At 45.6% G+C, this 143,715-nt stretch overlaps 7 protein-coding genes, 1 long non-coding RNA gene and 1 other non-coding gene across 9 annotated transcripts; 4 read left to right on the forward strand and 5 right to left on the reverse strand.

Moving 5' to 3' along the window:
• The first annotated feature begins 28,746 nt into the window (after positions 1–28,746).
• On the forward strand, positions 28,747–31,614 carry LOC124703962 (zinc finger CCCH domain-containing protein 24-like). The gene has a single exon (XM_047236197.1). It carries the CDS (start codon positions 28,752–28,754, stop codon positions 31,050–31,052), a length of 2,301 nt encoding a protein of 766 aa, XP_047092153.1. The 5' UTR covers positions 28,747–28,751; the 3' UTR covers positions 31,053–31,614.
• Positions 31,615–33,821: 2,207 nt separating this feature from the next.
• On the reverse strand, positions 33,822–37,263 carry LOC124703963 (alkaline ceramidase). Its single transcript, XM_047236198.1, has 3 exons — positions 37,180–37,263; positions 36,058–36,400; positions 33,822–34,738 (listed from the first exon to the last, which is right to left on the reverse strand). Exons 2-3 carry the CDS (start codon positions 36,324–36,326, stop codon positions 34,222–34,224), a joined length of 786 nt encoding a protein of 261 aa, XP_047092154.1. The 5' UTR covers positions 36,327–36,400; positions 37,180–37,263; the 3' UTR covers positions 33,822–34,221.
• Positions 37,264–40,488: 3,225 nt separating this feature from the next.
• LOC124700165 lies at positions 40,489–44,435 on the forward strand. The gene is made up of 4 exons (XR_007001665.1): positions 40,489–40,668; positions 42,607–42,649; positions 42,742–42,855; positions 44,424–44,435. It is a non-coding gene; the product is annotated as an uncharacterized LOC124700165 (long non-coding RNA).
• Positions 44,436–48,757: 4,322 nt separating this feature from the next.
• LOC124700166 (beta-glucosidase 7-like) lies at positions 48,758–89,509 on the reverse strand. The gene is made up of 12 exons (XM_047232332.1): positions 89,284–89,509; positions 88,819–88,877; positions 88,331–88,406; positions 88,155–88,226; positions 87,934–88,021; positions 87,331–87,574; positions 86,945–87,060; positions 86,643–86,860; positions 86,523–86,554; positions 58,285–58,387; positions 57,955–58,200; positions 48,758–48,792 (listed from the first exon to the last, which is right to left on the reverse strand). The coding sequence occupies exons 1-12, from the start codon at positions 89,507–89,509 to the stop codon at positions 48,758–48,760; spliced, it is 1,515 nt and encodes a 504-aa protein (XP_047088288.1).
• Positions 89,510–105,487: 15,978 nt separating this feature from the next.
• Positions 105,488–106,117, reverse strand: LOC124697151 (oleosin 18 kDa-like). Its single transcript, XM_047229784.1, has one exon. The coding sequence runs from the start codon at positions 106,115–106,117 to the stop codon at positions 105,488–105,490; it is 630 nt and encodes a 209-aa protein (XP_047085740.1).
• Positions 106,118–114,253: 8,136 nt separating this feature from the next.
• On the reverse strand, positions 114,254–117,322 carry LOC124700167 (denticleless protein homolog). Its single transcript, XM_047232333.1, has 15 exons — positions 117,110–117,322; positions 116,885–116,993; positions 116,698–116,762; positions 116,551–116,589; positions 116,347–116,443; positions 116,148–116,244; positions 115,972–116,038; positions 115,818–115,894; positions 115,544–115,622; positions 115,390–115,469; positions 115,205–115,289; positions 115,035–115,103; positions 114,887–114,954; positions 114,750–114,798; positions 114,254–114,637 (listed from the first exon to the last, which is right to left on the reverse strand). The coding sequence occupies exons 1-15, from the start codon at positions 117,320–117,322 to the stop codon at positions 114,254–114,256; spliced, it is 1,578 nt and encodes a 525-aa protein (XP_047088289.1).
• A 5,871-nt stretch (positions 117,323–123,193) lies between these two features.
• LOC124703964 (pescadillo homolog) lies at positions 123,194–128,380 on the forward strand. The gene is made up of 14 exons (XM_047236199.1): positions 123,194–123,304; positions 123,398–123,483; positions 123,745–123,873; positions 124,449–124,568; positions 124,665–124,790; positions 125,104–125,188; positions 125,290–125,400; positions 126,051–126,144; positions 126,284–126,564; positions 126,665–126,772; positions 126,954–127,075; positions 127,357–127,558; positions 127,681–127,908; positions 128,058–128,380. Exons 1-14 carry the CDS (start codon positions 123,281–123,283, stop codon positions 128,151–128,153), a joined length of 1,812 nt encoding a protein of 603 aa, XP_047092155.1. The 5' UTR covers positions 123,194–123,280; the 3' UTR covers positions 128,154–128,380.
• A 9,181-nt stretch (positions 128,381–137,561) lies between these two features.
• On the forward strand, positions 137,562–140,816 carry LOC124697152 (adenylosuccinate synthetase 2, chloroplastic-like). Its single transcript, XM_047229785.1, has 4 exons — positions 137,562–137,858; positions 139,225–139,917; positions 139,995–140,306; positions 140,420–140,816. The coding sequence occupies exons 1-4, from the start codon at positions 137,562–137,564 to the stop codon at positions 140,588–140,590; spliced, it is 1,473 nt and encodes a 490-aa protein (XP_047085741.1). The 3' UTR covers positions 140,591–140,816.
• A 798-nt stretch (positions 140,817–141,614) lies between these two features.
• On the reverse strand, positions 141,615–141,811 carry LOC124705104. The gene has a single exon (XR_007003946.1). It is a non-coding gene; the product is annotated as a U2 spliceosomal RNA (small nuclear RNA).
• Between the last annotated feature and the right edge of the window lie 1,904 nt (positions 141,812–143,715).

Here is a 143,715-nt window from a genome sequence, read left to right on the forward strand (position 1 = left end):
TATCCGCATGTCCGTCTCGCGACCCAAACGACCCAAAACGGACGTCCGTTTGGGTCGCAGGGTTGGAGATGCCCTTACAACTCATGTGTAACCTGTACGTGTAGATCATTTATAGCGACATATAACAAGAGTAGGGATCCTCCTGCGTATGGGGACACGAACTTGGGTAATCATGTGCAATCTCGCTCCCGAATCACCTATCGTGTACGCCCTCTATTTCCTCTTCGTTTGCCACATGTGATGGCTACCACCGTGACAATACCACACCATTCATGGAGGAGTGTTCGCTGCCGGTGGGGAACATCATGGCATCAAGAAGAGCTCTGCCTCCCGAAGCAACGCCGACTGCCATCCACATCAACAATTAGATCTAGGGTTGTTTAAATCAAGTTTGTTAAATGTAGTTTTAAACTTGTTGGACTATCTAGAGTGTGTAAGGTTGAACCTATGTTTCCACCAAATGGGACAAAATGTGGACAATTTTTTGGGACTTGCCTGATATGCTGTACTAAGAATTTTAGGCATGCATAACTTGCAAACGGTTAAGATTAGATTAGGAGTGTGGCGAACGCATGACCTGTAAAGTGTAAACAAAAGGGACTTGGGAACTCTCGTGGCCGGACTGTGGCAGGCTCGCCACCGCACACGTGTATTTGTCATACTGTCGTCGACTTGTCATCATGGACGATAAGCAAGATTATGTGGCTATCTAAACTAGGATCACGGGATGGGCGGGACTGCTAGTGGTGGAACCGGAGTAGAATACACGCCGGCGTAGCTGGCCTAGAGGTAGTAGTACAAGCGAAGGGAGACAGCCTTGTTTATCTTTCTCGAGAGTACGACAAGAGTGTGTTTATGAACAGATCTGATTGCAGCCATTGCAAGATTGACTCGAAGCAGCGTATCAACCGGCCTGCCACACACGCGGGAGCCTTTGCTCCACTGAAGAAGACTGGACAGAGTGGTATTAGGGCATCTCCAGCGGGCCATTTCGGACGTCCGAAATGTCCGTTTGCGTCGGTCCGCGGACGCATTGTGGCCCAGGGCGACCGTTTGCGTCGGGTAGCTCCAGCGGTGCGGACGCATATTTTATCCCGGGACAGCGTCAAGGTCGCTAATGGCGTTTTACGTCCCGTCGAGGACTGCCGCCGGCGATTAACTGTTCCCGCGCGACGACGATCGTTCCGCGCGCGCCCAATACATTGGCAAGTTTCGCCGGCATTTCGCGCGCGCGGAAACGCCCGCGCGCCAACGCCGTTTCCCGCCCGCCGTGGCTACATATGGTGGACACCGCCGGGTGCGACGGGCACACCTCAAGCTAACCCTACCATCCATCCATGGCGGACCACATGAGTTGGGAGCACGTTGTTCACATGTGCCGCCGGCTCCACCCGGAGGAGGAGGAGGACGAGGTAGCCGCCGCCGGCGTTGAGGCCCAGCAGCTGGACCTGGAGGTCGCGGAGGCGGAGGCGGCAGAGCGCGCGGAAGGGCGCCTCGCGGCGACCAGGGCGGAGATCGCCAACGCCATGGCCGAGCTCGCCAACGCCATGGCCGAGCTCGTCGACGCCAGGGCCGAGCTCGCGGAGGCGCGGGCGGCCATCGCGGCCCCTACGGCCGACGCCGTCATCCACGACATCGCGGACGACGACCCCCCCATGCCCAGTCGCTTCGAGTTCGCCGGTGACCAGCGGGTTCTGCTCGCGTCCTTCGAGTCCCTGGCAGGGGACGCCCAGCGCCGCCAGGCTTGGGTGGCCGAGGAGGAAGCCGCCAGCTATGCGACGGCCATGGCTAGGGGGTTAATGTGCTCCGACCTGGACTCGCTCCAGCGTAGGGGCCCTTCTCCCGCGCGGGTCGAGCAGGAGAACCGGGAGCTGGAGGTCGCCATCGCCGCCAGGGACGAAACTGTGGTGGCGGCTAGGGACAGGGCCCGCTTCGTCGCCGACGTGGCGGCGATCCAGGCGGCGGTGCAGGCGGAGGAGGACGCGGCGGCGGCGTCCAGGCGGCGGCGGAGGAGGAGGCCCGGGCGGCGGCGGTCCAGGCGGCGGCAGAGGAGGAGGATGTAACGGCCCCGGGCAGCACCCCTATTAGATTTGTTTGTTATTTTTCTTTTGTGCATCATCATGGCATATGCATCATCACATCCATGTTTTTACAAAAAATAAAATTATTTTTAAACCCTAGCTATTTTCTTCTCCCTCTCATATGGTTTCTATATAACCCCTTTTGTATTTTTTTTTAACAAAACTATTTTATTTTGGTATCAAAGTTTTTGGCAATGCTTGTAATTGCTTCTCTGTCTCTCCACCTTATATTCAAAATTCAAATGTTATTTGAGCTGTTTCAAATCTTTTTGACAAACAGATTTTAAAAGAAAAAGGAAAACCCCTTTTCCCATCCCCCCGGGCCTCTCCCTCTCTTTGGCCCAACCCCTAACCAGCTAACCTCCCTGGACCTATCTACCCCGGCGGCCCACCCTCATTCCCTTCTGGCCCAGGCCCAACTCCTTGCCTCCAAAACCTGGCCCGTAACATTTCCTCAAGGAGACCGAGTCTCCTTTTCCTTCTCGTCGTCTACACGCACGCGAGGAGCGTGCTCCCTTTTCTTCCCGTGGTCGATGTCACCGCGCACCACCGCGCCAACCACCACCACATGCTTCCCTCCTCCTCCTTATCCTCTCAACGAACCTGCCGTCCCCATCCAGCTCTCCTCCCTCTTCCTTTCCCCTCCTTTTTCCTTCTTCCTCTCCACGCCAAGGCACAGACGGAGACGAGCTCCTCCTTCACAGAAGAACACCGGCGACCCATCGATCTGCCAGCCCCGGCCACCCCCAATGATCTGGGAGCACCTCAAGCACCTCATCGACGTCCTCGTTCTCCTAGTGCCCTCAGCCGAGCCGGGGGCTTCCCCAATCATCGTCGAGGACCTCGTTTTCATCTCCGGCCACCGCAGACATTCGACGTTTCCGGCGCCGGCGGTGCTCGCCTGGTTCATCGGCGGGCATCTTCGCGTTCCCGGTATCATGACGCACCTCCTAGACCTTTTTCCCTTCACGTTCCGCTCGTTTTGATTCCTTCCTCTTAGTGTCTTGAGTTCGCGTCCGCCGCAGATGGTCGACGACGGCCAAGCTCCGGTGACCGACCGCTCACGGCGCCGCTCCTCCTCGACTCACCGCAACAACGCGCACCCCCGGCGCCCCCTCGCTTGCCCCGGCTCGCTCCGCAACCTCGAGAGCGTGCTCGACCTGCAGCATCTCCGACGCGGGCGCCGCGCGCACGCCACGGCACGTCGCGCTCGAGTTCTTCCCGGCGACCGTCTTCCTCCCGAGCCGCCATGTTTAGGTCCGGCGCGTCTAACCACGTCCACGTCCGCCCGGTGAGCCGCCGTCCTCTTCCGTTTTCCTTTTCCATCCCGTAGCGCCGCCAGTTACCCTGCTCGCCGTCGATGCACTGAACAAGTTCAGTTTCGTCAGGTGCAGCACAGGCAACAACGGCAGCCGCAGATGGTTTGCCACGTAGGCGTCCAACGTGGCGCCGGGCCCCGCACGTCAGCCTCTGAGGCTAGCTGCCCCATGGGTGAGAATCTTTTCTCAGATCCAGATCTGGAGTCTCTTGCAAAACGCCCCCTACAAGTTTTTCATGCTCAACCCGCCGTCCATGGCCTGGTTGTTTTCAGCATAACCACCCTGTAACATTTCAAAACTAACCCGGGGTCCTTCCCTCCTTTCGAAAATTGTTTCTGGGTCCTTCCCATTTAAAATAAATCTGTTTATCTATTTTAAAATAACAAAACCCTAATTTGTTAATAACTTTTAATCTGTAAATCAAAATGAAAAGTGTTATATATGGTTTTTGATCAGAAAAACATAAGGAGCATGAATATGCCATCCATATACCTGTTTGCATCTTGCTGCATGTCATGACGTGATAGTTCGTGTATGTTCACCTAACATATATGCGGAGTATTTCGGAACACCGACTAGGTTTTCCCCGCTCCGTTTAATATTGAAGTAGCGAACCCCTGCCATGTTATGCCATGCTAATCAACACTTAAATTTGTCGGTAGAAATGAAACTCCAACCTAATTTGTTTGTCCGGGGTTTCCGACTCCGATTAATATGGATAAGTTGCATCGCACCATATTTGCCATTCCATGCATATCATCTTGAGCATACCGAATTCTTCTCCGTAGTTGTAAGATTTGCATCCGTTGTTTGTTATAGTGCTTTGTTTCTTCTCGGATAGGATCACGAAGTGTTGATGTGAGATACGACGAGTTCTCCGACAAGTTCTTCTACAGCTTTTCACAGGCGAGCCCTCTCTCTTCACCTATTTACACTCTCCCTCGCATTGCTATCCTTATGTTGCGCTTCTTTATCGAGTCACGTGTCCTATTCCACTTGTTTACCATAATAATCCTATATGTATCATTCCTTAACCATAGCCGTTGCTTGATGTTTGAGCCTTGCGAGTCGTAGGCGTGTTTAGGCTCCGTTGCTTATCTCGATCTGTTATCGGGATATGTTGGGTTGTTGGGAGGTTATTGTAATATCCCAGGTAATGGGGTTAAAAAAATAGAGGACACAGATGTGTGCATTGCATTCATGCATTGAAAATCAGGGAAAATTTCGCGCTTTTATTTAAAACACAAAGAGATCAAGGTTTCACTTGTGTTGATGGGAATTGACTAAGGTCATCGACACAAGTGCGATAAATTTCGACATGACCTTTGTTGACTTATTATGTTTTCGAGGGAAATTGTTTGAATTCAAATTCAAATATGAGTAACATGAATTCAAATAAACTTGAATGGGAAATTGAACTAAAGTTTGAATTCCAAACAAATATATATTTATAACACTATATGAGTGATCAAACACAATTGAGAATCCATACGAGAGAAGTCATTTGGACTTTATTACAGTATAATAAACAACCAATCATTTATAATTCTCATAAAGAGAAATAAACTTACAAATGAAATTGAAGTAGAACAAGTCAAGCAATTCACATTATAAAACATTGTTACAATAGAGCTCAATAATAAACCTTGAGCTTTATTAATAAAAACACACATTTACATTGTCCTTACAATATTCAATATGTATTACAATAATAACTAAGTAAATAAATGCAAAATACAATTACAAGAATAAGAAAAGTAAAACAGATCTTAAACTAAATTCTTGAAGGTTGTGATCTTCAACATGTCTTGTTTAAGTGCTCACCTGCAAAACAAACAAAGAAGAATAGATAGAATGGTAAAGCCAAGTGGCAAGGTTAGAATAAGATGAAAAGTATATATATTTTGGTGGCCGAGCTGATCCTCAAGGGGAGATGCACCCGGCCACATACACCAGCCAAGCAAGCTAGCAGCACACACATAGGCTTGCATGGATGTGCTGTCGGCTGGGCAAACCAGCAGGCAGTCATATAAAAAAGCCTCTGCCTACGGCCCAAACACTGTCTAAACACCACATTCCTCCCCACACACATCAACCAACCCAGGAACCACCAAGAACACTCTCTGTTCTTCATCCATCCAGAATACTAGATAATCCACAAGAAAATCAACTTTAGTTCAACAGCCAAAACCACAAATCCTTCCCAGGCAACCATTTAGGAGATCAGTATCAAGATCACAGCCAAAATTGCAAGGAGAACCATGGTGACAATAAGAACCCAGGAGGAGCAGGCACAACCCATGGAGGAGGTGGAAGCCAAGATCAACAAGAAAGCCAGATCAACATCAAGCAAGATAAAGCTACTCTCCAACAGCAGGTTGTTAGGAAACAAATTAAGCATAGCATCTGTTCTTAGTTTTGCATGAGCACATCAATAAGGGGGGAAAAAAAGAAATAATACACAGACAACCAATCCAACTACCCTTCCACCAGATTCTATCTAGGAGGATTAGAGGGATTACTGTTTTCTCTCAGTCTTGAATAGAAGTGCTATTCAAATTCATCACAGAGAACTTAAGGCACAAGCAGTATCTGTTCTTATCAAATAAATTGTGCCTCAGCCTTTGCATCATCGGCAGGAGCAAGCATAGATCTGTCCATTAAAATCAAATCAAGCATCACTAAGAGCTTGGAATGGATATTTGCATCATTTGATCATAGCTATAATCCAAGCTTGATAAATCACTATACACAAATATCAATAACACCAAATCATACTAGGCTTATTATTATTACTCTATGCACACTCTTGTGAGGCACCACAGAGGAATTCCAAGCTAGCAGATGGCACATGGGAATTTGTGCAAGCAAATAAAGTAGGCAGCCAAGATCATAAGCTATAACATCATCAGTGGAATAAGGATTTCTCTCAGAATGACATAGAAATAATATGCCAAATTCATCACAGTGAATTAAAAGCCATACAACAGCATATGTTCTTATTGATTTAATTATCTAGCACCAGATATCTCCAAGGACGAGGCAGTGTTCATCTTGCACACACAAAAACACATATGTCCAGCACCAGCCAGTTATTGAGAGCAACATCAACATATGGATATTACTTATTAGACAACATCATCATTTATGCCTGGATGAATACCTCATCCGAACAGGGGCATCACAAATATATCACAGCAACTAGAGCAACTAGTTATTCATCCACAAGCTGTAGGGAATTACTTGGGGTCCAGAAAATGAATTCCAGACCAACCAAGTGGTGTATAGTCACAACCAAGCCATATTACACAAATAAATAAGCTTGGTCAGCTCAAACCACACCTCACAGGAAGCCATAACACTTGCATTAACTACCAGAACATGGTTCATTCAGAGCTAGAGTATTAAGCAATACCGTGACAGGCTTACAGCACATGCTCACATCAATATAGGCCATAGACAGAGAGGAGAAAGGGTTAACTCACATTGCAGTAGTAGCAGTATAAAGGGCGTGGTCGCAGTCGTTGACGCGCCGGGGTTGCGTCGACGACACCGTCCAACCGGTGGCGAGGTTACCACACCTGTAGCACCATCACCAGTACACGGACGCCAGGGTTGAGGTCATAGACGCCATCCGACCGGCGTCGCGGAGGCAGTAATCACCACCAACACCACCCCGCTCCACCAGTACATCAGCACCACCACACACCACCAGAACAGCATCATTGAGCCAGAGATAGATATTGCAGTCGAGGAAGTCGAAGTAGAGCAAGAGATCAAGGAGGTAGTCGAGGTCGAAGGGATGAGCAGCCGGAGGCATGGCAGCTGGGGCCGTGCCGGCGTGCAGAACCAGGACAGAGCTAGGGTTCCTCGGGGGCGAGCTCGTATGAGAAGAAGGGTACCCTAACAAAAGGGATCCGAAGGAGGAGATCATGAGAGAGCTCTATAGGTGAGTGGCGGCGCCAGACTTGGCCGGCGACTGGCCGGGCGACGGAGGCGTCTGACTAGGGTTTCGGGGTCGGGGCGACCACGAGAGACAATAATAATCAAATCAACCTGGGGGAGATTGTTGAGCACGTCGAGGCGAGCAGGAACCCCCGGCTCGCCGGCGCCGGAGTTGGCCGGGGGCTACCGAGGAGGGCGGCGACGTTGCCAAGCCAGGGAAGTCACGAGAGGGAGGAGGAGTCGAGTGCGTGCAAGTGAGAGGGGTGAGCGAGAGAGAAGGGGTCGGGCCGGTGTTTTGCCTAGCTCGACCAGGTCGAGTCGGTCGGACCAGGTTGGACCGGGCCAGGTTTGGGCCAAACCAATTGGGCCAGCCCAACAGACCACTTGGTCTGTTTTCATTTTTATTCTTATTTTATTTTTAGGAAAATCTTTTAAACATTTAAGAAGATCAAAAGAAAAACTATAAATAGAATTGAGTATCATAAGATGACCTCTATAAATAAAATAGAAAACAAATACTTAAAGTTTAAAGGAACAACAATACAAATTTCTTCTAAAAAATTTAGAAGACCAAATTTTAAATCTTAAACTATTAAAACCTAAAAACTAAGGAGATAATTTCTTGTTTCAATTCTTCACATAAATAAAATATTAAATATTACTTCACATTAATATGCCATATAAAACAACAATTGTTTCTTAATGGTTATGTTTAATCACATGAGAATCCAAATTGACCATTACTTCAATTAAAACCCTAAACCCTAATAGTCTTTATCATATTTAAGTCTTTTGAAAATAATACAATGTTAAATCCATTATTATTGCTATATCAAAGTTATTAATAATTTCAACTTTATTTCCAATTATTAATTTATGAATTATATCACAACTTAGAAACTTAGTTCTAATTTGGGTAAAGATCTTAACCCTATTCCTTTATGTGAAAACTTAAAACCCTAATTCATTTAGAAACCCTAGGTCCACTAATTAATGTGAACCCTAATTTGCTTCTAACCTAAACCTTAGGTTAGAACTTGTGGTCATAATATTTTCTTCTCAAGCATAGATCCATAATTAGCAATTAAATACATGTCTATGTCCACATAAAATATGGGAACCCTATCACTACTAAATTAGCATTCCATGTATGCATATCATCAGACCTCGATGATCTACTAGGGTTAACCAAATGCAAATCTTAGTTCCAATCCCTAGAGACATCAACCTTACCTATCCATGCTTAGCATCACACCATTGTGATGAAACTTCCTAGCAACCATACCAATTTTGAGCATCATATACCATCCACACTAGATCTTACTAGTGTTAGATATTTATGAACCATAATATCCAGGAGCCAACTATGCCCTATTTAAGTGGATCCTATAATAAAAACTAGACCACCTCAACCCTAATAGATATACTTCTTATTACTTAAGAAGTATGTTCTTCAAAAGTTATTCTTTTGAAGTAAATGATGAATCATCATCAACCCTGCTTATAAGGACCTATAAACCCTAGCTAGCTATTCCCAACAAGATGAACCAATCTTGATAGCAACCTTGTATGAATAATTTCTTAGAATGCCCGGCTTAACTCACCTTTACAAACACTTGGTGTTGATGAATCCAACTAGGTTGTGATCCAACTAATACTTACCCTAGAAACTAGTTGAAACCCATAGTAAACCATAGAACTCCACAACCCTGATTATTAAACTTGTTCTTTATTAAAGAACATGTTCTTCAAAAGTTATTCTTTTAAAGTATATAATAATCAATCATTAACCATGACATATAGTACTAAAACCAACCACTATCCATTACATGTTAGGATTACACCAAACTTTATTGTTGTGTGCTATTATTGTTGTTATTATGATTTATTACAGCACCTGCTTACGATAACAAGCAACCAATTATTAATAAGAACTTTGTGTGTGAATCACTCTAAAAGTGCAACACACCCTGAACCAATCATTACAACTCACTGATCCTAAATCATCGGGGTTAGGTCACATTTAGAGCGATTGCATCTCATACTTATGCATTATTGCATCCTTGCCAATCTTTTAAACATCGTCCTTACCGGACGATGATGCTATTTCAGAATTTGGAGTTATTGCGTATCGAAGACCTTGCCTGCATAATCTTGCAGTCAAGAAAGGCAAGTTCATCGCTTGCTCATGTCATTTGAGTATCTTTATCAAATTACTTGCGAAGTACTATGATTATCACTATTGCATAAAAACCAAAACCACTATTTTCATAACTATGAATATGACTATGTGGTGGGCAATGGAACCATGGATTGTGTTGATATGGTGGAGGTTCCATTGCAAGGGTTTATATCCATCTAGGATTAAACAACAAATGTCGCTAGTGATTCTTGTGCCGTAATACCCGTGTTAACCATAAGATCCGGAGTGAGACGGAGTAGTCAAAAGTGTTTCCACCTCTCGTTCATCAACGGATGCACTTACCGTAGCAGTTGTGTCTTGCGGAGCAACTTGAGGGTGGGGAGCCCCTTTTAATTCCCCACGGTATAGCTGTTATCACCAGATTTTGGTCAAATCAGGAGGTGGGCCGCAAGAGAGAGGGGCTTGGAAGATTACACATGGAAGATCTATGAAGCGGCCTTGCACGGAGAATTTGGGCTAAGTTGCCCGTGTATCTTTAATTATGGTAGATGGTATCTAGATTAAAAGTTAGAGTTTATCTCGTGCACGGTTTAGTGCACGCCCACATTAGAAAGTCCGCTGGACTATAAATATGTACCTAGGGTTTATGGAATAAACAACAACTCACGTTCAACCCCAAACAAACCAATCTCGGCGCATCGCCAACTCCTTCGTCTCGAGGGTTTCTATCGGGTAAGCGACATGTCTGCCTAGATCGCATCTTGCGATCTAGGCAAGACAAGCCCCACGTTGTTCATGCGTTGCTCGTATCGAAGCGCTTTTGATGGCGAGCAACGTAGTTATCATAGATGTGTTAGGGTTAGCATTGTTCCTCGTTTAAGCATGCTTACGTAGTGCAACCCTTGCATATCTAGCCGCCCTCACACCTATCTCAGGTGTGGGGCGGCACCCCGCTTGATCATTATTTAGTAGATCTGATCCGTTACGATTGCTCCTTGGTCTACAAGGATTAGCTTAATATCCGCAATAGTTAGGCCTTACAAAGGGGGAGGATCCAAGTGGCACGCAGGGTGGCGTTCGCAAGTCCTAAACAGGATGTTCCGAGGATCAACTTCATGTTGGTTTTTAGGCCTTGTTTAGGATCGGCTTACGAGCACCGTGCGTGGCCGCGAGGCCCAACCCGGAGTAGGATGATCCGATTATGCGGTGAAAACCCTAAATCGTCGTAGATCTCATTAGCTTTATCTTGATCAAGCAGGACCACCAAGTATTCGTGCACCCCGTACGAATCATGGGTGGATCGGCTCTTTGAGCCGATTCACAGGATAACCCGAGAGCCGATCGAGGCTCGTATTTAATGTTTACATGTATGCCCCGCAGAAACTAAGCGAGGCATCCCCATCACCTTCCCGACCAGGTATAGGTCAGGTGGCACGCCCTGCACTTCGCATCGCCGCGTGTGACCGTAAGAGCATTGCGGGCCGTCGCTCGGAGGGGTCTCGGCCAGCCGCAGCTCTAGGCTCTTCCCGGCTCTACGGTGTTGACAAGGCCGCTGCCCGCCGGTGGGTTTTGGCAGTCAACACATTCTCGGCACGCCCGGTGGGACCATCGTCTACATCAACCACATCGCCATCTACATCCGAGATGGCGGACGGCACGCCGCGTCACCTACGAGGAGCTGCCCGACGAGCTCAAGAAACAATACAACGAGATCAAGGCCACCCTCGAAGCCGACCTCATCGGCTCTTTCGCAGAACCCGTTCCCATGGCATCGGATGGAAGGGATTCTCACCGCAAGGTGCACTTGATGGGATAGACCTCTCGCCCCGTCGGAGGAACGCACCGTGGGACCGCGGCAGGAGATCAACTACTTGGTGGCTCACTCGCTACATCGCCACTCGAAAACTTGGTCAACGTGTTGGAGCGTGTCGCTCCGCGCGTAATCCAGGAGATCATGAGCCACCGCACTCGCCGTCGGACCAGCTCTCGGGACTCATCAAGGAGAGTTGCCATTCCAGTCCCGTCCACCGCTGCCATATGCGTTGGCAGCACTCGCCGAAGTGCCGTCTACACCGGCATTCGTCGTCTACAAGATTGGTGGTGACCCTAGTGACTACCAGTTCTTGATCGAGGCGCCTAAGGAGATCCCTCAAGGATACGCGTGCACGTATGTGCCGGATTGTGGTAACCGGGCACTCACAAACCAGGCCACAACATCGGGGACTCCGGCGAAGACAGGAGGAACGTCGGCAACGTAGCTTGAGAAGCGTACGTGGCTAACTAAGTACGCCACACCGACGAAACTCCCGAGCCCAGCTCCCGCAGCTTGGCTCGTAGCTGGAAAAGCAAACATGGCTGGCTAAGTACGCCACCCCGGCGAATCTTCGCAGTGCAACTCCTACAGCCAAGACAGCGGATCGGATCGGCACCATACCGAGAGACCAGCTCGGCATGGTGCCGAAAAGAAGGGCGATCGGCTATTCCAAGCCGTACCCCGACGATTACGAGATGATCCCGCTGCCACCTAAATATCGGCTCCTCGACTTCTCCAAATTTAGTGGATCGATGGCTCCAGCCTCCATCGAGCACGTCGGCCGATATTTGGCTCAACTAGGACCGGCTTCGGTGTCGGATCAGCTACGCGTGAGGCTCTTTTCACAGTCCCTCACGGGATCGGCTTTTGGATGGTACACCTCTTTGCCAAGCAAACTCCATCCGAGCCTTGGAAGCAATTGGAAGAACAGTTCCATATGCAATACCATTCGAAGCTTCCGAGTCTAGCATTGCCGATCTAGCACAACTACGTCGAAGCGCGGGGAAACGGTGACAGAGTACATCCAGCCGCTTCAGAATCTTAGGAACCGATGTTATTCGGTTCGTATAACCGAAAAGGAAGCGATCGAGTTGGCGTAGCAGTGCCTTGCAACACAGCTCAAGGACATGGCCTCCCAAGCAGATTATCCTCGCCGGCGCACATGGTTCGAAACTATCAGCATATGAACAGCGCCACCCGGACCTGTACCAAGACAAGTTCAAGCGTGCAGTAGTCATGGTCGATACAGAGGAAGATGAAGTGCCCGCGGAGACCAAGAAGTAGCAATGGCCGAGTGGACTCGGGAGGAACCCCGTGTCCCGCAAATGGGTAAAGCCACCAGGGCCGCCTGTGGGATTTGATTTTGACGTGACCAAGACCGAACAAATCTTCGACCTCCCGCTCAAGGAGAAACAGCTTGACGATTCCCGAAGGTCTCAAGTTCCCCACGGCGAAAGAGCTAAACGGAAAGCCGTACCGCAAATTCCACAACTCGCTCTCCCATGCCACCAACGACCGCAGGGTGTGGCGTCGCACATCCAAGCGGCGATAGAGAAGGGGCGTCTAATTTTCAACCAAGCACGCCATGAAGGTCGACACCCAACCCTTCCCCGCCGTTAACATGGTGGAAGTCACCTACCCTGAGGGTTGCCAGCCAGGTCCCTCGTTCAGCATCAACATGGTAAGACCTGGGAACCACTCTGGCAAGGATGGAGACGAGGGCAGCTGCTCTCATAGCAAGGATACAGAGGAGGCCGCTCCACGCGATCGGCTCCGTCATGATGGCAAGCGCTACGTCACAGAGGGAGAGGTGAAGAACATAAGATATCAACGGCCTCTCTCTGATCACCTCCTCAACAAATATGTGAGTCAGTATGACCAACGCCGACGGTCCAATTATGATGATAGAGGAGATCGTCTGGCTAGAGAAGCCAGAAGACATCGTCGGCAGGATCGCGATGAGGAGGAGCACGAGCGTTGTGCCACGGAAACATCAAGGGAGCAAGATGACAACGCCAGACACTGGGACTGTCCCTTCTTCAGACACTGCTGGGATTCAGGGATGAGCCGATTGCCCACAATCGGCAACTGCCCAGAATGCAACAAGAAGAAGAAGGAGGCAGCCAACGTGTCTGTGTTCGAGCGCCTAGGGCCTCTCCCGCCACAAAGCAAACGCGCTGAGTCACCTCGTTGGGCAGATCTTGAGGATTCGAAGACGAGGGAGAAGTAGAAGAAGACAGGTACCACCGGCCAAGGTGGTGCCCCGACGGACTCAGCCGTTCCCAAAAGCGCAGGGTTCAGCGATTGCGCGGCCCGGAGGAAGCCGAAAGGTTATACCTGCATACGCTAAGGAAGGCACGACCTGATCTCGGCTGCAAAGGTTCAGCGAACCCTGGATGAAGAGGGTCGTCCACGGAAAATGGAGTGGCGCCCCAAACAAAGGAAAGCCGATGATGAAACATCGGCCGGCACAAACATGGTACTCGTCTTGCCGACGTAGCTTAGTGCTCCACGACTCTACGGTGCACTCAAGGTGGACGACAGCAAGCGCATCAAGTCAGAGGTTGGGTTGGTTTTATCCAGCCTAATCGAATAGCAAGATCAAACCAATGAGCAAATCGGGCAAGGCTGATCCTTATGATCGGCCCCAAAAATTATGAAGGAACGCTACGGAACCTTCAGACAGCGCTCAAATGGATATGGAGGCCGATTCCGGCAATCGGCCAAAATTACCTTCACCACATGTTCTGCTTGTGTTCAGCACCGATCTACTGAGCAGTGGCCACGTCGGCAGACGAGAGTCAGCATGGATTTTTGCGAAGCCGACGTGCAAGTGCAGTGCCCTGGCTAACCATACAAGCCGATATCTGCAGTCATCCAGCAGGTATCGGCTCGGGGGGCATATAATCAGATGAACATGTGCAGATAAACATGTGTGAACATGCGTGCAGAGAAACATTGGGGGCCGATTAAGAAAAATCGGCCAAATAAAAAAAAACATTTTTGTTTGGAAGCTCAGATCCTCTCTTCAAGAACAATGTCAGGAGCAGCCTGAACGTGCAGATCAGGTCAAGGATGAATTGTATCAGATTCATCAAAGGAAAGGAGCATTGAAGAAGCTCGGGGGGCAGCTCACCTTGAAGGATCTCTGCTTTGAGAAGCCGATTTATGTTCAGATCGGCTGGCTCTGTATAAGAGGCTCCCTCAGACATGATCAAGCCCAGGTCCATACAGCTAAGTGGCGTATCCTCGTCTCTATCGTGCCTTGGCTGAGACTCGGGGGGCAACAGAACTGTAGATGCCCTGTTTTTAAGAGCCGATTAGAGGCACCTCGGCTGCGGCTGCATCATGATCGTCTCAGGGAGGAACTGGGAAGGAAAAGCCGTCGTCTGGTACAGGGCTTGGACCGTGGCCGGTGCCGCAAGGAAAGGAAAGGGACCGGATTCTCAAAATAGCCGATGAGTTGTTGTCGGCTAAGGGATTGCGAAGAATTTTGGTCAAATAATCAAATCGCAGCCTAAAAATTGAGAGGTTCCTGGCCTACGAGCTAATTAGAATCCGGCTTCATCGGCGTCCAAAAGAAAAGAAATCCGACGCGTTGCTATCGCTCTTAGCATGACAGGCGGAAGGAATGAAGTTGGAGGAATTGAAGGATGAATGGAAAGAACAATTTCATTAATTCCAAGGAACGGCTTTACAAGAAAGAGCCGATGGCTCTCAAAAGAGGGATCTGGTGCCTAGTGCACTGCTACTACTAGTCCTATTCTACTAGTCGTCGCTCGTCCTCGTCATCGCCGCCGTCGACGTCGTCGGCGCTACTCCCGTGGAGCTCCTCGTCGCTGCTGCCCCAGCCCTTGACCGGAGCCTCTTCCTCCTCGTCATCATCATCATCCTCGCTGTCCGCCCAGGAGCGGAAGCGCTTGGTCGGCGGATACCCGATGGAGGAGGAGGAGTCATCCTCCTCCTCTTCCTCTTCATCATCATCTTCGTCCTCGCTGCCCGCCCACATGCGGGAGCGCTTCTTCGGCGGGAGCTTGGCGGAGGGGGAGGCCTTGGCCTTCGCTGCTTCTTCTTCTTTCTCCTCCTTGTTGGAGGAGAAGGGGTTCACTGCGGGGTGAAGGCTGTCCTCGTTCTTCTTCTTCGGCGAAGATTGGGGGAAGAGGTTTGAGAAGGAAGAGGAAGAGGAAGACATTGCTACAGGAGGAGAGGGTTTTTGGTGCCGATGGCCGGGATGGAATAGAGGATAAAGAGAGCTAACCAGTCGGCACGGTTAAATAATGAGAAGTCCGGTGAAGGTTTAATTCCATTACAGCCTTCCAAGGAATCGACGCCAAAGCCGTCGAATTTGTAGAGAAGCCGAGAAGACAGGGCATAATGATGACGGATGCCGTAACGGCTTGCTCTGCCACGACATGACCCTTCGAAGGAAAAACAGAGTGGTTTTGGAATTATCATTGCCAAAACCAGGGGGGCATGTGTTATCACCAGATTTTGGTCAAATCAGGAGGTGGGCCGCAAGAGAGAGGGGCTTGGAAGATTACACATGGAAGATCTATGAAGCGGCCTTGCACGGAGAATTTGGGCTAAGTTGCCCGTGCATCTTTAATTATGGTAGATGGTATCTAGATTAAAAGTTAGAGTTTATCTCGTGCACGGTTTAGTGCACGCCCACATTAGAAAGTCCGCTGGACTATAAATATGTACCTAGGGTTTATGGAATAAACAACAACTCACGTTCAACCCCAAACAAACCAATCTCGGCGCATCGCCAACTCCTTCGTCTCGAGGGTTTCTATCAGTAGCGACATGCTGCCTAGATCGCATCTTGCGATCTAGGCAAAGACAAGCCCCACGTTGTTCATGCGTTGCTCGTACTGAAGCGCTTTTGATGGCGAGCAACGTAGTTATCATAGATGTGTTAGGGTTAGCATTGTTCCTCGTTTAAGCATGCTTACGTAGTGCAACCCTTGCATATCTAGCCGCCCTCACACCTATCTCAGGTGTGGGGGCGGCACCCCGCTTGATCATTATTCAGTAGATCTGATCCGTTACGATTGCTCCTTGTTCTACAAGGATTAGTTTAATATCTGCAATAGTTAGGCCTTACAAAGGGGGGGAGGATCCAGTGGCACGCAGGGTGGCGTTCGCAAGTCCTAAACAGGATGTTCCGAGGATCAACTTCATGTTGGTTTTTAGGCCTTGTTTAGGATCGGCTTACGAGCACCGTGCGTGGCCGCGAGGCCCAACCTGGAGTAGGATGATCCGATTATGCGGTGAAAACCCTAAATCGTCGTAGATCTCATTAGCTTTATCTTGATCAAGCAGGACCACCAAGTATTCGTGCACCCCGTACGAATCATGGGTGGATCGGCTCTTTGAGCCGATTCACGAGATAACCCGAGAGCCGATCGAGGCTCGTATTTAATGTTTACATGTATGCCCCGCAGAAACTAAGCGAGGCATCCCCATCACCTTCCCGACAGGTATAGGTCAGGTGGCACGCCCTTGCACTTCGCATCGCCGCGTGTGACCAGAAGAGCATTGCGGGCCGTCGCTCGGAGGGGTCTCAGCCAGCCGCAGCTCTAGGCTCTTCCCGGCTCTACGGTGTTCACAAGGCCGCTGCCCGCCGGTGGGTTTTGGCAGTCAACAATAGCAGTGCTTACCGTAGCGGTTGCGGCTTGCGGAACAACTTGAGGGTGGGGATCCCCTTCTAATTCCCCACGGTAATGTGGTCTATGATGGGTTGCAGCTACCGGCGAAGGAGTTTGGTTAACGAGTCCCAAACTGTTGTCGTGGTCGGGGTCCACCCTGAAATTACGGGAATAATGGGACCGACGAGGACCCAGGGTTGGGGTATGCAACAACGGGTGGGTGTTCGAGGTAGCGGAGGAACATGATTGGCTAGACCTTATACCGGGCCTCACACCATAGGAAGTGTGGACAAGCCTGCAGCTTGGTTGGCACCAAGGTTAAGATCTCTTATGGGTAAAGCAACACACCTCTCGCAGAGTGTAATGAATCGTGACTCGTCACTCCCCGTTCCGGGATATGGAACCGCGAACGCGGCCGGAAAGGAGCTCCATGAAGTTCTAGTAAACCGGTGAAGGCTGACGGACATAGTTCTTCGGAATAAAAGCAACCTTTTGAAGAAATGATTATGAAAACCTGCATTGGTATTAGACTTTCTGATCTAATGCCGTAGCTAGTGCATTAAACACCTCTTTCCTATAATGAACTTGTTGAGTACGCTCGTACTCATCCCACTCTTAAATCCTCTGCTTAGATATGGAGGCATCGAAGGAGGATCTACAGTGCAACTCGAAGACCGAGGAGTCAACAACTACTTCAAGGGAGAGGACCCTATCAGATGAGTCAGATACCACATCCAACAAGGATAAAACCTAGCTTAGCAATAGAAGGGAACTAGTTTCCTAAACTTAGCTCCTATTTAGCTAGAATCTATTCAGAGCCTCTATAGCTAGTTAAATACTCTACAAATAGAGTTCGTGATAAGACTAGACTACGAGTCGTTCTTCTGGAGTTTATTTGCAGTTTTACCTCATTGTAAAGTAGGAGGTCATGATGATCTTATGTAACAGAGTCAATGTTGTAATTCTATAGACATGCCTTGGACCCGCATATGTTTCTGTTGTACCACTCTGAGCGATATAATACTAGTGGAACGGTGCTTCATTGGTGTTATATCAGACTTGCATACTACACCATGCAGTGGTATGCCGGGTCACCACAGTTATCACATGCTATATCAGTTGTTGGAGATACACATGCTTTACTTAATTGTTAACAACTAAAATTGTAAGCAGAGGCATCTGTGAGCCCCTTTGCGAAAGCATCGGAACTTTGACTTGCTAATGTCCCCTAGGACCCGAGTTCTTGTTATCTCGTTCCGAGATTGAGCGCTCTACCCATGCGTGGGGATTCACTGGGACCCCCTCACCCATTACCTTTTCTCAAGTTAGTTGAAAAGGGGGCCACAACCTTGGTTTTATTTGGTGCATGCATATTTATTACCGTTGCCTTCGGGTGTTTACTTCCCGTTGCCTTCGGGTGGTTTATTTCTCGTATCGCACCGCATAATTGCTAGATGACTTATCTAGTGCTTGGCCGTTAGTGCCCGCCTAGACGCCTACGCAACCTCCGGGTCCGTCTCGGAGTACGGCCGAACTTCGTCACGGGTAGCTTAGTTGGGTGGCCCCCTAGACTTTCTTGTTGAACTCGGGAACGGTCTTGTTGTGAGACATCGCCTGTAAGAAGCGGGTCGAGCATGCGTATGGTTACATTTGGGAAACCCCTGCAGGGTGTACATCTTATCGATAAGCCGTGTCCGCGGTTATGGACGACTTGGAATTGTATAGCTTGATCATAGAACAACTTACACCGTTATCTTGTTGCTAATAATCTGATAATAAGTTGCGTAGTAATATAGCCTTACTACAACCGTTACCCAATAAAACTTGTCCACCGTTGAGTGCCTTTTACATTGCCTCTTCGCAATTGTTGGAGGGGATATGTGTATTTGGCTGGGTTATGTTTGTGTAGTATTTATCTTTTACCTTGTGCGCTCTCTTATCTTCTCTGAGTAGACGGATGTTGTAGCGTGTCTCTATTGGTTATAGTTTTGCTGCCGCTAAACCTACCATATAGCCCCGTGCGATATATATTTATACTCGCTTCGGCGAGCATAGCCATTTCTAGTCTCGCTAAGTACGTGCCGGAGTTCGTTCCTTGGTACTTACTCTCGCCTTTTCCCTTTCTCTTTGCTTCCTCCCTTTTGTCTGCAACCGATGGCCCGACTTTGACAGGTACGAGATGACGACGTTAGCAAGGTTACCCTTCCGGCTTGGCCTGGGCAGGGTTATGGACGCCATCGTTTATCTTCAGGACTCTTAGTCCAATTTGTATCTTGTCCGTACTCGGATGTATTCGCTCTTCTGTATGATTTGGATCTTTGTATGTATATTTGTATCTTGACTCGTTGGAGCCGTTGTTGTAATATATGTATCTTGTGGGCTCTATTGTAATCCCGTTGTAATGTTACCGCTCGTGTTAATTCCTCCGGCATCACGTGTGTGATTCGTCGCGCACGTCGTGTCGGAGGGCGTCTCAGAATCGATATCGTGCGGATTTTGGCGGGATCGCTGGAATCCTCATGGTACCGGTTCCGGGGCGTCACAAGTTGGTATCAGAGCCTCAGGTTTGCGGTACCCCACTAGTCCAGCCTGTAGGATAACCTTGCCAACGGACGTTGTTGTGTCTAGTGTCAAACCTATTTTCTAAAATTCGTTGGATAGATCTGATTAGCTCTGATTTTTCTTCTTATCTATATTCTTTCTTCTCTTATCTTTGCGAGTTTTGAGTCTTCTCTCTTATCTGTGTTTTTCCGAGTCTTAGGTTTCGACGTGGGTTGGACGATCTATGCCTTCACCTATTAGGACCGATCTTTGAAGATTTCTGACAGAAGAACATCACCGGTGGCTAACCTTTGTCTTCTCTGTTGACGCCATCTCGGCTTATGTGATCATTCCGCTATCCCTTGTGTTTTTGACCTCATGAACCTTCGTTGTCGACGTTTATCAAGATCACCAATCTGTATTCCTGGAGTTGGTTGCACGAATCTCTTATTCATGTACAGAGTAATACTTTGAGTGCGGGATGGAGTCGCGACCATACCGACTACTCTTATTATTCGCTCATGCTACTTGAATGGGTGGATCAATGTGATTCATACTCCTTCCATCTTCGTGTACGGCGTCTGATCGTCTGCAACTGAGACTCTCGACAGAAGCATATCATCAACAGCGGAACAACGACTTCTTGTTGCTGGTGTCGACCATCCAAGCTGGAGCAAGACTTCTTGTTAGTGGTGTCGAGGAGATCGACACGTCGCCTGAAGACCCGATAGTTCACCTCTCTCCCCCGTACCTTGAGGTGAAACCTCGGGGCGAGGTTCCTTGTTAGTGGTGTCGATTGTAACGGCCCCGGGCAGCACCCCTATTAGATTTGTTTGTTATTTTTCTTTTGTGCATCATCATGGCATATGCATCATCACATCCATGTTTTTACAAAAAATAAAATTATTTTTAAACCCTAGCTATTTTCTTCTCCCTCTCATATGGTTTCTATATAACCCCTTTTGTATTTTTTTTAACAAAACTATTTTATTTTGGTATCAAAGTTTTTGGCAATGCTTGTAATTGCTTCTCTGTCTCTCCACCTTATATTCAAAATTCAAATGTTATTTGAGCTGTTTCAAATCTTTTTGACAAACAGATTTTAAAAGAAAAAGGAAAACCCCTTTTCCCATCCCCCCGGGCCTCTCCCTCTCTTTGGCCCAACCCCTAACCAGCTAACCTCCCTGGACCTATCTACCCCGGCGGCCCACCCTCATTCCCTTCTGGCCCGGGCCCAACTCCTTCCTCCAAAACCTGGCCCGTAACTTCTCCAGGAGACCGAGTCTCCTCTCCCTTCTCGTCGTCTACAGGCACGCGAGAAGCGTGCTCGTTTTTCTTTCCGTGGTCGACGTCACCGCGCACCACCGCGCCAACCACCACCACATGCTTCCCTCCTCCTCCTTATCCTCTCAACGAACCCGCCGTCCCCATCCAGCCTCTCCTCCCTCTTCCTTTCCCCTCCTTTTTCCTTCTTCCTCTCCACGCCAAGGCACAGACGGAGACGAGCTCCTCCTTCACAGAAGAACACCGGCGACCCATCGATCTGCCAGCCCCGGCCACCCCCAATGATCTGGGAGCACCTCAAGCACCTCATCGACGTCCTCGTTCTCCTAGTGCCCTCAGCCGAGCCGGGGGCTTCCCCAATCATCGTCGAGGACCTCGTTTTCATCTCCGGCCACCGCAGACATTCGACGTTTCCGGCGCCGGCAGGCCTCGCCTAGTTCATCGGCGGGCATCTTCGCGTTCCCGGTATCATGACGCACCTCCTAGACCTTTTTCCCTTCTCGTTCCGCTCGTTTTGATTCCTTCCTCTTAGTGTCTTGAGTTCGCGTCCGCCGCAGATGGTCGACGACGGCCAAGCTCCGGTGACCGCCCGCTCACGACGCCGCTCCTCCTCGACTCACCGCAACAACGCGCACCCCCGGCGCCCCCTCGCTTGCCCCGGCTCGCTCCGCAACCTCGAGACCGTGCTCGACCTGCAGCATCTCCGACGCGGGCGCCGCGCGCACGCCACGGCACGTCGCACTCGAGTTCTTCCCGGCGACCGTCTTCCTCCCGAGCCGCCATGTTCAGGTCCGGCGCGTCTAACCACGTCCACGTCGGCCCGGTGAGCCGCCGTCCTCTTCCGTTTTCCTTTTCCATCCCGTAGCGCCGCCAGTTACCCTGCTCGCCGTCGATGCACTGAACAAGTTCAGTTTCGTCAGGTGCAGCACAGGCAACAACGGCAGCCGCAGATGGTTTGCCATGTAGGCGTCCAACGTGGCGCCGGGCCCCGCACGTCAGCCTCTGAGGCTAGCTGCCCCATGGGTGAGAATCTTTTCTCAGATCCAGATCTGGAGTCTCTTGCAAAACGCCCCCTACAAGTTTTTCATGCTCAACCCGCCGTCCCTGGCCTGGTTGTTTTCAGCATAACCACCCTGTAACATTTGAAAACTAACCCGGGGTCCTTCCCTCCTTTCGAAAATTGTTTCTGGGTCCTTCCCATTTAAAATAAATCTGTTTATCTATTTTAAAATAACAAAACCCTAATTTGTTAATAACTTTTAATCTGTAAATCAAAATGAAAAGTGTTATATATGGTTTTTGATCGAAAAACATAAGGAGCATGAATATGCCATCCATATACCTGTTTGCATCTTGCTGCATGTCATGACGTGATAGTTCGTGTATGTTCACCTAACATATATGCGGAGTATTTCGGAACACCGACTAGGTTTTCCCCGCTCCGTTTAATATTGAAGTAGCGAACCCCTGCCATGTTATGCCATGCTAATCAACACTTAAATTTGTCGGTAGAAATGAAACTCCAACCTAATTTGTTTGTCCGGGGTTCCGACTCCGATTAATATGGATAAGTTGCATCGCACCATATTTGCCATGCCATGCATATCATCTTGAGCATACCGAATTCTTCTCCGTAGTTGTAAGATTTGCATCCGTTGTTTGTTATAGTGCTTTGTTTCTTCTCGGATTGGATCACGAAGTGTTGATGTGAGATACGACGAGTTCTCCGACAAGTTCTTCTACAGCTTTTCACAGGCGAGCCCTCTCTCTTCACCTATTTACACTCTCCCTCGCATTTCTATCCTTATGTTGCGCTTCTTTATCGAGTCACGTGTCCTATTCCACTTGTTTACCATAATAATCCTATATGTATCATTCCTTAACCATAGCCGTTGCTTGATGTTTGAGCCTTGCGAGTCGTAGGCGTGTTTAGGCTCCGTTGCTTATCTCGATCTGTTATCGGGATATGTTGGGTTGTTGGGAGGTTATCACATGCTATATCAGCTTGTTGGAGATACACATGCTTTACTTAATTGTTAACAACTAAAATTGTAAGCGAGAGGCATCTCGTGAGCCCCTTTGCGAAAGCATCGGAACTTTGACTTGCTAATGTCCCCTAGGACCCGAGTTCTTGTTATCTCGTTCCGAGATTGAGCGCTCTACCCATGCGTGGGGATTCACTGGGACCCCCTCACCCATTACCTTTTCTCAAGTTAGTTGAAAAGGGGGCCACAACCTTGGTTTTATTTGGTGCATGCATATTTATTACTCGTTGCCTTCGGGTGTTTACTTCCGTTGCCTTCGGGTGGTTTATTTCCGTACCGCACCGCATAATTGCTAGACGACTTATCTAGTGCTTGGCCGTTAGTGCCCGCCTAGACGCCTACGCAACCTCCGGGTCCGTCTCGGAGTACGGCCAAACTTCGTCACGGGTAGCTTAGTTGGGTGGCCCCCTAGACTTTCTTGTTGAACTGGGAACGGTCTTGTTGTGAGACATCGCCTGTAAGAAGCGGGTCGAGCATGCGTATGGTTACATTTGGGCAACCCCTGCAGGGTGTACATCTTATCGATAGCCGTGTCCGCGGTTATGGACGACTTGGAATTGTATAGCTTGATCATAGAACAACTTACACCGTTATCTTGTTGCTAATAATCTGATAATAAGTTGCGTAGTAATATAGCCTTACTACAACCGTTACCCAATAAAACTTGTCCACCGTTGAGTGCCTTTTACATTGCCTCTTCGCAATTGTTGGAGGGGATATGTGTATTTGGTCGGGTTATGTTTGTGTAGTATTTATCTTTTACCTTGTGCGCTCTCTTATCTTCTCTGAGTAGACGGATGTTGTAGCGTGTCTCTATTGGTTATAGTTTTGCTGCCGCTAAACCTACCATATAGCCCCAGGCGATATATATTTATACTCGCTCGGCGAGCATAGCCATTTCTAGTCTCGCTAAGTACGTGCCGGAGTTCGTTCCTTGGTACTTACTCTCGCCTTTTCCCTTTCTCTTTTGCTTCCTCCCTTTTGTCGGCAACCGATGGCCCGACTTTGACAGGTACGAGATGACGACGTTAGCAAGGTTACCCTTCCGGCTTGGCCCGGGCGGGGTTATGGACGCCATCGTTTATCTTCAGGACTCTTAGTCCAATTTGTATCTTGTCCGTACTCGGATGTATTCGCTCTTCTGTATGATTTGGATCTTTGTATGTATATTTGTATCTTGACTCGTTGGAGCCGTTGTTGTAATATATGTATCTTGTGGGCTCTATTGTAATCCTGTTGTAATGTTACCGCTCGTGTTAATTCCTCTGGCATCACGTGTGTGATTCGTCGCGCACGTCGTGTCGGAGGGCGTCTCAGAATCGATATCGTGCGGATTTTGGCGGGATCGCTGGAATCCTCATGGTACAGGTTCCGGGGCGTCACAGAGGAGGCTCGGGCGGCCCTGTGGGACAGGTCCCTGGCCGAGGCCCTCGAACGCCGCAGGCGGCAGGACGAGATGTCCGTTTGCCGGCGTGAGTGCAAGAAGCGCTCCCGCTTCGACGATGGCGGCGGCCCATCCGGCGGACAGTAGTAGGGCGCGCGACTGCGAGTAACCGAGGCCGGTGTAGGCCGCGCGACGGCGAGTAGGTACGGCCGTTGTAGTTTTAGGTTAACTCGACTAACCATCTCTGTAAAGATGGTCCTTTTGGCCAATCAATAGTAATGGGAAAATCTTTTGCTTACCTAGTCACTGCCGACCGGGCCCGGATGGACCCAACGCGGACATTTTCCGCGACCGCCGAGCGTCCGCGGAGACGCAAACCTGGCGCATATTTGGGCCAGGTTTGCGTCTCCGCGGACGGCCCGATCATTTTGCGTCGCCCCGCTGGAACAGCCCCAGACGCATTTCCGGTCACGGCGGACGAAAACGGTCGCACAGTGTCCGTTTGCGTCGCGGCGCTGGAGATGCCCTTAGGCCTAAAGAGCGGCTCAAGAATGAATAATTATTTTTTAGCTTGGCTTGAGATCGAATTTCAAAATAAATGAGCCGAGACGCTGAGTATAATTATCATATGTGGTTCAATTGAAAAAAAGGAGTTGATCTTAAAGCCAACACTAACTCGCTCGGTTTAGGTTGAAAAAATGTAACCATAGGTAATATGTTTAAAATAATCTGATAAATTATTACCTCATATGTTGTGGATACGTTTAGTAATATCTTCTACTACTCCCTCTGTCTTAAAATAAGTGACTCAATGTTTTTAGATATGAAGGTATATATATATAACTAAAACACATCTAAATACATTCATATCTAGATAAAATTGTGTCACTTATTTACAGACGAAGTAAGTTGCTTCAAATGGAACTTAACTATATGGGTCTCTCTAGGGATTAGTAGACTGAAAACTAACTTATAGCAGAGTAGGACCGATGCCTTCTTCTTCTCCGGCGTCGGTGCGTCCCCATCGCCATCGCTGGCTGAACCGCCGACTATCCTCCATCCTCCCGCTTGGTGTGCAAGGTACAAGACGACTGCACGAATCTTGACGCGACTCAACAACCGTAAATTCTACTAAGCTCTAAGATAAATTTCAATTTACTGAAAATTAGCAAAACCGTAGTTAAATATGAAAACAAAAATAGTCTGTTGATGGATTCTACCTGCAAGTGGGAGCCAATTAAGTAGAGTACTCGTAACAGTACTGTAATGATACTACTACTAAATAATTCTGAAGAATTTTAGCAGGTGCGGCTTGTACGTGTGGCACGGCCGCTGCCCCTCACCAACCGTGCGCAGGTGTCGGCAACGGAACTGCCAGGGGATCCATCAGACGGACCAGGGCCGGTCACGTGCCGCGGCGCCGCGAGATCTCACCGTCCGTCGCTGTCGACCCTCCTCCAAGGAGTAGTCACGGGAAACCAGATCCCGCCGCCGCCGCCCCACCTACCTGCGCTGCCGTGCGCGCGGGGCGCCAGCTCCAGGTGGCGGGGAGCTGTGGTCGTGACGAGGGCTCCGCGTCGGCACCGGTCGTCATCTATCTCATCTATCTATCCTCACGTCCGCCGTGCGCCACTCTCCACGCCAGCGCCAGCTACAGCCAAGATCCAACCACCGCTCGCCGTGGCGGCGCGAGGAAAGAGAGGGCGTGACGCGGCCGCCGGGGGCGTGCGGACAAGCCGGAAATGGACGGGAGCGACGGAGATTTCGAGAAGGAGCGAGAGCGACGTCGCGCGTACACAAGGCGCTTGCCTGACGTATGTGTGGGTGAGGCTTACGTGTGGGTAGGCGATGGTGGTGGGTGGAAAATCAAAAGCGGCGAGCGGCGAGCGGCGAGCAGGTGCGGTTGTCGCCGGTGGACGTGCCCGCGCTACGGCACGGCAACGGCAAGGCCGCCGGTTATGGAAACTTGGGGGTTGCCTCGCTCGCTCGTGCGGTCGTGCGTGCGCGGCTGACGCTGGCCATAAACTCCGTTTGGGAGGCTCCGTTTAGTTTAGTTTTAACCACACGATTGATTCCAAAAGTAAAGTATTTCAACGCCTAGGCATGAGATGCTGCAGTTATAGAGGACAATTTCAGCTTCAGTTTGAAAAAAAAAATCGGACCTGAAATTCTCAATATGGAAAGAATGCAGTTTTGGAGAATACTTCAGTTATTAATACTGCAATTTTCATTGGATGCAAACACCAGAGTATTTAATACTAGTAAGTATTTTTTAGAAACTGGATCTTTACTTCAAAAATACTTTGATGCAAGACGAGGAATTAACGCTTGCATCGCCGAATCCTGGTGAACACCCAACGACAGGCACCGATACGAGGGTGACATACAAATAATGGATACAAAACATGCTTCCAATTGATGCTCTCCTGGTTACCAATTAGTTGAACTTACACACATTGTTTATAAAAAGATGTCTTAGATTATTGTGGGCCCTTCACAATCGCGGTGGCGGTCTTTTTTATTTTAGCAATTTACCCTTTTTTTACAGTTTTGGAAGTTATACAACTTTGCCATGAGTCAAAATTCTTATCACTTTGATGGAGCACCAAATATGTGTATAGTATGGATCAATACCCTATGAGGAATCTAATAAAAACCCGCATGTGTTGAAGATGTTTATAAACTTGGTCAAAATTCAATAAATTTTACTTTGGGCAAACATAAAAACTTTGATCAATTTGAAGCCGAGGGAGTAAATATTTGGAATTCACTAGCTTGTGATCATGTATTAATAGAGACGACCGGTGCCAAGCTCTCAGTCTCAAGAAGGCCGCCTTGGTTCTTTACCAATGTATTATACTCATTCATCCTTACCCCCATCCGAAGTCTTTAATACTTGTCCAAAACAACTTCATTGTCAGCCTCGTTGTATAAAATGAGCAATGAGCCTAACACTTTTAGCCTCTAGAGCCTAATCAAGACATGAAGAACAAAGAAATACCGGAACACCATGCCTACCATCATCACCACTTAAAAAATCGCACATGGAGCATTCATATTTTCTATTTTTGTAGCATATACCCTTCTTCGTTGGTAGCTACTCCCTTCGGTCGGATTTAATCGATGCGGAGGGAGGGCTGCATGCGCATGTCATCATCGGGTGAGCGCGTCGATTATTTGCGTCCAGAGGTAGTACTTTTAAAGAAGGAAAATGCGGATGATCGATACCCCTCCTTGCTCTGCACGCACATCTCCTCCACCTCGGTGCGCGTGACAAGGGTGTCCACGGAAAAACAACTCAACCTTATATCATTCCCATTTCGTCTTCCTGGCAGCATCCAGACCCCCACACCGCACCATCCACCGCCCATATCGGTGCTACCCATCCAAAATCAGCTGCCCACATCCTTGCACCGGCATCGACCTCCTCAGACCTCCTTTCACCACCGTCCTCTAGATCCCCATCTCTAGCGCCGGTCCTCTCCATCTCCGCCGCTCGCCTCAATAACACCCCCACCGCCCTTCCCGGATCCTGCACCCCTCGCTCGCCGTATGCCTCAACACCACGTCGCATGCGGTCTAGCCAACACCATCGATGTTGCTTCTGCTGCAAGTGCCCACCGACAGAGGTAGAAGCGCCTGGGGCGAAGCTAAAAAGAGCAACGGGATGTTGCAAACACCTACCGAAGCAGGAAGCAGCCGGGGGTGGATCTGCAAGGAAGAATTATCGATGCTGCAGGTGAGCACTGGCAGAGCTAGAAGTGGCCGACAATGGATCTGCATAAGACCATCGCCGTTGCTGCAACCGAGAATAAGCGGATTTCGAAGCGGTTGGCGACGGAGCTGCAAAGAACCATCACCGTTGCTGCAAGCGGCAACCCTACCGCTGCATCGGCGACGCCCGAAGAGGGGAGTTGTTTTTTCCACTGCTTTTTTTAAAATCTAACTTTGATGTGTTCGTGCATCAGACGATCGCGAGGCGGGCTTCCGATCTCTCTCGGAGGACGCTGCGCGATCTTTCGGAAAATAATAACAATTTAATTAGAGTACTAAGTTATATAAGCAAAATGATTTTAATCGGGCGGCGCAATAGCAAAAGCAGAATGATTAATCCGTTTTGCCCTTCCGTTTGGTTCGATCACACGCCGTTTGTTTCATGGAGAGGTGGAGGAGAGGGAAGTGAGCTTGTGTGTGTCGCCGCGAGAACTCCAACTCCGATAGTCTCGCAACTCACTCCCCACTTCCTTTCTCTCTCTCCTCACTTTCCCCTTTTTTTACTACTGCAAATCTCTCCCTCCCTCATCCCCCCATGCTTCCGCTTCCGCTTCTTCTTCTCCCCCATCAATCCCAACCGGATAGAGGATAGATCGGCCCTATCTTCGCCGCCGACCACCGCCGCAGCCGCCGCTCGCCCCGCCGCTCTTGTTGTATGGTAAGTTTTCCACTCCATTTCTCGCGGTGCTATGTTGGGGAGACTCCCTTGACTGCTTTCTTGACTCCTCTGTTCCGCTCCCTCCACCAGTTCCTCCGATCCGGCAAGCCCAGATGAACGCCACGCCGATCCCCGCGCCCCCCGCGGCGTCCCTCCCCGACGCGCCGGCCCCCGCGCCCAAGAAGAATGCGGCGGTCGCCGAGATGGCCATGCGCCTCACCGTCGACACGGACGACGCCTTCGCGGGCCTCCTCGAGCTCGCCGCCGACGACGACGCCGACGGCCTGCTCCGCGCGCTGGCCCGCGCGCCGCCCGCCGCCGCCGACGAGCCCGGCCTCTGGTACGGCCGCCGCAAGGCCCTCGAGCGCCGCACCCCGCTCATGGTCGCCGCCACCTACGGCAGCCTCGCCGCGCTGCGCCTGCTGCTCTCGCTCCCCGCCGTCGACGCCAACCGCCGCTGCGGCCCCGACGGGACCACCGCGCTCCACTGCGCCGCCTCCGGGGGCTCCGCCTCCGCCGTCGACGCCGTCCGGCTGCTCCTCGTCGCCGGGGCCGACGCCGACGCCACGGATGCGGCCGGGTGCCGCCCCGCCGACGTCATCTCCGTCCCGCCCAAGATGGTCGACGCCAAGATCGCGCTCCAAGATCTGCTCGGCTTCCCCAAGCTCCTCCGGGTAGCCACAAACGCCCCAAGGAACTCGATCTCCTCGCCCGTCTCCTCGCCCACCGCCGAAGACGCCGCGACGCGGTCCCCATCTGCCGCGCTGATGCTGACGACCAAGTTCGCCGACCTGCCCAGGGTCGCCACCGCCACTTCAGAAAAGAAAGAGTACCCGGTGGATCCGTCCCTGCCGGACATCAAGAGCAGCATCTACGCCTCGGACGAGTTCCGCATGTACTCCTTCAAGATCAGGCCGTGCTCGCGGGCCTACTCGCACGACTGGACCGAGTGCCCCTTCGTGCACCCGGGGGAGAACGCCCGGCGCCGGGATCCCCGCAAGTACCACTACAGCTGCGTGCCGTGCCCGGACTTCAGGAAGGGCGTGTGCCGGCGCAGCGACATGTGCGAGTACGCGCACGGCGTGTTCGAGTGCTGGCTGCACCCCGCGCAGTACCGCACCCGCCTCTGCAAGGATGGAACCGGCTGCAACCGCCGCGTCTGCTTCTTCGCGCACACCACCGAGGAGCTCCGCCCGCTCTATGTCTCCACTGGGTCCGCGGTGCCGTCCCCGAGCCCGAGGGCCTCGGCCACGGCTGCGATGGACATGGCGGCGGCAATGGGCTTGATGCCTGGTTCTCCATCGGCGGTTTCGGCAGCCATGTCCCCGTTCACCCCGCCGAGGTCTCCTTCTGGCAATGGGATGCCGCCTTCCTTGGGCTGGCAGCAGCAGCCAAATGTTCCAACGCTACACCTTCCGGGCAGCAGTCTTCAGTCGAGCAGACTCAGGAGTTCACTCAATGCCAGAGATATGCCTTTGGATGACTACGCCCTGATGCAGGAGATGGATTCTCAGCTTATGAATGGTCTCTGCGCACGCCTTGGTTCTTCGTCTGCAGGGAACCATGCTTCTCGCACCAAGAGCCTGAATCCCTCAAACTTGGATGATCTCTTCTCTGCTGAGATGATCTCGTCCCCGAGGTACAGCAATGCAGATCAAGGCGCTATGTTTTCACCTTCTCAGAAGGCTGCTATCCTTAACCAGTTCCAGCAACAGCAGCAAGCACTGCTCTCACCAATCAACACAGGGGGCTTCTCGCCAAAGACCGTGGACAACCAGCAGATTCCTTCACGCTCATCGCTGCTGCAAGCATCACTTGGGATGTCCTCCCCTGGCCGGATGTCTCCCCGTTGCGTTGAATCTGGGTCCCCAATGAACTCCCACATGGCAGCCGCCTTTGCCCAGCGTGAGAAACAGCTGCAGCAACAGCACCAGCAGCAGCAGCAGACAATGAGGAGCCTTAGTTCTCGTGATCTTGGGCCTAGTGCGACGAGGAGCCTCAGTTCTCGTGATCTTGGTCCTAGTGCCGCAAGAGCATCGGCTCTAGTTGGCTCTCCTCTCAGCTCGTCATGGTCCAAGTGGGGATCTCCTTCAGGGGCACCTGATTGGGGTGTGGATGGTGAAGAACTGGGTAAGCTTCGCCGATCATCTTCCTTTGAACTGAGATCAGGTGGTGACGATCCAGATCTCTCGTGGGTGCACACACTGGTTAAGGAGTCTCCGCCAGAGAAGCAAGGTACCGCAGCTGAATCCATGAACTCCGTTGGACCTTCTCCACTTATGCATCCGAATGTTAACAATGGTGAAGGTTCGAGGCTGAACACACGGATGGATGGAGATGACCAAGCCACAATTATTGGAGCATTGCTTGAACAGATGCAGCTTGATCAGCAAATGGGTAGTCTAGCAACATAGACAAACAGCAGGGCCTGCGAGGTGCAAGAAGTTATTGATACTCTTAGCTAAAGAATTTGAAGTATTTTTTGTTGTTTTTGTTCATTAAGATGGTCAGCAAGCAAGGCTGGATAGCTGAAGGTGGTGATTCAGAGATTGGTTTTCTTTAAATTTTTGGAGGTATACAATATGGAGGTTCCAGTAGGTTAAAGTACCTCAGTTGGGGTTGTTCCAAGGCCGACAGCAGGTAGAATCGCACCCCGGCAGCTTCAGTTCATCAGTCACAGACTTCTCTATTTTGTTAATTAACCCTGTTAAAAGGAAAAGCTTATCTGCCCATATCAGGATTCTTTCCTTTACCTAGTGGTGTTTATTTTGTTTATTGTTACATGGATACTTGATGTACTGATGGTATAAATGGGTATACCTGGCATGCTTAAGTACCAAGTGCCAAAATATTTTTTGCTTCATCATTTGTCGGGGATTTATACCATGGCCTAGGTTTTGGTCAGATGTTGATGCCTCTGTAATTCTTGGGTTATATTTGTAATAATGTAAAATCGTTATTGAACTTGCACTGCTATTCTTTTAAGCTTGCCAACCATATTCATCAATTATCAGGATTATTCCTAATTTTTGCCTGTGGTACTGTCCTGGAAAACCTTGAGTTTCTGCAGAATGACTGCTGGCTGCTGCTTTCACTTGTGTGACGATGCACGAGGATAGTGTTTGACCGGTAGATTTGAGGGTCAGTGGGTGCACGTGTTTAGGTCAGTCTCTGGGTACATTTTTATTGGCCTAGTGTGAGTGAGATAATGTACCGGTCAGTGTTGTGCTGCTGTGAGATTTGTGGAATCTTATCCCTGTTCGATCCTAGATCTCGATTCGAATTCCTACGAGTATATGGTGGACACGTATCACCAATATGATTCTCGTTTCCATCATTCGCTTGATTCTATGCAATGCACCTGTTTTGACAGAAGCATGGTTCTAGAACATAACGTCTTTCTGGCAAGCGAATGATCTGTAGAATTGTTCACACATAAAAAACACCATTGAAACTTCTCAAGTATGGCCCATGCTCGTTAGCTACTCTTGCTATGGTTTATAATAGTAGGAGCGATCCAACTAAACCGTGCTGGAGAAAAATGAAATGCCTTAAAGGATTCCTGCAAGAGTCAGCAGAATCGCCGACTTATTTATGTCTTTTATCCGTAGGAGAAAGAAATTTGATATGCAGATCTCAAATAAAAAGAGAATGAAATCTGACAGGCATATCTCAATACAAGAAGATAATAAGGTGCTCCATTTCGTAAAAGAAGACCTATAATATTTTACTGAAGTTGAAGAATGTAAAGCTAAATCAAGCTTATAAAAATATCTATTGAGAAATATGATCTAAAAATAAAGAGAACTATATAGATCCAATATGAAAACGTATGTGATGATGTATCATGTATCTGATGACATTTTCTTCTTCTTTCAGAAACACACTACAAACGCACACCCTCACATACACGCGTTGTATCTGATGACATTGATTTGGCATGGCAGATAGTGATAGTTTTTTTCTGAACACTTATTGCTTGACTTTAAAAAAAACTGTACATCTTGTTTTGTTTTGAACAGAGAGAGTAATTGAAGTTCTGGTTTTGTCCTAAGTCAAAGTACTTCAAGTTTGATCAAATTTATAGAAAATTTGTGAACATCTAGAGGGCCATTTTTTTTTGAAAGGAGGGTCCCGAAGGACCGAGATGCTGCATTAATTACAGGCGGTGGTGCAAATTACAAGAGGGGGCTCGAGAAAAGTACAAATTACAAGAGGGGGCTTGTCAAAAGTAAAAAATTACAAACATGCCCTTGAAACACACACAAGAGACCTTAGAAAGATTTTTGAGAAAGCAATCAAGTCCCTGTGCCTCACCACCCAAGATCTGAGATGGCTGCCGCCGTCGGCCACCGTCTTGACAACATCACTTGGGAAGAAGATTGCGAAGAACGCCTCTGTCGCACCATCGAGTAGGGGCCTCCGTTGTTGGAGGTTGAAAAGACACTCACATGGCTACATATGCCTCCTTTGGCATCGAAGATCAATGGTCTGCTGTGGACCACTATGGTATAGCTCATCGTCGCCACAAGAGCTTCGCGTCTCCGCCAAGCTTGAACTCCCGGAGCTCGCACATGGCTTCTTCTCTCCCCGCCGCCATGACTGGCCAGAGAAGAAGAATCGCCACTCCAAGAGACCACAAGCCTTATTTGTGAAGGTGTGGGTAGAGGTCGTCGATGCCACATCTGGGTTTGCCCATCGGAGCGCCGCAACAAGGAGGGGCACCATCTAGGACTAATTTAGTTTTATTATATTATAATACATCTAAGATTAGATGTCATAAATGTTGGTATTAAAAAAAATCTTGTCAAACCTAGAGAAGTTACTAAGAACAAAAGTAGAGCTTCAATTATTTTGGAAACGAGGTAGAAGCTGCCACTTGCCATGGTTTCACCAACAACTGTCAAGGACTGGTGGAACCTTTTTTTTCAAGTCCCAGACATGGACGCCAATCGAGTTGACCACATGAGTAGAGATTAGAGTTGGATACAATAATGCTCATGAATGCTTGGCATGAGCTCCCTTTGAGCAAGCTGTCAGTGAGCATTCATTTGACACTACTCAACCCTGCCAAGTTCAACGAGCGATTAAGAAAAAGGTAACACATGTAACATTTACACATTTCACAGCAGGTAACTTCCATGTTTTGGCTGTTCTAAGCACAAAGATCGTAGCACCAGAGCTTCAACGTTGAAGTTCAGAAGTACCATGAATAACAAAGAATTAATAGTTACGAGGAACATGAATCTATGACGACTCCAGCCAGTAAGTTAACTAATACAATTCAACCCCATTCAAGTCAAATCAAAAGAATAAATAAAAAGCCCTACTAGTTTTGAAAGACAAACTTCAGTGGACCCAGATCAAAAGAGATGAACACTCCAACTAATCTCTGATTGAAATCATGTATGGTACAAAACAGGCTGTCAGTTAAAAGTTACCAAAATCCAGTGAGACATCAAGACACTTGTAGTCCGTAATCACTTGGAAGCCCATATACAAAAATGCCACCGCTTGTTTTTTTGAGCGCATGGGGGACATTTGATTTCAGGTCCTGAAGAACACCACTGATAAACTGAGAGCTTACTCCCTCTTTCTGGATTTCTGGATCTTGACATAAGGCAATAGCCCAAAGAGGTGGATAATGCGTGGCTCCCACCCACGCTGCTGAGCTCGGCAAAACATCAAGAATGTGTTTGCGAAATAAGAGTTAAATCCCATAAGCACATGCCACCATGCGTGTCCCTGCGGGTTGATGTACCAGTGCGAAAGCTTCTTGCAGAAGATGCGATCAACTAGCCAGCAAACAGTCGCCAGGAAGATGGTAAGAACATACAGCTTCGCGAGCCGCTTGGCAGCCAAGTCTTTCGTCTGTATGTAGTACTTGTACATCCGTGGGATGCAGAGAAGGCACAGACCAATGTAATGCAACTTGAATACTACTTGGAATCGCACAAAGAAGTGAACTACAGCAAATGCAGCACCATATAGGACAAGGAAAGTAGGCATCGTGCTCCTGTAATGCCAATCTGGTGAATAAAGGACATACAGATATAGGAGGATCTCCCACACCATTGGTGTCTCATCACTCTGCTGTAGGCTGGAAACCAAAATATGACAACACAAGTTAATATAATACGTACAGCAAAGCAATATTTTAACATGACCAGAATTAATATGAAGACTGACAGAAGCTAGATATATATACTGAAATTGACAAGCAAACATGGCCAGAATTAATATGAAGACTGACAGAAGCTAGAGATATGCTGAAACTGACAAGCGCACAACCCTTGATAGATTAAGAAAAAGAGAGGATGGAATTTAACATGCGCATCCTAGTCTTAGTTAGAGGCAACCAGCCACTCTACATAGGTAGTATTGGTGACAGTGATAAAACAACTTACCAATGTGTTTGATTTAATGTATTACTATGAACATACCAGCACTCAACGAACATGCAGCACAGTTAACATCTTAGGACTGTGTTTGATTTAATGTAGGAGTATTTCCGTACATACTAGCACTCAAAATCATGCAGCACAGTTCAGTTGTTAAGACTAACTAATGGTGGCATCGTCTGACAACCAAACCAAGCAAGTTGCTTTATTCCCAGTGACACTGCTAGTTGACTAATTTGCTGATCAAAAGGCAGCCCATTTACCCTACGTATTCCCAAGGAGCTTACTTGAGATATTGAGCAACAGCAAAGCCAAATAGTGAGCGTTGGCAAATACTGAAATTTTGTCATGAACATAAAAAGCATTTAAAGCAGATAGAATTTCAGCAATGGCCCTTAGAGCAGCTGCCCCGGTTGTGGATGGTCAGCCAGTGCATCAGTACAAGTACTCAACCCAATCAAGAACTAGGCACATTCCAACTAAATCACTGGCTGTTGGGGTGTGCACGTGCATATGGACTCATCAACTCACCACACAGAGTATCAGCCATAGAGTTGTGAACGCAAAAATAAACAGCACAGCACATGAGAGACAAAAAGAATGAAGAATAAAAAATAATGTATACAACTGAAAAAGATCAAACAGAATTTCATGCCAATAACAGCAAGTTAAGAAATCACATTAGCAGGACACAATCTATCAGAACATAAATTCATGTGAACAGAATAGCTCAGTTTTAATTCAAATGGCAGTAATGTTAACGAAGTAGCTCAGTTTTAATTCAAATGGGCAGTAATGTTACAAAAGTAGCTCAGTTTATAGTCCAAATGGAAGTAATGTTAGCAAAATAGCTTTTGCACCGTCAAGGATTATGTGTTTGCTATTAACAGAAACTCTCCATCAAATGCAAATGGCATGCAAAATCAAAAGGTAGTACTTGTATTCTAAAAAGTAAAAACTGCATAGCTAAAGGTGGCCTTTTATAACCGGCCAAAATGCTAGTTGACTGAAAGCTTACACATGCTGCAAGGTGGCGTGGAAGATGATGCTCCCAATAGACAGTATCATATTGGATATGTGCAGAACACTGAAGCGCTTCTCAAAGCGTTGGCGGAGGGCATTGACGAGTCCAATGAGCGCCAGGAGAATGCACGGAGCATTGGACAGAGTATTGTAGAACTCTGCGATATACGACGAGCGGGCGTAGTTCTCCTCGCACAGCTCCATGGTTGACGTCACAGGCCCCCAGAAGCTCGCTACCATGGAATCCGCCATCGATTCGTCCATGCTTGGCGCCTGGTTTGTGATGCTTTCAGCAGGCTGTGGAACAATTTGGAGTCGGAGGGCACCGAGCCAAACACCTGCAACGATTGATATGTGAATTTGTTAAGACCCATGCAGTGGCAGCGGTAGGCGGTAGCTATCACAACGCTACTCTGCGCAGAAGATGCTAGAACAGAATGTCGAGGTTATTATGGGTAACAAGTCGTAATGTGATCATGGATGCTACATCATATATCCTATCCATCTGTAGGAGATAACGCTAATTTTCCAAGTAGTAGAAGACAAAACTAAATAAATACTGGCTTGTTCCACACACCTCTTGGCAGAAGCAATCGAGGTCAACATCATCAAAAAGCACAAATTACACAACAAACTCCTACTTAGCAGTGGCTCGACTGAAACCTACACAACTGCAACCACCTTCCTTTTTTTTCTTTTTCTGAAAGGGGCTCTCCACCAGCACCTGCAGATCCCGTCAGAAGTACAAACTCACCGAAGCAAAATCCGGCCTCGATTCCCAATCCCCCAACCCACCGGCCGCGGAAGCAACCTCGATCGGCCCTACCACGAAGCCCCGCGCACGGGTACGAACAGATCTGCTGGCTGAGGAAGCCGAATCAGAAGGCGGCGCACGGAGTCCGTGCGCCCATAGCGCAACCAGCAAAGCCGCCAATCCCGAGACAGGCCAGGCGATCCCCTCCCTCTCGCTCGCTCACGTGAAACCACCAATCCAGAAATTCAGATCGCCGAGAACCGAAGATCGGGGCGGCCGCCGCAGGCAGAATCCTCGGCGGCTAGGGTTTTGATCAGGCGCAGATCGAGGGTGAAGAGGGTTGGGATCGGAGAGGGCGGTTACCTTGGGGCGGGGGGGGCGCGCTGGCTCCGCTGGGTGGGAAGCCTGTGCCTTGCGTGCTAGGGCATGGAGGACGGCGAGCTTCTTCCCTTTTGTTCGCTCGCTCGCCCGATCGATCGATCTGTTTGGCCCGCCTTCCCCCGTCGCTTTCCTTTTTTTTCCGCCCTTTTTCTCCTTTTCCGTTTTTTCTTATTAATATAATTTCGAGCCCTTTTTCCTTTGCGAATAGTCCATGGTCAGGCCGGTGCGCGTTCAAATTCACCGTGGAGGCCCAGTCTGTCGGCTCGGAGGCGCGGGCCCACCTTGGTGCGTCGTGGGGCCCAGCGGAGGGAAGGTGGTGGGCCCGCCCGTCAGTGGTGGCCGGTGCTTACTCTATTCACGTGCGCCGTGCCAAGGACGCCGCTGTTTTCACGCGGTGACATTCGTCAGACGCGTCTAGACGCCTAGCTAGGCGGCCGCCGCACCTCCCAGAGAGATTGCTCCGCCTACCTTGGTGGCGACGGATTGTATTTTAACGGTCGCCGGCAGATTTCAGCCTGACACGTGGACGGCTGGTATGGTTTTCCTGCTTTCACATTCGTCCATTTTTTCATTTCCGGTGCACTCTTTGTCGGAGGTGGCCGGCCAGCTAGGCACAAGGAATGTTACCTCGATGAATAATGTTTATAAATTTAATTTAAAGTTAATTTTTTATTAAACATAAGGAAGAAAAATAAGATATCTATGAAAAATATACTTTACGGTGAATCTACTACTCCTGCGATTCATTCATATTAATTGTCGTTGATTTGGATGTATCTGGACATATTTCGTGTATAGATACATATGAATCTATGGCAAGTAATATGGAGCAGTGGGGAGTAATATTGATTTGGTATCGTAAATATTCATATTTTTGTCTATAACATTGGTGTAAATTAGAGGATATTAACTTTTGACTAAATTTATATGTCTTATTCAGGGGGAATATCTTGGTAATGCCAGTTAGACATCATAATGGGATACTAAAATTTCATCAATTTTGAATCTTTTTTTCCTGGTTTACCCATCCAAATTTGGCACATTTCATCGGTCTCTACATTGAAGGCCTCCTTTTCTCACCAAAGTCGTTTTTTTTTCTTTGTTGTAACTTGGATCATGCTTCCAGTAGAACTTGGTCGTCTTCCTCTCTAAATACATGCTATAATAACTTGCTCAACATAAAACGATAACTCACCTTTTTGCCACTATATATACATTTCTCCCCCTAAGTGGTTTTAGGTGTTTAATGATAATATAATCATGATCTCATCGTGTGCTAAAGGTTTTTGGTATATTTATTTAATTGCACAAGACAATGTGAAAAGAGGGAAGACGGTCTTCAACGTTTTTTCATGTAATTGTGTCACACGGAAACCATACTAAAAAGGGGGTAAAATAATGGAAGGTAATAGATGAGATCAATTAACGTATGCAAAACACCAGATCCACCCACAAAACCTTTATATCTTGGTTGAGAGAGATCCCTTTGTTTCTTGTTGTTGAGCAAAAATTTCAGGGAGGAACCGGTGTGAACCCCAAAAGTTCTGGTGAACCGAAGTCCTGCCAAGTTTCGGTTTGTGCTTCCGAACCATTATTTTAAATTGTGTTGGATGGTTCAACTCTCTGCAACGGTGTGAAAGTTAGTTCGGAAGTTGGGTTAGAAGTTCCTGGAAGTTTCGACCATACCAAAACTTCCGGTCACTTAGTGCGGAACTTCTGGCCATCCCCAAAAACTTTCCAGTGGCTCCTCTCTCCTCCATCGATGTTGAGCTTAAATGAACTAGATCTCTCATCCCAGCCAATAAATCTCCATGCCACTCTAGGATTTACGTGAGAAGACCTAGATCTACACTTTCTCAAAAGGAATTTTGAGTCTCCCCTCATTCCGTTTTGGAACTTGTTACCCTTGGGTGTTTCTGCACCCTAGACGAAAGAGGTCGTACTTGAAACACGATTTTGGTGGTGTAATGCTTTGTGATCACGGTGAGAGCCTCCAATTGAGTTGCGGAGATTACCCTAACCTTGTTTGTAAAGGTTCGATCGCCGCCCTCAAGGGCTCCCCTTACTGGATTGTGACACCTTGCATTGTGTGAGGGGTTGTGGCGTCTGGTGGGCTTTGTATTGTCACGCTTCTCCAACGAGCTTCTCCAACGAAAACACCCCCCCCCCCCTAGGAAGGAACTACGAGAATACAAATGCGGTTATTTCTATCATTTTACTTACTGCATGGTTGCTATATAGGTTGTCTATCTAGTTGCATATCTGAATAACGTACGTTTGTATTAATACCCTAAGATTGGAAAAGATAACAAAAAATGTTAGTAGTCTATCCGTTCCCCTCAAGTCGACTATGCCGATCATTTCACAAAGCAAGATGTTGATTATTGGTATCAGTAACTTTGTGTCTACTTTGTGCACGATTACTGATGGCGCAACTGTAGTTCCCTGCTTGCTATTTATCTGCTTGGGGAAGTAGTTTTTTTTTGACAACTCAACGGTGGGAGGCAAAAGCCCCCACCTGAAGCCCTTTTCTCACTTTTTATTCCAACGTGAAAACGGCCAGGCCGCTGGGAGGTACAGGGAGGTACAGGAGGAGGTACAAAGGGGTGAGAAGAGAAGTCCAACTCGAGACACAAACACACACTCAACACATGGCATTCTACATGGGAAGTAGTAGAGGGCTTTAATGTTGATTTTTACGATACAACACCTATAATGCCATTACAGATCCCGCCAAACAATTACTCTAAATATAATTTTCATGGTATGGTACGGTTACCGCCAAAGTAGATCCCGCAAAACCGGTATTCATAAATCAGAATTTCCTCCACTTGTCACATGAATATGCATGTATATACCCAAGACGATCTCTAAGCGTCCGCAGGAGCATCGGGCCTTGCGGCATTACTTTCGGTAGGACCCATAGTTTAGGGTTGTGGCGCTCTACCTTGGGTGTGGCCCTTCTAGGTTTGTAGATAGCTCTCCTTTTGACCAATCTCTACTACTTAAAAAGAAGGAACGTGTTCCCCCTTCTCCCTATTTGGTAGTCTTTTGGTCGTCCCTCCGTCGTCCTTTATCACGCGTTGACTCCCTTTCTCTTCCCCAAAATCAGGATTCTTTGATTCCCTCATAAATTCCTTCTCCATAGATCTTGGCCTGAGTAATTTTTGCCATCAATCACTCGCATCGTTCTCCCCTTGCCCGCCGGCTACCCGCGATAACTACCGAACCACGCACCAAACACCGTCGGCGATGACAGCATAACTGGCTGCGCCGCGCTTTGCCCGACGCGAATCGCCCCTCCCCCCAAGCCGCCGACGTTATCCTGGTACCCCACTTGACGATGGGGTGTTCCTCGACGACATTGACCTGGATGCTACGGACGGGCCGCCGCCGCGGGCTCACTTCACTAAGGACTACATGCCCTGACGCTTACACCGCCGCCGTCGCCACCAAACTCGGCTTCGATAGGTAAATAAGCTTCTAGACACCCCTAAGATCTTTTTTGTATTGGTACGTGATTGATTCGATTGATCCTGTAAGCATGCCGAAGTGGGTCTGCAGTCCATGGAGTTGGAATCTCGCTGTTGTTTATTTTCTTTGTCGGCTGCGGGAACGATGAATTCACCAAGCAATTGGGGGAGGCCGAGAGGTTGGGCGGTTGGTCCAGTTCACCCTTTATTAGGGTGCTTGTAAATCCCAGCTGAGACTTGAGATACAGTGAGAAACATGGGATTCTCTGTATTGATAGAGACAAAGTTCCTATGTCCAGTACTAACTCTGAGATGTATTTTGGTTGGTATGGAATCGTAGCACAAAAAATGGTAGATTTAGCCATTTCTTTATGACAATGATCGGATCTTAGGTACAGTTCAGACTGGAAACCTATGGCCTGTGAATCATCTTCGAGTATAGACGAAAGCTACCTATTCTTGATGCTCGGTGACCAATTTCAGAATTATGCAAAATCTGCAAAAGTAAACAAACATTGTTTGTTTCCGGCTCGGTAGAATGATACGTTTTGATTTTGGCCGCATGTGATCCTTGCACTTCATTAAACATATTAATATGAGGTAGAAATTGAGGTTTCTTTAGGTTGATCTGATGAATTGAGGGTATTGCTTTACTCACTAAATTCTGGAGCTCATTCTTTCTTTATTCTAGCAACTGAGTGATAAAATTGCTTTGTTGTGTTATCTCTTTCGACTTTCTTCGTCTCCTTGTGAGAGAAATATTTGAATTTCTCTCTACATACTTACTATAGGTAGTGCTAAAATCCTATTCGCAAAAAAGCCTGGAAAGAACCCTTCGACTGAGGTTTTCTGTACATTCAATTATAGAGCATGCTCGTGTGGTGGGAGAGTTTTCATAATGTTTAATATAATTTATTATTCTGTATTATATTTATGTTACTTTCTAAGTTACAATAGTTGTTTCATGCTCCGCTCATCTATCAATGGGTTCTGAAAGAAGATGTATTTTAATTCTTCCCAAAACTTGAGAATAAAAATATCACTAAACTGTTTCTGATCAACTTGCTGGGTAATTGTAAGATGGATGGTTTCAAGGAAAATATGAAAGAACTGATGTGCTGCCAATTTGTCAAATTTTTAGTCTGGGACAATGAAAAATGTATGCATGTTCAGAGGCAGAATAAAAGACAAACCCTAATCAGATATTATCAGATAGAAAAGTAGAAATGTACTCTAGATGAAACATTCAGAAGACATCATCTAGGCTTAGTTTCAGAGGAGCGGACAAAAAAATTGGGAGCTCCTTCTTTGTTAATTCTAGCAACTGGATTATAAAATTATATATATTTATGTATTTGTAGTGATGTTTAGCAGGAAATTGTTACTGTTGTTTTACTAAAGCTTCATGCTCTTACTCTTAGTCGGCATGGTATGAGTTTCTCTGTTTTTACACTTTCGGTACTTCTCCAAGCATCAGCTCTGAAACTATAAACTCCATTTAGGATTTTGTAATACTTTACTAATGATTTCATGGAGGGGTTGCGCCCACATCGAGATGCTGTCCGGGGATGTGCCCACAAGGCTGGGTCTTTGTGTCCTTCCTCAACCTCGGCAGTGACGTGACTTGACCTGGAAGTTGTCAAACCGAGCTCTGATGATACCAACAACGACTCGGAAGCATCCGGTGACGAGATGAGCATGCTTCTCGTGATGTGTATGCACATGTGCCTTCGCTGCACCGAACTCGTTCCGCATATATGTGCTTGCAAGAAAGGGCAACTAATATGTTTCTATTTGTTAGAGAGCTCCGAATAAGATTATTGTTTCGTCCTCTTACAGAATTTGCTCTCCTTCCTTTTTGATGCTTTCATGATTAATAAGGTCTCTTCATGATTATGTTTACATATGCGATGGATGCGTCAACGAAAAATTTCAGCTGAAGCTCCTGGTCCTCAAAGGTTACTGCTCTTTTTCATAAGGTTAGTGATCTCTTGCAGTTATATATGCATGCCGTGTGTGTTCTCCAAAAATTAGGATTTACACTAACCATGCTATTGTAGTTCATTCACAGGACATTGATTCTTTCAAGATATAATTGCTTGGAAACTGGGAACTTTGTAGATCGTTTTGTTTCCTTCAAAATGGAGGGGGTACCCCTGGCCTCTGCATCGACTTTGTAGATCGGGTACAATCCTAGCCTCAAATCAGCTCGTGATTTATTCATTTTCAAAGAAGCACACTTGCTCAATTGTAAGTCTTGCTGTTCCAGTTTTTGCTCCTGTTACTTTTGTGGTGTTGACTGTGGTGGCGAAGGTGCAAACCTTCTTTCTATCACTTATGAACCATCGTGTTGCGTTGCCAAGTCTTCATATGTATAGCCTATAGTTGTCAGTTGTTTGTTAAGCATTCCTTGTAGGATTCAGATGTAGCTTATATGTCTTTGATGTAGCACTCCTTGGTGATTCAGATGTCGAGTTTTTTTGTAGTTTGTTTTGTATCAGTGCTTTGAGCTGTGAGCATCCTTGAATCACCAAGGCATCTATACTAAAAATTTGAAAGACATGAACTGCCTGAATTAAACTGCTCTATTGAACAGAAAAAGAAAAAAAAACCTTCTATTTTTACTTTTTAGGTTCAGTGCTTTTTATTTTGTCATCATTAGCAGAATTACATTGTATTCTCTTGCATTGTGCAAACCATATATTTATTCTGAATTAAGGCAATTCAGTTTGCTATATGCTGGCTTTTGGGACTTGCATCACATCGACTAATATCTCAAAGTAGATAGGAAAAAACCAATGTGCCTTTTCTATAATTGAGCATAGTCATAATCAAAGATCATAATTACACCATCCTACTCGTACTACCGTAAATAGCCTAACATGTTTTAGTTTCTTGTTTTATCTTAGTAGCCAGGGAAATCATATGGGTTTCTTATTCGATGACGAGTATAGTTAAACCGAGCATGTGTCCGAAACCTGAATTGTCTTTGTTATACTCCAGTTGAACAGTCCAACCTGAATTGTCTTTGTTATTCTACAGATACAGTAGATGGAAAAAATTGGACTGTTCTACTCGGTACTACTCGGAGTACATTAGTTGCTTGTTTATCTTAGTAAAAACTTTAACCAGGCTAAACATATGGGTTTCTGGTATTGATGAAATTACATTTGTTTATGTGCCAAGTGAGGCAACTCCATAAATGAAATGGTACTGAATCAAAGCAGAGATTGTCAAGTACTCCACGGGTATCCTTTTGTTGTTTGGTCTATGGTCTCTTAGATAAGGGGTATCTTTTTGTTGTAAATGCAAGGAATATCTAACAGAAGGAATAGTTATACGCTGAAGTTACTGAATCTATTATTACTTACGTTTTGGTGGGTTCAATTTAAATGAGGTGTGATGTGCCGATGAAAGGAACCATATAAAAGAAGCAGCTCTGGCCTTACAAGATTCTATAGTAGCTACTGACCTGTCCAGAGGGCCACAATTATACAGTCATAATCATAACCAAAGTGCCTTTTCTGTAATTGAGCATACAGCCATAATCATACAGTTAGGCTTTGGAGTTGCTTGCTATAGTTAGTCTTTTTAGTTGCTTAAAAACATATCAAGTACTCCATTATTTTTAAATTGGAGTATATTCTTAAGTTGTTATGATCTGAAAAAAAATCCATTCTCACCCATATAAGAGGACCTATGATTTCCCTGTGTATGATCTGAAATCTAATGCTGGAGTATCATTTTTTGCAGGATGTCTTTGGCATGCACTGGACACAAAATAAAATACAGACAATCTCTAGGTGTTGAAGAAATCGCGCAATCAGGTGAATACTGCTCAAAAGGTCAAAACCAATGAAAGGTCTTCCTGTTACTCGCAGGAGGAAGTGAGCTCCAGCAATGGCGGAGCGCGTGTTCCAACAGCGGCGGAGCGCAGGTTCCAGCAGCGGTCGCGAGAGGCGAGCTCCAGTAGCGGCGGCCAGAGGCGAGCTCCGGCAGCAGCGGCGGAGCGAGGGAGGACTCCGGCTCGCCGGCCCGCCGGCGTGAGAGGTTGCCGGCGCCAAGGGTGGGAGGCCGCCCGCTGGGAGGCCCGCTGGCTCGAGGCAGCGAGGAACGCAGGATTCCACCGGCGGGAAGCTGCGAGCTCACCGGGAGGCACGCCGGCGCGAGCATGCGACGAGCGCGGGAGTCCACCGGCGGGAAGATGCGACCGCGAGCGAGACTGTCCGCGAGCGCGTGGCTGCGATCCATCGGGGGCTTTCCAAAATAAGAAGCGTGTAAATGAAAAAATAGTTTTGAACTACACCTCCGATACCTAAATCGTGACAATGAAAAAATAGTTTTGAACTACACCTCCGATACCTAAATCGTGACAGAGGGAGTAGATTATTTTGTGACATTATACGGCAATCTCTTTCTATCATGGCAATTTGCATGTGTATTATTTTTACATGTGCAGAAAAACATTTGTATTGTTTCCCGTGGTAACTAAGAAGTTGGGAGGTCCTTCGATGAGGACTGTCAAAGCTCAACTTGGCGATATCAGAGTCAGACATACTACAAGTTAGCGCAGTAAGAAGTTAGGAAATTGGAGACCTGTACATTACCGTCTCGTAAATTACTGCATGGTAATGGAGTTTGTTTTGAGGCAATAGTTCCGATATCATATCCACTTATTGTTTCTTCTCAAAAAAATGTTATTTGTTGGTTGCCTATCTATCCCTAACTACAGGTTAGGGAAATTACGTTTATGACTCACTCTCCCAGCAATTGAGATAGTTGCACAACCGAAGGATCATTGCTTGATACAACTTTTGGAATGTGTACTTGCATAATAAACAATATAGTGCACTTTGACTTGAAAAATGAAAGTTTACTTGTCAATTTGAGGGATCGTCAATACCCAATATGCAAGGTAAGAAGCACAATTCTTATAATTTTGTCCTATTGTTGGTGTTGCACCGTGTTGCTAGACTATTGCTTCTTCTCTTCTCTGTGCTATTTTTGATGTTTCGGAATCAATACTATATTGACTTACAAACTGGACACCTGACAGTGATATTTTTTTAGCATCATATCCCCCATACTTGCAGTCTGCTCCTTACTTCAAACACATAGTGCTTTTTGCAATAATCATATTAACATTTGCTTCGCCTGATACATAATTTTTGATAGAACTGGACATTCATGTAGTCCAGAATGTAATCCTCGCTTACGCAATTGATGAGTTTATCTTGAAAATACACCTATGATATAGATTAGCTTACGGACACCTTTGTTGGCAGTGGAATGAACATATGTACATTAGAACTCTTCACAGAGGGACGTCTATATGCAAATTCAAATTGTGGTGTTACTATTGGATGGTAGAAATCAGACATGATGTGACCCATCATAAAAAGTATATGCGCAGAAGTCTGATGTGAACTGTTCTTCCATTTGCAGGCATTGTGAGCTCGCTCTCTCGACCACGCGTGGGTCTACTGGGATGCGCACTGGAATTCTTTTCCAGTGGCATGCATTTTGGGGAAAAGAGAAATATGAGTGACCATTAAGCCGCACAACTTGACAACAGAAATATGCAAACCGAATTTATTTTTCCAGTGGCATGCATTTTGGGGACATTTTGGGGAGAAGGTGGAATTGAGGTAGAAGACGATCATGCTACATCTGAACAATCTGCGACACTCCTCGACCCCCTGGATGGACAAAGAGGTTAGTTCAGGTTTGGGATGATGTACTGTGTTGTTTTGCAATTTAGTTGATTTATTAGTTGGTTCAGGTATGTGATGATCTGTGAGGAGCGGTAATGTTATGCAGCTTTGTTGTTAAACCCATATGCTAATCCAGGCACCGTAACGTTGAAATAAATAGTATGCTAATCTAACAAAATTGATTTGGTTACCTACCAGACCAATAATATAACATGATTCATTTCTGATCCCTGGATGTGATGCTTGTACTTCATACCATTAGTTATTAAATGAGTTATCACCATTTTCTTAGGTTTTGCATTGTCTCGGAGCCTCCAGTTTATGTGGAAGCAAGTTATTATGGCTTATGAAGTGATTTTCGAGAATCACCTAGCTATATAGATTGCCAAAGTAGACATAGAGAAGGTGTATGTCAGCACAAAACTTTCACAATGTTTTTGAAACTGAAGCAAGGAGGAGGTTCCGAGCAATGAGAGGAAACGGCCGGAGGATCTAGGGGTAGTTCGATGCAGCGATGACGGAAGATTTTGTTATTAACAAAAGTTCCTTCTGATAGCGACGTGGCATGTTATGGCACTGCTACTCCATATATAATATTCTAATCACATCACCATACTATTCAAATTAGAATTCCCAGTTATATATTGCTCCTCATAAAATTCTCAATCTACGGAACCATATTATATTATATATTGTGAAGTTCTTCATGATTTCTGCGAATGGTTTTTCCTGCATTATACTAAGCATTCAAAACCATTTACGGTTAGTGATGATCTGGAGTTAGAGAAAACACCGGACACAAAGCAGTTGTAGTGGTGTTGTTGGGGTAGGGGTTACTGGAACCAATGGGGGAGACACGGGGAGAGGCAAGGGAGCTAGAGAAAGGGCCGCAAAAGAAATGATCTTTGATCGCAATCGTGTTTCACTTAATTTTTCTTTATCTTGCATGTGCTGAAGAGGTTTGAGGAAGCTACCTAAAAAAATTAGCATCTCGCGTGCCGACGGAGGTTTTTACCCCTACCATTATTGAAGATTTGCTAAGTCCCTTTTGTATGTTTGACACGGAAGGCTACGATCTAAGGTTGTCTCCACATATTTATGAGTATCAAGTGTTGTTTGGACTAATCATAAAAGAAGTATTTCTTCAGTTATACCTGTGTTTGCAACACACACGTTTTATGAAACAATAATATATTAAAAAGGAGTGGTTGTTGAGTTAAAAGTTATGACGCCACGGAAGAATAACAAAAAGAGTTGGAACTTGGAACCACGCAGAGGCAGGCGAAGACTCTGAAGTGGGCGAACACTCGGCCCAGCGGGCGAACATGCCGGCTCCGGCTCCGCGCACCTGCTGACACCTTTCGAAGCACTTTCACGTATGAACCGAAGTCGTCTTGGACCTTCCTTTCTCATTTTAGTCCTCACCTTTTTCATCTTCCGTAGGGTCACAACAATAAGAACCCAAATCTTGTTATTGCTTCAGCCATGTTGTATATTATATTATCCCTGATTTGTTTTAAATTTTCATAGTGTTATAAATTATATATATATATATTAAAAAATAAAATTTTAGGACCCGTGGCAACGCACGGGCATTTGTACTAGTGAATCAAAACAAGAAAACTTTTGTTGTCTCGTGGAAGAAAACAGCCTGATGATAGTGCATTAAAAGAACAAAAAAAACTAGTCTGAAACACATTGTTACCAGCAGAAAAACAGACCCCGTTAACAGAAAACAAACCTATTACTCTCTCCGGCCCTATATACTTGTCATAGGGCTGGAGGGAATAACATTCTTTTTGGCAAAGTTCTATCCATTGAAAACAGGTTTTTTTCTGATTTAGAAAATGCATGATAGAAGAAACGACGGGTACAATTGCATGCTCGTTTTGTACCAAAGTTTGTAGATTGCACCACGGGAAAATAAAATGACTCTTACTAAGAGGATTGACTGGATGTTAAATTTCCAATGAAACGGAAAAGAAAGAACAGTTTAGGTGGCAAATTCCATAGAATTCAATCCTAGAAATCAAATAACCCACATTGAAAAAAAATCCCAGCATTCCATTACTCCAGAATTTCTATGAAAATAGTTTCAATCAAAGAGGCCCTAACTATCAATTAGAAATTTCCTGAAATTTACTAGAAACAGCTCGAAATCTTTGCAGCAAATTAACTAGAAACATGTCAAAATTCATGTAACAAATTAACGGGGCCATTCTCACTGTAAACTTTAAATGATATACTGAATCATTGTGCCATCTTTTATTTCCATTTGGTAGCTCCAGAGCAGAGAGTTGGCTCTGAATTGCGGTACCAGCTGCTAAACAATGGTAGAAAAAAACTCAACATGATGAACATGATAACATTCCATCAGTGTTTGGTCTGCAGCAGATCTCTGAACCAATCACTACAGGAATCCGGCAATATGCCGACGGCCTACGGCCCTCGGCGTAGGACAGACTTGCCCTCGGCGTACGATACGCCGACGGGGACCCTCGGCGTAGCTCCTCGGGGAAGGTGGGCCTCGGCGGAGGCCAGGTGGCCCTCGGCGTAGCGCCGCCCGTCGGCGTAGACGGAGAGGGCCGACGGCAGGCCCCACCCGTCGGCGTACTGGCCGTCGGCGCAGCTCGCTAACAGGCACCGTCAAGGTGACGGCCGTTACGGCTACGCCGAGGGGCGCACCGTCGGCATACGTCCACACGTGGCAGGACCTGGGCGTCCCTGGGCGACGGTACGCCGAGGGCCTCCCCGTCGGGGTACCTCCACACGTGGCGCGGCCAGGGCGTCCCTGGGCGACGGTACGCCGAGGGCCTCCCCGTCGGGGTACCTCCACACGTGGCGCGGCCTGGGCGTCCCTGGGCGACGGTACGCCGAGGGCCTCCCCGTCGGGGTACCTCCACACGTGGCGCGGCCTGGGCGTCCCTGGGCGGCGGACGCTACGCCGAGGGCCTCACCGTCGGGGTAGAGGCGACCATTTGGTCCATTTCTGGACGCGTGGCGCGCCCTGGTGGAACCTGGGAGCTACCCCGAGGGTAGACCCGTCGGCGTAGAAGGTGCCATTTGGTTCATTTTTTTCGTTTTTTGCTGTTTCGCGCGTTTTCCAGATTTGACAGGATACACAAGCACATATAATTCACATGAAATTCATAGGCATGAAGTGCAAATACATATAACATCAAGTGCATACATAGTGTCATAGTACCATAGGTTGCATACATAGTGTCATAGTGACATGGGATGCATACATAGTGCCATAGTGTGCATACATGCATGGTGCCATAGTGTGCATAAGATACATGGGACTACTAGAGGAGCTCGTCGCCGCTAAACACCGGCCCGGGCCGATTCCTTCCGGTAGAAGCTGCGGAAGAACCACCGGGAGAAGGACCGGGAGAAGTACCGGGTGTAGCACCGGGAGAAGGACCACCATGATGAACCGGTGTCATGTCCCTCCCACCACCCTGGTTTCCGGAACATCCCGTTCCCTACACACATGTTCCCGAGATGTTAGCAATTTGCGAGGCAAAGGAAAGCCGTAGTATTCGGTTTGGCGAAGAACTTACCGTTGTTCTCCCATAGTACTCCGCAGCGAAATTTTCCTTCGATGGCATGTTTGGCGCCGGCCCCGGAAAGGGAGGCATCGGCCCTAAATCCGTCTGTCTGTCCGGTTTGATTGCCCACAAACGACGCCTGCAAGATAGTTTACATGTCGGTCTTTGCAGAAATGAAGCATCAAACTAGGGGAAAGTGGGACTTGTCATCATTTGCGAAAACAAAGGTTGGAACTTACATGTATATATGCCATGTACTCCATGAACTGCTGCTGGTGCTGGTTGAAGGCCACCTGATATTCTTGATGAGCGGCCACGTAGGCCGCCTCGAAGTCAGGCTACAATTTCACAAATTCATGTCTCGTTAGCACTTAGCAATGTATGAACGAAAGTCGGAAAGAGGATGGAAATGAGGGAAACTTACATCGTATGCGGGTTGCCGAGCCCGGCGACGAGGCGGGAGAGGGGGGCTGTCCTTGGTGAGTCCCGCCTTGAGACGCGTGAAGGTCGTGGTGAGGGTATGCTTGACGGCCTTGTTCATCATGGCGAGACGGCCATGCGGCAACCCTCCGGACGACAGGACCAACGACTCCTCGTCGACCTCCACGCTCATGGGGTCATCCACCTCCGGGTGACGATGCCTCACCATCTCGCAGTAGTTCTCGACGTCCTCGGCGTAGGTGCCGAAGTACTCAGGGAGCGAGGGCTGAGGCTACGAGAGATCGGGCTTCTTAAGCCGCATCTTGTTGTATATCTCGAGGTCAGACATCTCCTCCTCGGGTCCTAACGCGGCCCTCTGCATCGCGAAAGGAAATGTTGTGAGTACCAACTTTGAACCTGAAGGAAAATAAAATGTATACATACCGTCTTCCCCTTGTAGCGCTCGTAGCTGAGGTTTCCCCCACGAGTGTGTGCCACCGTCGCCTCGGTTCTCCGCGTTCCGCCTCGCCACGGCCGCAAAGTCCTCGTCCATCTTGAGCCACCTCGTCCTAACCATCTCCTCCCATGCCTCGGCATGCGGCTCGGCCCAATCGGGGATAACCTGAAAATGCAATACTCAACTCAATCTAATGCAATCGCAACTTAGTAGCAATGTAGAATCTCATTGACATTTTACTCACCGACATGTAGTCCTCCACCGTCATCTCGTACTCGGCCTTAGCATTCTTACCGACAATGTCCGGCTTATGGACCCTCTCGCCTCTCTCCGCCCGAAGTGACCCGCGGACGTGATCCTTTGGTTGTACCACACCTGCGGTGTCAACCTCTCACAAGTCGCCCGCAAAGTCCTGTTCGCGGCCGTCTCCTCAACCTCGGGCGCCACACGATAAAAACACTTCAATCATGCAAAAAACAATTGTGAGATTCATGAGTTAGAACATTGGGGTCATCAAATATGAACGAAGCTCGAGAAAATATGTCTTACCCAAAACTTTCTCATCACGGCCTCAGCAGCCGTCGGGAAGCCTACGCCGGGGGCACTCTCGTAGTCCGTCCAAGTAGTGGCTAGCTTCTTCTCGCCAGCTGGGACGAGTGCCGAGGGGATAGTACTTGCCCGGCCGGAACTTCCTAAGCAAAGCTCCAATCATGCTCGCTAGGCAGGCGCCCCTTGACCCCGGGAGGAAATATCCAATTGCTGCACATGAAAATCAAACATTAGCACATGAAAATCAAACATTAGTACATGAAAATCGAAATTGCCAAATTAGTACACTTACTCAGGGCCAGCAGGAATAATAAGGGTCTTCGCCTCATGGGTCTTAGGCTCCTTCCTCTCGTCGGGGACTCTCGCTTCCCCACGAATCTTCAGTGCTTTCGGCCGCCCATCCTCCTCCGGAGTCTCAAACCCGCGGCTAGAGTCCTCCTCGGCTCTAGACTCCGTCTCCGCCTCCTCTCTAGACGTCCCCTCCAAAAAGAACCCGGAAGCAACGTCGCCTGAAGCCGAGGGTGGTGGCTCAAAGTCCGGTCCTCCCCAGCCACCTCCACCTCCACCTCCACCTCCACCTCCTCCCAAGCCACCTCCACCTCCACCACCTCGTCCCCGTCCTCGTCCTCGTCCTCGTCCTCCTCCTCCTCCCGCGCCGTCCTCGTAACGCGGATTGCGACGCGGTGCCCTCTCACTCCTTCTAACATTGTTCTTGCGTTGTTGCATCTTCTTAAGCAAGCTCGACGAGTCCTCCTTGCCGCCGCTCATATTGTTCAATCACCTGCATTGAGAAAGAGAAAACAATTAAGAAGCATGTTGAAAAATATATAAATAGTAAGCATAAAGACACTAAACAATTAAGAAGCATGTTCAAAAATATATAAATACTAAGCATAAAGATACTAAACAATAAAGAAGCATGTTGAAAAAAATATAAATACTAAGCATAAAGATACTAAACAAATAAGAAGCATGTTGAAATATAAACACATAAAAGACCCTCACCAGCCGTCATCAATCTCATCGTCAATCTCATTTTTTTTCTCCTTGCCACTATCACTATCACTATCTTTTGAGTAGTAAGTTGGATTTTGATAGACGGGTGGAGGCTCATCATCGCTATCATCTTCCACTTGTAACTTCTCGAGCATATCTATGTCCTTTAGATCCACCACCGACTCACCACGAGTTTCTGCATCGTTCTCGAGGTCCTCTTCAAGAACACATTCTAACTCAAAGTGCCCGAAGTCCTCTTCCTCTTGATAGAAAATTCCCTCGTATGTTACGGGGTCAATGTTGTTGTAATCGTCCTCGGAGGGAATCGGTAGGTTACCATGTGGCGATACCTGGAACACGACTTCCCAGCCGTTGAGGGCCGCTTTACGGCATGGGTACGGCAAATAATAAACTTGCTTGGCTTGGTGAGCAACAATATAGACATCGGCTCCGGTATAGGTGGTGGAAGGCTTAACTTCAACTAACCCAATGGACTTGGTAATTCTCTCGTCCACCTCTTGGGTCGAACCAATGACACTTGAACACAACGAGATTGAGTTGTTTGTTTGTACGATTGAAGGTCAGCTCGTATACATTCTCTAACCTCCTGTAGTAATCAAAGGTATCGGATCCTTTAGTGAAGACACCAGTATTTATCGTTTTTGGATTCGCCCAGCCCTTCTGGTGTGTCTCTGTATGGAATCGAAACCCATTCACGTCATACTTCTCATACTTCATGACGTCACAGTTACAACCTTGGGAAACACATCTCAACTCATCTGTCATCTCAACGTTCGTGCTCATCAAAGTCGATCTGCGTGACGTAACGAGGCATATACCCATATTGCAGAAGGTGTTTAAACATGTCATCCTTTCCAAGACGGTGATGCTTCAAGCAACGTTTGCACGGGCAAAGTGGTTGAACCTTCTGTTTTGTACCACGCGCCAACTCCTTCACTAAATGCCAAGTCTTCCTTATCCACTCATCTGTTTTATTAGTCGCACTAACACTGCCGGTGTACATCCATCCATTATCAGCCATCCTCTGCTCTATTGGAAGCCAAACGACAAGCATAGCATTTATATCAAATAGGAAAATGCATCATATTTTAATTTTTTTAACGAGCAAAACGAATGCATCAACCTACATCTCTACTAGGTGGGCTCCTAGCAGCCGCCGGATCCGTAGATTGAGTACGTTCTCCATGCTCTACCCCGGTCCGAGTCAAAATTTCGGCAGCACCTCCCCGCTGCTCTCCCGATACACGTCTCGCCAAAAAGACAAGAGGATGTGCATCCGGAGAACAACGGTGAGGCGCTGCCGAAATCCCGACTCGGACCGGAGCAGAGCATGGAGAACGTACCCAACTACGGATCCGCCGACTGTCCCGTAAATGCCGCAAGCGTTACGGTTGAAAATATACCGACCACTAATGCATATTTATCCGCGTAACGCTTGAGGACGGGAAGTGACACCTAGGTTACGCAACTTGACTTGGAAAATGAATCTAGTGACATAAATAAAATGCGTAGAAGAAGTTGAAAATTTTGCTCACCCTCGGCTGTAGAGAAAGTAGTCGAACAACCGAGTGTCGATGTTGGCGACCGTGGAGAAGCGCGTCAAGATCCGGGATTGTCACGCCGGGGTGCTCACGACGAGGCGGTCACGGCATGGCCTATTACAAATCCATGTTATTAGAACAAATTCACATTTGCATTTCTATTTCCATTATTAAACATATCATTTCAATTTCAACTACACATTTCTATTTCTTTCCAAATGTCCACTATTCTATTTCTATTACTATTTCAAATCAATCCTATTTCTATTTTTTTCTACTATTTACACTATTCTATTTCTATCCCCACTATCTATGTTTGTATTTCCAAATAACTTTGGTTGTCCTTCCAAATGATTAATTTCTATGTTTGTATTTCATTTTTTTACCATGGAACTGTGGGACAACATTGTATTACACCTTAGGATAACAGCTATGCATGTTTACATGAACACAAAAGATTCCCTAAAAAACATGAACACAAAAGAAATAAAAACTACAAAAGGTTGCCAATCCATGCTTACCATCTCCCGGCGGCTGAGGAGGAGGAGGAGGCCGGGGCGAGGAGGAGCGGGGCCGGGGCGAGGAGGAGGCCGGGGCGAGGAGGAGGAGGCCGGGGCGAGGAGGAGGAGGCCGGGGTGAGGAGGAGCAGGGGCTGAGGAGGAGGAGGGGGCCGGGGCGAGGAGGAGGAGGCCGGGGCGAGGAGGAGCGGGGGCGGGGCGAGGAGGAGGAGGCCGGGGTGAGGAGGAGCGGGGGCGGCGGCGGGTCAGGAGGCGGCGGCGGGTAGGAGGCGGCGGCGGCGGCGGGTAGGAGGCGGCGGCCAGGTGTTTTCGGGCACAGAGGGCGGGGAAAAACGCGAGCACGGGCGGGGACTTGGCCAAAAACGCGTGCCGACCAGGTGTTTTCGGGCACAGCTTGTGCCCTACGCCGAGGGCCACCGTCGGCTTTGCCGTTGAGGTGGACCCTGGGCAACCCGTTAGGGTTTGGATACGCCGAGGGCCACCCTCGGCTTATGTGGGTCGCCCGGGCCGACCAGGTGGAACAGGTGGACTCTAGGGTTTCCCTGGCTACGCCGAGGGCCACCTAATACGCCGAGGGCCACCCTCGGCATACTTTTTTTTTGTTTTTTCTTTCCTTGTTTCTTCTAACCATAATTAATATACTAGTGGGAGAATTATTAAGAGAGGTTAGCTAAGGGAGAAACAGCAGGGCAGTTTCCCTTTTGCCCCTTCGATCGGGCGGTCTACCCCGACCTCCATCGGCGGTGCCTCCATAGGAACAAGTAGTAAAATTAATTATATCATCTTACCTGAAGATTCCCTCTGGTACATGAAACCCTAACCTCATAAAATTAATTTTTGGCTCCGTTTGCTTTGCCAACTGCGCAAAACGGGGCCGCCGGGACATGCGGTATGGCCGTACCGGGCGCGCGCGTGCACCCGTCCGCCAACGCGCGAAACGGAAAACATTTAGCACATAAAATGACGCGTCCTAGACCTAAAAACATTTTTCCCTCCATTTATTGAGCGAAGGAAAGTGTCGCCCCGGTTCAAATCCGGACGGTTTCCAGCGGATTCGGCGGGGCACCGCAGAAGCGGGTGGGATTCCCGGATGGCTTCCGCGCGCATATGGCATGTGATAGGTGGTGCGTAGGAGGTATCCTACCGCCGCGCGGAGGTCCCGCGCGATACTGAAATGCGCACCATGTAGCCGCTTCACAAAAAAAGCCCTTCCGGCACCCCGAAAATGGAAAAACCGTCGCCCGTGGTTCGGATTGGAAATCCGCGACCGGGGCCTTGCTTACCATCCTAAGGCCCACGCACGTGCCAAATATGGCCTCGTTCCGACAAACTATGTGGTGAAACGGGCCGTTTCCTACTCATTTCCCCTAAAAGCCATAGAACTCCGGACGAGATAGCCCTGTTCGTGAAGGGTTCTCCAAGATAATTGCCGTATCCCAGTTCCGTCTTTTGCGAGTGGTTACTAGGACACATAAAATGACGCCACGCGGCTCCGCTCGATTTTTTGGCTCCGTTTGCTTTGCCAACTGCGCAAAACGGGGCCGCCGGGACATGCGGTATGGCCGTACCGGGCGCGCGCGTGCACCCGTCCGCCAACGCGCGAAACGGAAAACATTTAGCACATAAAATGACGCGTCCTAGACCTAAAAACATTTTTCCCTCCATTTATTGAGCGAAGGAAAGTGTCGCCCCGGTTCAAATCCGGACGGTTTCCGGCGGATTCGGCGGGGCACCGCAGAAGCGGGTGGGATTCCCGGATGGCTTCCGCGCGCATATGGCATGTGATAGGTGGTGCGTAGGAGGTATCCTACCGCCGCGCGGAGGTCCCGCGCGATACCGAAATGCGCACCATGTAGCTGCTTCACAAAAAAAGCCCTTCCGGCACCCCGAAAATGGAAAACCAAGTGTGGGCCCATGTATGCGGAAATCGTCAACGCCGGGTACATGCAAGGTTAGACAAACCTTACATCACACTTGTACACATATGTTAGGGACAAATGCAAGTTTTCAAGCGATTCCGACGCTCCGGTGATCTGTATCTTGGGAAACCCTAGGGCGCGGACCCTGCAGATCTACCCCTATAGCTTTCTCCGTGCGAGGGTTTACCAATGGATTTTTTTATTTGCTTTGCTTTGTTTAGGACATATGCACATGGAAACCATAGGTTTGGAATGAAATAGGCCCCGGATGAGCCGTAGCAGGAGTTTCCACATACAAATCCTGGATTTTACCAAGTGTGGGCCCATGTATGCGGAAATCGTCAACGCCGGGTACATGCAAGGTTAGACAAACCTTACATCACACTTGTACACATATGTTAGGGACAAATGCAAGTTTTCAAGCGATTCCGACGCTCCGGTGATCCGTATCTTGGGAAACCCTAGGGCGGGGACCCTGCAGATCTACCCCTATAGCTTTCTCCGTGCGAGGGTTTACCAATGGATTTTTTTATTTGCTTTGCTTTGTTTAGGACATATGCACATGGAAACCATAGGTTTGGAATGAAATATGCCCCGGATGAGCCGTAGCAGGAGTTTCCACATACAAATCCTGGATTTTACCAAGTGTCGGCCCATGTATGCGGAAATCGTCAACGCGGGGTACATGCAAGGTTAGACAAACCTTACATCACACTTGTACACATATGTTAGGGACAAATGCAAGTTTTCAAGCGATTCCGACGCTCCGGTGATCCGTATCTTGGGAAACCCTAGGCCGGGGACCTTGCGGATCTACCCCTATAGCTTTTTTCGTGCGAGGGTTCACCAATGGATTTTTTTAATTTCTTTGCTTTGTTTAGGACATATGCACATGGAAACCATAGGTTTGGAATGAAATAGGCCCCGGATGAGCCGTAGCAGGAGTTTCCAGCCGATTCGGACGCTCCGGTGGTTTGTATCTAGGGAAACCCTAGGGGCGGGGACCCCGCAAATCTACCCCTAGGGTTAGGGTTAGGGTTAGAGTTAGGGTTAGCAATGGACTTTTTTCCTTTGTTTTAGGACATATGTACATCGATAGCAGATGTTGGGCCCTACTCGGATCCCGTCGACCCGTCTACGAAGAGCGTCACTCGTGGGATCTACATAAGCCATCTACCATTTTTTCTTTAAAAAAGTAACTATTTTTACATAATTCATACTAGTACATAAATAAAACAAACATAATATAAAGTTAATGACCAAAAAGAAAAAAAGAAAAAAAAAATGTATGCCGAGGGTGGCCGTCGGCATAGGTGGGTGATGCCCTATGCCGAGGGTGGCCCTCGGCGCCTCGCCGACGCCGTGACCGGGCCGTCACGGCCGGAGCGGGACCGGAGCAGATGCTCGTGCTACGCCGACGGCCTTGGGTACGCCGAGGGTGGCCGTCGGCGTATCCGTCTCTACGCCGAGGGGATGTCTACGCCGAGGGGCTCTTTGGGCCGCTGCCCTGGACCGGACGTACGCCGACGGCCCCGACATTTGGCCGTCGGCGTACGCCACGGCCGTCGGCGCATCGCGCCATTCCCGTAGTGAATAGGCCGATGCCTTCGGGTGCCGTTCTAGGGAGGGGCTGTTGAAGTTGACGTACACGATACCGAACTTGGATGTGTATCCAGAGCCCCACTCGAAGTTGTCGAGGAGAGACCATGCAAAGTAGCCAACAACGTTTGCACCATCGTTGATGCCTTTCTTCAGCTCGTTGAGGTAGCTCCGGTAGAACCTAACCCTTGTAACATCACTCAAGTACTGATCACGGGTGAGATTCCCAGGTTGATCCATTCCTGCCGACATGGTGACAAGATTAGTAGGAGTTGACAAGATGATTGAGAGGTATGAAGTTGAAAACCGGATAATAATGGAGGTACCGTTTTCAGTTATGACAACAGCGGGATTTCCATACTTTTGCCTGATGTAGTTCACACATCCATACATCCCAAACGGGGCGATGTAAAGCCAATCAGAATTCGCCTGTAATGTTCCACACATTGAAAATTACTTACCATATAAATTTTCAACGTAACGAGTGCAAATATGGAGTTATCGAAGAAACAAAAAAAACTGAATGTAAGATTGTATTATGTCTCACAATTGATACAAAACTGTTTGGGGTACAAGGGATATAAATAGTAGAGCCAACCAACTAAACCTAAAACCCTAGCTTGCGTTACAAGTCTAGCTTAACCGAAACATATAATCTAACATCCCCCCGCAGTGTCAACGTGGGGTTCAATCACGTTGAGACTAAAACGAATGTCATGAAACGGCTGTGTTGGCAGTCCCTTGGTAAAGATGTCGGCGAACTGCGCTGTAGTGGGAACATGAAGAACTCGAACTTGGCCCAAAGCAACTTTCTTCCTGACGAAGTGAATATCTATCTCAATATGCTTTGTCCGCCGATGCTGAACTGGATTGCTGGACATGTAAACCGCTGAAATATTATCACAATAAACAATAGTGGCCTGCTGGATGGGACGATGAAGTTCAGCCAACAACTGCCGTAGCCATACTGTCTCAGCAACTGCATGTGCAACAGCTCGATACTCAGCTTCTGCAGACGAGCGTGAAACTGTAACCTGTCGCTTAGAAGACCATGAAAGCAAATTGTTACCCACTAGTAGAAGGGCACGTGCAACGCACGTTGTTTAAATAACTACAATCCATTTGAATTTAATACCTACATATAATCATCGGTACCAGCACATAATAAGCGGTAACCAAACTGAGGCGGAGGCGCTTGACGTGAGGGAGGTCGACGTCTCAGTTTATTTCCAAGAAAATAAGTAAGAATAAGTATTAGAAGAGTAAGTCCCATTCACAAAATTATGAAAGAAAAAAAGACAGACTGCAGAAATTTTGTCTTGTGGATGTTTATATATGTCCGAACTCATACATCTCCATATCCAATTCCAAATATACAAAATGAAAGATTTGGTTCACCCATGAGAGACCATAATCTAGTACTAAGTTATATCAAAGCACTAAACAACTTTTTTCTCTGTTTCAACAATACAGTTTGACATAATCGCACATGGTAACGCACACAAGAATGTTTAAGTAGATGTACCTCTGCAGAGTCCTCGTCGCCCTGGTCGTGAAAGAGTTAAAGTGTTGAAGTCAAGCCTCGTTAGCTAGTCCCTTGACATTGATGGAGATGGCAGATAGTATATGTGGTTGTGGTTCCCAGGGGTTGCGGCTTTGCTTTGCAGGGTCTCTATCGGGCGCCATCGAGAAGAGGATAGAATGAGCGGCGATGGAAACCATGTCCAGACCGGCCCGGCGACGTGAGGCATGAGGATGGCGGCGACCGATCCTGAACAAATGCTGGTGAACATGGAATACATATATACAACTGCAACTCGTCAGCTCCAAGGTCCAATCTAACCTGAATACATCTGTAACAAATAGAATAATGAATCAGCAATACAGTAGAAAAATATCCAGCTCATGTACTAATCTTTCAATTTATCATTACATATAATCAGAACGACAAACAACAGCTAGAAAATAGTTTAGAATCTGAATTTAAAGTTTATACCTAATTTGTTACAAGACCTTTCATCATCGCCAACAAATTCTAGATTACCTTTTCTATAAACCTTTCCACTCGTGGTGTTTTCTTGCATTATGAAAGAAGACTGTTCAGAGAAGCCCTATATAGTCCATGCCATGCAGAAAACAGGGAACTAAACCGATTAATAGAGCTATGTCCCTAGCAACTTTGGTATCACAATCATTTTGATGCCCTTTGCACATCTTAGTACCATACAAAGACATTCAGCTTCAGCAAGCACCAATAATGGAGAGAAGCAGAATAAAGTGTTCTGGGAACAATTTACCTCTACGATGCGCATTCCAGTAGAATGGAGTACCTGTGTGATTGTTGAAGAGACAAATATGAAACAGGTGCGGCGGGAGAGAGAGCATGGCTGGCCTCAGCAGCGGTTATCAATCGGGACGCGGCTAAGACGGTCGGTCTCGGCGGCGGCCTCCGTTCGCGAGCAGGGAGGCACGAGCTAGACGAAGGGGTCCATCTGGATTGCGTATCAGTCGATGCGTGGCGGGGTAGCATACCGGAGCGCGAGCAACTGCGAGGCGCCGGCGACGTCTAATCCACCTCGTTCGTGTGAGAGCTGGTCGGCACGGATCCTGCAATGGAGACAGCGCCGGAGGGAACGGAATCTGCCTGAAGACCTGCTTTGGGAGGAGGAAGGTAGTGCCCATCGGAGGAGAAACGGGACGTGCGGGGCAGTTAATTTACGTGATTTTCGGATCTAAACACAGTGCGTGATTTGTTTCCTATGTGCAAACGATGATGGTGGAGAGGTACATGTACGTGCGGAAAAAAATAGTCTTCGGGGTGGGGAGAAGAAATTAATCTGGAGCGTTACATCAACGCAATTGGATGGTCAAGATTTAGTTTTCCAACGGCACTTCGTGCCTTTATAAGTAGTAGAGATAAAAACACAGTATCCGGACGTGGACCGACGAGTGTCGGGGCATCCAGCCCAGTCCGCATCAGAGTATGCTGTCAAACTGGTAGGTGAAGTGGTGTTTATGTGAAGGCCATAATCTAATGTTCCTTTTAGATATCTAAGAGTGCGTTTCATGTGATTGTAGTGAGGAACTCGTGGATCATGCATATATAGGCAGACTTGTTGGACAGAATAAGATATTTCTGGGCGTGTTAGAGTAAGGTATTGTAGTGCACCCGCAATGCTACGGTAGAGAGTTGGGTCCGAGAATGGTTCGCCATCAGCAGAGAGTTTGGCGCTAGTGTCAACAGGTGTACGAGCAGGCTGACAGTCAATCATGCCTGCGCGGTTGAGAAGATCTAGAATGTACTGACGTTGGGAAAGAAAAAGACCATTAGAGTCACGTGTAACGGTGATGCCAAGAAAATGATGAAGCACACCAAGATCAGTCATAGAGAATTCAGAGTTAAGCGAGTGTAATAATATGATCAAGAAAAGTCTTAGTGGAAGCAGTGAGAATGATATCATCAACATAAAGAAGAAGATAAGCTGTGTGTGTGGAAGTGTGATAGACAAAAAGAGAGGTGTCGGTGAGAGAGGGAGTGAAACCGATTGTTTGAATGTAAGTGGAAAAACGTTGGAACCAAGCCCTAGGGGCTAGTTTGAGACCATAAAGAGATTTTTGAAGGAGACAAACATGATCGGGAGCAGAGGAGTCTTCGAAGCCTAAAGGTTGTTGACAATAAACAGTTTCTTGGAGAGCACCATGAAGAAAGGCATTTTTGATATCGAGTTGGTGAATGGGCCAAGAAGAGGAAGTGGCGATGCTAAGAACAGTGCGAATAGTGCTAGGCTTGACAACAGGAGAGAAGGTCTCGTCGTAGTCGATGCCGTGCTGCTGAGAGAAACCACGACAAACCCAGCGAGCCTTGTAGCGAGAGAGAGTTCCGTCGGAGAGAAATTTTTGGCGGAAAACCCATTTTCCGGAAACAATATTTGCACCGACAGGGCGAGGAACAAGGCGCCATGTATCATTGTGAATGAGAGCAGAAAACTCATCACGCATAGCGGCAGCCCAGTTAGGATCGAGAAGAGCACTTTTGTAGGTTTTAGGGATGGGGGAGATCGGAGAAGTGGTGGCATGAAGATTGAGACGCGACCCTTTTGGAACGTGAAATCCCGTTTTGGCCCGAGTGCGCATTGGGTGATCATTTGTGGGAGCTTGGGTAGGAACAACATGGGGTGGTAGAGGTGGAGTGGGATGAACAACGACGTCAGGCGCAGCGGATGAGTCAGACGTCGAAGATGGTGGAATAAGTGGAGAAGGAGCGGCGGGGGAGATGGGTGTATCGGGTGGAGGTGCGGACTCGGCAGATCGAGGAAGCAGCCGACCCCGCTGTCGCGGCAGTGGAGTCGGCTGAAGGGTCTGCCGCGGCAGGCGAGGAGGGCACTGGGGTGGCGGTAGGAGCGGTGTAGTGGTGAGGAAACCTAGCGGGGTGAGCTATGGGATGATGTAGGGTAGGCGATGGGTCAATGGGAGTTTGGGAGGGTGTCCGTGTGGAGAAACGGAAGATATGCTCGGAAAAAGTAACGTGCCGAGAGATGTGGACGCGGCCGAGAGATGAGATCCGAGCAGCGATAACCCTTGTGTTCATCGGAGTATCCTAGAAAGACACAGGGAATGGAGCGAGGTGATAGTTTGTTGGTGGAGATGGCGGCGGTGTTTGGAAAACAAAGACAGCCAAAGACGCGAAGTTCGAGTAGTTGGGATGACTAAGGTAAAGAGAGTAGAATGGTGTAGAGTTTGTATTGGACTTGTGAGGCCGGATGTTAAGTAAGTAGGTGGCTGTGCGTAAGGCTTCGGCCCAGAATTTTGGTGGCATTGAGGAGTGGATTAAAAGGGTGCGAATGATGTCGTTTATTGTGCGAAGCGAGCGTTCTGCCTTGCCGTTTTGAGGTGAAGTGTATGGGCATGAAAATCGGAGAAGAATGCCATGTTGAAGAAAGAAGTTTCGGTTTTGAAAGTTATCAAATTCTTTTCCGTTGTCACATTGGATAAATTTAATGGGAAGAAAGAAGTGTGTGGCGACATATTTTTGAAAGTTTAGGAAAATGGTGTGTACGTCTGATTTGTTGCGTAAAGGAAAAGTACAGACAAAGTGTGTGAAATCGTCTAGAACGACTAGATAATATTTAAAGCCAGAGACACTAGTATGGGGAGATGCCCATAAATCGCAGTGCAAAAGTTCAAAAGGAAAGGTACTAACAGTAGTAGAGGAACTAAAGGGAAAGCGAACATGTTTTCCTTGCTGACAAGAGGGACACATGGAGGTATTATGACTATCATTATTACAATTTATTGAAAATTCGCTAAGTATAGAAGACAAGGTAGCGTTGTGGGGGTGGCCGAGACGGTGATGCCAGAGGTCGACGGACGCCGCCATGGAGGTGGGTGGGTCGTGGGTGGCGGCGCCATGGAGAGTGTAGAGGTCGCCGGAGCTATTGAACCGAGCGATCTCCGCTTTGGTCAGGTAGTCCTTCACAGATAAACCAAACGGATCAAATTCCATAGAAACAAGATTGTCACGGGTGAACTGACGAACATAAATTAAGTTTTTGATTAGCGCGGGTGCAATAAGGACATCACGTAGGAGGAGTTGTTTGGTGGGTGTAGGTATGGTGGTTTGGCCGGTGCAATATATAGGTATAGTAGTTGTTATCACCAGAATTTGACCAAATCAGAGGTGGGCCACGATCAAGATGGACTTGAAGAATCTACATGGAAGAAATACGTGAATCGGCCTTTTATACCAAGTTGGGCTAAATTTCCCATGTATCTGTAACATATTAGATCGCATCTTAGTTTAGAAATTAGAGTTTTACCCGTGCACGGTTTAGTGCACGCCCACATTAGAAAGTCCCCTGGACTATAAATATGTATCTAGGGTTTATGGAATAAACAACAACCAACGTTCAACACAAACAAATCTCGGCGCATCGCCAACTCCTTCGTCTCGAGGGTTTCTACCGGTAAGCACCATGCTGCCTAGATCGCATCTTGCGATCTAGGCAGCAGAAGCCTATCCCCGTTGTTCATGCGTTGCTCGTGTTGAAGCCTTTTTGATGGCGAGCAACGTAGTTATCTTAGATATGTTAGGGTTAGCATTGTTCTTCGTATAATATGCTATCGTAGTGCGACCCTTGCATGTCTAGCCGCCCTTACACCTATCTTAGGTGTAGGGGCGGCACCCCGCTTGATCATGGTTTAGTAGATCCGATCCGTTACGGTTGCTCCTTGATTCTTCAAGGATTAGTTTAATATCCGCAATAGTTAGGCCTTACAAAGGGTTGGAGGATCCAGCGGCGTGTAGGGTGTAGTTTGCTAGCCCTAGACAGGATGTTCCGAGGATCAACCTCGTGTTGGTTTTTAGGCCCTGTCTAGGATCGGCTTACGATCACCGTACGCGAGCGCGAGGCCCAATCGTGAGTAGGATGATCCGATTATGCGGTGAAAACCCTAAATCGTCGTAGATCACTTCAGCTTTATCTTGATCAAGCAGGACCACCATATATTCGGACACCTTGTACGAATCATGGGTGGATCGGCTCTTTGAGCCGATTCACAGGATAACCTGAGAGCCGATCGAGGCTCGTATTTAACGTTTACGTGTGTGCCCTGCAGGAAACTAAGCGAGGCATCATCCACACCTTCCTGACCAGGTATAGGTCAGGTGGCACGCCCTTGCGACAGCATCGGGCGTGTGACCAGAAGGCTTTGCGGGCCGTCGCTCAGAGGGACTGGGGCCAGCCGCAGCCCTAGTTGCTCCCGGCTCTACTGTGTTGCCATTCGTTGCTCGACGGTGGGTTTCTGACGCCAACACATTCTGGCACGCCCAGTGGGACAATCTTCGACATCCACCGCATCGCCATCTACATCCGAGATGGCGGAAAGCACTCCGGTCAAGTACGAGGATCTGCCTGACGAGCTCAAGAAGAAGCATGACGAGATCAAGGCAGTCCTCGAAGCCGAACTCATCGGCTCCTTTGAAAAGACCCGTTCAGACGATGTCAAGCTCCATTGGAACGCACGTCCTTGGCCTGGCGTCAACATGGTGGATCTCAGCCACTCCATAAGGGAGCCAGAGTTCTCCTTTGGTATCAACATGGCGGGGCTTGCAAGCCGCCATGGCAAAGATGAGGCAGAGAGCAGCCAATCCCGGGGCAAGGATAAAGAGGAGGCCGATCCACGCGACCGGCCCCAAGATGATGACAGATGGTACCTGACAGAGGAGGAAGTGGGAAGCATGCGGTACCAACGTCCACTCTCTACACCTCCCAACGAATATGAGCAGCAGTATGACCGACGTCGACGCTACGACGTAGATGATGTGAGGTATCGTCGGTTCGATGCAGAGGACAGAGGGTATCGCCAGCATGATAAGAACGACGACAGGTACGATCGTCATGCTAGAGGGAGGTCAAGGGAGCAGGATGACGTGGATAGGCACTGGGACTGCCCCTTCTTCAGGCACTGCTGGGATTCAGGAATGAGCCGATTGCCTACAATCGGCAATTGCCCAGAATGTAAACAAAGGAAGAGGGATGCAGCTAAAGTATCCGTGTTCAAACGTCTAGGGCCTCTCCCGCCTCGGAACAGACAGGTTGAGCCTGCTCGGGTGGAAGATCTCAAGGAACTTGAGGACGATGATGAAGGAGAAGACAAGTATCATCGGCCAAGGTGGTGTCCTGATGGGCTCAGCCGTTCCCAGAAGCGAAGGGTTCAGCGACTACGTGGATTAGAGGAAGCTGAAAGGTTATACCTGCATACGTTGAGGAAGGCGCGGCCTGACTTGGCCGCTAAAATTCAGCGAACCCTGGACGAAGAGGGCCGGCCACAAAGAAAAGAGTGGCGCCCCAAGCAAAGGGAAGCCGATGAGGAAACATCGGCTGGCACGAACATGGTGTTCATCCTTCCGGCGGAGTTTAGTGCTCCGAGGATTTGACGAAGCACCCGTGGCACAACTTGATCTGCGGCCCACGGCCGGTCATCTTCGAGAAGCCACGAGAAAGAAGCTACGAGCATCCGAAGGCCCTATACCTGCGAGGTTACATCAATGGGCAGCCTGTCAACAAGATGTTGGTAGACACCGGAGCGGCGATTAACATTATGCCATACTCCATGCTACGTCGGTTAGGACGCTCCAGCTCGGATCTGATCAAGACGAACGTGACACTGAGCGATTTCAACGGACAAGCATCTGACGCACAAGGTGTTCTGAGTGTGGATCTGACCGTAGGAAGGAAAACTGTCCCTACGACGTTCTTCATCATCGACAGCAAGAGTACCTATGCTGTCCTGCTAGGGAGAGATTGGATCCACGCCAACTGTTGCGTTCCATCCACAATGCACCAGTGCCTAATACAGTGGGATGGAGATGAAGTAGAAGTCGTCCACGCAGATGATTCAGCCGAGATTTCGACGGCTGGCATGAACGTTTGGGAGACATCGGGCCAAGAGCCACTCTCAGGCATCAATTTGGACGACTGCGAGCGCATCGACGTGACAAAGAACAGGGTTAGGCTGGTTTTATCCACCGGCCTGACCGTGTAACAAGAGCAACATCGATGGACAAATGTGGCGATGCCGATCCAAGTAATCGGCCCCAGGGATTTATGGAGGAACATTGCAAAAAAAACCTTCATCGAGCAAGCAACGTGGAGGCCGATTCCAGCAATCGGCCAAAATTATCCTCACCATCCGTCCTGCCTTGGTTCAACGCCAATCTAATAGGCGATGGATTTACGTCGGCTGATGAGCTGGAGGAAGTGCACAATGGTCCTAACAGAGCCGACGTTCACATAGAGTGCCTTGGCTAATCATAGAGCCGATTTCAGCAGTTACCTGGCAGAATCGGCTCGGGGGGCACCTACATGGATACAACACGAGGATATGAAGAGAAAGTATCTTCCCAATGCCCAGCAGCTCAAGATATCTTTCGATGATGGGTATTGAAGTATGGGGGCCGATACATAAATCGGCCGGTAAAAAATTCAAAATTTTTTATGCACAGCCGATGCATAGCCATCGACTCAAGAGGTTCTTGCAAGTACTCGAGTCTGCAATATCAGCGAGGGTAAGTTTGGGGGATTACGACCCTGACCAATGCCAAGAGCAGCATGGACGTGCAGATCAGGTTAAGGGTGGGCTACATCAAATCCGCCAAAAGAAAGAAGCCGATCTGACCAGCAAGGCGCAAGAAGCGGACTGAAGGAGCTCGGGGGGCAGCTCGCCCTGAAGGTTCTCTGCTCTAGGGAGCCGATTTCTGTTAAAATCGGCTGGCTCTGCGTTATGACGTGAGACCAATGGCGGCACATTTGGCTGATCCATTACCATTCTCGCCTTGACTGAGGCTCGGGGGGCAGCTGGCCTGGTGGTTACTCTATTTTGAAAACCGATTAGGTGGCCATCGGCTAGTCCTGAGCCGCGATTTTTGTCAAGGGTGATCCGGCGGAACTCAAATTCATTGTTCGAAAGGACGAAGGATGGTTCATGAAGGCTTGATGCGCTGACATCGGTTTTTTGAGTTTTGACCAAGATTGCAGTCACCCCGTGGTCGAAGAAAGGAAGGGCGGATTATGAGAGACCGATGCGTTGCCATCGGCTCATTGAGAATCGGTTTAAAAGAAATCGGCAAAATCAAATTGGGGAAACTTCTTCATTAATAAACAGGATTTCTTACAAAGGAAGAACCGATTGTTCAAAGAAGGAAGAACAAAAGAAGGGTCTATTGACCAATCTACTACTGCTAGGCCTACACTAGTGGATCCTAATCTATGGGCCATCGCTGCCCTCGTCGTCATCCTCGGAACTCTCATCGGCACTGCTGCCGATGGGCTCCTCGTCGCTACTCCCGTAGCCCTCTACGGGAGCTTCATCCCCGTCTTCATCGTCGCTGCTGTCGTCGTCCCACCACATGCGGAGGCGTTTCGCCGGCGGGTAGCCCTCGAGGGAGTCGTCGTCGTCGTCGTCTTCCTCTTCCTCTTCTTCAGAGGTAGGACAGCCGTCCCAGGGGAACCGGTCGTCCTCGCTTTCCGACTCCAGTTCCCCGACGGCAAGGAACTGAAGATCTTCATCCCCGCTGGTCAGGGACTGGTCGTCTTCGGACCAGATGGAAGAGGCGTGGTCTTCCAGGTTCCATGCTTCTGGGGCGTGATACGTCTCCGACGTATCGATAATTTCTTATGTTCTATGCCATATTATTGATGATACCTACATGTTTTATGCACACTTTATGTCATATTCGTGCATTTTCTGGAACTAACCTATTAACAAGATGCCGAAGTGCCAGTTCCTGTTTTCTGCTATTTTTGGTTTCAGAAATCCTAGTAACGAAATATTATCGGAATTGGACGAAACAAAGACCTAGGGGCCTATTTTTCCACGGAGCTTCCAGAAGACCGAAGAACACACGAAGTGGGGCCACGAGGGGCCGCCACCATAGGGCGGCGCGGCCCAGGTCTTGGCCGCGCCGACCTGTGGTGTGGGGCCCCCGTGTGGCCCCCCACGTCGCCCTTTCGCCTACTTAAAGCCTCCGTCGCGAAACCCCTGATGCGAAAAACCAAGATACGGAAAACCTTACTGAGACGCCGCCGCCGCCGATCCCATCTCGGGGGATTCTGGAGATCTCCTCCGGCACCCTGCCGGAGAGGGGATTCATCTCCCGGAGGACTCTACACCGCCATGGTCGCCTCCGGAGTGATGAGTGAGTAGTTCACCCCTGGACTATGGGTCCATAGCAGTAGCTAGATGGTTGTCTTCTCCTCATTGTGCTTCATTGTCGGATCTTGTGAGCTGCCTAACATGATCAAGATCATCTATCCGTAATACTCTATGTTGTGTTTGTCGGGATCCGATGGATAGAGAATACCATGTCATGTTAATTATCAAGTTATTACATATGTGTTGTTTATGATCTTGCATGCTCTCCGTTACTAGTAGAGGCTCGGCCAAGTTTTTACTTTTAACTCCAAGAGGGAGTACTTATGCTCGATAGTGGGTTCATGCCCGCATTGACACCGGGACGAGTGACGTAAAGTTCTAAGGTTGTGTTGTGTTGTTGCCACTAGGGATAAAACATTGGCGCTATGTCCGAGGATGTAGTTGTTGATTACATTACGCACCATACTTAATGCAATTGTCCGTTGCTTTGCAACTTAATACTCGGAGGGGTTCGGATGATAACCTCGAAGGTGGACTTTTTAGGCATAGATGCGGTTGGATGGCGGTCTATGTACTTTGTCGTAATGCCCAATTAAATCTCACTATACTTATCATGTCATGTATGTGCATTGTTATGCCCTCTCTATTTGTCAATTGCCCGACTGTAATTTGTTCACCCAACATGCTTTTATCTTATGGGAGAGACACCTCTAGTGAACTGTGGACCCCGGTCCATTCTTTAATACTCGAAATACAAATCTGCTGCAATACTTGTTTTACTATTTTCTCTGCAAACAATCATCTTCCACACAATACGGTTAATCCTTTGTTACAGCAAGCCGGTGAGATTGACAACCTCACTGTTTCGTTGGGGCAAAGTACTTTGGTTGTGTTGTGCAGGTTCCACGTTGGCGCCGGAATCTCCGGTGTTGCGCCGCACTACATCCCGCCGCCATCAACCTTCAACGTGCTTCTTGACTCCTACTGGTTCGATTAAACCTTGGTTTCTTACTGAGGGAAACTTGCCGCTGTGCGCATCACACCTTCCTCTTGGGGTTCCCAACGGACGTGTCAACTACATGCATCAAGCAAATTTCTGGCGCCGTTGCCGGGGAGCTCAAGACACGCTGCAAGGGGAGTCTCCACTTCTCAATCTCTTTACTTTGTTTTTGTCTTGCTTTATTTTATTTACTACTTTGTTTGCTGCATTATATCAAAACACAAAAAAATTAGTTGCTAGCTTTACTTTATTTACTGTCTTGTTTGCTATATCAAAAACACAAAAAAAAATTAGTTTACTTGCATTTACTTTACGTGATTCATCATGTTTCCCTTTAATTTTACCACAAAAAACATACCGGTAGGACGTGGGTCTATAGTTGGGAGAAATAATATAGAAGAATTTTTCAATCATGTTAGTACTATTGAAAATTTTGAAGATAGACACTTGGTAGATCTTGCGCCTACTTATGAAATTGCTGCTGCGCATTTAGTTCGCTCGTTGGAAACTAAATTTGTTAATCTTAATCCTATAATCCAACACATGTTTTTCACACTTGGCGATATGGAAGAAGGGGAAAAGAAAGATTTTGTATTAGAAACCCTTCTTAGAGAATTTGGTGGTCTAGCAAGAGAAGCTAGAAAGGTGTTTGCTAAATTTAATATGCTTGGTTCTCCTACTAATTTTGTTAGTCTCCTCGAAAAGATGGATATGGATAGAATAAGATACACTAATAATATTGATGATGTTGGGGAGATCAAAGCACCAATACCATGTAAACTCCTAGCTATGAATGATGCACTAGAACATAACTATGCTTGGCTTGTTCCTGAAAATTTGTTCGATGAGAGTAGCAAGCCCAAGACTAATGAAAAAGGAGACGCTGAAACTTATGTATCCAATATACTATGCATGGTTGAGAAAACTCCAAACCCCGCTGTAGGTGCACCACCCTTCGAAAACACTTGAGTTACACTTCCTGCGCCTAGCTGAAAGGCGTTAAAGAAAAGCGCTTATGGGAGACAACCCATGTTTTTACTCCAGTATTTTTGTTTTATATTTGTGTCTTGGAAGTTGTTTACTACTGTAGCAACCTCTCCTTATCTTAGTTTTATGTTTTGTTGTGCCAAGTAAAGTCTTTGATAGAAAAGTAAGTACTAGATTTGGATTACTGCGCAGTTCCAGATTTCTTTGATGTCACGAATCTGGGTCTATCTCCCTGTAGGTAGCTCAGAAAATTACGCCAATTTACGAGCATGATCCTCAGATATGTACGCAACTTTCATTCAATTTGAGAATTTTCGTTTGAGCAAGTCTGGTGGCCTAATAAAATCCATCTTTACGGACTGTTCTGTTTTGACAGATTCTGTCTTTTATTTCGCATTGCCTCTTTTGCTATGTTGGATGAATTTCTTTGATACATTAATGTTCAGTAGCTTTATGCAATGTCCAGAAGTGTTAAGAATGATTGTGTCACCTCTGAACATGTGAATTTTTATTATGCACTAACCCTCTAATGAGTTGTTTCGAGTTTGGTGTGGAGGAAGTTTTCAAGGATCAAGAGAGGAGTATGATGCAATATGATCAAGGAGAGTGAAAGCTCTAAGCTTGGGGATGCCCCGGTGGTTCACCCCTGCATATTCTAAGAAGACTCAAGCGTCTAAGCTTGGGGATGCCCAAGGCATCCCCTTCTTCATCGACAACATTATCGGGTTCCTCCCCTGAAACTACATTTTTATTCGGCCACATCTTATGCACTTTGCTTGGAGCGTCGGTTTGTTTTTGTTTTTTGTTTTGTTTGAATAAAATGGATCCTTGCATTCACTTTATGGGAGAGAGACACGCTCCGCTGTAGCATATGGACAAATATGTCCTTAGGTTCTACTCATAGTATTCATGGCGAAGTTTCTTCTTCGTTAAATTGTTATATGGTTGGAATTGGAAAATGATACATGTAGTAAAATGCTATAATGTCTTGGATAATTTGATACTTGGCAATTGTTGTGCTCATGTTTAAGCTCTTGCATCATATACTTTGCACCCATTAATGAAGAAACACTTAGAGCTTGTTAATTTGATTTGCATATTTGGTTTCTCTAGAGTCTAGATAACATCTAGTATTGAGTTTTGAACAACAAGGAAGACGGTATGGAGTCCTATAATGTTTACCATATGTCTTTTATGTGAGTTTTGTTGTACCGTTCATCCTTGTGTTTGTTTCAAATAGCCTTGCTAGCCTAAACCTTGTATCGAGAGGGAATACTTCTCATGCATCCCAAATACTTGAGCCAACCACTATGCCATTTGTGTCCACCATACCTACCTACTACATGGTATTTATCCGCCATTCCAAAGTAAATTGCTTGAGTGCTACCTTTAAAATTTCATCATTCACCTTTGCAATATATAGCTCATGGGACAAATAGCTTAAAAACTATTGTAGTATTGAATATGTACTTATGCACTTTATCTCTTATTAAGTTGCTTGTTGAGCGATAACCATGTTTCTGGGGACGCTATCAACTATTTTTTGTTGGATATCATGTGAGTTGCTATGCATGTCCGTCTTGTCTGAAGTAAGAGAGATCTACCACCTTTATGGTTGGAGCATGCATATTGTTAGAGAAGAACATTGGGCCGCTAACTAAAGCCATGATTCATGGTGGAAGTTTCAGTTTTGGACACACATATCCTCAATCTCATATGAGAATAATAATTGTTGCCACATGCTTATGCATTAAAGAGGAGTCCATTATCTGTTGTCCATGTTGTTCCGGTATGGATGTCTAAGTTGAGAATAATCAAAAGCGAGAAATCCAAAATGCGAGCTTTCTCCTTAGACCTTTGTACAGGCGGCATGGAGGTACCCCATTGTGACACTTGGTCAAAACATGTGCATTGCAAAGATCCGGTAGTCCAAGTTAATTAGGACAAGGTGCGGGCACTATTAGTATACTATGCATGAGACTTGCAACTTGTAAGATATAACTTTCATAACTCATATGCTTTATTACTACCGTTGACAAAATTGTTTCATGTTTTCAAAATAAAAGCTCTAGCACAAATATAGCAATCGATGCTTTCCTCTTTGAAGGACCATTCTCTTTACTTTTATGTTGAGTCAGTTCACCTATCTCTCTCCACCTCAAGAAGCAAACACTTGTGTGAACTGTGCATTGATTCTTACATACTTGCATATTGTACTTGTTATATTACTCTATGTTGACAATTATCCATGAGATATACATGTTACAAGTTGAAAGCAACCGCTGAAACTTAATCTTCCTTTGTGTTGCTTCAATACCTTTACTTTGATTTATTGCTTTATGAGTTAACTCTTATGCAAGACTTATTAATACTTGTCTTGAAGTACTATTCATGAAAAGTCTTTGCTATATGATTCACTTGTTTACTCATGTCATTACCATTGTTTTGATCGCTGCATCCACTACATATGTTTACAAATAGTATGATCAAGGTTATGATGGCATATCACTTCGGAAATTATCTTTGTTATCGTTTTACCTGCTCGGGACGAGCAGAACTAAGCTTGGGGATGCTGATACGTCTCCGACGTATCGATAATTTCTTATGTTCTATGCCATATTATTGATGATACCTACATGTTTTATGCACACTTTATGTCATATTCGTGCATTTTCTGGAACTAACCTATTAACAAGATGCCGAAGTGCCAGTTCCTGTTTTCTGATGTTTTTGGTTTCAGAAATCCTAGTAACGAAATATTATCGGAATTGGACGAAACAAAGACCCAGGGGCCTATTTTTCCACGGAGCTTCCAGAAGACCGAAGAACACACGAAGTGGGGCCACGAGGGGCCGCCACCATAGGGCGGCGCGGCCCAGGTCTTGGCCGCGCCGACCTGTGGTGTGGGGCCCCCGTGTGGCCCCCCACGTCGCCCTTCCGCCTACTTAAAGCCTCCGTCGCGAAACCCCTGATGCGAAAAACCACGATACGGAAAACCTTACTGAGACGCCGCCGCCGCCGATCCCATCTCGGGGGATTCTGGAGATCTCCTCCGGCACCCTGCCGGAGAGGGGATTCATCTCCCGGAGGACTCTACACCGCCATGGTCGCCTCCGGAGTGATGAGTGAGTAGTTCACCCCTGGACTATGGGTCCATAGCAATAGCTAGATGGTTGTCTTCTCCTCATTGTGCTTCATTGTCGGATCTTGTGAGCTGCCTAACATGATCAAGATCATCTATCTGTAATACTCTATGTTGTGTTTGTCGGGATCCGATGGATAGAGAATACCATGTCATGTTAATTATCAAGTTATTACATATGTGTTGTTTATGATCTTGCATGCTCTCCGTTACTAGTAGAGGCTCTGGCCAAGTTTTTACTTTTAACTCCAAGAGGGAGTACTTATGCTCGATAGTGGGTTCATGCCCGCATTGACACCGGGACAATGACGAGAAAGTTCTAAGGTTGTGTTGTGCTTGTTGCCACTAGGGATAAAACATTGGCGCTATGTCCGAGGATGTAGTTGTTGATTACATTACGCACCATACTTAATGCAATTGTCTCGTTGCTTTGCAACTTAATACCGGAGGGGGTTCGGATGATAACCTGAAGGTGGACTTTTTAGGCATAGATGCGGTTGGATGGCGGTCTATGTACTTTGTCGTAATGCCCAATTAAATCTCACTATACTTATCATGTCATGTATGTGCATTGTTATGCCCTCTCTATTTGTCAATTGCCCGACTGTAATTTGTTCACCCAACATGCTTTTATCTTATGGGAGAGACACCTCTAGTGAACTGTGGACCCCGGTCCATTCTTTAATACTGAAATACAAATCTGCTGCAATACTTGTTTTACTATTTTCTCTGCAAACAATCATCTTCCACACAATACGGTTAATCCTTTGTTACGAGCAAGCCGGTGAGATTGACAACCTCACTCGTTTCGTTGGGGCAAAGTACTTTGGTTGTGTTGTGCGGGTTCCACGTTGGCGCCGGAATCTCCGGTGTTGCGCCGCACTACATCCCGCCGCCATCAACCTTCAACGTGCTTCTTGACTCCTACTGGTTCGATTAAACCTTGGTTTCTTACTGAGGGAAACTTGCCGCTGTGCGCATCACACCTTCCTCTTGGGGTTCCCAACGGACGTGTCAACTACACGCATCAGGGCGCGGATGTCCGGCGGCGTCTCGCGGGAGGAGGAGGACCCATAGGAAAGCTCGGAGGAAGAGGAGGAGGAAGAAGACATGGTGGCACAGGAGGGTTTTTTGGGTGCTAATGCGAGGAGGACGAAGGAGGAGCAAGCTGTTTAGAACGGTTAAATAAAAGGGATATGAGAGAGATTCAATGCCACAGCAGTTTCCGAGGAGATGATGCCCAACAGGAAAATTTTGTGGCCACGTGGAGAAGTGGAAGGGGCAAGGCATCATGATGAAGGATTCTGCGGCAGTTTCTGCTCTGCCACGACATGACCCGACGAAAGAAAGCGTAATGATTTTGGAAATGTCATTTCCAAAACCAGGGGGGCATGTGTTATCACCAGAATTTGACCAAATCAGAGGTGGGCCGCGATCAAGATGGACTTGAAGAATCTACATGGAAGAAATACGTGAATCGGCCTTTTATACCAAGTTGGGCTAAATTGCCCATGTATCTGTAACATATTAGATCGCATCTTAGTTTAGAAATTAGAGTTTTACCCGTGCACGGTTTAGTGCACGCCCACATTAGAAAGTCCCCTGGACTATAAATATGTATCTAGGGTTTATGGAATAAACAACAACCAACGTTCAACACAAACAAATCTCGGCGCATCGCCAACTCCTTCGTCTCGAGGGTTTCTACCGGTAAGCACCATGCTGCCTAGATCGCATCTTGCGATCTAGGCAGCAGAAGCCTATCCCCGTTGTTCATGCGTTGCTCGTGCTGAAGCCTTTTTGATGGCGAGTGATGACCCACAAGTATAGGGGATCGCAACAGTCTTCGAGGGAAGTATTACCCAATTTATTGATTCGACACAAGGGGAGACAAAGAATACTTGGAAGCCTTAACAACGGAGTTGTCAATTCGGTTGCACTGGAAACAGACTTGCTCGCAAGAGTTTATCGATAGTAACAGTTTTATAGCAGTAGTAGTAGTGAAATAACAGCGACAGAGTAACAAAGACAGCGAGTAGTGATTATAGTAAACAACAGGATTAAAATACCGTAGGCACGGGGACGGATAACGGGCGTTGCATGGATGAGAGAAACTCATGTAACAATCATAGCGGGGCATTTGCGAGATAATAATAAAACGGTGTCTAAGTACTAATCAATCAATAGGCATGTGTTCCAATTATAGTCGTACGTGCTCGCAATGAGAAACTTGCACAACATCTTTTGTCCTACCGGCCGGTGGCAGCCGGGCCTCAAGGGAAACTACTTGGATATTAAGGTACTCCTTTTAATAGAGTACGGAGCAAAGCATTAACACTCCGTGAACACATGTGATCCTCACGTTACTGCCATTCCCTCCGGTTGTCCCGATTTCTGTCACTTCGGGGCCATTGGTTCCGGACAGCGACATGTGTATACAACTTACAGGTAAGATCATAAACAACGAATATCATGATGAAATAATAACATGTTCAGATCTGAGATCATGGCACTCGGGCCCTAGTGACAAGCATTAAGCATAACAAGTTGCAACAATATCATAAAAGTACCATCTACGGACACTAGGCACTATGCCCTAACAATCTTATGCTATTACATGACCAATCTCATCCAATCCCTACCATCCCCTTCGCCTACGGCGGGGGAATTACTCACACATGGATGGGGGAAACATGGCTGGTTGATGTAGAGGCGTTGGCGGTGATGGCGGTGATGATCTCCTCCAATTCCCCGTCCGGCGGAGTGCCAGAACGGAGACTTCTGGCTCCCGCGACGGAGTTTCGCGATGTGGCGGCGTTCTGGAGGGTTTCTGGCGACTTCGACTTCTCCCCGTGTGTTTTTAGGTCGAAACGAATAAGTAGTCCGAAGGAGGGCGTCGGAGGCCGGCCGAGGGGGCCACACCACCGGCCGCGCGGGCCCCCCGGGCCGCGCCGCCTGGTGGTGTGGGGCCCTCGGGCCTCCACTTCAAGTGCCCTTACGGCTCCGTTAGTTTCCTGGGAAAATAGGGCCTTCGCATAAATTCCGAGGTTTTTCCCGAAAGTTGGATTTACGCACAAAAACGAGACACCGGAGCGATTCTGCTGAAAACAGCGTTAGTCCGTGTTAGTTGCATCTAAAATACACAAATTAGAGGTCAAACAATAGCAAAAGTGTTCGGGAAAGTAGATACGTTTTGGACGTATCAACTCCCCCAAGCTTAGCTTATTGCTTGTCCTCAAGCAATTCGAGTTAACAAGCGAGCGATAAAAGAACTTTCACGAACACATTTGCTCATATGATGTATATATTCTCATGATATGGCTAATACTTGAGCAGCTCATAATAAGGTACATGCAAATCAGATCATCTAACAGCTATATCAATCATGAAGAGGTACCAACAATTAATAATAAGCATCATGAATCATGTATATTAGCAGGATTGCAATGTTCATAAGAGAGTATGATAAAGTGGTATCTCGCTTGCCTGTATTTGATTGGCAAAACATAAATGCCCGGTCACCTCTAGAGTTCATAGGAAGACTAGAAGTAGTGATTGTCAAAGATAAAAGCATCAAAGTTATACCACAATCAATCATATTTTGAGACAAGCATATTATACTAAGAATGACAGTTGTGCTCTCAAGAAAGTGCTCAAAGAAAGGATGGAGACACAACATAAAAGTAAAAGATTGACCCTTCGCAGAGGGAAGCAGGGATTAACATGCGCTAGAGCTTTTCATTTTTATAAATCAGGAGTAAAATTATTTTGAGAGGTGTTTGTTGTTGTCGACGAATGGTAATGGGTACACTAACTACCTCGCCAACCGGACTTTCGAGAGCGGCTCCCATGAATTATTGCATATTTATTTGGCACTCCTTCCAACCTTTCTTGCACAAACCATGGCTAACCGAATCCTCGGGTGCCTGCCAACAATCTCATACCATGAAGGAGTGCCTTTTTATTTTAGTTTTATTATGATGATGACACTCCCCCCAACCTTTGCTTACACAAGCCATGGCTAACCGAATCCTTCGGGTGCCGTCCAACAATCACAAACCATGGAGGAGTGTCTATTTAAGTTTAATTAATTCGGGATCGGGAATCCCATTGCCGGCTCTTTTTGCAAAATTATTGGATAAGCGGATGTGCCACTATTCCATATGAGAGTCCGTCAAAAGTAAATGACAAGGTTGAAAGCTAAACACCACATACTTCCTCATGAGCTATGAAACATTAACACAAATTAAGAAGCATTTTGAAGGTTTTAAAGGTAGCGCATGAGAATTTACTTGGAATGGTTTGAAATGCCATGCATTGGTATTTATGGTGGACACTCTGGAATAACTTGGTTTTCATGTGTTTGGAGGCACGAGCAGCGTTCCCGCTCAGTACAAGTGAAGGCTAGCAAGAGACTAGGAAGCGACAAATCAAGAGAGCAGTAACTGTCATAATCATGCTTGCGGCAAAATAAATTAACTGAGGCATAAAAGTGATACAAGAACTCCGAAGCAATGTAAATCATTGAGGCTTAATTGACTCTTGTTCAGTCATATGCATGCGTGAGCATGTGCCAAGTCGATATAAATGAATTATTCAGAGGAGGATACCACAATGCCATACTTACTTATGAATAAAACAATGCAAGCAAACATCCATGACATGCTACTCATATTAATAGATTGGAGCTAAACATGAGAGATCATAAACTACTAGACTTTCTTAAATAACATATACCTCACATGAACCAACTAAGCATGCTCACATGGATGAGTATATGTACAAAAATGAAAACAAATAGAGTTCATACCAGCCTCTCACCACAATCGGATTGTCGTAGATCGTCATTATTGCCTTTTCACTTGTGTAGCTTGGATAATATGAAATGAAAACCACGCTCCAGCCACCGAAGACCATTGAACTCATGAAGAACTTTACAAACCAAAGAAGAACAGCAAATATTTTTGGTGTTTTCAAATTGCAAATAAGAACAAGAGGAAACAAGCAAACAAAGCAAAATCTTTTTGGGTTTTCTTATAGCAAACTAGCAATAGCAAATAAAGCGAAACAAATGCAAGAAACCAAAGCAAACAAATGGTGAAGAGAAACAACAGAAATATTTTTGGTCTTTTTGTGTTTTGGAAAGGAACAAAGCAAAAACAAGAAATAGCAAACTAAAAGAAACACAGAAAAGCAAGATGGCAGAAATCTGCCAAACCTTGACAGCAGTACAGAAATCAATTTTTACAAAAATCTTACGTTGCTCAGTTCAAAAAGTGTTCAACTAATGAAAGTTAGATAACAACCTGGGGAACCTGCACAAAAATGTTTAACTCAAAATAACGTTCTGGCTGTGCGCACGAATTTTTACGGTAACAGCCCAGAATCTGTTTTCAGGCAGCACTTCCCCAAATATCATCTTCCTCTCATTAGAAAACCACTCAAAGAGACTAAACAAGTATATACAAGTATCCAGCAATCATAATATGCAAAGAATGAGTGATGCCGGTATACCTCCCCCAAGCTTAGGCTTTTGACTCTTCTTGATCACATTATATCACCCTTCTCTCTTGACCCTTAAAAACTTCTGCCACACCAAACTTCTCATAAACTTTATTAGAGGGGTTAGTACTCAAAAACTTTAATCCACTTTAGTCCTGTAGTAACACATTGCAATAACTCAATAAAACATTAGCTACAGCTCTCCACGTCTAGAAAACCTCGCTTAAAGTCCACAAGAGACAATGCAAAAAAACAGAGACAGAATCTGCCAAAACAGAACAGCCAGTAAAGACGAATTTTAATAAAATACTTCCGTTGCTCAAATCAGAAAACTCAAAACTAATGAAAGTTGCGTACATATCTGAGGATCACTCACGTAAATTGGCATAATTTTCTGAGTTACCTACAGAGAATTAGGCCCAGATTCGTGACAGCAAGAAATCTGTTTCTGCGCAGAAATCCAAATCTAGCATCAACCTTCTATTAGAGACTTTACTTAGCACCATAATGCAATAAAGTAAAGACACAAATGTATTGCTACAGTAAGTAAAATAAGTGGAGGAAAAAAAATGTTGTTTATCTCCTCTATGCATATAAGATGTATTTGTTGACAAGGTTGATCAAGTCTTGCCACCAAATAAATTTTACATAGCATATGAAGAAATAAACCTCAAATCAATCATGTTACCTTGAATTGTATTGATATGGATCCAATCACAAGAGTTTGATATTCTTCTTTAGGCTCATATATAGGACAATCAATAGTTCCCACTTTGATAGTTCTCACATTAGAAATAGTATTAACTCCACACGCTTTCTCAATCCTCTTGGGGAAATAAACGGTATGTTCCCTATCATCAACATTGAAAGTAACCTTTCCTTTGTTGCAATCAATAACAGCCCCTGCGGTGTTAAGAAAAGGTCTCCCAAGAATAATGGACATATTATCATCTTCAGGCATTTCCAACACAACAAAATCAGTTAATATCAAGCAGTTAGTAGTAACTTGAACAGGGACATTCTCACATATACCAACAGGAATAGCAGTAGATTTATCAGCCATTTGCAAAGATATATCAGTAGGTATCAACTTATCTAAGTAAAGTCTCTTATAAAGAGAAAAAGGCATAACACTAACACCGGCTCCCAAGTCACATAGAGCAGTTTTTACATAATTATTCTTAATAGAACAAGGAATAGTAGGTATACATGGGTCGCCCAACTTCTTTGGAATTTTGCCATTGAAAGAGTAATTAGCAAGCATAGTAGAAATTTCCTCATTGGGGATTTTCCTTTTGTTAGTAACAATATCTTTCATATACTTTGAATAAGGAGGCAATTTAATAGCATCGGTTAAAGGGATTTGCAAGAATAAAGGTTTCATCCAATCGCGAGAATTTATTATAGTGTTCTTCTTCCTTTGATTTTAGTTTCTTAGCGAGGAAAAGGCATTGGCTTTTTCACCCAAGGTTCTCTTTCATTACCATGTTTCTCAGCAATAAAATCTTCTTTAGTATACTTTTTATTTTTAGCATGCTTTTCAGGTTCTTCTTCAACCTCTTCTTTATCAGGAGTATCATTATTATCATTATCTTCACTATTATCATGTTCATTACCACTTTTAGTTTCAGCATCAGAAATAGAAATACTATTAGGATCATTAACAGGTTCGGAGGATTCTACAACATTTTTATGTTTCTTCTTCTTTTTCCTAGAATGAGCTCTAGGTTCAATGCGTTGAGAATCTTGTTCAATTCTTTTGGGATGCCCTTCAGGATATAGAGGATCCTGGGTAGAGACACCACCTCTAGTTGTTACTTCATAAGCATGTTTTTCTTTAGCATTATTTCCTAGCAAGTCATTTTGCACTTTAGTGAGTTGATCAATTTGAGTCTGAATCATTTGAAAATGTTTGACAAGCATCTTAACATCATTGGAGGTTCTCTCCAAAATATCATGCAATTGACTAATAGCTTGAGAATTTTCCATTAGATGATTCTCTACTCTCATATTAAAATTTTCTTGCTTAACAATATAATTATCAAACTCATCTAAACATTGCGCGGGAGGTTTTGAATACGGAATATCTTCCCTAGTAAAGCGTTGAAGGGAATTTACCTCAACCATGGATGAAGGGGGAATTATCTCACATATATCTTCTATAGGAGGTAGATTCTTCACATCTTCAGATTTAATACCTTTCTCTTTGAGAGACTTCTTGGCTTCCCTCATATCTTCATCATTCAATTTAATTAAACCCCTCTTCTTCACTATTGGCGTTGGAGTTGGTTCAGGCGTATTCCAATCATCATAATTCCGGCCTATTTTAGCCAATAATTCTTCGGCGTCGTCCGGAGTTCTTTTCCTGAAAACACAACCAGCACAACTATCCGGGTATGCCCTAGACTCAATGGTTAGTCCACTATAAAATATATCAAGTAAATCATGCTTTTCTAAATCATGGTCGGGCAAAGCTCTAATAAGAGAGCAAAATCTCGTCCAAGCCTCAGGCAATTTCTCCTCATCTCCCTGATCAAAGTTATAAACTCTCTGCAAAGCGGCATGTTGAGCACTAGCGAGGAAAGTATTTGCGGAAGAAAACCTCAAGCAATTCTTTCGGACTTTTAATAGAATTAGGTGGCAAATTATTATACCAAGTTTTAGCGTCATCCTTCAATGAGAATGGAAATATTTTAGCAACAAAGTAAGTACGCTTCTTAACATCATCGAGAAAACAAGCTACTCAAAGTAGATAACTCGGTCATGTGTTCAACGGCACTTTCTTTTTCGAGTACCACAAAAAGGTGTTTTCTCAACAATAGCTATATGAGATAGATCAATAGAAAAATCATAATCTTTATCCCTAATGTTTATAGGAGATGTGGCAAATTTAGGATCGGGAGACAGTTTATATCTAACGGTATGTTACGCAAGCAACTTTTTAATTTTTCTTCCATCGGTAGTAGCATGGCATTTTTCAATAAAATCATCATCAAGTTCCACATAATCTTCATCAAAATCATCACTAGAGTATTCAAGTTCGGGTGAATTAACGGGTGTAGTAGCATTAGGAGTTTCGGTATTTTCAATTTGTCTAGATTTAGCAATTGTAGCATCTAGAAAAGATCCCAATGAACCACTATCATCAAGCACAGCAGAAACATTATCAATATTATGAGAGTGTTCAGATTCAGCGAGATGTACCCGCATGCGAAGCATGTGGCGGTGAAACAAGTTTATCAATCACGGATGGTGAATCAAGTGTAGCGGAGGTACTCGGAATTGTACCTTTTCTTGTAGTGGATGGTAATATGGCGATCTTAGTATCGCGAGGTTTACCCATGATGGAGAATTTGCAGCGAACAATATCAATCCAAGTGAACTTCCAAATAAAGCTATGCTCCCCGGCAACGGCGCCGAGAAAATAGTCTTGATGACCCACAAGTATAGGGGATCGCAACGGTCTTCGAGGGAAGTATTACCCAATTTATTGATTCGACACAAGGGGAGACAAAGAATACTTGGAAGCCTTAACAACGGAGTTGTCAATTCGATTGCACTGGAAACGAGACTTGCTCGCAAGAGTTTATCGGTAGTAACGGTTTTATAGCGATAGTAGTAGTGAAATAACAGCAGCGAGTAACAAAGACAGCGGTAGTGATTATAGTAAACAGCGGGATTAAAATACTGTAGGCACGGGGATGGATAACGGGCGTTGCATGGATGAGAGAAACTCATGTAACAATCATAGCGGGGCATTTGCGAGATAATAATAAAACGGTGTCTAAGTACTAATCAATCAATAGGCATGTGTTCCAATTATAGTCGTACGTGCTCGCAATGAGAAACTTGCACAACATCTTTTGTCCTACCAGCCGGTGGCAGCCGGGCCTCAAGGGAAACTACTTGGATATTAAGGTACTCCTTTTAATAGAGTACCGGAGCAAAGCATTAACACTCCGTGAACACATGTGATCCTCACGTTACTGCCATTCCCTCCGGTTGTCCCGATTTCGTCACTTCGGGGCCATTGGTTCCGGACAGCGACATGTGTATACAACTTGCAGGTAAGATCATAAACAACGAATATCATGATGAAATAATAACATGTTCAGATCTGAGATCATGGCACTCGGGCCCTAGTGACAAACATTAAGCATAACAAGTTGCAACAATATCATAAAAGTACCATCTACGGACACTAGGCACTATGCCCTAACAATCTTATGCTATTACATGACCAATCTCATCCAATCCCTACCATCCCCTTCGCCTACAGCGGGGGAATTACTCACACATGGATGGGGGAAACATGGCTGGTTGATGTAGAGGCTTTGGCGGTGATGGCGGTGATGATCTCCTCCAATTCCCCGTCCGGCGGAGTGCCAGAACGGAGACTTCTGGCTCCCGCGACGGAGTTTCGCGATGTGGCGGCGTTCTGGAGGGTTTCTGGCGACTTCGACTTCTCCCCGTGTGTTTTTAGGTCGAAACGAATAAGTAGTCCGAAGGAGGGCGTCGGAGGCCGGCCGAGGGGGCCACACCACCTGGCCGCGCGGGCCCCCCCTGGGCCGCGCCGCCTGGTGGTGTGGGGCCCTCGGGCCTCCACTTCAAGTGCCCTTACGGCTCCGTTAGTTTCCTGGGAAAATAGGGCCTTCTGCATAAATTCCGAGGTTTTTCCCGAAAGTTGGATTTACGCACAAAAACGAGACACCAGAGCAGTTCTGCTGAAAACAGCGTTAGTCCGTGTTAGTTGCATCCAAAATACACAAATTAGAGGTCAAACAATAGCAAAAGTGTTCGGGAAAGTAGATACGTTTTGGACGTATCAGCGAGCAACGTAGTTATCTTAGATATGTTAGGGTTAGCATTGTTATTCGTATAATATGCTATCGTAGTGTGACCCTTGCATGTCTAGCCGCCCTTACACCTATCTTAGGTGTAGGGGCGGCACCCCGCTTGATCATGGTTTAGTAGATCCGATCCGTTACGGTTGCTCCTTGATTCTTCAAGGATTAGTTTAATATCCGCAATAGTTAGGCCTTACAAAGGGTTGGAGGATCCAGCGGCGTGTAGGGTGTAGTTTGCTAGCCCTAGACAGGATGTTCCGAGGATCAACCTCGTGTTGGTTTTTAGGCCCTGTCTAGGATCGGCTTACGATCACCGTACGCGAGCGCGAGGCCCAATCGTGAGTAGGATGATCCGATTATGCGGTGAAAACCCTAAATCATCGTAGATCACTTCAGCTTTATCTTGATCAAGCAGGACCACCATATATTCGGACACCTTTGTACGAATCATGGGTGGATCGGCTCTTTGAGCCGATTCACAGGATAACCTGAGAGCCGATCGAGGCTCGTATTTAACGTTTACGTGTGTGCCCTGCAGGAAACTAAGCGAGGCATCATCCACACCTTCCTGACCGGGTATAGGTCGGGTGGCACGCCCTTGCGACAGCATCGGGCGTGTGACCAGAAGGCTTTGCGGGCCGTCGCTCAGAGGGACTGGGGCCAGCCGCAGCCCTAGTTGTTCCCGGCTCTACTGTGTTGCCAGTCGTTGCTCGACGGTGGGTTTCTGACGCCAACAGTAGTGTCGTTGCCTAGGACTATGGATGAAAGTGGTGTGGTGGAAAAATTTGACAGCATATTACTAGAAGCAGACATGTGACTAGAAGCACCGGAATCGAAAATCCAGTCCATACCTGAGTTTCCCTGGGCAGCGAAGTTGTTCATGGCCTGCAAGAACGCGGATTGGTCCCGGCTCGGTGAAGGAGCGGTGGTCGGTTGATGCGGCGGGGCGGTTGGAGCGGGCGGCATGAGGACGAGCGAAGGCTGAAACATTTGGGGGTGCTGATATGGCATGTATGGCATCCCCCGTCGTAGTAGGCCGGAGCGGCGTGGTAGGCGTTCGGCGGGGCGCGCTGGCCGAGGAGTCCGGGGAACCGGTGTGGGGGCGAAGACCCGGCGCCCGAGCACCCGTGTAGGCCGGAGGAGCGCCGATCGGAGAGGGGCCGCCCGGGGCATGGACCAAGCCTGAACCATGCCGGTCCGGGGATCATGAGGAGGGCGCCGGGTAGGCGGCGCGGCAGGTGCTTGGCGCGAGCGTCGGTACCGCCGGTGGCGGGCGCCAAGCGGGAGGAGCGGCGGTGCTGGCGCGGGCGTCGGGCGGCTGGTGGAGTGGCGGATCGCGGCGGCCGGTACATCGGATTCTTGCCCTTGTAGTTGGGGCTGGGACGCCGGCCCGGGAGGAGGCTGCCCGGCCGAGGGCTGGAAACGGTACGGGGGTCCTGCCACGGCAGTGGGCTGGCTCGTCGGGCCTTCCGGTGCAGGAGTAGGCAGCAGGGGCGGCCGGGTGGAGGCGGCGAAGACGTGAGGCCGTGCCTCCCGCCGTGTGAGGTCATCATCGGCGTTCTGCAGCAGGGACCGAATCTCCTTGAAGGAAGGGCGAGGCTGCATGAAGGGAATCATGGCTGCTTGAGTCTTGAACCGGTCGCCGAGCCCTTGGAGAAGGATGTTGATAAGCTGGCGATCAGGCATAGGATCGCCTAGTTCGCGAAGCTCATCCGCCATCGTCCGGATGCGCCGACGGTAGACGCCGAGCGAGGAGTCCCCCGAGGGGTGTTGCGGATCGCGGAGTGGAGGTTGTTGATCCGGGCGTCGGCGTTGTCCTGGAAGAGCCGGCGCGAGGGACGCCCGAAGGGCGGCGGCGGTGGCGGCCTCACGGAAAACGAGATTGAAAATCTCCGTGGACACGCGTGTGTAGATCCATTGGATGATGGCGAGATCATCTGTGATCCGGCGAGCGTCGTCGGGACGAGGGCGGCGTCGGCGGCGATGTGATGACGGAGGTTGCGGCGCCGAGGTGAACCTCAAAGAGGTGGCGCCAATGGTAGTAGTTGTGTTGGGCAAGATCTAAAGTAATAGGTATGAAGGGGGTGACATCGGCTATGGTGTCTGTGTAGGAGAGAGGAGTAGCCGTGGGAGGGGTAGAAGAGGCCGAGGCCTCGGCGGCGGCGGCCTTGGCTTGCTGGTCGAAGTAACCAGGCGGCGGTGGCGGCGGCGGCGGCTTAGGCGGCGGCGCCATAGGTCAGGATCGATTAGTCTGATACCATGTAAGATTGTATTATGTCTCACAATTGATACAAAACTGTTTCGGGTACAAGGGATATAAATAGTAGAGCCAACCGACTAAGCCTAAAACCCTAGCTTGCGTTACAAGTCTAGCTTAACCGAAACATATAATCTAACACTGAAGAAGGTTGTAGCTAAGAGCTACATATATACCTTACGTCCAATCGGTTTGCCATTTCTCTCAACTGCAAAATTTCGGTAATAAAGGATGAACTGACATTACGTGTTGCAATTTATTGATGTAAAGCCTACAGCTTAAGACAAGAAACTCACAAGCATAAGTGACTTGCCAATCGGCTGAGTAACTAGTCGGTGACTGCTGCACCAATTTCTGACCCTTCATGAAGCTAGCTGTGTATTGATTGATCCCAATATAGTCTGCTGAGCCCTTGACCAGTTTAGCTTGATCAGGAGTAAACCTGGGTAGCCTCTCTTTCACAATGTCTTGCATTATCTGTGGGTAATGCCCATTTATTAGTGGATCAACAAACCTGTATCAAATGCAAACGTCGATGGTATTAGAAATGATATTTTTTAATCTAAAGCGCTTGTCGTAGGATATGTATGTGCATTACCAGCCAACATGGAAGTCCCTGGCTCTTTGAGCTGCTTCTTGATCTTCAGTTGAATTGGTAAGACCCTCGTACCAATTGAAGTCCAGAACTATGCCAACCTTTCCCTGTTGAGATGCCTACATTTTTTCGTTTATTCAATTACTATTCGATCATCAGTCTAGGCAGAACGATGTTCACGAAAAATTGTCCTCTACATGCCCAATGGGTTAGAGAAAGAATACTAATACATTCATGGATATATACACAATAATAAAAATAAAATCATGTTGGGGGGAATTATTCCATAATTAATGCACACTTGGTCCGTAAGAGAAAAGTAATTCAAAACAACACTCCAGAAGGCTCATCATGTTATAATGTACTCTTAAGTTCAGTTATAAAAATACCTGATACTTATTTCGGTATCTTGCGACTGCGTAACCATGTGCTAAGAGAAAGTTATGAGCAACAATGTAAGGTTCTGTTGCTGAGTTTCCACCAGCAGCGCATTTGCTGCACCTTTGAGGAGGAATCGACCCTGCATCATAACCAAGAAGCGCAGCAATCCTTGGTTCATTTAATGTAAACCAGTGTTTTACACGATTGCCGAAGGTCTTAAAACAAAAATCAGCATAGTCTGCAAATAGTTCCCTACAAAACAAATATGAGGAAGTTAGTCATGCATTACTCATTGTTTAATCTTCCACATTAGAGATATAGCATTCAGCATTTACCTAGAAAATCATATAGATTGCTTATATGTAGGGCGGTTTACTTTTGGGTAAACATACAAAAAGTTCCAAATGCATAATGTTCATTCATCAATATGTGAAGTCACTTTTAATAGATAGTTGAATTACTGTACAGAGGGTTACTGGTACTTTTTCGAAGTCATAAAGCATTCACACGTATGCATATAATTCTGAACTACATGACTGCATTAACTCTAAAATGGGATAGGTAAATGTAACACATGAGTACAAGAAAGATTGAGCACTAGTTTTACTTACGCCATCTTTGCATTTAACCAGCCTCCATACTTCTTTTGAAGTGCAAGAGGGAGATCGGAGTGGTAAAGATTGATATAAGGAGTAATGCCTGCTTAGTTTTCATGGAAAGATTCAGATATGAATGTATTCAGGTTCCCATGGAAGTTTCAGAGGTTCAAATAGATGCTGAGCTCCCCACAAGATAAAAATGAAAGAAATAGATGCTTATTTACATGCTATACCTTTCTGAAGAAGGTAATCTATGAGATTACTGTAATACGCAACACCTTCTGTGTTAACTTTTCCATCACCATCTGCAGAAGTCAAAGATGAATCAGGGTGGTAACAGCTCGCGTTCCATTCAGAATTATATTGTACTTATGTACTGGATGCTACAGTCCAGCCAAATCCAGAATACCTGGGAAGATTCTGGACCATGAGATAGAAAACCGGTAGGCATCGAAATTTAATCCTTTCATGAGATTAACATCTTCCTGTGCCAGCATAAAAGGATCAATGGTAAGGCCCTGTAGTTCTTTCTCAGCAGCTGTATGGTGAATATTTAATGTTTCCCCAGAAGAAAGCTACGCATATATAGTACTATTTACAATTAGTAATGCATTGGGAGATGTCAATCAGCTCAACTTTGAGAACTGTGATCTATGCAGTGTATTTTTGAATAGGTACCGATATTTCTCTCATAGAAAGCTCGGTCAGACATCACTTCACTAACCAAGACATGATAGATATTGCCATTAGCTCATCTCTGATAACTATGTTGTGTAGATTGCTCCCCAAAAAAAACCAAAGGACCATTAAAACTTTCAAGAGCAAAAATTGAACTAATTTCTAGTATGGAAACAGTTAGTATTACTCGTATGTCGGTTTGAACTTTGGTTTCTGTACCTTGTAGCGATGATATTGATCTGTTGTAACGTCTGCATTTTGGTTCCCTACAGCATTTCCTGTCCATTGCAACACAAAATACGCAAATGTTAGTGCGGAGGAAGACAAAGATTAACGCAGTAATACACTTTGAATCTCAATTTGAATTGAAAACCGAGTGTTTAGCTAGGCTGCCAGTCTATGTAAGAACTGAATTGGTTGTTGTCTAAGATTTCGTACTTGGTACTAGTACATAATAGTCTTAGTAAGACGTGTGATCTATCTTGTCCTTCACAAATGTTCAAATACTTGTCAGAAAATATATCTTTTTTTTGCGAATCTGACAGAAAATATATCGGAGTGTCGTAAGCATTAAACACTGACGTGTAATGGGCAAGTGGTGCTGCCGGTTATGGAAGCAGAGTTTAGCCTAGGGGCAGCACAAGCGAAGTGAAGTGGTAAGCAACAGACAGACGAACGAATCACCTGGGGTGTGCGCGAATGCGTCCCAGATGGAGGGCCCGCGGCCGCCTCCGGCCGCCATGCCCTCGACCTGGTACGCCGACGTCGCCGTCCCGAAGACGAAGCCCTTGGGGAACGACGCTCTGCTCAGCCCGCCCAGCCAGTTCGCCCCCGCGGTGGCGCGCACGCAGGCTCCTCCGCCATGGTACGCGACCACCAGCGCGAGCAGCAGAAGGCACCTCGCGGTCATCTCTCTCACTCTCACCAGCTTGAGCTCACGCTCACCCACCTCCGCCCGAGTAGCCGAACTCTCGTATTTGTGAGCAAGCCGTCCTACTGGTGCAGCGGCATCTAATGGGTAATCGCACTCGAGATTGGAGTATTTCGCGATGAGCCTGACACCGACACGGCCGAGTGCTCGCGTGGGTCACGGTGTCCCAGGTGACCTCACGACGGCGTGTATGGCGAGGGGAAATGAAAATGATTGTCAGTTCACGCCTGCCGGGAGGGTGGCGAGGTCTTTCTCCGGCACTCTCGCGGGTCATGTGGAAGCGCGACCACGGTTGTGGTGTCAATAGGGGAGGCACGTGCTAAATTTACAACTTGTTGTTTCCAGATGGAGACTTAGCCTATACGCATGCAGCCTTTTATCACACCGAGTCGATTATAGGATCAACATCTTAATACGGTTACCAACGGGATCATTAGGCTCTGTTTTATGAAATTCAGATTTATGCTATTGCATCCGTTCCATGATACAAGATGTTATTACAACTTTTCAACTTGATTTATATATTGTTTGCTATAACAGCTTATATTATGTGACACATGAAGTAGTATATTAGAATATTCGAAACTATTTCAGAGGCAAGCTCAAAAGGCAGACACTCATATTACATAGTGTTGGCGTGGACTAAGAATAGATGATGATTTGAAGCTTTTTCTAGGCAGATCAATAAGTGCAATAGTACCACTTATTAGGGTTATGATCTCAGATTTTTTTTGAAATTTACACTTGAGGGACCTAAATGTTAACACTTTCATCCAATGGTCACTGGGTGGTGCATCAAAAAATCACAAGCTAACCTCCATTGGAGAGGAAAGGGAAAAAAAAACCAAGAGAGAAGTGAAGGAGAAGTTGAAGATAAAGCAACGGGTGTTTTCCACAAGGTTGTGAAGTTCATATGCACTACCTTATCTCTTTGAATCTGTGATTCACCACTTTTAGCGAGATTGTTCAAATCGTTAATATTTTTGTTCAAAATCCAAGATATGTTATATCTTAATGTATGAGAGCCTCCAGTGCTCACTATAGAACAACTTGTTGTATCCTACATCTGATAGTGCTGAAATAAAGTGTGGGTTGCCTCGTTCCCACGGTTTTTTCTCTCAAGTTGAGGGTTTTCCACGTAAAAGATTAGTTTGGTTGTTTGTTGATTGTCTAATGCAATTCTGATAATGTCTCTCCTTGGGTGACATATTTTCTCAGAACGAGTGTGAAGTTCTCTTCTGAGGAGAGACATTGCCTTAGTGTGGGTGCGAACTACAAAGATTACTGATGCAGAGGCCAGGGCTATGCTCCCATTTTGAAGAAACAAAGGTTATTGTTTCCTCCATATAAGCTTGCGTGTGCTAATTCAAATAGAGGGGAAATAGAGTGTTGGTTTCCCCAACAAAGTGGTACCAGGGCTCAAGGTTGCTTAGTCTAGTTGCTTGATTATTGTTGGAGTTGCTGCTCACAATGGTTGTGAGAGAATATGCTATGTACCACAAGTGGCGCGATAAAAACTTGATTCTTTTGATTACTCATTATGAAAGTCCATGGTGGACGTCATTCTTTCTTGCAAAGGTTTGCATTATCTGATCGTATCATAAGATACCAACCGTTGTCACGGAAGAAGAACGATAAGTGCTAAATCGGAAGGTGGTAGGTATGACTAATTTCTACATCAACCACAATACATTCCATTGTGTTGCGAATGACACAAATGCATATTAGATGTGACAGAAATTAGGGTCTATGTATGAGAGAAAGACTGTTATGAACATGGACTCGGTGATCAAAAGGAAACTATGTGATTGAACACATGAATGCCTTCTAGTGCTATATAAGTCAACTTTCAGCCACGAAGATCAACTTTGAAGACGAAGTGTAAGCATTGTTGTTACCGAGTTCCATGCCTGATAGTTGGAGCATGCATGTTACACTGGTTAGTGATCCATCTCCCAATGGGAAGCTGGCATTGGAGATGGTGAAGAACATCATGCTAATTAATGAAGAAGCTAAAAAGAAGGATAAGGCTGATGTCCCCTCTTATAATACATATGTGGATGAATAATACTAGTGAGAATGAAAATCATGAACGTAGTCAAGCCATATTTCAGCAAGGCAAAGAAAAATCCTGGAGGAGATCAAAGTCAAAACAGAGAAAATGTATACTTGCTTTCATTGCGGGAAGCCGGATCACAAGAAGTTTGAATGTAGGCAATACAAAAAGGAGCTTGTAGAGGGTAAACATGCAAATAAAACAAAAATCTGAGAGTGTTTTCCTCGTGACTTCACAAGGTGAGAACTATCTAGTAATTAATGATGAGGAATGCTATAGTGTTGTTCATGATGATGACATTCGTTGGACTGTGGATACATGTGCATTTTTTCACATCACACAAGTATTTCACATCATATACCCGCAACATTATTGTCCATGTGATGAGAAGCAGTGTTCCATCGACAATTTGTGAGTGATGATGTGTGGCATGTTCTTGATATACGGTTGAATATGTTTTCAGTGGGAAAGCTTAATGGCATCAACCATAGCAGTTATTTTGGTGGTCGGACATGGAATCTCACCAAATGATCTTTGATTGTGGCTTGAGGAAGCAAACAAGGTTGTCTCAATGTGACTAAAACCAAGATGTGAATTGAAGTGTTAAACACAACTAAGAATTACACTTCGGTTCAAGTGTGGCGGAAAAGGCTATGAGTATATGAGTTAGAAGCTGAAAGATCGAGATGTCGCCTAGAGGGGGGGTGAATAGGCAATTAAAAACTCTTACGGATTTGTCTTGTAATAATGCGGAATTAAACTATCGTTTAGTTTACAAGCACAAACCCCAAATATGCTAAGCTCAACTAAGTGTAACAATAGCAACTAGAGCTAAGCAAGATAGGCACAAGATATATGTAGCACAAGTGATAGCAAGATATATGTACTTCAAGCACGATGGCTATCACAAGGAAAGAGAGCTCGGGTATAGAAATAACCAAGGCACGCGGAGACGAGGATGTATTCCCGTGTTCCCTTGCTTTGCAACAAGGTACGTCACGTTTGGAGGAGTGGAGGTCCCACGAAGGATTCCCCGCGCCACGAAGGCTCACCCTATTCTCCGAACCACACCCACGAAGGATAATGGCCCTTTCCTTATGGTTAGCTTTTCCTCCGCTCCGGAGATGGCAAGCTCCACAACCACTTCACAAGCTCCACGAAGGAGAAGCCCGGGCCTCTTCACAATCTTCTTGAAGAGATCACCGGAGCACCAATCACCAAGCCAACTAGGAGGTCACCCTCCAAGAGTAACAAGCTCACGGTCTCTCACTCGAACAAATCGTGGTGGAGAGCTCAACACTATGCAATGATGCAAAGCAAGAACACCGGAGGTGTTCAAGTCCTTCACACTCAAATCCCACCAAAGCAACGAATGCTAGGATGAGATTGGAGAGGAAGAACAAGGGGAAAAGTCAACCAAAGACTCCAAGATCTAGATCCCAAGAGATTCCCTCACTTAGAGAAGAAACGGTTTGGTGGAAGTGTAGATCTAGATCCCCTCTCTCAAATCCTCAAATATGAGCAAGAATGGTTGGAGGATTCAAGGGGAAGAGCAAGTTCTTCAAATAGTAGCAATGGAGGAGAGAGAATGCGAAGAACTCATTGCTCAAGGTGGAAGAAGAGTCTATTTATAGCTAGGAGCAAATAAAACTGTTGGGGGGGAAAAAGACAAGAAAACGGGCAAAAAAAACTGCTCTAGAAGTGGCCCAGCCGGCTGCCAGGCCGGCTGACCGGATTCGGCGCTGAGGCAGCCGGTGGCCCAGCCGGTCCGGCCGGCCCAGCAGCCGGGCGGGTCCTGCAGCGCACGCGGGCGGCGGGGAGCTAGGCAGCGCCTGGGGAGGTGGGCCGCCGGGGCGCCGAAGGCCCAGTCCGGGCGGGAGGCCGGCCTGGCCGGGGCGGGAGCCGGGCGGGCCGGTGGCTGCCGGGCCACCGACCGGACCGGACCGGGAAGGCCTCTGGACGCGGCCCCGGATGGCACGAGCGGCCAGGCCGGATCTGGCCGGGTGGGCCGGCGCTCGGCCCGGCAGGCCGGCCGGCCGGCCGGCAGCCTCTCCCCCTTTTTCTTTTTTTCTTTTCTTTCCTTTTTATTCTTTTCCCTTTTTATCTTTTCTTTAATAACAAATGCTCCCGAACTCCGAATCGCATGAAACCAATTTTGTTTGGAAGATAACAACAAATGCTATCTTATAGAAAGTGAAAACCCAAGAATCTGTAGGAGGGGATTTTATCATGAATATAAAAGGTAGAACCTTATATCATGAATAACCGGTAAAATCACCCAACCTCGAAAACGCAATAGAAGATGCATGTGAACTCCGTTTTCGATGAACTTGGGCTTGTTGTAAAGCTAGCAACAAGCTCAAGAACCTCACACCGAGAAATACCAAGAAGCAATAAGAATATGCAACGCATGCAAGGATTGAGCTCCCTAAGACGATGTGATCAAGTTAACCAACCGAAAGCCCCTCTTAATAGTGCGGCTATCTATCCTATAATTCGGTCTCCCATCAACCACCTCGAGACCGGTAAAAGGAAAACCTATCAAGGTCATACCTTTGCCTTGCGCATCCCATCACTTGATCATTGTCGCTTCGTGTATACTCACAAATGCTCCCCCATACACAATGATGTGAAAGCTTCATTGATGCACATCTTCACATGTCCACTATCACCAAATAGACGGCAAGCTTCAAGCATGTGATCCACTCAAGATGCTCATCTTGAACTTGCCCAACTCAACCTTGTATCTTCTCATACTCTATCATACTATCTTGAGGTGTATAAAGAATTCTTCACTTGGAATCAAGCTCTCAAGATCTTGATCATTCATTGCTTATCTCATAGGATAGAGCATGGCCAATATTGAGTTCCACATAAGAAGTCCATCTTCATTTCTTCTTCTTGATCATATCACATATATATCTTCAAGCCAATGATCTTGATGCCAATACACAAGGTATATCTTTATCTTCATGGCATCCATACTTGAATCCAACACATGGAGAGCAAGTAGTACCTATGGAATATTCCTTCATATAAACTCAATGAAAACATTAGTCCATAGGGGTTGTCATTGATTACCAAAACCACACATAGGGGCAATATACCCTTACAATCTCCCCCATTTTGGTAATTGATGACAACCACAATAAGAGGGTTTATATAATGAATATTAGTGACAAGTACGCAACTTATCCGAGAATAAGTTGTATACAAGAGGTTGTATTTGATATGGTCAAGTAACACAAAGCAACTAGTCCATATCAAAACCGACTCTACTCACACAACTACAACAAATGCAATGGATGTGAGTAGAACCAATATATATAGAGAAAACTCCCCCACAATGTATGCACGTGTGATGAACATGAATTCATTGCATACATTGTCAAGATTAACCTTTGGGACAATTTCTACTATATATATATAGAACCAATATAGAGAAAACTCCCCCACAATGTATGCACGTGTGATGAACATGAATTCATTGCATACATTGTCAAGATTAACCTTTGGGACAATTTCTACTATATATATATACAACCATGCAAGACATATAAATATGGAATGCATGAGAGGCAAAACACTTAAGCACAAACCAAACTTAAGTATAAAACCATTCCCTTAAACCCTCTAAACTTCTCCCCCATTGGCATCGATTGTCAAAATGGGTGAAAAATTTAGAAGGCCAATATAATGTGAGTTCCTCCCCAAGGTGTGCACTTCTTATAATTTGAGCGGAATCAAGTGCACATATCCAATGATGGATACTTGAAGGAAATCAAACTATATTGAGGATCAAAGATTGCATAAAGATAACATGGTGAAGTGAGCTTCAACAAATAAAGCAAGCAATCAAAGATCCAATTGGACAACCAAAGATATCATGATAAGAGAGATATAGTGCTTCTAAAAATAAGAAAGCTCCCCAAGGTTCGTGCACAATTTATAATGTTTGCATTTGAATACAATATGCACAAACATGGAATCCTCACTCCCTATATATCATTTAGAACACAACTAAGATAAAGAGGGTATGCTTATCAAGAACAACTTTAGTCCAACAACTACGAGATATGAGTGCATGAAGAAAATAAATAAACCAAGCACTCATAAATTTTCTTTACCAACCCACTAAAAACAAAAGGGGTAAAAGATGGTCGGCAAAGAACAAGGATATCAAGATGATGGATTAACGCTCTTATGTATATGAGTTTCTAAAGTGGACAAGTGATCCATAAAGAAACATGCACACACAAGAGGTTAACAAAATAGATAAGACGAGATATCCAAGATGAAGTCATAAAATATACCAAATGATATTTGCTTAAAAAGCATATATATAGCCTATGGCTCCAATTTTCACTTGTGGTATATGAATGAACTTCAACCAAGTTAAACCTCAAAAACATCACAACTAACAATAAGGGAAGTAGAGCTAGTTGGAGTGTTTTGAGAAAGGCAACAAGTATCATAAATATGGATTTATTTCGCAATTTCATCAATATTGCACATAAGAGCTTTTTGAGGAATTGATATGCAATAAATTGCTAGAGGGCATATTTGAGATAGGAGAATCATAAACATGATATATATATGTATTCCTATCATATGCATCTTCTCAAATTACTCAAATGTATAATAAGAAGTTTTCTTTAAAAGGATTTTTCAAGAATCGCAATATTTTCGAAATAAAGAATTTCATGCCAAGATGCAACCTACAAGAGGTTGGATGCTATATGAGTATGCATGAATAAGATACTTGTTACCGAGATAGCAATAGCTTGATGTAGTAGATAAGAGTTCATCGAACATCCTAGCTTGACTCCAATTCTCATATGGTGACAACACCTTCCTTATAGATGAGACAAGCCTCCATTGCATCTCCAATGTACCTAAAACAACATTCAAGTACATCTTGGTCCCCAAACTTATTGGGTCCAACATGGTTAGACTAACCACCATATATAGGACACACTCCATATAAACATGTGCATATTTAGATGAAATTTGAATTTCATGCACATCTTAGCCATTTAGGATGTGATGGAGTATACCCTATATAATGGATCAAACAAAGCAAGCATGCTACAAATATAAACAAATTACATATAAGCACACATAAAGACTTTAAAGATCCAAGAAAGATATACTTTGGACAAAACACCAAAAGAATCGAATAAGGCATAAAGGTGTCACCAAACAAATTTGTTGTCCAAAATATATCAAAGACGCAAATCACAAAAGATTTGTTCAACAAAGTTCAACAAATGAACTAAGAAGAAACCATTGAGCATAGAGGATGAAATAAAGCAAACATGCTCAAAGATTTATCTCATTCAAGCTAATGAAATATGTAAGAAGGAATGAGATAGCAAACTCCCCAAAAGAGCAAGGTTCAAACAAAATAAACCAAACCCTATACACTTTTCACAATGGCACAATGTACCGTAAGGAAAAGGTTTGTATTCCAAAGCAAACACTTGATATGAATCAAGAGAATTTATCAAAAGATTTTTCAAAGGGACAAGGAAGACACATGGGAGCAACTAAGATTTGTTGGAAATAAAATAAGGCAATAAGAAACAATCCAAGGTGAAGATGATCCAAAAATTCAACCACATACAAGGTTATCAATTGTCAAATACAATGAGTATTTTGGAAATAATTTCCGGTGGAGTATTCACAATGTTAGTAAGGATCAACTTCACAATAAAAGGCATAGGATAAGTATATAGAATTGAGCACTATGCACGGATGAAGATTCTTGATAGCTTCAACTAGTCACACAATCACGCACGGCAATGATTAGAATAACTTGAAGCAAACGGTGTCCCAAATAAGATATAGAGATATGTATTTGAGGAAAAACCGCACCAAGAATTTCATATTCAAACAAAAGCCCACAAGATGAGTAATAAAATATTTTTATTAGGAATGGAGCTTGTTTGAGCAAACATGCCACCTAGGAACAAGATAGTTAACAGCATCAACTCTAAGTGGCATAACCTCATATGTTCACATTTTCTAGGCTTGTGATATGTACAAAACATATTACTCCCTCATAATGTGATAAAACATTTCTTCTAAATAAGAGGCAACTAAAATTCAACTAGAGATGATTAATGGATATTTAGAATTTGAATTTCTCATGAGTATGGCACACCACATAGTGACTAGATAATCTTGCAATATCAATACTAAGTGGTGGTACCCATGTACACACATTTTAAAGAAAGTGAGATGCACAAAGCATATCACTCCCCCAAAATGGGATGTTCCATTAATCACTTCAAAGAGAGCCAAATAAGATATCATCAAGATGCATTAGGCTCAAAACAATACACAAGTATATGGTGAGTCAAACAAACATACTTGAACACACAAGATAAGCAAGTAAGACACAACACATACATACACATATTTGGTACAAAACCAAACATGCAAAGGGGCAAGTAACTTACAATAAACATGAAGAGTTGAAGTATGAGTTACCGCAAGGAGGAACATTGGATTATGAGATATAGATGATAATCCATACGACTTGGCTTGGTCAAAATATAATATATGAAGATCCCTTAATTCTTCATGAAGTAGCCAAGTCTCCAATGACCTCCACTTGTACCTATTGATCAAGTTTGAGATTGTTGGTCCCCAACCAAGTTGGGTCCTAAGAGATTAGTCACAATAGGCTTGGCAACCCAAATGGTTCTTTTCTTGAAACCACTTTGAGTTCCAACAAACTTGGCAAACACATTGCCATCCTTATCCTTCCCTAGAGAATAATCATTATCAACAATTATAGGGTTAGATAAGGTACCACCTAAGCAAGAAGAAGCAAAGTGTCCCTTCTCACGACATAAGTAGCAAGTGTTCCCCTTTCTCTTCTTTATTGATTTCTTCTCTTGGGGAACAATATCTTGATTCTTCTTGAGAAGTGGCCTATCTTAAACTTGAGGTCGAGCATGAGCTTGACCTTTACCTTGTGACCGTTTCCCCTTGTTGTTTCTCACTCAAGTGCTTCTTCTTCTTCAATGGGCATGATCTAACATGATGCCCTTCAACCTTGCACTTGAAGCAAACCAACATGGCCGGATCCTTGACTTTGTCTTGGCCCTTCCTCTTGTTGCTCTTGCTCTTGGACTTGTTCTTGTTATTGGAGTTGAATCCAAGTCCACTTTTGTCATTGGGGGATTGTTGCACACTTAGCATCTTGTCAAGTGCGGATTTCCCTTCATGACGCTTTTCCAAGTCTTTCTTCAAAGAAAGGACTTGAGCCTCGAGCTCTTTTATTTCCTCTACATGGTTAGTAGAAATACAAGTACTAGAGGAAGTAGAAGCTTCATTGTTAGAGCAACAAGGCAAAGTGAGTAATCCAACACAAGGTGTATCACTAGTTTGACTAGATGGATTACAAGGACTAGCACATGGCAATGTAACATTTGTAGTATAGATTGTGCTAACATCCATATGAGGCTCACAAGATGTTACCTTAGTGATACTTGCCTCGTGAGCTAGCCTTAGCCCATCATAGGAAATTAGAAGATCATCATGAGAGCTTGAGAGCTTTTTATGACTTTCTTCCAATTCCCTATAATTGCTAGTTAGCAACTCAAGTTGAGCCCTTAGCTCAACATTCTTCTTTAAGGTCGATGCTTCACAAGAATTAAAGTTAGTAGCACAAGCATCAACAATAGTTTTCTCATTTTCATGCATATAGGATTCAATTTTTTGTGTAAGCATGAAATTAGCATGCTTCTCATCTTTTAGCTCATGCTTGAGGAGAGTGAATCTCATTTCCCCATTTTCAACATGGGACTCCAACTCCACTATGGTTTCCCTATATTTATTCAAGGTATCCATAGAGTGTTCGAGATAAGCACGAGCTTCTTTATTACCACGAAGAGAAGCATATACCATTCCCATATCATGCACCAAGATATTATGTTCTTCATCATTATCATCATCATCACTCTCATCATTAGAGGATGTGTTAGGAGTCAAAGTAGGAGATACCTTTGGTCGCCATAAGGCACATGTGCATACGGGAGGATGAAGATGAATATATTCTTGAATCCTCATTTGAAAACATGTCTTGATCCATAGAGTGTTCGATTTCCTCTACATTGTTAGTCAACAAACAACTAGAGGAAATAGAAGCATTTTGATTATGGGAGCAAGACAAGGCAAGCATATCATCATGGGATCTATGTAAGCAATTTACACATGATATGCAAGGACTATCAACACAAGTATGTAGGTCATTTTCAATGCTAGATGTGTTTAAGTCCAAAGAGAAAGCATTACAATGGGATAGAGATGAAGAATCATCACTATTGAGCACAATATCAACATTGCAATTTTCCTCACCACTCACCATATCATTACCTCGTGTCTTGCTACACGTTGGTGAAGTGAAAGAAGATGATAACTCATCACGACCGGAGGTGGAAGCAACTTGGAGCTCTTCATGATGTGAAGGGGAAGAGAGCTCCTCGGAGTCACCACCGACCAATTGAGAAGTGGATCCACCAAACATTTCCTTAAGCTTGATCCACATCTCATGAGACGATTTTCTCTTTATATATATCAAGAACCTACGAAAATCGGGTCTCAAGGAGAATAAAAGCTCATTAGATACTTGAGCTTCAAGATGTAAGTTTTTCTCATCCTCTAAAGATAGATTTTGAGAATCCATCGGAGGAGAAAAACCGACATCTAGAAATTGCTCTATATGAGGACACAAGGTCCGAAGGTTACAAAGCAAGCAATTTCGCCACAAAAGATAATTTGTGCCATTAAAGACAATTGTGTCATTGTGCACTATACTAGCCGACATCTTTACTCTCAAGGCGGTGAAGCCTAAAACAAGGAGAGACCTTGCTCTGATACCAATTGAAAGATCGAGATGTCGCCTAGAGGGGGGTGAATAGGCAATTAAAAACTCTTACGGATTTGTCTTGTAATAATGCGGAATTAAACTATCGTTTAGTTTACAAGCACAAACCCCAAATATGCTAAGCTCAACTAAGTGTAACAATAGCAACTAGAGCTAAGAAAGATAGGCACAAGATATATGTAGCACAAGTGATAGCAAGATATATGTACTTCAAGCACGATGGCTATCACAAGGAAAGAGAGCTCGGGTATAGAAATAACCGAGACACGCGGAGACGAGGATGTATTCCCGTGTTCCCTTGCTTTGCAACAAGGTACGTCACGTTTGGAGGAGTGGAGGTCCCACGAAGGATTCCCCGCGCCACGAAGGCTCACCCTATTCTCCGAACCACACCCACGAAGGATAATGGCCCTTTCCTTATGGTTAGCTTTTCCTCCGCTCCGGAGATGGCAAGCTCCACAACCACTTCACAAGCTCCACGAAGGAGAAGCCCGGGCCTCTTCACAATCTTCTTGAAGAGATCACCGGAGCACCAATCACCAAGCCAACTAGGAGGTCACCCTCCAAGAGTAACAAGCTCACGGTCTCTCACTCGAACAAATCGTGGTGGAGAGCTCAACACTATGCAATGATGCAAAGCAAGAACACCGGAGGTGTTCAAGTCCTTCACACTCAAATCCCACCAAAGCAACGAATGCTAGGATGAGATTGGAGAGGAAGAACAAGGGGAAAAGTCAACCAAAGACTCCAAGATCTAGATCCCAAGAGATTCCCTCACTTAGAGAAGAAACGGTTTGGTGGAAGTGTAGATCTAGATCCCCTCTCTCAAATCCTCAAATATGAGCAAGAATGGTTGGAGGATTCAAGGGGAAGAGCAAGTTCTTCAAATAGTAGCAATGGAGGAGAGAGAATGGGAAGAACTCATTGCTCAAGGTGGAAGAAAAGTCTATTTATAGCTAGGAGCAAATAAAACTGTTGGGGGGAAAAAGACAAGAAAACGGGCAAAAAAACTGCTCTAGAAGTGGCCCAGCCGGCTGCCAGGCCGGCTGACCGGATTCGGCGCTGAGGCAGCCGGTGGCCCAGCCGGTCCGGCCGGCCCAGCAGCCGGGCGGGGCCTGCAGCGCACGCGGGCGGCGGGGAGCTAGGCAGCGCCTGGGGAGGTGGGCCGCCGGGCGCCGAAGGCCCGGTCCGGCGGGAGGCCGGCCTGGCCGGGGCGGGAGCCGGGCGGGCCGGTGGCTGCCGGGCCACCGACCGGACCGGACCGGGAAGGCCTCTGGACGCGGCCCCGGATGGCACGAGCGGCCAGGCCGGATCTGGCCGGGTGGGCCGGCGCTCGGCCCGGCAGGCCGGCCGGCCGGCAGCCTCTCCCCCTTTTTCTTTTTTTCTTTTCTTTCCTTTTTATTCTTTTCCCTTTTTATCTTTTCTTTAATAACAAATGCTCCCGAACTCCGAATCGCATGAAACCAATTTTGTTTGGAAGATAACAACAAATGCTATCTTATATAAAGTGAAAACCCAAGAATCTGTAGGAGGGGATTTTATCATGAATATAAAAGGTAGAACCTTATATCATGAATAACCGGTAAAATCACCCAACCTCGAAAACGCAATAGAAGATGCATGTGAACTCCGTTTTCGATGAACTTGGGCTTGTTGTAAAGCTAGCAACAAGCTCAAGAACCTCACACCGAGAAATACCAAGAAGCAATAAGAATATGCAACGCATGCAAGGATTGAGCTCCCTAAGACGATGTGATCAAGTTAACCAACCGAAAGCCCCTCTTAATAGTGCGGCTATCTATCCTATAATTCGGTCTCCCATCAACCACCTCGAGACCGGTAAAAGGAAAACCTATCAAGGTCATACCTTTGCCTTGCGCATCCCATCACTTGATCATTGTCGCTTCGTGTATACTCACAAATGCTCCCCCATGCACAATGATGGGAAAGCTTCATTGATGCACATCTTCACATGTCCACTATCACCAAATGGACGGCAAGCTTCAAGCATGTGATCCACTCAAGATTCTCATCTTGAACTTGCCCAACTCAACCTTGTATCTTCTCATACTCTATCATACTATCTTGAGGTGTATAAAGAATTCTTCACTTGGAATCAAGCTCTCAAGATCTTGATCATTCATTGCTTATCTCATAGGATAGAGCATGGCCAATATTGAGTTCCACATAAGAACTCCATCTTCATTTCTTCTTCTTGATCATATCACATATATATCTTCAAGCCAATGATCTTGATGCCAATACACAAGGTATATCTTTATCTTCATGGCATCCATACTTGAATCCAACACATGGAGAGCAAGTAGTACCTATGGAATATTCCTTCATATAAAATCAATGAAAACATTAGTCCATAGGGGTTGTCATTGATTACCAAAACCACACATAGGGGCAATATACCCTTACAGAAGCTCATATGTGATTTTGCTTGTATGTATCTCCTCCCTGAGTTGAAAGGTATAACCTTGAAGCCATGAGAATATTATTTTTTGGCAACATAAGGTTGCATTTCGTACACTCCCGACACAACGTGTAGAGAATGCTCTTGATATTTTTCACACTAATATTTGCTTCATGACTAAAAATCCCTCAGTGGAGAACTATACTTTGTGACATTTTATTGATCACCATTCCGGTAAAATTTTCTGTGTGTGTTGAAAAACAAGTATCTAGTGCTCAAAGACTTCAAGGATTTCCATGCCAAAGTTGAAAGAGAAACTAGAAGGAAACTAAAGTACATGAGATCAAACAATGGTGGTAAAGAACGAGGTCCCTCATGCAAGTTTGGCATCAGTCTTGAGAAGACTCCGCCAAATACAACCTATCTCAATGACCTTGCACAAAGATGGAACATGACACTCATCGAAAGGCTCAAAACTATGCTCCCTCATGCAAGTTAAGCTAATTAATTTTGGCTTGAAGCATTATTGAATGCAATGTATGTACCAAACTAATGCCCTCGATTTTCCTCTTGTAGGTGATATTTCTTAGATATTTTGATCATGAAAAGAGGTATCATACAAGAATCTGAAGGTCTTTGGGTTAGAGCATTTGTGCACACCTAAGGGATCAGAGGTCCAAGTTTGATACCGAGTAAATCCAAGTGAAGGATTTAGCTACAGGTTGTGGGGCCCGGTTAATAGAAAGACTGTGAGATGGAGATATGTAGCGCGCATAAAAAATCAAAGAGTTAAAGATATTGGGAAACCGAAGAAGCCAAAGACCATCGCACCTCAGGTTGACATGGATCCAATTAATCCTCCCCAATTGCATGACAATTATGGGGGATATGATGATGTTGAAGATTGTGTTGATGCAACTGATGAAGGCGGTACAAATCAGGACAATTATCGGTTGTTTGATGACAATGATGGTAAGACACCTGATTTACCACCAATACAACAGTTGAGGAGAATTGAAAGAGTCTGGTTACCTTTCAGTAAATATCCACCACGGCCGGATGTATTGATGACTATTGGTGGTGAGCCCTCATGCTATGAGGAGGTAGTGTGTTGATCATAAGAATGAATGCGTGTAAGAGATATTTGTTAAGAAGGATCTGAATGTTGGAGATATATCCTAAAGTCAATCATGTATGATATATTTTCTAATGTATTCGTAAGTTAAAGATGTCGTCGTATAAATATTCAAATTTATCATCGAATATGTTATTCGATTGTGGAACTATGTATTATATTGTTCATCCTAAATTATCCATAGTCAACAAGATTATGTAAACTTAACATAGACTAATGTATGAGTTGGTTAACGACTAGGTTTCACTCATGGGTGTGGTGATGCCAATCTAACTTATTACTCGGCCAAAAAGTTTGGTGAGTCGAATTGGTCCACATTAAGACACATATTAAGACACGACACACTGAGCAAATTGTTATTTGTACTCAACCAATGGAATCCTTCTTTGGAAAGATAAATGTCATAAGCAAAAGCTGCAACATTTCTATCTGCACCCTTTGTTATTTCTTTGGATACATCTCTAAGCTTTGTTATTGCTAGTGAGACACTATCTAATCTTTTTCACTTGCCGCGCTAGTGAGACACTAGCTAATCTTTTTTCACTTCCCGCTCTCACAGATATCCTTCAGAGTTTCAGTGACCCTGTGACTAATGCATCAAATGTTGATGGTATCTATGAATCTATGATCCTGCCTATAGGGGAATAACTTCTCCGTCTCCGAAGCTTATGCTTTCTTTATAGCATAACAGTGTCCCTTTATCTCTGACATATGCAACTCTTGTTGTCAGCAGAAATACGTAGTTTCTTTTGGCTTCTTCAAAAAAGATTAAACACAAGGGACATGCTTCAGTGAAAGTATTTCTTCTATTCACTGTCAATGTTCTGGGGATCAGATCACATCCTTTTTTCATTGCCCGCCTTGCTCAGGCTTGCTGGAATTACCTATGTCCCTCCCTAGCCATTCTAGAATGTATTTCAAAGCACAAAGATCAGCTCAGCAAACTTTTTTTATGGAAATTATTATTCTTAGGGCTTGGTGTATCTGGATGCAAGACAGGAAACGCCACCCCTAGGGCGGAGGAGCAATGCAGGTGGATTGATGTACCGCCAAGAAAGTATGGAAAAGCTACTGCGAGATGGGCAAGAGTAAACAAATACCATTAATTAGGATTTATTCATCGTACAGGAACGAAAGAAACCACAGATTTACACATCGTTCCCCTTACAAAGAGTGTTGCATATACATATATACTGCTGCCGGCAGGTTCACCGCGAACGCAGGTACAGAACTCGACCGGCCGGCCTTTCTTATTCATAATAACTCAGAACTGATCGAACATACTAACATCACACGACGCTCATGGGACACTACCACGCACGCACACAACACTGACAGACACTCGCTCGGGAAGGCAACAGAGATATGCCTGGACACGTACGGAACTCCACCACGCGCGCTCCACTCGCACCCGCGCGCGTGGCCGGCAAGCAGGTTCTGCTAGCTTAAGACGACCCCTTGGCGCCTGCGCCGGTGTGGGTGCCGGTGTGAGCGCCGCCTGCGCCAGTGTGGGTGCCGGTGTGAGCGCCGCCTCCGCCGGTGTGGCCGCCCGTTCCGGCGCCGGCCTCCTGCGCGCGGCTCTGGATGGCCTGCCCCGCCTGCTCCGTCTTCTGCCCCGCGGCCGCCGCGGCCTCGGCCATCCTGCGCCTCGCCTCCTCCACGTAGTCTGGCGTCTTCTGGAACGCCTGGCGCGCCGTGTTGGCGAGCACCGTGAGCGACGAGAGGCCGCCCAGCCCGAGCGCGCCCGAGGTGAGGAACCCGGTCACGGCCAGCCCGATGGTGAGCGCCGCCGGGACCAGGACGGGGCTGAAGAGCAGGAACACCGGGGTGGCGAGTGCGAGCCCCACCACGGTGCCCGCCAGCAGCAGCCCGGACAGCACCAGCAGGAAGCCGCCCAGCGGGAACAGCGTCGCCACCGTCAGCGCCTGCGACGCCGAGGGGCCCTTCTCCGGGAGCATCCCCTTCACCTGGTCGGTGATCGGGCGCCCGCTGCCGTACTGCCCGCCGTACTGGCCTTGCTGCCTGCTGCCGTAGCCGTACTGGCCGTGCTGCCCGTAGCTCCCGCGATCCGCCATTGCTCTCCTACGCTGCTTGCTCCGGCTACTATTCGAAGATCGATCGCGGTGTGAAATATGATGTGAAGAATGGATGGGACTGTGAAGTGAGGTGGAGGGGAGAGGCGAGGGGTGGCATATATAGCTGGAAGAAGCGGTGACACGTAGGGAGGAGGAGGGGTACGTGGTGCTGCGGAGGCTTGCATGGGTTACACCAGTCGAGGAGGCTGACACGGCGCGGTGCTCTGGCGGCAGCCGCTGTCGGGGCTGAGCGTTGGATGCGGTATATGCATGCCATGCGCGCGTGACAGCTCAGATGGTCGTCACACTGTGACACAAACAAATTATTTGCTTGCCGGCCGCTTAGTGATTTTTTTATGATCCCCACGTTTTATATTTCTCAATTCTTATTTATTTGTACGTACGGATTTACTCTGTTGTCTTCCAGATGCAACTTCAACAGAGCTTTATTTAGCGGAAATTCAATTCAATTATCAATGTTTGTATTGTGTTTCGTAAAAAAAAATGGTTCCGTTCCTTTACCGAAAAACATATTTCGAACTGTTCAAACTTTTTTGACAAAAATTCTACATGTATGCGTGCCCTTTCCAAGTTTCTCAAAAAACTGATATTTTCAATGATCTATATAAAAAAAGAGAAAATTTAACTTGTAAAAAGCCTTACTTTAAACAACAAATTTTATCTCTTATACGCACGTCACAGGATAAGTTGATTTTTCATGAAACGACTTTGTAGCCACGTAACACGAAGATGTACGTGCGATTTTTTTTTTACATTTTAACATTCTCTAAGATGCATTTTAAAATAAACGAAGTGTATGCTCCCATGAACTAAAACCTCTTTGGTCTGCTTGAAGATTTCCAGAAAGGAGAATTGGATATTGCGAGATTGACTTATGGCATTATCACTTTAGTCCCAAAAGAAAATGATGCAGATAGGATCCAAAAGTACAGGCCTACATGTTTCTTAAATGTGTCTTTCAAAATTATCACAAGAGTCATAGTTAATAGGATCATTCAGGTGATTTGGAAGGTTGTACTTTTAAATCAAACTGCTTTCATTAAAGGAAGATATATTATAGAAGGGGTTAACGTTTTGCATGAAATTCTAAATGACACACACAAAAAGAAAAAATCTGGTGTGCTTTTCAAGATTGATTTTAAAAAAGCTTTTAACAAAGTCAAATGGCCTTTCCTTTATCAATCTATGGAAGCTAAGGGTTTTCCATCCAAATGGATTCATTTGATTATGAAGACAGTAACTAGTGTTAAGGTGGGGATCAATGTTAATGGGAAGATAGGAACCTACTTTTCCACATACCACGGAGTGAGGCAAGGTGACCCACTTTCCCTCATTCTTTTTGACCTTGTTGTTGATATTCTTGCAATTCTTGTAAAGAGAGCTGAAGGGGAGGGATTACTGACTAGTCTTGGTACAAGCCTTGTGGAAGGAGGTGTGTCTATTCTGCAATATGCAGATGACACAATCCTCCTTCTTGAAGACAATCTGGACCAAGCTAGAAACATGAAAGCGATTCTCTGTCTTTTTGAGCAAATGTCAGGGCTAAGAATAAATTTTCATAAAAGTAAGATTTTTTGTCTAGGGGGCACAGATAGAAAAGAAAATTTTGAAAGAATTTTCACTTGTAAATCTAGTTTGCTACCAAGAAGTATTTGGGAGTTCCAATTAACAAAAAAAAGCTGAATTTTTTTGATTGGGAGCCTACTGAAGGGAAAATGAGAAACAAATTAGGGCTTTGGCAAGGGAAAATGTTGGTGATGGGTGGAAGAGTTATTCTAATCAATTCATCTCTGACAAGTGTCCCTCTTTACATGCTCTCCTTTTATAGGTTGCCTGTTGGTGTGAGAGAAAAACTAGACAAGATTGAGAATAATTTTCTGTGGGATGAGACTTAAGATAAAAAAAATACCACTTAGTAAATTGGCAGACAGTATGTCTGCCAAAAGACCAAAGTGGTTTAGGGATTTTGGACTTCGAAAAAATAAATATTGATCTACTAGCCAAATGGATATGGAAGCTTTTCAATGAAGATGATATCTGGCAAACAATCCTTAGAAAGAAATATCTCCAGAAGCAAACTCTCTGCCAGGTGATCACCAAAAATGGAGATTCACATTTCTGGCAGGGTTTGATGGAGATTAAAAAAGGTTTCTTGCAGCATTGTAAAATCAGAATTGGGGATGGATCAAAAACTAGTTTTTGGGAAGATCACTGAATAGGAGAATAGGATCTTCCTGCCTGTTCAAAACCTTTCCAAGACTGTTTTTGGTGTCCATGAATAGAAATGTCAAGGTTAAGGAAGTGTTTGATGTAGGTGTAGAGATGCTCAGATTTAGAAGAGCAATGGTGGGTGAACTCAAAGAACAATGGATGAATTTGAAAAAAAATGCTAGAAAGAGTTACACTGAATAATGACCCTGATAGGTTAGTCTGGAAATTGACTGCCACAGGTGAACTTTCAGTTAAATCTATGTAATTAGCAATGCAGTTCAATGAAGTGGTACCCTACAAGTTTCTATGGAAAAGAAAGATACCCCTCGGAGTCAAAACTTTCTTATGGCTAGTGCTTAAAGGAAGTATTCTCACTAGGGATGTCCTGCTACAGAGGGGGGGGATGTGAGAAGAAATGTTTTTTTCGCGGGTGCAATGAAGCTATTAATCATATTTTCTTCAAGTGTCCCCTAGCTAGATACATCTGGAATGTAGTCAGTTGCACTTTTGGCATGAACTTCCAATTTGAAACTGTTGATCAATGCATCTCCACTTGGTTGAAAAAGTTTGGGGGGGAAGAGAATTTGTTACAGTGGGAATTGCTGCTGTTATTTGGAGTATTTGGAAAACAAGAAACTTGGCTTGTTTTGACAAAAAAAATGGCCTGGTGAACCTTTTGCAGTTATTCTGAAAATTTGTTTTTATATTAATACATGGAGTTTGTTGCAGGTGAAGGAGGACGCTAGGAACATGTTGGAGTTCTGTGCTACGGTGTTGGAAAGGGTAGCAAGGGAAGCAAGGAGCAAGGAAGTGTTGGGTCGCTTGGACGCCAAGATTGACAATGTAGAAGGAAAAATAAAAAGAAATGGAGAGAAGGGATGGAGGAGGAAGGAAAAGAAGAAAGCAGGCATGAAGCAGAAGTTTGGTTGTGAGGCGGTGCTGCTTTGCTCGATGTCTGGTTGCTGTATTCCCACCTCTTCCCTCTCTTTTTCTGCTGTTCAAGTGAACCTAGGTTTATATCTCGATCTTGGTCGGTATGTAAAACCTTAAGCGTGTGTCTGTGGGGTGTGTGGTGGTTTGGTATGTGGTCTTTGTAGAAACAAACTTGGTTTCCTTAATGAAATCGAGGAGAAAATCCCTTTTATCTATAAAAATGAACTAAAACATCATATTTATCCCTTATATGACCGTGTTTCCTTCCTGTCCCATCTCTTTGATAATTTTGCTTGCGGATGCCAGATAAATAGGGGAATAGAAAGGTAGTTTCGAAGTTTGAGATGCCTAAGTTTGTAAATTTGCTTTATTTAACTTTTAGAGTGTGATTAGATGTTAGCAGTAAATATATAGTACTACCTCCGTTTCAAGGAATAAAGCGCCCTCATTTTACGTGTTTTTTATTTGATCAAGAATTACTTCAAATAAATAAACATTTTTTGTATCATTGAAAAGTTCTTTTCAATACGAATCTAACGATAGTAATTACATATAATATAATTAATATTTTATTGCTTTTATGGTCAAAATTTGTCTTGAAATACGTGTGCGCCTTATTCCTTGAAACGGATGTAGTACTAAATTTTGATACTTATTATGGATAGGAGGGAGTAGGTCGTATCCAGTGCACCATCTCTTAACACGCTATGCTAGGTAGGGGTATATATTTTACAAAAACCACTACATCAATACATTGTCTTTTGGAATTACTATCGCTACATCCTACATGTATCTTGGGATATCGTTTCGTAGTATCTAATCTTATGTCAAAAATGTTGCTACCATTTTCTATAAAGTTAGTCAACCTTTTAGGAGAAAATCTAAAAGAATACTTATTTATGGATGAAAGGAATAGGGGTTGCATCTGAAATTAATGATTTTTGTCTCGTGCATGATTAGGCTAGTAAATTTTTACTATGTTCACGTGCAAGATTCACACGTTCGCTAAGCTACAACACCAATCTCATCTATAATATCTAAATTAAAGCAAGCAATCTTAGTGTGCCACATGGTGCAGGCCTGCCACATCAGCATGGAATGCATGTTCCGCCTTTTCAGTTGCACACCACAAGTTAATCAAAACATTGATAGTGTGGCTTCTATTTAGGCTGCAAAGGAGACCCTCATCATAGAACGTTAATGTCCCCACTCTAAAAAAAATTGTGCTACCTATTAGAGCATGTATAATAAGATTTAGTCAGCAGGCTATAAGAATTTAAAAATAATATATATGCTTAGTTGGAGAGGAGAGAAGAAAAGAGAAGGCAAGTGGGCTCTTATGCAAGAGCCAACTCTAGCACGTGCTTCTAGGCACTTTGTGAGACTAAATGGTGGATCATGTATTGATAAAGTAGTCAATGGCGGAGCTTGAAAGAAATTCATGGGCGGGCCATGCTATTGGAAACCGTAAAATAATATTCCAAATCATTTTTTTTTCTTTTTTTTCAAGGCAAAGTCAATTATTGATTGAGTCGTCTTTCCCATGGCTGTTGGCTTTTGGCTGTTGTGATCTGCAAAATTGATGAACGAATTCACAATCCAGTGAAGATGCTATAAATTGCTAGCTACAAATTTGGGGAAGAAAGAAGATTACAGAGGCGAGTAGCCTAGTAGGCAGACTAATTGGAGATGAGGAGGCCTGAAGGGGATCGATTCGGCCTGGTTGCTGATTGCTAGGTCTCCTGCCGGCCCTTCCCCATCTTGTGGCTGCGGATTGCTAGAGCTCTGCCGCCCCTTCCCCGTGCTTGAGGCTTCTGGCTGCTAGAGCTCCTTCCAGCCCCGTGCCCATGCCTGCGGTTGCGGGGCTTCAACAGTGCAGCGAACCCATGGCCGACCCTTCTCGCTCTACTGCTTCCCTCCCCTCTATCTTTGTCTGAAGTGCTATAACCCTAGCGAGTCCCTCACGCTCACGGCCATGGCTGTGTGGAAATAGTAGACTTGGGAGGAAGAACGAGGGTTCAGACTTCAGAGACAGACAGCGTACAGGGAAGGGCGTTGTGTGCTGGGCCTCACATGCATATGGGTTAATATTTTTTTTAGCAAAAATCAGGGCGGGCCATGGCCCAGGTTTGCCCCAACGAAGCTCCGCCAGTGAAAGTAGTGCATGTGTAGAGCCAACTATTGTACATGTTAGCTAGTATGTTACTCATCTTTCCAATGCACTTTATCCACAAAAGAATGTACTTCTATCTTTCCAATGCACTTTAATTACTTCTCTCTCATCGCACGGAAATCAAACCCAATAATATTAAGCACATATACTTAGTTTATTGGAGCTAAAAGAATTAAGGAGGAGACATGCATGTTTCCAATGTATTTTTTACTCCACTTCATAATTTGTCTTGGAAAACCCGCATTTACACTTATTTGTGAACAGAGGGAGTAGCTATAGATAATGTGACATATCGCATCAACTAGTAGTATTCATCTCCATAAAAGTTGTGCACTTCAAGTTCATCAGCATGGCATGCATGTTCCGCCTTTTCAGCTGGACACAACGCAAGCTAATTGAAACATTGATGTCATGGCTTCTATTTGGGTTGCAAAGGAGAGGCTCATCCTAGAACATCAATGTTCCGCTCTATAAATGCTACCTATTAATAGTGCATCAACTACTAGGAGTATTCATCTTTCATAAAAGTTGTGCACGTATTCGTCTTGAAGTTTCTAATGATGGGTTGCCCGAGTCTCGTAGAGGGCTTTTGTTAGTGACATAGAAAGTGCTACTGTCAAAGTTGCATTTTTTAATATCATAGTGGACAAGGACGTCTCTACATGCAAGATCCACATTAATGGAGACTATTTTCTAGTCCATGTACGTACTCCACTATAGGAATTGAGAACCTCCTTTACATTCAGGAGGTGATTAAAGATTTTTTTTATAACTGAAACATATATATCTAGAGAAGTGATCTTACAAAGGACAACATAGAAAAGAAGCAGTCTGACCAGTGGGGCTTGTAAGGTCGCGAGGAGATAATTCAACACATGTTTTTCGAGTGTTATTTCGGTTGTCTTGCACGACTTATGGTCTACATAATTTTAGTATTTTTGCCTTAAGCCACTCGTACTTTCTAGTATTGCCTTATATATCAACAAGTAAGTGAAAGTGGATGGTTATTTGTTTGAGGAGTTGAATATGAAACGATTAATGTTGTAGTTTCGATGGTTTCTTAAAAGTAGGTTATGTGATGTTTGTTGTTGCTCATTATTATCTAACTTTTTTTTCGGCCAATTATGGTGGTTCTTCTATTTTCTTAAGAAAATCATTGTCTTCAATTTGTAAGCTGTAATTCAACTCCATGTGTCCAGAAACTAAACTTCCATAAGTTGTCATGATTGTGGAACTGTGAGCCAAAAGAATCTCACAGGTAAATATTGAGTAGTATGACCTAAGTACATCAGTACGAGTAAGATACTACCTCTATTCATAAAAAGGATGTCGCAAATTTATCTACATTTGGTTGTATCTAGACACTCTTTAGTCTATAGATACATTCAAATTTACACAAAATCTCCGACATCTTTTTATGGATGGAGGGAGTTTTTTTTTTGTGTGACGTGTCACAATAGATTGGTCTAGTTCGGTATCCATTGCATAATAAACACATTACAGATAAATCACTCAAAGTAATTCTTGGCTCTGGATTTGCCATATATTTCATTGTCTACAGATCGTGAGGTTAGTATTGTAAAAAAACAATTTGACCTTTTCTTCTATTATTATTTTTTAAAGAAAATCTACTTAACATGATCAAACATTATGGGTAAACAATCTTTAGAACCACTGGCTATATGATCGTTGCATTAATGACTTAATGCCTGGTCACACAGTAAGACTCAACTAATCAGAGTGACATACCTAAACAAGACAGATTTTGAGTGGTTTTCAGAACAGGAATCTTTATTTATGAGATATTGGAGGCTAAACTAATTTACAGTTCTAAATCAATAATTTACTCGATGAAAATCTGCAACATAAATGTCACACAAAATACCTTTCTTTTCAGCATTACCACTAAGAAAAATGTCAACTCAAGTACATAACTCAGTAGTATCTCAGAATAGCATTGAGCTGTTATATCTCAGGTTGCCCCTCCAATACAAAAGGACGTGTTCTAGTAAAAGGGCTGTTGTGATCAAGGACACGCCTAATGGTCCATACAGTTTCAAGACATAAGTTTGTTTTTTTGTTTTTTTTTGCGAGCTCCAGAAGCAAAGAAAGATAGAATTATGTACAATAAATTCAGCCAACAGGGAAACAAATCTATTAATTTGGTTATGCTAAATACCCCCCATTATTGACCATGGTCCTTGGACCATTTGATAAGCTGACCAATCTTTGTCAGCTCAAAGGACAAACAGGATTACAGGAGTATGCAATGGACCATCATGTCAGATCACGAAAGCAGCAAAGCCGGAACTCTCATGATACAACTGGCAGCTGTCAACATCATCATTTTTGACAGATAAATCTTTATTTACTGATAATACACTAGAAGAATCTACTAACAAGGTTTAATTTTGTTAGACTAATGACTAACAAGGTTTCCTTAAAAATCAAAACCTATGGTTTTGATCTTTTTCAGACTAATGAGGAAACAATAGAAAGAGAAAAGGCATATGGTTTCAACAATAATATCATGTACAGCAACACTTCATCAGATCAATCATGAGTATATAACCACATCAGCTCCACAGAGGGATTTTGCAAAAGTTGCAGGTCTTGACACAGCTCAACACTCTGGCCTGCATAGAAGAAAAGATAGAGCTAATAAGTTAGCATTGCACATCTGTCAAGTATGAGCAGAGTAAAGTCTTGCAGAAAAACAATGTTCTCACCATAAGTTAAGAAAGCTCCTTGGAGCAGCTAAGAATCAATAATACGTTCTATTTGCCAGAGTGTCAAATTCAAGATGTGCTACTGGCAAAATAGTCCCGAATTGTTTTCCTCTTCAGCGAAGGGGGTGGATTTAGGACTGAAGAGGGACTGTCTGTTTGACCTCCTGGGCTATTCCTCGTCTCCAAGGCCTCCTCCTGGAACAAAGAATAGGCTCTCTTTTTTGCAGACTCAGGTGTGCCAAACTCCAACACCCTAGGGCGGAGAGGGGAATGTGAACTGGTTGGCAATTCACCGCCTGCACTATTGCAGGCTGCTACATCTCTTGAAGTAGTCGCTTGCTCATGGCTAGCCGATCTTGGGCACTCAATTTTTGGGGCGGTTACCCTCTTACGGATAACTGTCGGGGAGCTTATGTTGGTGCAGTCTATTTTCTTGGTATTCCATACCCGAACCTGTTGCGTAGAACATGTCAGCAACGGTTTAAAATTTCTAATGAAGTCTTTTCTTGTAGTGTTTGACAAGGCAACAGTAAGATGAAACTTATAAGGTTTTAATGAGACTCACCGTGGTGTCATCAGATGATGATACTATCTTTCCCACCTCTAAAGCACACCTGAAATTGTGGAATTCGCATTGCAACATGAGCATCAGATTGATGGTAAGTTATGAGGAAAAAATTAATCCTTGTTCATAGATCGTACCAGTCAACTGAAGTAGCTTCACCCTCATGGCCTTTTAGAACTATAGGGCCAAGTTCAGGTTGATCCACCTATGTGAGTAAATATGCATTAGCACGAATGCAGTGAACAAAATGTACAAGAAAAAAGATAACAGGAATGCAACAAATACCTGCCACAAGTATATGTTACCATCACTTGAACCGCCTAGAATATGAGTCCCATCTGGACTAATGGCAGACTGCATTCAAGCACCAAAGAAGGTGTTAAATAAAGAATACATGAAAAAAACTAAAAATATGCAGCTGGAAGAGAAAAAGGTTTGACCAGTTGATCGCTCACCTTGACAAAGAAAGACTCAATTTTGCTGCCGGTGTAACACTTTATTGGACCCTTGTCCATATGGAGAGCACTATACAGATAGATCCTGAAAGTGGAAAGCTTAGGAAGTCAGAGACAGTCTTCGCCAAGGACATCATTTATTCATTTGTTCATAGTCTGGTAGAGTGATCAAATATTATCATTACCTGTTATCCATGCATGACGCAGCTATGTACGCACCATATGAGTCTTGAGACAAGCAAGAGATTCCATGTGTCACCCCCTCCTTCTGAAACAAAGGATCAGTGAGCCTTGAAACTGAAGTACACACACATTTTGTTGTGATTGCTAGCTGCTTACCGAAGGTTGTGCTGTTGATTGAGATGTTTTGTTGGAAACGGGCGCTTTAAGGTTGCGTGTATCCCAAAGTTTTACAACGCTGGCAAACATTTATTGTAAGTATTAGACACATACTTTTTAGAAATGAAATAAAACTGAACTACAAAATTGGGTGCATTGTGTTTAAACCTGAAAGTTGAAAACTCAGAATTGTAATGTACCACATAATTATGCCAATAAAATATATGAACCTAGGTAGTAAATGCAGGATAAAATGGATGGGCAAATGCCTTACTTGTCTGCAGCACCAGAAGTGGCAATGGAGATATCATCTTTCAGATAAAGAACTGATGTGATGCTGGTTGAAGCTCCCTAAAGATGAGCAAGATTAGTCAAGTGAGTGTACATTCAACCCTAGAAAGAAAAACATTTCTTGGTAGATCAAATACCTTTGCTCGAGACCTCGTCCGACTCTTTCGCACAGGACTATGCGCTTCTTTGACAACAGCAGAAGACCTAACATGTGAGACATGCTGAAGTCAGTGAAAGATTTATATTGCTACAGGCATTTGCTGACTACCTAAAATGCAAGCATCTAGATTGCAGTAATCATAAGATAACATACGTGAGGCATGCTTCACCATGACCATTTGGAGCTTTGGGGTCACATCTTAGATCCCAGAGAGCAAACGAGCCATCCCTTGAACCAGAAACAATAAGCTCTGCACAGAAAATAAACTACTTGAATTTGGAGCTCCAAACAGACATCTGCAGACATGATGTATGAAGCTAATCTGAACAAAATCAAGCTATACAATACTAACCAGGATTGGAAGAATGACATGACAGCGACTTCACGCTGCCGGTGTGCCCTGACAGCACGCCAAGGCATTTCCTATTTTCTACGCTCCATATCTTTACCTGATACAGTCAAGCAATCCAAGTGAGATTATGCAAAAAATACAGGCAAAGATTAGTTGGTAGTATGATGAACTACACAAATTGATTGCTCATGTTGCGTTACTCACAGTTTGGTCGCCCGACGCTGTCAGTAATTGCGATCCTTCCTGCAGAAATGGCATAGAAACACTGTTGTGAGTTCGCCAGATACAGGTACACTACTGCGGAACAGAGGAAACGCCTGTATCTAGCACATTGCAGGTAGATGTGGTTACCTTGATCCAGCACACATCGAAGATCGCATTGTTGTGGGCGACCCAATCGGACAGCCTCGTTTCAGCTGCAAAGAAAATAGCAAGATTCAGATTGGGGCAAGTGGGAGCCATCTAATTTGAGCCCAAATTGTGAGTCAGAAGCGGGTGTGTTAGACCAGGGAGAGGGGGAATCCGATTCGAAGCTAACCTGACTTGTCTAGGGACGAGGATCTGGAGGGGAGGCGCCGGCGGGTGTCGTAGAGGCTAACATACCCGTCCTCGTCGGCGACGGCCAGGAGGCGGGAGACTAGCGCCGCCTGGGGGAAAGATTAAAGATTAACGCGCGATCGGTCGCCCCAAATCCAACTTTGCGGGGAAAATATGAGAAATGGGGGGGGGGGGGGGGTTGGGATCCGTGGGAGGGCAGGCTCACCTTGCAGAAGGAGACGGCGAAAGGGATGGCGGCGTCGCCGTCGTGGTCGACGGAGATGACCCCGCAGCCGCGGCCGCCGGGGTCGGAGGCGAGGTCGGCGAGGTAGTGCAGCCGCGCCGCGGAGGCGCGGGCGGAGGGGCCTCCGCCGCCGCCGAGCTCCCGGGCCCGCAGGCCGCCGAAGAAGGAGCTGGAGGATGGCGGCCTCATCGCCATCGGAGGGAGAGGGTCAGAGAGAGAGGGGCGCGAGTTGAGGTGGGGGGACGAGGGGAGACCGGACGGAGGGTTGGCGGGCGAGAGGAGGTTTATGGAGGAGTTTTGCTCCGCGCGCGGTGGGAGGCGCCGGCGGGAAGAGCTTTTTCGTAGTGGCGGCGCGGGAAAAAGGACGAGGCCGCGAAAGCTGGTGGCGGCGCGGAGCTGGGCTCTCTGCGTGGTTCGAGGGATTTGGCGCGTGGAGTTTCTGTATCGCTGGTAGGTGGGCCCAGGATCTGGTTTTTGGGCAGAGATGAATCTTCCCGGGCACGACCGGGTTGACGGTCCGTGTGCGGTGTGCACATGTTTTTTTTTTTGGTGGGTCGCAGCTGGAATGGGCTAAGAGCAAATGGGCCGGACCCGTATTGTCCGGCCCGATATACACATTCTTTGGGTGTACGGCGCAGATCAGAGCCTATACACGTGACCCAACCAGTAAACAATTCACGGGGCGTGTTTAATCCTCCGCCCGATCGGTATAGAAACAGGCCGAAGGAAAGGATACGGGCTGGAAACCCTACTCCCCTCGACACCTTTCGCCACTCCGCCACATCCGTAAGCTCACTCCAGCGAGGGATTTCGCCGCATCCGCCGCACCACCACGCCCACCCCTTCCACCACATGGCTCGCGGTAGTAGCTCCGGGAGGAGGGGCGAATTGGGGGTGGAAGCGCCCTAGCAATTCCCAACGAGAGGGTCTTCCGCAACACGGAGGAGCGCACGAAATGGAGGATCTTCGAGGGCGCGCGGAAGCGCAGCGCTCGCCGCTGGACGAATTAGGGGCTGACACCACCGAGGGACCTCACCCGGCATGCCAATTTTGGCGAGGGCATGTCGTTCGGTGGTTGCCGCCACCCCCGTTCTCCATCACCGAGCGACGATGAGGTGAGATCGGACGAGGAGGATGTGGCGCCGAAGTTGTTCGACGACGGCGACTTCGTCCACAACGACAACAACGAGGCGGCCAGCATCATGCTCGAGGCGAAGGAGCGAGGAGACTGACATCGTCCGCCATGTACGCACCTATGAGGCCGCGCAAAAGAAGCTGACGTCCGCCGCGTCAAGCATGAGCTCGTCGTCGAGCTGGCCGTCGTCCGTCGTCGCCACTCTTATATGCCCGGGCAAGGTATCCCAGGGCCGGTTTTTGGTCAATCTAGGTCAGCCGCGTAGATTTAGGTTATTTTATGTATTTTGTAAACTATATGTTGTATGTAGTTAAATTGCACCGCCGAACTCGATCTGCCGATGAACTCATATGTTTAATTCTCTCGCAAAATTCAATTTCGAGTTTTACAGATCGTGTTTACGGAACTGATCTGCACCAACTCGTAACACGGGCGAAACTGATTTTTCGGTGCCATATACTCGCGTTTTACATGTCGCAATTTTACGGGGACTGTTAGAAATGCTCTAATAAGATTTGCATAGGCATTGCAAGCGAGCTGCATGATGCAAGAAGGCGTTCCGATAGTGACTCCCATGTCGCCGCGTCGTTCTCGGGGTTCGTAAACGAAGGTGGTGGTTCACCACACCCCTTGGGGACCAAATATTTGGTTTTACGGTTGAAATGACAAGATATCGCCTAGAGGGGGTGAATAGGCATTTCAACAACTATTATGGATTGGCTTGTAAAAATGCGGAATTAAAATAACGCTTATTTTACAAGCACGAAACCTAAATATGTTAGGTTCAACTAAGTGCAACAACACTCAAGGTAAGTAAGATAGGCACAATATATATGAACACAAGCTATAGAAATATATATGTACTTCAAACACGATGGCTATCAGAAGGAAAGTAAACTCGGGTATAGAGACAACCGAGGCACACGAAGACGAAGATGTATTCATGTGTTACCTTACACAAGGTGAGGCACGTCACGTTGGAGAGATGCGGGCTACCACGAGAGTGTCCCGAACGCCACTAAGGCTCACCTTCTTCTTCAAGCCAATACCACGAAAGTCAAAGCTCTTTTCCTTATGGCTAGCTTTTCCTCCACTCCGCAGATGGCAAGCTCCACAACCTCCACAATGGAGAAGCCCGGGCCTCTTCACATCTTCCACGAAGATGTCATCGGACCACCAGCCTCCAAGCCAACTAGGAGGTCACCCCTTCAAGAGTAACAAGCTCACGGTCTCTCACTCGAACTAATCATATTGGAGAGCTTAACACTATGCAAATATGCAAAGCAAGAACACCAAGAAAAGTGCTCAAATCCTTCTCTCTCTAATCCCACCAAAGCAACAAATGCTATGGAGGAACTAGACAGGAAGAACAAGGGTGGAAATCAACACATGATTCCAGGATCTAGATCCCAAGAGTTCCCCTCACTTAGAGGAGGAATTGATCGGTGGAGGTTGTAGATCTAGATCTCCTCTTTCACCCCCCCCCCGAGAATATGCAAGGATCATGGGAGGAAAGTGAGAGGAAGCAACCTCAAGAGGTTCAACAATGGTAATAAAAACACATGCTCAAGAACCCTAAGAACCAATGGGGAAGAAGGCCCCTTTTATACCCCTTCAAGAAAAAATGACCGTTTGAGCTAAAATCGAGCCACCCGGCGCTGAGCCCGGCAGGACCGGCCAGGGTGCCGACCTACCCAACATAGGGCTCGGTGGGTCGGACCAGGTGCCAAGTAGCTCGACAGCAGCACCCGACATGCCGACCTAGGTGCCGAAAACACGACAACTTTCACATTCGTACTCCGATTGAGATGAAACCAATTTTGTTGGAAATATTGAGGCTCCTCACATAATGTTTTTATATGATTTTAGAGAGGAAGCCTCCCGACGTCAACGGACGATAAAGACGTCCAAACTCGAAAATACAATAGAAGATGCATACAGATTCCATTTTCAATGAACTTGGGCTTATTGAAAACATAGCAACAAGCTCAAGAACCTCACACAGAGAAACACGAAGACGCAACAAGAATATGAAGATGCAAATTATGCAAAGGATTGAGCTCCCTAAGGCGATGCAATCAAGTGACCCAACTGAAAGCCCTCTTGATAGTGCAACTATCTATCCTATAACCCGGTTTCTCAACAACCACCTTGAGACCGGTAAAAGGAAAACATAGCAAGGCCATCCATTTTCCTTGCACATCCCGCTTGATCTTGATGATGACGCTTCATGCTTCATTCAAGACGGAATGCTCACATGATCATTGTTGCTTTGTAAAGATTCACAAATGCTACCCCATACACCACCATGGGATAGCTCCATTGAGGCACATCTTCACATATCCATTATCACCAAATGGATGGCAAGCTTCAAGCATGATATCTTCGATATGCTCATCTTGAACTTGCCCTTCTCAATCTTGATGACATCTTCACATGGGCTATATGAGATCATACTCTTGATGCATGCCCATGACAAGATACCTAACACACATAGACAACACAAATGCACATATATAGTGGGTTAGCTCATGAAGCAAAATTGAAAAGACTTACCATACCACAAGATCACATGATCCAAAGTGGTACAATCTTTATGCTCCATGTATTGACCAACTTGAATTTAGTCTCCACTCTTATTCTTGGTCAACCTTGTATCTCTTCATGTTCTATCATAATATCTTGATCATTCATTACTTAACACATAAGCTAGAGCATGGCTAACTTGAGTTCCACACAAGAACTCCATCTTCATTTCTTCTTCTTGATCATATCATATGCTTATCCTCAAATCGATGATCTTGATACCAATACCAAAGGTATAACATCATATTCATGGCATCCACACTTGAATCCAACATATGGACTTCAAGAAATACCTATGGAATATTCCTTCATATAAACACAATGAAAACATTAGTCCATAGAGGATTATCATTAATTACCAGAAACACACTTAGGGGCAATGTACACTTACAACGTTCCCATTGCGGGATTTGTTCGATGGAAGCCCATGCCACCCTTAATACACGTTTTTTCCGCGACCCTTGTACGCGTTTTCAATGGGCTACCTTTACGGGGTTTGTTAGAGTTGCTCTTAACCTTTTGCGGCATCTTTACCTACCACTCAACTTTCGAAATTGGTGTAGATCCATCTGGTTTGTTGGTAGATGCGACACCTTAGCCACCCATATTCGAATTGAAACACATTTCCATGCATAAACTGAGCATGTCGGCTTGACACAAACTAATCGGTGGAAAAAATCCCATGTCCCTCCCGAAACCTCTCTTATTCATCCCTTAGATCTAGGCTGCTAGGCCCCTCCCCTCTCTTCTCCGGCAGTCGGCGACATCGAGCTGGGTGAGGGACCCATACTTGTATAGATGTAGTAGGTAGGTCTAGGGTTTGCATCCTCTACGGTTTCTAGCGTTATGTCGTTAGCAAGTCAGCTTGGCGCTCCCGAGTGGCACTCGGTGGAGCTTAGTTGGGGCAAAACTGGGCCATGACCCGCCCATGTTTTCTGCTGAAAAAATATTTACTCCTATGCATACAAGGCCCAGCTCATCAGAAGGCAATGGCCTGTTACGTTGCCTTTTTTCGTTGTAGCTCGCTCGACTCTCAGTTTCGTCTCTGAACATAAGCCACACCCAGGGATGGGGGACGCCTCACTATACTAGGCACTACTGATCCTAGTTCTAGCGATTTAGGCTGAAAAACAAAGGGGCCGAGGAATCAGTGGAGGAGCTAGTGGCACACGAGGCATCAACACAGTCAGGAGATCACCACACAGCTGCAGGTGTGGCGACATCACATGGGCATGGCCACCGGCCGGAGGTCTAGCAGCCGCCAAACAACGTTGCGATTGAATCCAGCCCCTATTCTACTCCAATTTTCCTACCCATGTACTATTCGTTCTTTCTCATATGCTTGGCTGCAATTTGATAGCACGGTGTGTTGTTTAGATTTTGTTTCTTCAATTTTGCGAATTTTAATAGCCATGGTACAAAAAATATTGAGTAACAGCTAATCAATCTAGGTATGGTTCAGAATCAGTTTTTTATGCTTTTTTGAGTCTGGCCCGTCCATGATTTTTTTTTCAAGCTCCGCGACTGGTTGTATGGTACTCTTCCTCCTCCTCATGGTGCTACGGTGAATGGAGTCATGTGTGGTGAGAAGCTCCGAGGCCAAAGAATTCGTCAATAAGCTCTCAAATATGGATGTTGCGTGGGTTATGTTGGTGAACCTCCGCAACTCTTTCTCTTGTGTTGCCATGGTAGCGATAGGGAGAATGCGTGGGCTGGAGTTGTTGACGGCAGACATGGGTGGCAGGGAGAAGATGATACTATGAGGTGGAGAACAATCTCGGTGGCCCAAGCCTACTGCCAACTGATGGCCAACTTGTGGCCTCTCTTCACGTCAACGAAGTTCACCGGTGTTTGTTCAACCTCCACGAGGAGGCCCTTCAAAGGACTCTCGATGACACACATCTTCTTCTCGAAGCCAAGTGGCTTTGTCCCAGAGCTGGCGAAGAAGGCCAAAGCTGGAGTCCTCAGTGTAGTGGTGGTGATGGAGTTCTTGTAAAAGTCAGGGGTTGCTCTGACGTTGTTTTATTTCTGGAGGTCCCTACTATATCCTCACCGCTTATAATTGAAGGCGTATCCAGGCCCTTCGGGGCCTTGGATAAAAAAAAAACTGGTGGAGAAACGTACGATGCCAAAAAAAATTAGCTGTAATAATGTTCATAAATAAACCAAAGAAATTTAGATACTAGTTGAAACTAGAGAAGTTTTAAGAACCACACAAGCTAAATGAAAAAAAAAAGTTAGCCAAAAGCAATTTTAGGGAAGAAATATCTGCAAGGAGGACGGCAACCGACCGAACCCCGACCTATCACTCTGCTCCAGCGGCAGCGGACCAGCCCAAGCCCCCGCCGCCATATAAACCAAAACCCTAAAACCCATCTCCCCCTCTCTCGTTTCTCCCCGTCCGTCCCCGAAGGACGACCGCCGCCGCCGCCATGCCGAAGCACTATCGCCCTGCGGTAATCCTCCCTTCTCCCTCCCTTTCTTCCAAGGGCCTTCCCCCCTCTGCCGTCCGCAGAGTCTCTTAGCCTGTTGCTTCTGGTGTGCTCCAGGGCAAGAAGAAGGAGGGGAACGCCGCCAAGTACATCACCAGGACCAAGGCGGTCAGCTACCTGCAGATTTCCCTCGCGGTCTTCAGGTCCCCTCTCGACCCCCCCGCCTCTACTCACCGCCGATGATAAATTTAGCCAAATTTTCTGTAGCGTTGATGTTAACCAGCTGCGTGGAAATTTGCTAAGTCAGCTCAAATACTCTTCATTCAGCTAATTAGTGCAATTTACCCTTCTCTATAGAGCGGCCTGTATGCCGAGAGAAGCTCAGGACATCGGATTTCGCTTGCAATTTTGCAAATTTACTGAGAAGAGCTGTGTTAATTTTTCTGTTCACGATTCTCCTGCAGGAAACTATGCATACTCAAGGGTGTGTTCCCCCGGGAGCCGAAGAAGAAGGTGGAAGGGAACCACAAGACCTACTACCACATGAAGGACATAGCCTTTCTGCTCCATGACCCTCTGATTGAGAAGTTCAGGTACTTCAGCTTCCTGGCAAAAATTTACGCTGCATGCTTTTTTATCTGTTTACCTGCACAGTGCTCTGTGAGTTGCAATTGTGTGTTCACTTTTGAAGAGATGCCATTTATTGCCCTGTTTTTGGTGATTCCATGTTGTAAGGTGATCTGATCTTACTAGTGCTACTGCCAGAGGACTATGGATCTGTTTGTGAGTTTTTGCTCGTAGCATATGATTTGTGAATGAGTTCCTGCGCTTAGGTGGGAAGCTTTATTTTTACTAGAGGGCTAGAGGCCTTTGGAAAAAGAAACCAATATCAGAACCAAGCCTTTGAAAAAATAGATCAATATCAGAACCAACTTACTGTAGGCAATCGTAGAGCCATCTGCTATTCAATTTGCACTCCTTCCGTGCAGTGCTTTGTATCACTACCAATGCTAACCTATGGTACAAGAGGACACTGTTTATTGTCACGTGAACTAAATACAGTATGCGTATATTAGACCACGCTATTCCCGAGTTATTGTTTTGTGATATAAGGAGCCTGTTGGCAACTATGATTTTGTAATGCTATTTCCTTCATGGTTGATTTCAGGGAAATGAGGGTTCACAGAAAGAAAGTTAAGAAGGCTTTTGCTAAGAAAAACAAGGATCTTGCAGACAGATTGTTGAATCGTCCACCATCTTACAAACTCGATAGGCTTATCATTGAAAGGTACCGAGTGAGTTTAAGATGATTCTTTGGGGGTTGTCCAAACTGTGTTATCTCTACATAACATGATCCATCTTTTTTCTTATTGTTACTGTGCAGATATCCAACTTTTATTGATGCCCTTAGAGACCTGGATGATTGCCTAACGATGGTGCATTTGTTTGCGGCGTTACCTGCTGTTGAAGGTGAACGTGTGCAAGTACAACGAATTCATAATTGCCGCAGGTACGTTCAGTTTGGGAATTACCTGAGACCTGTAATGCCCAAATGGGATTTAAGTTCCCACTCTTTACATCTGGTCATCATGTCTTTTGCATTCCCCACTTTTATAGCCACTATAGTGCGTTGCCATATCAGTGGTTTTGTGAGGAAGAATTTAAGGTTGTGAAAGTATATATTTACTGGTAGCCAGGAAATAATTTTAAAAAATCCCTGTAAATGTGAAGTACTTTGGCGTTTGCCTCTTTTTTGCTCTCCATATATACAGCATTGCCCTTGCATCATTTTGTTAATTTGGAGGAATCTTTGGACATTGTAGGTTAAGCCATGAATGGCAGGCATATATTTCTCGAACTAATTCCCTGCGAAAGACATTTATATCTGTCAAGGGCATATACTACCAGGTAACTTATGTGAAGTTATTGTCATCTGCATACCCTCTGCATTCTTATTCAGTGCATTGCGATTGTAGAGTCAAAATTTATGATTCGACTACAATTTGTAGGCTGAAGTTCAAGGGCAAAAGATCACCTGGCTAACTCCACATGCTCTTCAGCAAGTTTTAACGGATGACGTCGACTTCAATGTGATGCTCACCTTCTTGGAATTCTATGAAGTAAGCATGTGAATACTCTTTAGTTCTTCACCATTTCTGCTTTACTCAGAACATATATAATCATTTTTCTGAAAGGAAAATTGCTGTACATTCATTTAGAGTAAATTATAGTCAGATGGTGGCAGGCAGATAGAAGATAATCCTGTATGCGTTGGAATGAGGCTACCATCCGTCTGTCCTTTATACTCTGCCTGATTGTGGTGGCTTCAGTAGCTTGAAGCACTTCTGTTAGAATAATTGTAATTATCAAATTCTGTCAATAGATTGCTAGGTTTATTATTTCCATTTCCCTATTTTTTTTTATTTAAAACATCAAATATTTTTGGAAAGTTATCTTGCTTGTTTATTTTCAGCTTACATGATTTGAATTGTCTCTGTTGTGCTTACTATGTTTGTTAGACTGTAACATAGTGCTTTTTTTTGGTTCTCCAAACATTTCTACAGTTACTTGTGAAGTTGTAAATGATATTCATAAAACCACAGGATTCTACTTTGTAACTAAAATTCAAACGGAACTTGTTGCCTTTGGGTACATGTATGTACATTTCTTGAACTATTGCGAAAAACCCACTTCCTACAGTTTCCAAATGTCGATGGTATCTGGGCTATGTAGTGCTCCTCTCATTTTCGTGATTATGGTATGCTTGCAGACTCTTCTAGGCTTTATCAACTTCAAGCTTTACCATTCAATAAATGTAAACTACCCTCCTATTCTGGATCCTCGTCTTGAAGCTTTATCTGCTGGTAAGTGATGGTGCTTATAGCAGTCACGTCAGCCAACATCCTTTCTTGTATCCTCTTACTCATTTATTTTGCCTTTCTTTGTTTATGATTCAGTGACATTGTTTTCTTTGTTTGACATTTCTTGTTATGTTTATACCAGAGCTCTATGCGCTGTCCCGATATATGTCTACTGGAAGACTGCCAGGAAATCCAGACTCTAATGGGTCAACTGAGGATAAAGAGACTGAGAATAACGAAGAGAACTCAAAAACTGATGAATCTGAACTCAGATTGGCACAGCTTCAACATCAACTCCCAGCTAATGAACCTGGTGCACTAATGCATCTTGTAGAAGAATCAGTTGCTGATGATATAGAGGATGGTCCTGCTAAAGATTCTAGGAATTTATTCAGAGGCTTGAAATTTTATTTAAGTCGCGAGGTAGGTAACAGGAGTTAAGTGTACTGAAGACTATCATTTTCCATCTATTTGCCTCAGCATAAGTATTTACCTTTTCTCCTTTTTATCTTCCACTTCACAGGTGCCTAGGGAGTCCCTCTTATTTATTATTCCAGCATTTGGAGGAACTGTTTCTTGGGAAGGACAAGGAGCTCCGTTTGAGGAAACAGATGAAGAGATCACCCATCAGGTAAGTTTTGCTTGCCCATCATCTTTGAGCAGCACAATCTAAATTGGCCTCGATTTTCTTCACACAACATACCATTCCCACTGCTGCCTCCACTCCCCCACCATGCACGTGTATTCCCCCAGTTTAGTTCATCTGCTGGTTATGAAGTATTGATAGATATATCACATCTGCTGTTTTGCAGATTGTTGACAGGCCGACTCAGAGCCATGTTTTCCTCTCCAGGGAGTATGTTCAACCACAGTGGATTTTCGATTGTGTAAATGCTCTCCTTATACTGCCAACAGAAGGTTATATTGTCGGAAGGTATATCTCACTATGTCACACACACCACTCAGATACACACCACAGTCCAGTTCGTAGTGTTGGTGCTACTCTACAAGGCAAAGTTGGGAATTAGCTGACTGTTTATTTTGCGTCAAAAAATCTCTTCAATCCAAACTAAGCTTAAGAAACAGCCTTAGCTAAGTGAACATGATTTTGTGTGAGATGCATATAATGTTCCCCTGTTGATTCAAACCAACTTAACTGAACTCACACTACTCAATAGTAACTATGCTAACGTCTAGTTTTTTTGTTCATCTTAGGGTCCCTCCACCACATTTATCTCCTTTTGTGGACAATGATGAAGAGGGTTATGTTCCTGAGTATGCAGAGACCATTAAGAGGCTGCAAGATGCTGCTAAGAGCAAGGTGTTGCCTCTGCCTGGTCTAGGTGATGAAGTTCAGGAGAATTCGATGGTAGACACAAGATCCGAGTATAACGAAGTGGCTGAAAAGAAGAGGAAGGTGAGCTCCATGCCATTTCAGCATACAAGTCTCTTGTACAGTTGTACTGTGTTTTTTAGTATTTTTTTTCAGCGTATGCCTTTTGCTTTTGTGTAATTGCCTTTCCTTTTTCTCTTTCAAAGTTGGACATGCTAGAGAAGCAATACCATGAAGAGTTGAAGATGGAAATTGAGGGAAACACCTTCTCTAATATATCAAATAAGAAGGCTGATATTCCAGCCGATGTGGAAGGAGATGAATCCGAGGAAGCTAAGGAGGATGATCCTATTAAACAAGCTGCAGATGATGCTGAAGAAATTTCAAAGTCTCTCATGTCCAACAGGAAGAGAGGCCTCCTCAAAGCAATGGAGGTACGTGTCCTTAACTAAATATATGCATCCATCAATTAAAATAAACCCTGCTATCAAGCTCAACTGGATAGAATCACGTTTCTCTGCCCACGAAACCATGGTAACCTTTTTTGAGAGGTAACTAATCCGTTAACTCTATGCGATTGCAGATTGGCAAGGAAAGGAAAAAGAGCAAGATCGAGACCCTGAAGCAAAGGAAAAAGAAGGCCGAATCCAGTGCTTCTGCTAAGAAACGTAGTAGCTGATGCACGAGATTGATAATGTGGCATGTTGTATCTGTTTCCGAACGCTTTTACCAGTCCTGGCGTAGCACTGCATTCGTAGAGTTGCTGCCGTGATCAGCACATCTGCATGCGTGATAAGTAGCCACTTCTTTGGTCCTTGTGGTGTTTGCTGTCGACTAAATGTACTGAGATACTTAAATGGGAAATTTTGATCTATTTTATGGCACCATTGTTGTGCGCACCTAGTAGTTGATTAGTTTATCGGTGCACATCCTTCAGCGAGATACAAAAACTGGATACCTTTCCTTCGTGGGTTCAGTGTCAAATTACGATTTTGTGTGTCACACATAAGCTAGCGCATCATCAGTTAACAGATTCATTCTCTGGCTACGTGTACTGCTGCTGGTGTGTGTTATCGAAGATGTGCAAGTTATTTACTTGTAACTAGGAAAAGTACAGTAGTCCTTTTATTTTTCCTTTTTTTTTTTTTGAAAATGGCACTTTATTACTTGCCCAACAGCCTGGTCTCTGCATAATTAAGATGCACACAACCGCTCACAAATTCGTTACAAAACCACAAAGGTGTTCAGAGATAAAACAGAGTTCAAAAACAGGAACAAAAACTAGCTAGAAGGATCTAGCCAAAGGTCACGCTGCCACCCATGTTGGGAGAAAATATCCCCCGCCGTATCCTCCAATCGTGAAGACACCTTCGTAAAGAGGTCCCGGTGCTCCACACGCTGCAACGGTATCCATGAACGAAGCAAAACTGTGCACCGGTAGATGACCTGCAAAAAGGAAGAAAAAATATTATTGAAAATCTTGTCATTTCTACATAGCCACAGCGACCAAATGATTGCAATCGCTCCCATCCTAATAAGACATTTAAACCTAACATCCACACCATTGAACCAGTTGCCAAATAAATTGACAACACTACTTGGTGGGTATAAGGTAGACCCTATTTGGACGGTTGACCATATAGACCTAGCTAACTTACATTGGAAGAATAAGTGTTTAATTGTCTCGTCCTGATGACAGAAGACACACTTTTTACTTCCATGCCAGTTGCGTTTGGCAAGATTATCTTTAGTAAGAATTACCCCCCGACGAAGATACCAGGCAAAGATTTTTGTTCTTAGTGGTATCTTCATCTTCCAAATTTTGAAATTATTATTGATCGGAAGTTCAGGCTGAATTAAAACATTGTACATAAAAACCACTAAGAATGAACCATTCCCGGTAAGATTCCATCGAAATACATCCGGCCCCTGTGTCAATTGAACTAACTCAAGACGCTGTAACAATTCATGCCAAGAGGTTTGTCTGGGACCGATGAGACTTCTTCTAAACTCCACATTTGGTGGGAAATTTTCCAACACCTTAGCAATAGTATCGCTTTTGTGGTGCACTATATTGTACAATGCCAGATTGATGCGGCCTAAGGCCACGTGGGTTGCCCGATCTCACGAATTGACCGAGGGAAAGGCGGGGGAGAGGAAGAACACGAAGAACACGGCGAAGAACACGATGAACACACGCAAACGCACGCAACACAACCCGATACAATTCCGGTTTACTCCCGATAGCCCGAACCACTATCCCGATAGAATCTCTCAAGGAGAGACACGAGGTAGAATCCCCGAGAAAAAGACCGATATACGATCTATGGAGTCACACGTGTGAGAGACCGCGGTAGAATCACAAGTGTGAAAGATAAATCATATAAGGAGTGCCTTGATACAACTCATAGATTTGTGTCTAAGAGAGGAGGGGGTTTCCCTAATTCCCAAAGGGACGGTGGAGGCATAAGCCAAGTACTCACTCAAGTTATGTCTTACCTAATAAAGGGGGAGGTGGGAGCCTATATATAGGGAGCCACTAAGGAGGGGTAGTTTAGGGAAACAAGGGGGTACATGGGCCTTGGCCCGAATTGACTTGTGGCAGGCGCCTTCTCTTCTTGGCGACCTCGGACGCTCTTCTTCCTTCTTCTCTTCCATGCCTCCGTGACCTCGGCCTTGAGTGTGGTTCTTGGCGATGAAGCACATGATGCGGTGAAGACCGAAGGTCGCCCCGTATCATCTCCCCCACTTGAAAAAGAGTCTTCCTCGACGATAAGTCTTCATGAATGTGTAGAGGAGGTAGATGACACCAACGCTTGAATGTCCCTTCACTTGTCAAGAGCCCTATCAATAGCACAAGAAAAGCAAAGGAGCAATCAAAGCGTAGCCAAAGTTCAATGGATTTAGGAAGAGGGCGCAAGTAGAAGGAGGTCACCTTATCAAAGTGTCGGTGTGCTCTCATTGAGAGATCTTGTGTAGTGGAAGTGTGCGGGCAAAACCACTCATTGGAGCTCACTTGTATCATGCTCTCAAGAGCTCCTTTTGTCAACTCGTGCTCAATCGAGGTTGACATTGGAGTTTGCGTACCTACACACATGTTAGACAACAAGAACAACGTGTGTGCATGGTATATGAACACATCATCCATCATGATGCGCCATTTCTTTTGCACATCACCATTAGCATTAAGCGAAGCATCATAATAGATAAGGTGAATATGCGGATTAAACATGGGAACATGCTCAACATGGATATATGCAAAGTCTCCAAAATTTGAGAGAGCTATGGGGGCAATCTCATTTACAAGCATATTAACACTATTGCAAGCCAAGCATTGGAAAGAGAAATTGTTCATCATTTTGGTTGCATTAATGGGAGAATATTGCAAGCATGTAGCACAAAACATGTTCAACATTAGATCATTGTTGTCGACAAACCTAGGGAAAGAGCAATTGTTCGGCAAGGTTGTCACAACACAAGCATCATTATCAACATTGCAAGCAATACATGGGAAAGAGAAATTGTTCAACATATTGCAAGCAATAGGATAGAAATCGAAACACTCATAGCATGGCATGGTCAAAGTGTCACAAACAACTACTTCCACATGATCAACAATGGCACAAGTATCACAAGGGAAAGTGAAAGAAGCATATGACATAGCAATAGGATCATCCAACTCATGCAAGCACTCACAAATCATCATGTCCACTAGTGGGATCATGGCATCATCAACACCCATATGTGCACCTTTGTAGTCCCGCTCATATGAGGTAGGTGTTGTGGAAGTGGTAGGCTCGATGTGGCCTCCATGTTCATCTTCAATCAAGCATGGTGTGATATCATCATCTTCATGCACCATGTACATCTTCTCCATGATCGGCGTCTCGTCATTCATGGTACCTAATGAGACACAAGAGAACACACTAGAGGTAGAGGGTAAGTTGTTAGAACTTGAAATGGCCTCACATGACCTATCAACTACCACTCTCATCTAACTTGGTGTATCGCTCATGCTCTCGAAGTGGAGGCACTCAAGCTCACATATGGTGGAATCGCTCATCTCACATATAGTGGAGTCGCTCATCTCACATATAGTGGAGTCCCTCATCTCCATGGCAATGGCGTCGGCGATGTTCGAGCAACCTAGCAAAGGGGAAGACAACACAAGAGGAGTAGATGTTAAGTTGTTAGAAATCAAAGTGTCCTCACTCAACTCATGGTGTATGTCACTCTTGCTCTCAAGGTATTTGAAGTATGCGTTGCACTCGGCTTAATCTTTGGGTGTCATTTGGGCTTCTCGAGCATCTAGCTCGGCGAAGTATGCTCTCATCTCGGCTTGCTCTTGTGGGGTCATCATGTATATATCTCACTAGGAAGGTGTATATGTATGTGGTGGAAGGAAAGCTACACAAGTATCTCACCTATCAAGAAAGTATCGGAAAATGGTTCAAGTCAAGAGCAAAGTTGAAATGTATCGGGTTACTCACACACACACTCAAAGCACACGCAAAAGGCTAAGAACTCTATATGTGGTGGGTAAGGGGTGGATAGCAAACGAAAAAGATCAACAGAAAAGTCTATTGTCAAATGTGGGTAAGATCCAAAGTGAAATGTCAAAAGTGGTGATCTATGTCAAGAAAACACGAAAACACACACAAAGGAGAACAATGGGGTTAGCGCGACCAAGGAAGTGAGCTAAGTAACAAGATGGTCCTAACGAAGACTATAAGCTCGGTGTCACGCCAACACAAGAGAGACGGTAGCTCGGTTGCATAAGAGGGAAGCAACAAGATTTGCACAAATGCCACTCTTCTCTTTTCTCTCTTAGTGCTCACAAGCTTTGCACTTCTCGGTATCGGTGGACACACACACTTTTCTATTTCTATTTCTTTTTCTCTTTTTTTCACTTTTTTTTCTCTATGCTTAGAAGCTTTATTTTTCTCTATGTATATGTCACACTTTTTCTTCTTTTGTGTATCTTTCTCACCGAGCTTGCTTCGGAGCTTTACTCAACACAACGCACACACACAAACCCTCTCACGGTCGTGACACTTGTGCAATGCTTCGCAACACTCGGAAAAGCCACTCTCAATGGGATAGGTACACAAAGAAAGAAACGGGGCTACAAGGGGTGAGGGGTGCAAGTTATACCTAGATGAAAAGGTTAGGCGGTGTCAAGCACACGAACTTGCGATGACGAAGGGGTGTCGATGATGGTGGCGAAGTTGCGCCGGAATCCGGGGGGCCAACGGTGTCGTTGCGGTGTCGATGTAGGCGCGGAAGCGGAATAGACAACCGATGCACTCCAAATCGGAAACCGAGCAAATTAAGTCAATGCCCGAAAAGTTGGGTCAAAACGAGCGGTCAAAAGTTGGTGTCCAAAAATTTCGGAAAAGGTGTCAAAATTAGAGTCACGATATTGTGAGATGGCTGTAAAAATTTGGAGTCAAACGGAAGTTGTCAAAATTTGGGGCAAAAAGTGGAGTCAAAATTGGATGAAAATTGGGTTAAAATTGTGAAATCCGGTCTGGCGACCGGTTTGACCGGGTCTGGGGCCGGACCATCCGGTTGCCGCCCGGTCCGAGCTGATTTTAACCGGGTGGCCCGATCTTCCGTCCGGTCGACCGGGGCGTGTGCCTGCTGCGCGTGCGGGGAGGACTTGGCCAGGGGCGCGTGCGAGCCGACCAGGTCGGCGCGTACCGCGCGCCGCACACCCCCGCGCGCGGTACGGGCCGGCCCAGTTCGGGTGTTGGGCCACTTGGCCGTTTTCTTTTTTTGAGATCATTTTCTGTTCTTTTCATTTTCTGTTCTTTTCTTTTTCATTTCTGTTTTCTTTTTCATTATGTTTTTTCTTTTTTGTTTCTTTTTATTTTCTGTTTTTTTTTCGTTCTTAAGATTTAATTTTTTAAATTTAAATATATATTTAAATGTAAAATGTTTTATCTCAAATATTTGAGAAAAATTCAAATTCGAAAATTGTTCAAATACGAAAATTGTTCAAATAAAAAAATTGTTCAAATACGAAAATTGTTCAAATAAAAAAAATTGTTCAAATTCGAAATTTGTTCATATATAAAAAATAATAAATTTTGAGTTTTTTTGTTCAATTTTAAAATTTTTTCCAATTTAAAACTTGTTCCAATTTGAAAATTATTCCAATCTAAAAAATGTTCAAATTTTAAAAATATTTAAATTTCAGAAAAACTAAAATAATTTTTAAAATCGGGTCTAAAAAGAATCAGCTTTTAAAAAACGTAAAAAGAAAATTGAACAGAAAAAATAAAAAGCAAAAGAAACAAAAAAAAGAAAGAGTGGAAATGTTGGGCCGGTCCAACAAACCGCCTGGGGGGTGTGCGGCGCCTGGTCCGCACCGACCAGGTCGGCGTACAGCACCCCCGCCTGGTGGTGCGGCTTGGTGGAGAGCAGCGCGGGGCGGCGATGAAGTGGGCCAGGCGGGGAGGCGGGCGCGGCCCGTTGGAGGCGCAGCTGTTGGTGGGCTGGCGGTGATTGTTGGTGGTGCTGCGCACGTGGAGGCGCGTGTGGTCGGCCAAGGGGCGAGCGGGAGGGGGCCTTTGGCTGGCGCGTGTGGGAGCTCGGCAGGGAGCGGGCGGGAGCTGGTGGCGGCGGAAGTTTGGCGTGGTTGGGCGGAGCTCGAGCGCGAGGAGAGCTGGAGGCGGGCACGCGATGCAGAACGGGGAGCGGAGCCAGGGCGGCAGGCGATTTGGCTGGGCGTGCTGCCTGGAAGGTGCTGTACGCCGACCTGGTCGGTGCGGACCAGGCGCCGCACACCCCCCAGGCGGGCTGTTGGGCCGGCCCAACATATTCCCCCTCCTGTTATTTTTGACTTTTTTGATTTTTTGTTTTTTCTGGTTAATTTTTCTTTTTACGTTTTTTAAAAGATGATTCTTTTTAGACCCGATTTTTTAAAATTATTTTAGTTTTTTTAGAAATTTAAATATTTTCAAAATTTGAACATTTTTTAGGTTGGAACAATTTTCAAATTAGAACAAATTTTAAATTGGAAAAAATATTTTTCAAAAAAATTATTATTTTTTATATGTGAACAATTTTCGATTTTGAAAATTTTTTATACTTGAACAATTTTTGAATTTGAACAATTTTTATACTTGAACAATTTTCGCATTTGAATAATTTTATACTTGAACAATTTTCGAATTTGAAATTTTCTCGAATTTTTTTAGTTAGAAAATTTTACATTCAAAAATATAGTAAAATTAGAAAATTAAATATTAAAAACGAAAAAAGAAACAGAAATGAAAAAAACAGAAATGAAAAAGAAACAGAAATGGAAAAAAAAACAGAACAGAAAAATGACTCAGAAAAAAAAGGGGCCAACTGGCCCAACACCCGAACTGGGCCGGCCCGTACCGCGCGGGGGGTGTGCGGCGCACGGTACGCGCCGACCTGGTCGGTGTATAGGATTTCCCTGCTGCCTTGCGTGCGCGCGTGAAGCAGGTGATTGGCCTGGGCCTAACGTTGACTAGCAAGGAAGATGATGAAGTTCTTCACGCGCGTATGAACTGGGACACCAAAATGGAACAGAAATGCCCAGATTCGACAGGAAATCGATGGAATTTGGAGGAGAAAATTGGGGAAAACATAGATCAACACAAACAACATCAGATCTGTGGACCAAAACCACAAAAAACGCAACAAATTCGGAGATCAATTTTCGAGCTATTTTTTGGGTCAATTTTTTTTTTGGGAATTTTTTTGGGCGAAAATTGGAAAGATTTGTGGTCAAATTCGTGGCAACATGTGCTCTGATACCATATGATGCGGCCTAAGGCCACGTGGGTTGCCCGATCTCACGAATTGATCGAGGGAAAGGCGGGGGGAGAGGAAGAACACGATGAACACACGCAAATGCACGCAACACAACCCAATACAATTCCGGTTTACTCCCGATAGCCCGAACCACTATCCCGATAGAATCTCTCAAGGAGAGACACGAGGTAGAATCCCCGAGAAAAAGACCGATATACGATCTATGGAGTCACACGTGTGAGAGACCGCGGTAGAATCACAAGTGCGAAAGATAAATCATATAAGGAGTGCCTTGATACAACTCATAGATTTGTGTCTAAGAGAGGAGGGGGTTTCCCTAATTCCCAAAGGGATGGTGGAGGCATAAGCCAAGTACTCACTCAGGTTATGTCTTACCTAATGAAGAGGGATGTGGGAGCCTATATATAGGGAGCCACTAAGGAGGGGTAGTTTAGGGAAACAAGGGGGTACATGGGCCTTGGCCCGAGTTGACTTGTGGCAGGCACCTTCTCTTCTTGGCGACCTCGGACGCTCTTCTTCCTTCTTCTCTTCCATGCCTCCGTGACCTCGGTCTTGAGTGTGGTTCTTGGCGATGAAGCACATGATGCGGTGAAGACCGAAGATCGCCCCGTATCACAGATATTGTTTTCGGAGTGTGGTGTTACCCAACCATTTATCCTCGCAGAAACGAATTTCCGATCCATCCTTAATAGAGAAAGATCCATATGGAAAGAAAAACTTCTTTGTTTCCATAAGACCAGCCCAAAAGTGTGAATCTCCTGGTTTCCATAGAACCTGAGATAAAGCCTTTGAGCCAATATACTTCCTCTTGAGGAGTGTTTGCCATATGCCCTCTTCGGTAAGTAGTTTATACAACCATTTACCAAGAAGTGCCCTATTCTTGACCTGGAGGTCTTGAATACCAAGTCCTCCATGATCTTTGGGCCGACACAACACACTCCATTTAGCCAGCTGATATTTGCGTTTCTCGTAATCCCCTTGGCAGAAGAATCTTGATCGGAAATAATCCAACCGTTTTAAGACTTCTTTGGGTAGTTGGAAGAAAGATACCATATATAGTACCATATTACTGAGTACCGCATTTATGAGAACTAATCTTCCTCCCAAGGACAACAATTACCTTTCCAACTACTTAATCTAATCTGAAGCCTTTCCTTAACCAATTCTCACTCGGCGTTGGTAAGTCTCCGATAGTGAATCGGAATTCTCAAATACCTGATTGGAAATTGGCCTTGGCCACATCCGAAAAATTCAACATACTCTGCAACATGGTCTTGGGCCTCACCAAAACAAAACAACTCACTTTTATGGAAATTTATTTTCATACCCGACAAAAGCGGTACATGTCGTCCTCATCCAAACCCACCTCTGACACCTCACCAACTAGATGAGAAAGAAGATGACCATCTGATGTGGCAATCGCTTCATCCTCATCCAAGTAAGTGGAGTCCAGCCTAGCCGAAGCTTTTGGAATAACCGTAAAACGGTCAATTTCCATATGCTTCAAGACTCTAGTTGAAACAAAAATCTCTTTTTCTGAACTACCAAGACTAACTCCTAAACCATTAAGCTTAGAAAAAATAACAGATGATGAAAAAGATAAAGACGATTTAGATTTATGAGAAGAAATCATACCATCGAATTCGAGCTTTTTTGCCGCCTTCCGGCGCATCGCCTTCTGCATGGTATCCTCGTCCGTCACCGTCCCACCACCCGCATCCACACCAAACCTCCCACTCCTCCTAACCGGAGTGACGTAACCACCATGGCAGTCACTCAACGGTACAAGAGTGGGAGGTGGCTGAACAGACTCCCCCCTATGTTGCCGCGAAAGCGTCCCACAGGGTGTCGTCGGGATCGTAGGCGTAGAAGGCGGGGACGGTGATAGAACCGGCAACGGTGACACCGTCGGTGAAGAAGGAGACGCAGTAGAAGTAGGGAGGGGGGTCGTGGCTGACCGTGCCACTGGAGCAGCCGGATCCAAGCCCGCCCCTCTCATGGTCGGTGTCGAAACCGCGAACTCCAATCTTGCTTGAACAATACAACCTGCTCAGATGGAAGTCTCAAACCAGAAGAAAAAAAATCTTGCAAAATGTAAATATTGCAGATTGCTACGTACAATACAGTTTGTATGTTAGACAATTCAGACTTGTTGCCATGGGTGTGTGCTCGCGATCTGATGGGATAACGGCGCTTCCACAACCATCGCATTCAAGCAGCTCCACCAGTCTTCACCCCGCCTCGCCTCGCCCCGTGTTTTCCCTCCATCCGCGCCATGCCGTTCTCCTCAGTCTCCCTGGTGTCTCTGGACCCCGCCGCTTACCTCCTCCCCACCGCCGGCCGCGTCGCTGGGCAGCGGACGCCGCCGCGCTTGCGCTTGCGCCGGGTGGTGCTGCGGGCTGCTTCCGTCTCCGCCGTCGCGGAGGAGTCCTCTGCCGCCGCGGCCGCGCGGGGGCGGCTGGAGTCGCTGAGCCAGGTGGCCGGGGTGCTCGGCACGCAGTGGGGGGACGAGGGCAAGGGCAAGCTCGTCGACATCCTCGCGCAGCGCTTCGACGTCGTCGCCCGGTGCCAGGTCTCTGCTGCCCTCTTAGGCCGTGTAGTGTTCGATGAATTGCTCCCGCCTTCCGGGATGATAGTGTATAAAATTTGGTTGGTCATCCCAAGCGCGCATCGAAATGATTCTTAGCATGACTTGTCCCTTTTTTTTGGTTTGTTTGCAATGAACTCAATCCATCCTTTCAAGTATTTGTTTCGTTGTTGTCCCAGTTCTCTTGAATTGTGCCAAACCCTTCTCAGAAATCACCGAGGGAATTGCATGGCCTAAAAAACACCATGATTGCTCAATGCAGCCTTCCTGCTTTCTCATTCGTCATTGTATCGTTTATTCTATCCGTTGCCCATGTCAAACATGCATAGTTTCGTTAACTTAATGCTTTCAATACACTCCAACTGATTTCCTTTCCTTTCTACTATACTTAAATTTTTTTTGTACGCATCAATTAAGGTTCATAGAAAAAAGTATGGGTTGTTGAATTATTCTAAGCACCGGTTTAGTATTCTGTGGAAAGCATAATTTAGTGTGTGCTTCTCAACTATTCTATCTTGACACAGTATCTTGCTAACAGAAATGGGACTATACAACTTGTTAAAAAGCGGCAGCCTCTCACAGTTCTCTTGTTAAGCACTATGAATAGCGACAATTTTAATTGGAGTTTGTGTCTTTACAATGATCTGGCTTCTAGTACAATGCAACTTCCTGAGGGTTAAAATTTGGTCATACTTCTTCCAAAAACTTGGTTGTATCATAATTTAAAATAGCCGGCTATCTCATTTAGCCGTGACATTTTTTGAGGCTATGAAAGGCTAGAAAGGACTATAGCGGGCTATTCCATTTAGCGGTTTTTAAATTTTTTGGAATATTTCAGTCATATCTTATACCAAAAAAAAGAAAAAACTATGATTCAAACACGGTTCGTGATACAACTTATTGAACTATTCAAAGCAAACAAGTATTGAATTATTCAACTCACAAGTTTTATCTAATCATATTGAACGCAAATTTCAGAAAACAAGAAATAAAAAAAATAAAAAAAGAGAAATTCAAAATACATGAGGTTTAGCGGCTAAATTTGCGGCTAATTAGGGGCGATATATGGCTATAGACGGCTATTAGCGGTCTTTTTTTTTTCTCATTTAGCCTATAAATGGCATAGCCGCAGCGGCAGGTCTCCCAAAAGGCTATAGCTAGCTATTTAAAACTTTGGGTTGTATACACTATACAGCATATAGTTGGCTTAACTGACTGTCATTTCTGCATGAGTGTATGAAGTCAGTTAGCTTAATTTGGCACTAGTGCCTGGACTTACCTTGTGCAAGAAGATTTGATTATGCTTGTTCTACCTTTTTTAATTTGCAGTATGCTTTATATTATTTATTAGGGTGGAGCCAATGCTGGACATACCATATACAATTCTGAGGGGAAGAAGTTCTCTCTACATCTTGTTCCATCGGGGATCCTTAATGCGAACACACAGTGTGTGATCGGTAACGGAGCAGTAGTACACCTTCCTGGGTTCTTTAAAGAAATTGATGGACTAGAGTCCAACGGAGTTTCCTGCGAAGGAAGGATTCTGGTATCAGATCGTGCCCATCTTTTGTTTGATTTTCATCAAGTTGTTGATGGGCTTAGAGAGGTGGAGCTTGGAAACTCTTTCATAGGAACAACAAAGAGGGGTATTGGACCATGCTATTCAAACAAAGTTATCAGGAATGGACTCAGGGTTAGCGATCTACGACATATGGACACGTTTGGTGCTAAACTCAGTACCCTACTGAAAGATGCAGCTATGCGCTTCAAAGGGTTTGAATACAGTAGCAAGACCCTCAAAGAGGAGGTTGAGAAGTACGAAAAGTATGCTGAACGTCTTGGACCTTATATTACTGATACCGTGCATTTCATGAACGAGTCAATCTTGCAAAAGAAGAAAATATTGGTTGAAGGTGGTCAAGCTACCATGTTAGATATTGATTTTGGCACATATCCATTTGTTACTTCCTCAAGTCCCTCAGCCGGGGGAATTTGTACTGGCCTTGGTATTGCTCCAAGAAGCCTCGGCGATCTCATTGGAGTGGTGGGTTCAATTACCTTTGAACTGATCAGCCTTTTTTTTGTCATCCTTATACCTCAACCTAACATTTCTTTGTGCAGGTAAAAGCTTATACAACTAGGGTTGGATCTGGTCCATTCCCAACAGAGTTGTTGGGCAAGACTGGTGATTTGCTCCGTGCCTCTGGAATGGAATTTGGGACTACAACAGGCCGGCCCAGGCGTTGTGGCTGGCTTGATATAGTCGCACTCAAATACTGCTGCCAAATCAATGGTTTCTCATCTCTAAATCTCACGAAACTTGACGTGCTGACCGGACTCAAGGAAATTAAGCTGGGCACCTCATACTGTACCGAAGATGGTAAAACACTCGAATCGTTCCCGGCAGACCTTGATCTGTTGGAGCAAACTAAGGTGAAGAGAAACTGTTTGTGATGTTCTGTCGAGTCGTATTTCATTGGTACTGTATTTTCAACACGGTTCTTTGTTTGGCTTGACGGTAACTCTTGTGGTCTCTGCTGGTGTAGGTCAAGTACGAGGTCCTACCTGGGTGGGAGGAAGACATAGCCTTGGTACGAGACTACAACGATCTCCCGGAGACTGCTCGTTTATATGTGGAGAGGATAGAGGAGCTGGTCGGTATTCCGGTCCATTACATTGGTGTTGGACCTGGACGTGATGCTCTCATATACAAATAGGGGGTTTCATGAAGCATGTCCTATATTTCTATAAAGATCCCCCATTTAGGCAACGGTTTGATTTAATTGTGCTGTCTTGCTCTTTATAAAGGCTTTCACAAACTGGAGCACGTAAAAAGTGAAATGGTAGTAGATGACAGGAGGATATAGGTATTTCTTCAACATCCTCTATTAGGCGAACAAAGTACTACTATATAACTCCATCCGTGTTTGTTCTGCTTTTTTACACGATTCCCGAAAACAGGGCTGGTTTCCAGTTTTCCGCTATCATAGATAACGGAATACAGCAACCATGAAAAGTTTAGTGTTATTGAAATGTAAAACCCCGCGCATCGCCTATTGCTAATGTTCCAGGGCTGACGAAACTAACATAGATGAACAGGTGTTTTGTTCTATTTGAAGTGGCATATGATTTGATTTAGCCTTTTGCTCACCATTTACCATGCTACCTGGATAGGAATTTCGATCTTTAATGCCTCAGGTTTCATATGTGCACTCGATGGTGGTCCAACAGTAAACAAAAGGGTCTTTGGAGGCGAAGTATAATTCTGAACACTAAATATTGAGGGAAATGATGAATATCTGAAAGCCCAAATGTCAACATTATTCAGGACCTAGTAGTAAGATGGGACTATATGAACTTTGATGGGATATCAGGATCTTCATTCTCCAGTCTTCCATCTAGCCATTTATAAAGAGTTGAAACTTCAATAATCTGGCAATATCGCTGCCAGTACTCATTAGTCATTACTCAACAAAGATAACCACACTTCCCTTGTTGAGACTTGGATTTGAGCTAGGCGTTACCATGAGTACAACGACGCAACATAAGGTAAACTGAAGATGGGATTTAAGCTGACAGAAGATGCAGGCCTGACAGTCAAGTAGGCTCCAAGTTCAAGCAGAAGAGGACCTCATGCTGGTACAATACAGAGCTCTTGTCGCGCATACCTTTTGGAAATCAAGAAAACTGCAATCAAATGAATTACCAATCAGGTAAAGATAATTTTTTGATTAGATTTGATTGGGGTGCGCCTGCCCAGGCAGTAGTGCAACGCACTGGGCGACACGCAAGGGCCCCAGTGGCAAGCCACTGTGGTGGACCCTTCCCCACGAAAAATAAATTTAATATCGTTGTGGGCACATGGCCCACATATCAGATATTAAACTGATAAGAACAGATACTACACTTGATCTTAGCCAAAAGGCCGAGAAAGGTATGAATTGCTACGCGGAGGCACGGCTCCTTATATAGCGCAGCCTCGCTCCGTCTCCTCTCTCGCTCGGCGAGGTGGGACTAAAACGAGTCGCCGGGAACGGACGGACGACTGGGCAGCGTGATCGGTTAGCTTATACTTTGGGCCGCCAGGTTAGAATTCTAAAGCGGGCCTTTCTCTCCTTCAGACCTAACTGGGCCTCCGTTCCCTGAGGAGACAAGAATGACACGGCTCGTTCGATTGTGCTGCTTCCTGGTGGGCTGGTGGCAGTGAGGCGTGTCTTCGTTTTACCAGCCGAATTGATGCGAAAATTCTTGCAAAATATCGACTGGAGCATGCAAAAGCTGAAATGGGATCTGATGGCTGGAGGATATAGGCATTTCAGCATCCTTTATGAGGATAACGAAGTATAGCTCCATAAGTGTTTTGTCCCGTTGTGAAGTACGGAGTAGCATTTTCCGTGTGATTAGGAGAGTAGTGTTTTTAGAGCATCTCCAGTCGCGTCCCCCAAAGTGATTTGGGGCACGTTGGACTAAAAGACGTTCCCAGCAGCGCGCTTCAAAGGTCTTTTTTGTCCGAGGCCTAATACGGTGTCCGGCGGTTCGAGCCCGTTCCCGTCTCACAGGGGATGCACCGGGCACGTCGAACACAACGAAAAACGAGGCGAAACGACGCGGGCCCGACGCCAGCGGCTCGGACGCTCAACCGCCGCCTACGTAGCGACGGTGCAGTTGGCGGGAAGCGGAACCGTCGCATTGGCAACCGCGTCGACGACGCGGCAACCGCCGGAATGGAGCGGAGACTCCTCGGAAGAGCAACCGCTGTTCATCCGCACTCAATAAGAACCGTACGTCGGCGCTTTTGGATCTTCACCGGCCCAATCCGACACCTCCAGCGACGATGAGCTACATCTCCGAGCTCCCGTCCGACACCTCCAACGAGGGAAAGCCTGCTGGATGGCGCCATTGGTGGGACAAAGCCCGGATGCCCAGCAGCGGCGACGATTCCCTGCCGCCACTTGACAACGCGGAGGAATGGCTGGGCGTGGAAGAGGACACCGGAAGAAGGGTCAGAGGAGGCGGCGGCGGTGGCCCGTGCGAAGGCGGAGGCGGACGCGAAGGCCAAGGCGCAGCCGGCAAGCATCAGCGACGATGAGGAGGACTCCGACGCGTCGGCCGACACCACCTCTTCGGAAGAGGTGACGAGCAGAAAGCGCCACCACGATGACGACGACGAGGCGGGGCCATCATCAAATAAGTAGTAGAAGGAGTAGTTTAAAATAATTTATATGTAATTTAATTATGTTTTTTCGAAGTTTTATATGTAATTTGTTTATGTTGAACCGATTTAAATATTAGTAAAGAGTTTTATTCTATCTCTTTAAATTATTTTTAATGTTTGGAGGCGGTGTTTGGGGAACGCGACTGGGGAGCGACGTCCCCAAACGAGGTACGAACGAAACACGTTCCCCAAACGCTCAATCCAGCGCGGTTTAGGAGACGCTTTGGGGGACACGACTGGAGATAGCTCTTATCCGCACTAGATGGGGCTTCCAACACCAAGCAAAAGTATCTTTGGATTCCAGGTATACTCTTTTGTACGCTGAGCACTGAGAGAAAAAGATGCAATCTGAAGCCTAAATGTAAATATCCTTGATAGTGTCCACATCAATGGAGGTACATGTCCTTTACTAAATATCATGCTCAACTGGATCGAATCACCTTTCTCTGCCCACGAAACCATGGTAGCCTTCCTTTTTGAGACGTAACTAATCCGTTAACTCTATGCGGTTGCAGATTGGCAAGGAAAGGAAAAAGAGCAAGATCGAGACCCTGAAGCAAAGGAAAAAGAAGGCCGAATCCACAATCCAGTGCTTCTGCCAAGAAACGTAGCTGATACACGAGATTC

This window comes from Lolium rigidum, chromosome 3 (genome assembly GCF_022539505.1).
Source record: "Lolium rigidum isolate FL_2022 chromosome 3, APGP_CSIRO_Lrig_0.1, whole genome shotgun sequence".
Lineage (NCBI taxonomy): Eukaryota > Viridiplantae > Streptophyta > Magnoliopsida > Poales > Poaceae > Lolium > Lolium rigidum.

What these genes read in the sequence shown, in the direction of transcription:
- LOC124703962 (XM_047236197.1), top strand. Translation starts at nt 28,752, where the DNA reads ATGAACGCCACGCCGATCCCCGCGCCCCCCGCGGCGTCCCTCCCCGAC.
- LOC124703963 (XM_047236198.1), bottom strand. Translation starts at nt 36,326, where the DNA reads ATGGACGAATCGATGGCGGATTCCATGGTAGCGAGCTTCTGGGGGCCT. An exon ending in CACGCCACCTTGCAGCATGT is followed by an intron (nt 34,739 to 36,057) that starts GTAAGCTTTCAG and finishes TTTGGTTTCCAG; the next exon opens with CCTACAGCAGAGTGATGAGA.
- LOC124700166 (XM_047232332.1), bottom strand. Translation starts at nt 89,509, where the DNA reads ATGACCGCGAGGTGCCTTCTGCTGCTCGCGCTGGTGGTCGCGTACCAT. An exon ending in CGCATTCGCGCACACCCCAG is followed by an intron (nt 88,878 to 89,283) that starts GTGATTCGTTCG and finishes TGCAATGGACAG; the next exon opens with GAAATGCTGTAGGGAACCAA. An exon ending in AGGGACTTCCATGTTGGCTG is followed by an intron (nt 86,861 to 86,944) that starts GTAATGCACATA and finishes CATTTGATACAG; the next exon opens with GTTTGTTGATCCACTAATAA.
- LOC124697151 (XM_047229784.1), bottom strand. Translation starts at nt 106,117, where the DNA reads ATGGCGGATCGCGGGAGCTACGGGCAGCACGGCCAGTACGGCTACGGC.
- LOC124700167 (XM_047232333.1), bottom strand. Translation starts at nt 117,322, where the DNA reads ATGGCGATGAGGCCGCCATCCTCCAGCTCCTTCTTCGGCGGCCTGCGG. An exon ending in TCGCCGTCTCCTTCTGCAAG is followed by an intron (nt 116,994 to 117,109) that starts GTGAGCCTGCCC and finishes TCTTTCCCCCAG; the next exon opens with GCGGCGCTAGTCTCCCGCCT. An exon ending in GGACGAGGTCTCGAGCAAAG is followed by an intron (nt 115,895 to 115,971) that starts GTATTTGATCTA and finishes GCTCATCTTTAG; the next exon opens with GGAGCTTCAACCAGCATCAC.
- LOC124703964 (XM_047236199.1), top strand. Translation starts at nt 123,281, where the DNA reads ATGCCGAAGCACTATCGCCCTGCG. An exon ending in CGAAGCACTATCGCCCTGCG is followed by an intron (nt 123,305 to 123,397) that starts GTAATCCTCCCT and finishes GGTGTGCTCCAG; the next exon opens with GGCAAGAAGAAGGAGGGGAA. An exon ending in ATGAAGAGATCACCCATCAG is followed by an intron (nt 126,773 to 126,953) that starts GTAAGTTTTGCT and finishes GCTGTTTTGCAG; the next exon opens with ATTGTTGACAGGCCGACTCA.
- LOC124697152 (XM_047229785.1), top strand. Translation starts at nt 137,562, where the DNA reads ATGCCGTTCTCCTCAGTCTCCCTGGTGTCTCTGGACCCCGCCGCTTAC. An exon ending in ACGTCGTCGCCCGGTGCCAG is followed by an intron (nt 137,859 to 139,224) that starts GTCTCTGCTGCC and finishes ATTATTTATTAG; the next exon opens with GGTGGAGCCAATGCTGGACA. An exon ending in TCGGCGATCTCATTGGAGTG is followed by an intron (nt 139,918 to 139,994) that starts GTGGGTTCAATT and finishes TTCTTTGTGCAG; the next exon opens with GTAAAAGCTTATACAACTAG.